General features: G+C 39.5%; 3 protein-coding genes and 1 pseudogene across 5 annotated transcripts; 2 read left to right on the top strand and 2 right to left on the bottom strand.

The window, feature by feature from the left end:
• The first annotated feature begins 2,643 nt into the window (after positions 1 to 2,643).
• Positions 2,644 to 118,621, top strand: RIC1 (RIC1 homolog, RAB6A GEF complex partner 1). 2 transcript variants are annotated; one of them, XM_080670555.1, is made up of 26 exons: positions 2,644 to 2,975; positions 31,611 to 31,718; positions 43,095 to 43,174; positions 53,038 to 53,145; positions 58,044 to 58,186; positions 58,460 to 58,593; positions 64,058 to 64,149; positions 70,868 to 70,956; positions 81,761 to 81,905; positions 84,582 to 84,630; positions 86,178 to 86,330; positions 87,974 to 88,159; positions 93,194 to 93,232; positions 94,367 to 94,477; positions 95,317 to 95,406; positions 96,662 to 96,822; positions 98,962 to 99,100; positions 102,067 to 102,183; positions 102,649 to 103,377; positions 105,419 to 105,577; positions 105,663 to 105,799; positions 107,407 to 107,693; positions 108,520 to 108,711; positions 111,977 to 112,154; positions 112,314 to 112,502; positions 114,380 to 118,621. In XM_080670555.1, exons 1-26 carry the CDS (start codon positions 2,832 to 2,834, stop codon positions 114,666 to 114,668), a joined length of 4,248 nt encoding a protein of 1,415 aa, XP_080526681.1. In that variant the 5' UTR covers positions 2,644 to 2,831; the 3' UTR covers positions 114,669 to 118,621. The 2 variants fall into 2 exon arrangements, with proteins under 2 accessions (XP_080526681.1, XP_080526680.1); XM_080670554.1 differs by having other exon boundaries at positions 58,457 to 58,593.
• LOC308249543 (U6 snRNA-associated Sm-like protein LSm5) lies at positions 11,007 to 11,159 on the bottom strand (the record flags this gene model as incomplete). The annotated part of the gene is given in 3 exon segments (XM_080671114.1): positions 11,007 to 11,089; positions 11,092 to 11,111; positions 11,113 to 11,159. Coding segments are annotated over 3 exon segments (150 nt in total).
• On the bottom strand, positions 34,642 to 34,941 carry LOC308248698 (small ribosomal subunit protein eS26-like; the record flags this gene model as incomplete). Its single annotated transcript, XM_080668970.1, has 1 exon — positions 34,642 to 34,941. The coding sequence occupies one exon, from the start codon at positions 34,939 to 34,941 to the stop codon at positions 34,642 to 34,644; it is 300 nt and encodes a 99-aa protein (XP_080525096.1).
• On the top strand, positions 69,353 to 69,752 carry LOC308248958 (small ribosomal subunit protein eS17-like; annotated as a pseudogene). The gene has a single exon. The product of its transcript is annotated as a small ribosomal subunit protein eS17-like (transcript).
• Positions 118,622 to 119,929: the final 1,308 nt, after the last annotated feature.

Raw genomic sequence — 119,929 nt, 5'->3', positions numbered from 1 at the left:
ACTCCAGGACTTCTGTGAGGATCAAATAAGATGAGGCATGGGAAAACACTTCACAGACATTCAGTTAAAGTGTAAAATGTTTCCACCTGGGTATAAAGCAAGTCATGTTCCTGGGCTGAAGAAACTGCAAGGAGGCTAGTCACTAGGGAGAGGAAGCTGGGCGTTGCTACGTAATGTCATCACCTGGTGCCCACAAGTTAGCCACCTTTGCTGGGCTGGGCTGGGCTGTGGGCTGCATTTTGCGCTATGGGTTCTTGGCAGTGTTGGCTGCGATTTGGCGGGGTGTCGCTCCAGAGTGGTGGCAGGGCCTGTGTCCCACTTGGGGAAGCCAAGTGTTGGTTTGTCAAGGCCAGGTCCATGGTGCCATTTCCTTTTAAATGGCCAGTGCACGTCATGGCAGCTCCTGCGTTGAGTGTCTGCCCCCTGGTGATCAGTGTGCGTCATAGCTACTGGTCAGACAGGCACTTAGCCTTTAATATATATAGATTGGAATATGATACGTAAATGTTGAAAAATACAGTCCATAAGGTTTACATCACAATGGGGAAACTCTTAAGTAAGGGATTGTGAAGAGTCAGATATTTTATTCCCCCTCCCCTGCTCAAGGAGAAAGATCCAGAGAATCTCCCCCTCTCCCTCTCACTGAAAGAAGCAACGACCACAGTTCGGTTCAATCCAGTCTAAAAATCACTGGGTCTGTAGAAGGAAGACAACCCCTGGGACTTTAGGCTCTCCTACCACTCCGGCCCTGTTTCCTCATTAAGAAAGTGAGGATGACATCACACCTATCTTGAAGATTTACTGTGGAACTAAATCAAGTCATCCATTTGAGAATATTTTGTAAACCTTAACTGTTACAAAGGAGTGTGGCAGATGAATTAAATTCTAAAGTCATCAAAACAAGTAAAGTTAAAACTGACTGCAACAAGTTACTTAGAACTTCCTTAAACTACACGAGTGCAGAAAGATGCTCACACGAGTTTGAGAACAAAGACCCTCTGAACCAAGAGCTGAGACAAGTACAGTCTCAGTAAAATGGCCAGTGGAATTGCTGCAATGTAACTTATTTTCATTTCCCCTTTCTGACAAGTGCATAAATGAATCTGAGTAAGTAAGAAGAAAGTATGATGCGACTGCCTATTCCACAATTTTATATTGGCAAGTCAAGAAACCTCTCTGGGCTTCTTTATTTGCCTAACGGTGTGGTCCAGCTGCATGAGGGTTTCATCCAATATTTCATTTGACAACTATTTTCATTGTTTACTATTCTTACTATATTCCAGGCTGCGGTGCCGGAGTGGGGGGATGGGAGGAGCACCAGTCAGGAGACAGTCTCGCAGGCAGTCTGACCACAAGAGGCTGGCGAGTGGTGAGACAGTTTCCACTTTGATTTGAGGAATCTGGTTCTTTGATCACGTTCTGAGGAATGCAGCGAATGTTTAGGAAAATAATGTAAAGTTACATATTTTGTTATGAATACTAGCTACAATGCTACCTCTGATATGAAGTTACTGACGTTGTTTATGTTGCCACTTTTTTATTCGAGTTAACTTCTTGTTTTTAACCTGGGCTAACTCAAGTGTTTTTAATTGAAAAGTAATATACACATATGGAAAAATTCAAAACGTACTAAAAAGGTAAACAATGAGAAACAAGTCTTTTTTTTTTTTTTTTTTTTTTTTTTTGAGAAACAAGTCTTTTATTCTAGACCTCCCTACTCCCACTCCACACTCTATCCCCCACTCATGCTATCCTCCTATTCACAGGTAATCACTGAGTCAGTGCTTTAAAAAGAAACAGTTAAGGTGATCCCTGTGGTCCAGAAGGTAAACCCTGAACTACATAATGTCTAAAGTCCCTTCCAGCTCTAAAATGAAGGCCAAGTCTTTTCGGGTACATACCCTAGACAGCCTCGCCTTGTCTCAAATTATGGCTGGTGAAAGGACAGATGAATGCAAACTGAACTAAAAAATATAGGACAGGACTCCCGGCACTTTCGTCGTCGGTTATTTATGGGTTGAATAAAGGCTCCCTCTAGGATGTAAACTCCATGAGGGCAGGAACCTCACCACCAATTTTCACTGCAGACCTTGGCACACAGTAAGGGACCACTGGGCCTAGACCCCAGCACTGAAGTCGCGGCCAGGAACCCAGCGTGGGAACGCAGGAAGGGATGGTCACGTGTCCCCCCTCCGCCCGCCCGCCCCCCCCCCCTCCTCCCCCTCCCCCGGCCTGGCCGCCCTCACTGGAGGCCTCACCAGTCACAGGGGAAGTCTGATTTGGCTGGGCCAGGGGCGGGGCGTGGACCGCAGGTTCCCGCCTGGCTCTGCCAGAGCTGCCTCCGAGCCTCACGTGTCCCGGCCCTGCCTGCCGGCTCCGGCTTGCGAGTGGGAGGTGCAGGGGGGCAGGAGAGAGGCAAAACCGCTGGCGTCTGCACGCTGCGCGGAGGCCGCACGAGACGATGAGGGCGGAGCTTCCGAGGGCAGAGGAGGGGGCAGGGAGAGGCCTCCAGTGCGCGCGCGCGGCCGCCTTCCCACGCGGCGGCGCGGGGTGCTGACGCCCGCGCGGCCCGAGGACGGGGCGGGGCCGGGGCGGGTCCCCGCGCTCCTCCGCCCCTCTGAGTCCCGACTCGCCCTCCCCCACACTGGGCCCCGTCAGCTCGGAGGTGCCTTCATAGCTTGGCATCGCGGTGGCCCGGCCCGGCCCGCGGGCAGATGCCCCGAGCTGCCGGCGGCGGTGCGGGAGGCGGGCGTCCGGCCCCGGGCCGCTGAGTGGGACGGACGGGGCTGGGGGCCGCCGGGCGCCGCGGCGTCGGCGGCTCCGCGCGGACCATGTATTTCCTGAGCGGCTGGCCCAAGAGGCTGCTCTGCCCTGTGGGAAGCCCGGCCGAGGCGCCCGTCCACGTTCAGTCCGACCCGCAGAGGACTTTCCTCGCAGTGCTGGCCGCGGCCCGCCTCAGCATCTGGTACAGCCGAGTGAGTACAGCCGCCGCCGCCTCGCCGCTCCCTCCCGGTGTCCCGGTGCCGCCCAGCCCTCAACTTCCACCCGGGGTCCCGGACCCCTACCCCTTGGCGCAGACCCACTGGTCTTGGCCGTCCACCTCCTCGGACCCGGGTCTGGGCAAGTCCTGTGACTGAGTCTCCGGGGTGGATGCAGTCGCTGCTGCTGCCGAAAATCCCGGTGCCACCCGCGGTGGACCGACCGCCCTGCACCGGGCAGACCCCGCGCGCTCCCTTGGCTGAGCCCAGACTTGCCCTCCCCCATTCTCCTGGAGCAGATTTGTTTATTAAACTTTCCACAATTAGAAATCTGGCCGCTGTTGTGTTTCCAGCCCTCTGGTTTGAAAGGCCGTTGATTTGGAGTTAGGGAAAGCCTGTTGGGCTGCTTATCCAGTGCCAGACTTCACAGGCCTCTAATAACTTATTTCTAGCAACTACAACTCAGCCAGAGTTTTTTTATTCCCCTGCCCCCGCCCCCGCCCCAAAGGTCGGGTTATACAACTCCTCGCTTCTCCCCAGCATCTCCCCACTTTCAGGCCAGTCCTTTTCTTTGCTGCTCTTGGACTCTTCCGTAGAGAATTGTGTGTGGGGAGTGGAGGGAGAGAAGTTAGTAGGAGCAGAAATAGAACTCAAGTCTGTCCGTGCTACGCCAAGGTATTAACACCTGGAAATAGTAAGATTTGGGTAGAGCATGAAACTGAGTTCTGTTCCTGCTTTCTGTGAATCCTGTGTGGTTTTTTTTTCTCTCTTGTATCTAATTACTGAGTAGATAAAAGAAAAAGTTGCAAAACTAAATAGTGGATGGGATACACTATATTTTTTGAGAGCTGTCTACAGAGCTACAGAATAGGGTATAAAAGTGTTGTTCTATTTTTTTTTTTTAAGAAGGCACTACTAATTGATGTCCGAGTGAAGTTTTTCTCTCTTCAGAGATTGCTTGACCATCTGGAAATAGGACGTGACCTTGGCTTTATTAGATCTATGTGAAATACTGGTTTTAGTTAAATTAGTAAAACCCCCAGCTTTCTGTGTTTAACCATTTGAATGCCTGCAAGGTCTTTGGCTATCCTCACACATAACCCTAGTAAAAGTGATGAGGTTTAAACATTTCTGGTACTGTATCTCTTTTATATAACTATCATAGATAGACAGTAAATCAGATTTTTACGATTAAGTTTTGGCTGATTTACTTTTTATTTTTTATTTTTGAAATATATATATTATTGATTTTTCACAAGAAGGGAGAGGGACAGAGAGCTAGAAACATTGAGCAGCCGCCTCCTGCACACCCCCCACCAGGGACGTGCCGGCAACCAAGGCACATGCCCTTGACTGGAATCAAACCTGGGACCCCCCCAGTCCGCAGGCCGACGCTTCTATCCACCAAGCCAAACCAGTCAGGGCTGATTTACTTTTTAAATATATATTAAAACAAAATAGGTTGTTATAAATACAACAATATGACTTCTGTCTGTTGCTTGTTGCATTTTTTAATATATACATATTGTATATCATTTGGTTCTTAAATGATATACTAATTCATTTACATTGTGTATGCCAATTAAATAATTTTTTTTGTTTGGGTGTATCTAATTATTTTAAATACATGAAAAAAATAATTATACCTTGAATTTTAAATTGTCAGTTGTCTTCTGAGTTTAGTGGTTAATTTCACTCTTAATGTAACACGTTTTAAAAGACTAATATTTAGCTTCCTTTATCTCTAAAAAGGCAGACATGATTTATTTTTAGGCAGAACTCAATATGAGGGATGAATAGACCAGAAGCCTGTAAATTACTTTAATCCTCTGTAAAAGAAACAAAAATATGCCTCAATTTTGTGAATATTGAGAATAACTATGTTGTGTTTGTTTGCTTTTGGAGTTACCATGTAAATACTATGTATATCCAAGACAGTCTAGAATTTAACAGTCCTCATATTCCTTTCATTCAAACTCCCACCCAACACACAGATAGCTACTTTCTACAGAAGTCCTGGGGCAACTACATTAAGGCCCTGGTGTATAAAAAGTTAGGTTGTAGGGAAGCTACGGGTTCAGAAGTATAAGGTAAAATGAAATGCAAGAATACCTTGGGGGTGGGGGAGAGACCACAAAGTACTGTAGGTTTATGAGTGGTTAGTCTTGCTCTTTGGCATCAGCTTTGTCACTTTAAAAATGAAGTATTGGACCAGATGATTTTAAGGTCTTTGATGATATAACTGGGTGAATGAGGAACAGGTGCCTGTAACTGGATGAATGGAGAACAGGTGCCAGACTCTAGTCTCCAGCCTCCTCTTCCTGAAATACGCCTTTCCCCCACTAAGTCACAAAGTTTTTATTTTGGTTTCTAAATGTCTAAACTTACTGAAACTGTGTATGTTAAAATAAATTTAGGTCAACAAACTTACTTTAAACATGAAAAACACCTCTAGCTAAATTGAGGAGCTATCAGTTAGTCCTACATAATTTAGAGTGAATTGGTGTAAAATAGTGTGTATGCGTGAGAACATGAAAGGTTTGATTTTGGAGAGGTTGTATATGCAAGTATTTTTATAGAATAAAGTGAATTTTGAAGATCTAAAGGGTTTTGAGGAATAGTTGAGGTTTTAAAAGCTGCTTGAGAGCTTTTGGAGACAGGGAGAGAGACATCAAAGAGATGAGAGGATATACAATTTGCTTACTTCAAATTTGGGTCTTTCTTAATTAAGTTAAACTCACTTAGGAAGATGTATCTTTTTAAAAAAGAAAAATAGCCTTGCAGAAGAAACATGCATTTATAGTCTAAGCTGTTTAAAAAAAAAATATATATATATATATATATATATATATACATATATATTTATTGATTTTTAGAGAGGAAGAGAGAGGGATAGAGAAAAATATCATTGATCAGCTGCCTTCTGCACACCCCCTACTGGGGATTGAGCCCCACTAGCTGGGCATGTGCCCTGACCGAGAATTGACCCCGTGACCTCTTGGTTCCTGGCTCAATACTCAACTGCTGAGCCACACCAGGCTGGGCCTAAGCTGGCTTTTTTAATATCCAAAAGAATTATTATGTGTAAAAGGTTGATTAGTCATTAAACTGTGAAAACAAAGTGAAATCACTAAGAATAACTTCTGTACATTTCATGGATTTCTAGTGAACTTTTACTTATTCCTTATAACTACTATTATATAGCCTAAGTATCTAATGGAATCCCAGTGTTATAGAGTCATATCTCTTCAAAATTCTTTCCAGACTCCAAATTTGAGAAATATAGTATACTGCTATTTAGATGTGTTAATGAACAAGAGTTTCTGTAGATACTTAGCTTTCTCATTTCATTTTTAGTGTGAGGATGTAACTTTTTTTTTCTGTGTAACTTTATATAAATTTGGTTTTTCTACTTTGTGATTCCACTTAAAAGTTCTAAACACTACTCAAGAGTTTACAACAAGGATCATTTAGATATTTTGGAACCCTCAAAAAGGGTGCTCAAAAAAGATTTAGCATGTATATGTTAAATCGGGGTGGTAGAGGTGTGACTTTATAAAACAGTTGATGATGTATTTCTGCCAAGGGTATTGTAGAAGGACTTGTGTCAGCTTTGAGGATGAAGCTGCTGTTTAAAACACATTATGATTAATGATTGACATGGGTGTTTTGTAAAATGAGTTGTTTTGTATTGTACCAGAGATACTAGAATTATTCCTATAATATACATTTAACTATTAATATGGAAGTCTGCATATGTGAATCACAAAATGATACCTTAGAATGCTCGAATTCTAAATTGGTCTTATCTCAATTTTCAGGACATTGTTTCAAATAAATAATTAGCCTTAGCAGTATTTTTGAACACCTCCTGGGAAAGAAAGCCTAAATGAGCTATATACTAGTATGAAAGGGATGAAGGGGCATGCTCTATGTAGCAAAACATTTTATCCAAAGATATTAGTGTGTTAATATGATAGTAAATGAAAATTTGTGAGTTATCACTGTGAAGATTACTAATAAAATTAGCTTATGAAATAAATTACGTGTGTTGAGTAACTCTAATTAGAATCTTGTTCTCCTTGGTGTATGCTAATAATAGAAAACAGTGAGTTAGGTGTTCAAAGAAGCAAGTTGTAGGATCAGGTATCTGGTTAACCGTGTGACCTCAGGAAGGACATTTAATTTGTCCCACTGTTTCCCAACTCTCCCATTTCTTACTCTTCCACGTCTATTCTATTACTGCCTTCAGAGAGCCTTCCTTATGAACCACTGTTTGGAAGTCTATTAGGGTTCAGTGTTGGTTAAAGAATGAAGTTCAAACTCTACTTGGTTTGATATCATAGACACTCCCCTATTGGAATGCTTTCTTGCACCATCTCTGCCTATCAGCATATTATGCATCCTTTAGCTTCTGTTGAAATTCTGCTTTCTATATGAGTCATTCTTTATTTATCATAACCAGAATGTACATTTTTTGATGAACTGTTTGTATTGTAAGTTTACCACACGCTTTATTTCTCTGTCTAGATTATAACTGTATGGAGGGCAGAAATGATCTTATTTTGTGTTATTAATAATGCCTTGCATAAAAAGTGCTTAATAAGTATTTGTAAAATAAATAAATGAATTCAGGATATCTGTCCTATGTGTAGCATACAATTTTTTTAAGGTTTAATAATTGGAAGATATTTTAAGTGTTGATGTGTAATTTTAAAAGTATGGTAAATTTCAGTTTAAATTTAGAAAAAACTTCTTTAAAGAGGATTCTATAAGTGCAGGTGAATTAAGTACTATTTTCTACACATAGTCCACATTATTTTAGAAAAGCAGTTTATGTTATTTACAGTAGCCAAGATATGGAAATCTAAGTATCTGTCAGTGGATGAATGGATAAAGATGTGTATATATACATGATGGAATATTATCCAGCTGCTAGAAAGAAGGACGTCTTGCCATTTATAACAACATGGATGGACCTTGAGAGCATTATGCTAAGTGAAATAAGTCAGACAAAGACAAATACTACATGATATCACTTACATGTGGAATCTAAAAAAGCCGAAGTCATTGAAACAAAGGTTAGAATGGTGGTTACCAGGAGCTGATTGGTTTGGGGAAAAGAGATGTTGGTCAGGGAGTACAAACTTCCACCTGTAATATGAGTAAGTTCTGGGGATCTAATGTACAACATTGTGATTTATAGTTAACAATATATATTATATTCTTGAAAGTTGCTAATGGTAATTAGGTGACCTGATTCTGGGGCCGGGGGGTGGGGCAGGGAGTCGTGTGGTGGTTGGCTGGCCGGGCACCCTGGTTGAACTCCTGGTTGAGGGGACAGTTTGCATATTAGACTTTTATTATATAGGCTAATCTGTGGAAAAAGAAAGACACAAAAAAGCAGCATAAACTAATAAAGGTATTTCACTCATCTTTAGGTGCTTTTGAATCATTGACATGATCCATATTACAGGTAAACATTCTGAATTTTCTGTGCACCTGGTGCCTTACATCATAGGAAGCAGTTTCCTGAATGTAGTTCCTTCACATGCCTTGTTCATGATTTTGTCCTGTTCTCATAGTACATATCCAATTTAACTCTTAAACTTGAAATTATCTTTCAAAATACATCAATTTATATCTTTACTACAAAATGGAAAGCTAGTACCACTTGTATGAGTAGAGGGTTACTGTTTGAGGGGCATACAATGAAAACAATGTTAGAAAAATTGCGTCCTGTTAAAGGCTCTTTTCTTAAAAAGGGCAGTTAGCAGATACATGAGAAAGGCTTAAAAGTAAACTAGCACTTTATACAGATTTCCTCCTTATCTAAATTAAAAGGGTTAAAAAGAGAATTGAAAAAATTATTTTCTCACTATATGATTAAATATTTAATACAGTGTTTGTATGTCACCTAAAATGCTGGTATAGGAAATGCTGTATTAAAGCATCTCACTTACTGCTAAATAAAGCACTTATTATGCACTTTATGAAATGAGAAAAAATAAATTTACAATTTAAAAATATTTTTAAATATTCTGGAATTCAGACTTGCTACAAGTTACTTGAAGTTTTTTTTTTTTTTTTTTTTTATTGACCAGCAAGCATTAATTGGTTGGAGTCAAGGTATCTTATTTTTCTTTTAAGGTCATTATAATAATTATTTTTCTTTGAGTTGCCATTACAAACCTACCTGTCTCCCAAAGTGATTTTTTATTTCAATCATAAATCATACATAAATTTACATATGAAATTTTGGCTATATTGTGGTTTTACAATAGAATTTGCTGTGTTTTAATTTTCTAAAAGCTTTATTGAGGTTTATGAATATATAAGTGCACAGTAATTTTGAGTAAACTTATAGAGTTGTGCTACCAGCATCACAGTCTAGTTTAAGAACATTTATAATAATCCAAAAAGCATTATCCCCATTTGCATTCATCCTCTGCTCCCATTCCGGAAACCATTGACTGGCCTGCTTTCTGTCCCTTGGATTTGACTTTTTTTGAAATTTCATATGATATAGTCATATACTATGTGGTCTTTTGTGTCTGGCTTTTATTTAGCATAATGCTTTTGTGGTATTTTTATTGCTGAATATTATTCCATCGTATGAATAGATCACAGTTTTAAATCCATTCACCAGTTGATAGGTATTTGGATTGTTTCTAACTTGGGACCATCATGATTAATGCTGCTATATAAACATTTTTTTACAATCTGTGTGGATATATATTACCATTTCTTGTGGGGAGATACCTAGGAATGGAACTGCTAGGTCATGTGGTAAGTTATGTTTAGCTTTTTAGGAAAACTGCCAATCAGACCCTTTTTAGTATAGCAGTCTCAGGCCCGTTTTATTAACACTTTTCTGCATATCATTTGATGTCATTTCCATTTTTTTTCTGAGGGATTTCTTTTAGTATTTCTTGTTAGGCAGGTTTGCTAGCAACAAATCCTAATCTCTTTACCTAAATGTTTGCTCTGCCTACAGTTTTGAAGAATAGTTTTGTTGGAATACAGAATTCATGATTGACAGTTTTTCTATTTCAGCATTAAATATGACATTGCTTTCTGACCTTCATTGTTTCTGACAACAAATCATCCATTAATTACATTTTTTGTTCTCTTGTGTGTGATCAGGCATTTTACTTTTGTTCTTGCAACATTTTCTGATGGTTGGCTTTTAGTAGTTTGTGTATGGTGTATGTGTGTATGTAAGTGTTGATCCCACTTACGTTTTGTCAGGCATTCTGAAGCTGGGGCTTAATTTCTTTCATCAAACTTGGGACATTTGCAGTCATTATTTCTTCAAATATTTTTTTATCTAATGTCGTCTCCTGAAGCCCCATTATACATATGTTGTTGCACTTGGATGTTTGACAGATCTCTCTCCACTTCTGTCCTCTCTCTGTTTTTTTAGATTGGATAACTTTTTTGAACTGTTTTCATGCTTTTGGATTCTTTTGCCATCTCAAATATGCCGTGGAGCCTATATAATGAAGTTTCCATTTCAGGTATTAAATTTTAAACTCCAGAATTAGTTCTTTTTTTAATTGTTTTTATTTCTTTTTTTAGATTCCCCTCACGTTGAGGTGTTATCATATTTCCCTTTGATTCTTTAAACATACTTTCCTTTGTTTCTGTTATATATTATACCTGTAATTGTTTTGAATTCATCTGCTATTCTGGGCCCACTCAAAGATAGTTTCTTTTTCCTTCCGTCTGGGTCACACTTTCTAGTTGCTTTGTATTTTCTTTTAATTTTTGATTGATAGTTGGGCATTTTATTTATTTTTAGTTTTTTAACCAAAACTACCTTTACTTGAGTCTTCAAAGAGCAAACTTCTCTTTTCCAAGATAATCATGATTAACTTATAATAATGGCAGTTACAAAAGCATTCCCCTTTAACGGGAAACTTAGTTTCACAGATCCAGACAGACATTGAAAGGTTTAAAAAATGTTTATATATTTTTTATCATATAAGACAAAACAGAATGTAGCATAAGTCAAGGGAAATTCATTCATAGTTCAGGTCCTTCTCCAGGAACCGGCATTGTTATATTATTTCCTTTTAGCAAAATCTGGTCTAATTTAGTAATTCTCTTCCTTCTGGTGTGATTTCAAAAGTCATCAAATCCTAGAAGTATCCCAACAATTTCCTTGTCACTCTTCATGACAGTGTGAATTCTTGATCCACTAAGCTCGAGGCAATAGCTGCAACAGGCTAGTAGTAGTGTTAGCCACCTTGGCTACACTGGAAGTTGGGATGGCAAGATTTTCGATAATTGGGCATTTTAGATAATTTATTATAACAGCTCCTGAGTCTATTTTATTCTCCCCCTCCCCCCCGAGAGTCATTGCTGATTTTTTAAAAAAGTATTTCCTAGTAACTTACATGGAGTTAATCTACAAAATTTATCTTCCCTGCTATATGCAACCACTGAGTGACATCTCTGCTTATTTTTATCATGGCTTCCTAGGGTTTGCCTCTGTGTTTACATAGAGAGTGTTTACAGATTTTTTTTTTTCTTTCAAATATCTTAAGCCAGTAAGACATCCATTCTCTGTTGATTGCTTCGTGGATTGGAGAGTACATGCAAAATTCAGGATGTTGGTATGTGTGTTCCAGCTTTTACTTCCTAGCGGACCCTTCTGGGATTTCCTTGTGAACAGTCTCCCAGTGAGCCAGTGATGTGTAGGGAGCTTGGCCTTTCTTTGTCTTATCTTTGCATGTTCACAGTCTCCCTATAAGACAGGAATGAGTGGAGAGCTTGGGTCTTCAGGGTTTTTCCTGTTGGTAAGTATTGTCTCCCAGTGCACCAGGGATATGTGATAAATTTCTATTTCTAGCTGGTTGAGGGATATGCTCCTTGCCCAAATGGGGTGTGCAACCTCTTGCTAGCAGGACTGCTTGTTTTCTAGGGATTTTCCTATTTTAACTGACAATGTTAGGGTATTGCCCTCTGCTACATATCAAAGCAGCCCACCTCTAGCAGCAAAGCTGCTGTTTTTTCACTAACAGGTCCATCCTGATGGCTCTGCTGTTTGCCAAGCTTTGGGGAGGGGATGAGCACAGTCCCAACAAGAATACCATTTATTCCCACTGTTCTGACCTAAAGTTCAGCAGTTTTTCATGAACAAAAGGATTTTAATTTGTTGTTTGCCTTTGGTCAATTTCCAAATATTATAAATATTTGTTTTGACTTTGTTTAGTTTTATGCTTGTTTTTGGGGGAGAGGACTTGCCAACTTCTACTGTGCCATTGTTGGAAGTCCTTGTAATTTGACTTTTGCTGGCAATTTTATGTTTTCCTGTCTTTGTGGGTTAAAACTGATCAAATTAGTTATTGGTGTCATAATTCTCAGTCATACATTTAGAAGAAATACTTCTTAGTTTATCTCTTCAAGCCTATTCAATTTTTGATGTAATGGCTGCTGTCTTGTCCTTTGGGAGACTGAGCTGTTTGGTTCCTTTGTGTGTGTGTTGTGTGGAGGGTAGGTAGTAAGGAGACAGTATGTTTGCAGTTTGGCTGTTTATAGTACAATAGTCATTAGTTGTTAGGTCTCATTTGTTTGCCATTGCTATGATTGTTATCACTTCCTTTACATCATCAGTGTCACTTGTTTTTGAAGCATAAAGGTGATACAATTTTTGTTCACTATCAATCATATGGAATATAAATCCCATTGACTTATTTAAAAACTAAAAGAAAACAAACTAACAAGTGATGAGTTCTTATTATATTAGTCCTTTTGAAAGTTTTTTTTTTAATATATCTTATTTAATATACTCCTTACAGTAACTTTGGGAGTTTGGTCTTAATTCTATTTCCAAATAGAAAAAGTAAGACTTAAATAAAGTAATTTTATGATAGGAGAAATTATTTAATAAGTGGCAGAGCTGAGATACAAATCCACATTTAATGCTAAAGCTTATTTTGTGGAGGTTGTTCGGTGCTATTTTTCATATAAAGTAGGAACGATACAACTTGAAAAAAAATCTGTTTGAAAGATACCTTAGCAACAGCTGACTTTAAAAAACATATTCTAACAGTTATATTCACATGAAAGATTGTTTAAGAAATGCTCACTAAATTCCAAGCACAATACTCAGAACCTTTTAGTATATTACTAGAGGCCCGATGCACAAAATTCATGCACGGGGGGATTCCTTAGCCCGGCCTGCACCCTCTCGCAATCCGGGATCCCTTGGGTAGGGTCCCTTAGGCCTGACTGGTGATCAGGGCCTATCAGGGCTTTCCTTCTCCCTGCTACAACTTTTTTTTTTCAAGTTGTATTGTTCCCCACTGCTGCTATTGCTTGCCATCTGTGCGGTGCTGCTCCCCCTGCCCCTGGTCGCCTCCCTCTGTGGGAGACAGGCGTGGGGTACGATCGCTTGGCTGGCCTGGGCCACCCTTTGTGGGGCGATCGCTGGCCGGTGGCCTGGGCCTCCCTCTGTGGCCGCTGGCTGGGTGGCCTGGGCCTCCCTCTGCGGGGCGATCAATCGTGATGTGATGGCAGGGCCCCCCAACAAATCACATCACACCTGCCTTGGCTGGCCTGGTGCCACTGGTGTCATAGCATGGTCATCCAGAAGGTCGTCCAGATGGTTTTGCTGCTCGATCGTTTGGCCGATTTGCATATTATGCTTTTATTATTATAGATGTCCTTTAAATGAAAGGATGCTGTGAAGTGGAATGGTTTTCTTTCTATTATAAACATTTCCTTTTCATTTTATAAATAAGGAAAATGAGGCCTTAAGGCAGATGGTTAAGTCTGGGTTTCACCATTATTGTGTTGAACTAGGGAAAACTTATGAAACTGCATTGGGACGAGGGTATATAGGAAGAAGAAAATTTTTTCAACATGGATGTATATTTCAAACTAGAATAATGTGTACTATTTAGTATATTTTAAAATGTTTATTCTTGCCCTAGCTGGTTTGGCTCAGTGGATAGAGCATCGGCCTGTGAACTGAAAGGTCCCAAGTTCAGTTCCGGTCAAGGGCACATGCCCGGGTTATGGACTTGATCCCCAGCGGGGGACTTGCAGGAGGCAGCCGATCCATGATTCTCTCTCATCGTGGATGTTTCTCTCTCTCCCTCTTCCTTCCTCTCTGAAATCAATAAAAATATATTTAAAAGAATAAAATGTTTATTCTTTTTTTTTTAATATATTTTATTGATTTTTTTATAGAGAGGAAGGGAGAAGGATAGAGAGTTAGAAACATCGATGAGAGAGAAACATCGACCAGCTGCCTCTTGCACACCCCCTACTGGGGATGTGCCCGCAACCAAGGTACATGCCCTTGATCAGAATCGAACCTGGGACCCTTGAGTCCACAGGCTGACGCTCTATCCACTGAGCCAAACCGGTTAGGGCTAAAATGTTTATTCTTTTTCTGGAATATGAAAATTAGGTAGTCTTCCCTAATTAATTTTTCAGTTAACAAACTCTCTAAATAAACTTTTAAGCCCACTTTAAAAAGTACCCAGTTTTTACAAAACTTTTTCTGAAGCCTATTATGTATTTTTCTTTATATAGCATGTAAATAATATGTAATAGTGAATACTGTAAGCCATATACTAAGACTTAGAGTCTGCATTATTAATATCATGATGTTGAGGTATGTTGTCTTCTGATCCAGAGTTGACATTTAACTATATGGTAGGAAATTGAGATAAATTATAGAGATTATTTACCTTCAGTTCTATATAGAATTTGTGTAGAAATTTCCATCTCTATGTCCAGTTTATGTACATACATAGCACTGAACTGAAATGCTTGTCTAGAAAGGACCATTACAGACACACCTCAGAGATATTGTGGTTTCAGATACCTAGATTTATTTTTAATAAATAAGGCCACTTTTCTTACAACTCACCAACACATTATCTATGGTTTGTCTAGTTGTTAATGTTTTCTTGAATCCTCTATATTTCTTATAAACTTGAAATTATGTTTGAAGGGTTGATTAAAGTTAAACATATCTGGTATGAATACTTTATGAATGATGTATTCATGAAAGTAATTTAAAAAGTATTTTGTTCATTATATTCCACATATGAGTGAGATCATGTGATATTTGTCTTTCTCTGAATGGCTTATTTCACTTAGCATAGTGGTCGGCAAACTCATTAGTCAACAGAGCCAAATATCAACAGTACAACGATTGAAATTTCTTTTGAGAGCCAAATTTTTTAAAATTAAACTTCTTCTAACGCCACTTCTTCAAAATAGACTCACCCAGGCCGTGGTATTTTGTGGAAGAGCCACACTCAAGGGGCCAAAGAGCCACATGTGGCTCATGAGCCGCAGTTTGCTGACCACTGACTTAGCATGATACTCTCCACGTCCCTCCATGCTGTCTCAGTGGGTAAGAGAGTCTTCTTTTTTATAGCTGCACTAGAAGCCCAATGCATGAAGATTTGTGCAAGAATGGGCCTTTCTTTCCCTGGCTGCCAGCACCACCTTTCCGCTCCAGCCCCGCCTTCCCACGCTGCCAGAGACCCTGAGCAGCTGGGGCAGTGCGGAATGCCCCCAGCCGCTCAGCGCCTGCATATGCAAATTACCCCACCATCTTTGTTGGGTTAATTTGCATACTCCTGATTGGCTGGTGGGCGTCATGAAAGTACGGTCAATTTGCATCATTTTTATTAGTGTAGATAGTATTCCATGGTGTAAATGTACCACAGCTTTTTTTTATATATATATATTTTATTGATATTTTACAGAGAGGAAGGGAGAGGGATAGAGAGCTAGAAACATTGATGAGAGAGAAACATCTATCAGCTGCCTCCTGCACACCTCCCACTGGGGATGTGCCTGCAACCAAGTTACATGCCCTTGACCGGAATCGAACCCGGGACCCTTCAGTCCGCAGGCCAACGCTCTATCCACTGAGCCAAACCGGTTTCGGCTGTACCACAGCTTTTTTATTCACTCATCCACTGATGGGCACTTAGGCTGTTTCCAATTAGCTATTGTAAATTGTGCTGTTATGAACATAGGGGTGCATACATTCTTTCTGATTGATATTTTGGCTTTCTTAGGATGTATTCCTATAAATGGGATAACTGGGTCAAATGGGAGTTCCATATTTAGTGTGGAGTTTGTTTTCCATAATGGCTGCACCAGTTTGCATTCCCACCAGCAGTGTACTAAGGTTCCCTTTTCTCCACATCCTCGCCAGCACTTGTCATTTGTTGATGGTAGCCATTCTGACAGATATGAGGTGATACCTCATTGTCATTTTAATTTACATCTCTCTCTGATGATCAATGACTTTGAGCATTTTTTCATATGTCTCTTGGCTTTCTGTATGTCCACTTTGGAGAAGTGTCTAGTTAGTCCTTTGTTGCATTTTTTAATTGAATTGTTTGTCTTCCTTTTGTTAAATTGTATGGGTTCCTTATATATTTTGGATATTAGCCCTTTATCAGATGTATCATTGACAAATATGTTCTCGCATACAGTAGGCTCCATTTTTTTTTGCCTTAGGAAATGTATCCGTAAACATATTGCTACAGGAGATGTCTGAGATTGTGCTGCCTATGGTTTCTTCTAGGATTGTTATGGTGTCACCACTTACATTTAAGTCTTTTATACATTTTGAGTTTATTCTTGTGTCTGGTGTAAGTTGGCGGTCTAGTTTCATTTTTTTGCATTTATCTGTCTAAGTTTCCCAACACCATGTTTTGAAGAGACTGTCTTGACTCCATTGTATACTCTTGCCTACTTTGTCAAATATTAATGGCTTGGGTTGATTTCTGGAGTCTCTGTTCTGTTCCATTGATTTATATGCCTGTTCTTGTGCCAGTACCAGGCTGTTTTGATTATCGTGGCTCTGTGGTATATCTTGAAATCTGGTATTGTGATTTCTCCAACTTTGATTTTCTCTCTCAAGATTGCTGTGGCTATTTGGGGTCTTTTTGGCTTCTACATAAATTTTTGGAGTATTTGTTCTAGATCTGTGAAATATGCCGTTGGTATTTTAATAGGGATTGCTTTGAATCTGCAGATTGCCTTGGGTAGTATTGACATTTTAATGATGCTGATTCTACCAATTCATGAACACAGTATAGTCTTCCACTTGTTTATGTCTTACTCTATCTCTTTTTTCAATGTCCTGTAATTTTCCAAGTACAGATCTTTTGCCTCCTTGGTTAAGTTTATTCCTAAGTATTGTAATTTTTTTGTTGCAATGGTAAATGGTATTGCTTGTTTATTTTCTGTTTCTGAGAATTCACTATTAGTGTATAAAAAAGCCATCGATTTTTGGGTATTGATTTTGTATCCTGCTACATTGCCAAATTCATATATTAAATCTAGTAGTTTTTTGGTGGAGTCTTTAGGGTTTTTATGTTCAATATGTCATCTGCGAATAATGAGTTTTACTTCCTCCTTTCCAATTTGGATGCCTTTTATTTCTTCTTCTTGTATGATTGCTGTGGCTCGGACTTCCAGTACTGTCCTATACAATAAAAGGCTAATATGCAAATTGTCCTCTCGACTGGGAGTTCAACTGGCAGTTCGACCAGGGGCGGGGCCAGCAGGACAACTGCCTGCAGCCCCTCCCCCCAGCCAGCACCACCCCTGATCGGCCCCCCCTCACCCTGATTGGGGGCAGGGCTGGCCCACCAACTGCCCGTGGCCCCTCCCCCTGGCCGGCCTGGCCCAATCGGCCCCCATCGGGGTGGGCCAGCTGGACCCCACCTGTGCACGAATTCAGGCACCGGGCCTCTAGTGTTGAATAAGAGTGGTGAAAGCGGCTATCCCTTTCTTGTTCCTGTTTTTAGGGGAAATGGTTTTAGTTTTTGCCCATTGAGTATGATGTTTGCTGTAGGTTTATCATATATGGCCTTTATCATGTTGAGATATGCTCCCTCGGTTCCTATTTTCTTGAGAGTTGTTATCAGAAATGGGTGTTGGACTTTGTCGAATGCTTTTTCTGCATTTATTGATATGGTTATGTGATTTTTGTCTTTCAATTTGTTTATATGATGTATCACGTTTATTGATTTGTGAATATTGTACCAGCCTTGCATCCCTGGAATACATATCACTTGGTCATGGTGTATGATTTTTTGTAATATATTGCTGGGTCCGATTTGCTAATATTTTGTTGAGGATTTTAGCATCTATGTTCATCAGGGATATTAGCCTGTAATTCTCTTTCTTTGTAGTTTCTTCATCAGGTTTTGGAATTAGGATAATACTGGTTTCATGAAAAGAGTTTGGTAGTGTCCCTTCCTCTTGGATTTTTTGGAATAGTTTGAGGAGTATAGGTGTTAGTTCTTCTTTGAATGTTTGGTAACACTCCTACGTGAAGCTCTCTGGACCTTGGCTTTTGTTTGCGGGAGTTATGCATGTATTCTGAAGTAATGGCTTATTTATTTACTTTTGGACATTTTTTTAAGGTAAAATTTATGTACAGTGAAATGTTGATCTTAAACAGATTTTTACAAGTGTATATACTTGTCTAACCACCATTCCCATCAAGATTCAGGACATTTCCATCACTCCAGAAAGTCCTGTGTGCCCACTTCCAATTGGTCTGCTTCCCTTTTCCCCTATATGGTGGTTTGCCTTGGTCCAAGCCCTGTCCTTCCAGAATGTTCAGCAGTTCTTGTCATCAATGACTAAGCTGTATATAGGAGGAAGTAATATATTACTGTTGTCTTAAGTAGGAGTTTTTGAATAAACTATTTCAAAGAAGCAGTTGGGAGTTTTGTTTTATAGTATTTTAATTGAATTTATTGGGGTGACATTCCTATATAATAAAGACCTAATATGCTAATTAGACTGAACAGCAGAACGACCTTCCAGATTACCTTCACATGAAGCCGGGGCTGCAAGGGCTGAGCCCCCTTGCACAAATTTCGTGCATCAGACCTCTAGTTGGTTAATAAAATTAAATAGGTTTCAGGTGTATGATTCTATAATACATCTGCATATTGTATTGTGTGTTCACCACCTCAAATCAGGTCTCCTTCTATCACCATTTATCTTTCTCCTTTACCCTCTCCTATCTCCCACTCCCTTTCCCTCTGGTAATCATTAGACTGTTGTCTGTGAGGTTTTTTTTTCTTAATTCCATCACCTCTGTTTTATAGTATTTTAAATTATGTGATCCTGAGACTTAAAATATTAAAACTGTACTATAACAAATAATCTTTAGGATTTACTGTATTTATTAATTATTATTTTTCATATAAACTGTAAGCCTACTTTTGCCCCACTCTGTCTATAATTTGCCTATTCTGGACATTTCATGTAAACAAAATCATACAATATGTGGCCTTTTATGTCTGGGCTTTATTTTTTTCACTTAGCCTAATGCTTTAAGATTCATCCATTTTGTAGCATGTATCAGTACTTCATTCCTTTCATGAGTGGATAATATTCCTTTGTATGGATATATCACCTTGTATTTATCCATTCACCTGCTGATGGACAATTGGGTTGTTTCCACCTTTTGGGGGTCGAGCCCACAACCTGGTCATGTGCCCTGACCAAGAATTGAACCGTGACCTCCTGGTTCATAAGTTGATGCTCACCATTGAGCCACACTGGCCAGGCAGGAACTCTTGATACTATGTGATAAATCTAGGGGAAGGATGAGTTGTTTAACCATATGAACTTGGGAAATAATACATATTGTATTCTATTGAAGATTTACAGGGTACATCAGCCTACTAAAGATTTCCTAAACTTCTGTAATGAAGACACTTGTTGAACTTTAGCACGGCATATTTGAGGCTGACTTGGTCTCCATCCTTTTTATTTAAATAAATAATGATCAGTTCTCTAGAACCTACTTTGGTCTATCCAATATGGAAACCACTAGCCACATGTTATTACAAATTTTAATTTTATTAATAATTAAGTAAAAAAAACAACAAAGTTTCTTACACCAGCCACATTTCAGGTGCTCAGTAGTCGTATGTGCCAACCATGTACTGTATAGGATAGTTCAGATATAAAACATTTTTCTCATTGCAGAAAGTTTGACATACATAAGATATTTTTATTTACTCTTAGATTCCTATTTCTCAATATTACGGAGCATTTACAAAGAGAGGATGTTAAAGGTTGGTGCATGTTCCCCAGTAAAGATATGTTGAAATTCTACCCCCAGTACAGGAATATGCTCATTTTTATAAAGGTAATGAAGTTAAAATGAGTTCATTAGATTAGGCTCTAATTCAAAATGACATTGTCTTTATAAAAAGGGGAAATTTGAACACAGAAACAGACACGCACAGGGGGAAGACAGTTGTGAAGACACAGGGAGAAGATGGCCATGTGATTGGAGTGATATCCTCCTATATAATAAAGAGGTAATATGCAAATTGACCATCATGCCATAACACTGTCACAAGATGGCGGCGCACACAGCAGGGGCAGGGCTGGTGGCTGCTCTGAGCAGCTTCTGTTGGGGTTGCTGCGGCCCACGGGGGCGCGGGGGTTCCGGTGTCCGCTTCGCACGGCTTCTGCCGGGTTTTCTGTGGCCCTGCGTGTGTGCCGTAGGGGCAGGGCCTGGCTGCGTGTGGCCCAGAGGCAGGGCATTGGGGCAGCACTCCGGGACTCAGGGCCGTCCTGCGGTGTGCCGGCCACGTGGGGTGGGACTCCGGGACTCCGGCGGTCCCATGGGAGGGGAGAGGGTCCCGGGACTTGCATGATTTTGTGCGATGGGTCGCTAGTTTTTATATAAGCCAAGAAACAAAAGCTACACAAAGCAAGGAAGAATTTTCCCATAGACTTGCCATGGCCCTGCTGATACTTTGATTTTGTACTCTGGTCTCCAAACTGGGACAGTATAAATTTTGGTTGTTTTAAGGCACCCAGATTTTGGTATTTTTTTATTCTTACCTGAGGATATGTTTATTGATTTGAGAGAGAGAAGGAGGGGGAGGGGAAGAGAGAGGAAGGGGAGGAGGAAGAGAGGGAAACATTAATGTGAGAAACATCATTAAGTTGCCTCCCTTACATGCCCCGCCGCCTTTTGTTGTACAAAACAACACCCAACCAACTGAGCCACACCAGCCAGGGCTGCATAGAGAGACTAGGGTCATTTCTGGTTCTGCTTTGCCTCTATCTTGGGTTTGTTTGACTCTCTAATTGAGTTTTTTATTACTTACTCGCTGGACTTCATTGGTCTTTGCATTTGGCTGACAGTAATGCACTAATTGAGTCTCTATTTTCTATCTCCCTGACCAGGGTGATTTAAGCTGTTTACTCTTCGGTTGGGGAGGAGAGGTGTTAACTATTTGTTTTCAAGTGTCCTTGGTTAGGGAAGATAAGCTTACTATTTACTATCTGGTTGTAAATTGCTTGACTTGTTTGGCTCTGTTTGTCTAACCATATGCCTCAGTTTCCCTTTTCCCAGAAAATGTCTCCTAACATCTAACTATCCTGCCTCAAGTCTAGCTGAAGTTTCCTCAGTTTTGTTTATCTTTTTAAAAACCAACTGTTTTGTTATTTCTACATTGTTTTACTATTCTCTGTTTACTTATTTCTACTCTAGTTTTATTTAACTTTGGACTTCGTTCTTTTTCTAGTTTCTTGAGGTATAAAATCAGGTTGTTGTGAGATCTTTTTAAATGTAGGTGTTTATCACTATAAGCGTCCTTTTGCTGCATTCCATAGATTTTGGTATATTGCATTTTAGTCTTTATTTCAAGATATTTTCTAAGTTTCCTTTTGATTTTTTCTTTGATCCCTTTGTTGTTCAAGAGCATGTTTAATTTCCACATATTTGTGAATTTTCTAGTTTTTCTTTTGCTATTGGCTTCAAGTAGCATTCCATTGTGGTCAGAAAAGATAGTTGGTATGATTTCAGTCTTCTGAAATTTGTTAAGACTTGTTTTGTGACCTAACCATTTCAGTATTACAATATTCTATTATTTGTACATATTGACCTATACCAACCACTTTTATACTTGTTTATGCTATTGTGTTGCTGTTCAGTGACCTTTCCTGTCAACATAAAGAACCCCCTTTAGCATTTCTGGCAAGTGGGTCTAGTTCCTCAGCTTTTGTTTGTTTAGGAAAGACTATCTTTCATTTTTGAAGGACATTTTTGCCAGATGTAATAATATTCTTGTTTGGCAGTTTTTTCTTTCAGCACTTTGAATATATCATCCCACTCCTCTCTGGCCTGCAAGGTTTCTGCTCAAAAATCCACTTACAGTTTTATGGGGGTTGGTTCCCTGGTACCTGACAAGTTGCCTTTTTATTCTGTTTTCAAAATATTCTCTTGGCTTTTACTTTTGACAATTTATAATTTCTCTCAGTGTGGATTTGAGTTTCTTTTAGGGGGCTTTGATCTGGATGTCCATTTCTGTTTTCAATCATTATTTCTTTGAATAAGCTTTCTGGTCATTTCTCTCTCTCTTCTCTTCTATGTGTCTATTAGTCTGCTTGTTGGTCCCTTAACCTTATTCACTCTTAGGATTTAGTGATTTCAAATGACCTTTCTTAGAGTTTGCTTGTTCTTTTTATGCATGATCTAGTCTTTTGTTGAACTCCTCGAGATAATTATCTTTAGCTCCATGATTTCTGTTTGTAACTTTGAAAAATTTTCTCTTTGTTGAAATTCACTTGTTCGTCCATTGTTTTCCTGACCTTAGTTAGCATCTTTCTGATGGTTATTTTGAATTACCTGTCTGGTAAATCATGTATCTCTGTTTCAGTGGCGTTTGTTTCTGGAGATTTCGTTCCTTTGTTTGGAATATACTTGCTTGTTTTTTTCATCTTCATTAACTCTCCGTGTTGGTGACTGTGTGTTAGAGCAGCCACCTCTCCCAGTCTTCATAAACTGGCCTCATATATTAAAAGTCTCCCACCAGTCAGCCAGCCAGAGATTTCTTATAGCCTCTCAAACCTCATGTTAATCCAATGCGCTTCCTTTATTCTTTGCAGTTCTCAGGTGTCTAGGGTATGCTGGATTCCCTAAATGCACTTCAACAAGTGAGACTGAAATTGTTCATCAGGCATCCTGAAAAGTTGGATGCCCTCCCTAGGGATAAGCTGGGACCTGAAGTTTTTTCCCCATGCTCTGTGGCAACTCACACACCTCTGTCTCTATTCTCACTAGATTTGGCAGGTCTCATCAATGCCCTGTGAAAGGCAAGGCAGAAACCCCTCCCTCTTTGGGCAGCCCCAAGAAAGGTTTGGGCATTAAAGCTGTGGACTATCTTGCTCCCCAGAGAGAAGTTGGGAGCTGGGGTTTATTGTCCACTTGTTCTGTGCTGAGCCAGGGGGGAGGGGCTATGGCAACTGCCTGCCTAAATCTCTTGTTTCTATTCTCACCCCCAGACAGCTAGGTTTTTCTAGATCTCATCAGCACTCTAAGAACAGCAAGACAGAAGTCATTCCTTTGGGTAGCCTCCATAGAAGTTTGTGGACGAATGATTTCTTTGCCCAGGAAAGAGCTGTGAATCTTTGTTCTCTCAGTGCTGATTGTTATGCCCAGATTTCGTGATTCCCAAAGACCACCAGGGAGCCGAGTCCCATGCAAAAGCAAAGAGCCTTTTAATCGAGCTAGCTTGAGCTCAGTCCCACACACACATCCACCGGCGCAGCGGCGAGGTGGAGAGAGAGCCCAAGACCCCAAACGCGCTGATTTATAGGGGGCCTGGGAGAGGTAGGAGGGGTGAGGTAGTGTGGCCTCCGCTGATTGGTTGGGGTCAGGTTGCACATGGGGGCAGGGCGCAGCTTACTTTCCCTTGCATTTCTATTGGCTAATTCAAAGGTGTGGGTTGGGCTCTTGGAGAGGTTCTAGGGCGGGAACCTGACTCCACGAGGTGGAAGACATGGAACAAAAGGAACATGGAGTCTCCCTGCCCTTTCATTCCCCCCTTGTCTTGAAACTTACAGGCCCAATCATGGGTGGGTTTGTATTTCTACTGAACAACATTCCTGGGTCACGAGGGTACACCATCCCAAATTCCCTGCACTGATAAAATCGGAGTCCCCAAGTCTTCCCGGTGTCCCATCCGGTAGCCTTCCTTCCCCCTCCAGCATCAGGCAGGTCGAGCTCGCCGAAGCTTGAGCTTGAGCGGGTTGCGTTGATCTCGATCGATGCTCCATTTGGTGACGAAGTCTTCCCGGATCACAGATGGGTCTGCTGACCGGACGTGAGTGTGATGGACCCAGGTCGCAACGCCGTCTACCTTGAGAGCGGTGGGGGTCGTCAGCACCACAACGTAGGGACCCTTCCAACGTGGCTCGAGGGTCTCCCGGTGGTGTCTCTTGATGTAGACCCAGTCCCCGGGCTTATGCTGATGAGGAGTCGGGGCTGGGCCAGTCTCGTAGATAGCGCGGAGGTGCGGCCAAATGTCCTCGTGCGCCCTCTGGAGCCCTCTCAAGGAAAGAAACAGTTCTTGACTTTCAAATTCTGTAAGAAATTCGGTTTTAAGGTTAGGGATAATAGAGGGTGGCCGGACAAACATGATCTCATAAGGAGTAAAACCTAGGGTGTAGGGGGAGTTCCTAACCCGGTAAAGGGCATATGGAAGGAGAGCCACCCAGTCCCCGCCAGTCTCCATGGTCAATTTGGTCAGGGTCTCTTTTAGAGTTCTATTCATCCTTTCTACTTGCCCTGAGCTTTGGGGCCTATAAGCACAATGCAATTTCCAATTTGCCCCAATGGCCTTGGCCACTGCCTGCGTTACCTGCGAGACAAAAGCTGGTCCATTGTCTGACCCTATCTCAGCGGGAAAACCGTACCTGGGCAAGATGTCTTCCAGCATATACCGTCACCCCTTCTCCTCCTTGGCTTGGGGAAGCTTCCTAATGTGCTGTAACTCCTCCAGGGAATATCCTGGCTGAACTGGCGGAACTGGGTCTCCTGGGTCTGGGAGCTGTAGGGCCATGGTGAGGATCGGAGAAAGGGCTACTGCCTTGGCCGCCTGGTCAGCCCTGCGGTTTCCTCTTGCCACTGGGTTGTCAGCCTTCTGGTGTCCTTGGCAGTGTATGATGGCCAATTTGGCAGGGAGCCATAAGGCTGAGAGTAAGTCGAGTATCTCCTGTTTATTCTTTATAGTCCTCCCCTCTGCTGTTAGTAACCCTCTCTCGGTAGATTGCCCCATGAACTTGAGCGGTGGTGAACGCATACCAGCCGTCTGTGTAGATGTTGAGTCGCTTTCCAGCTCCCAGTGTCAGGGCCTTGGTGAGGGCCACAAGCTCTGCTCTCTGGGCTGACGTCCCGGAGGGCAGAGCCTCTGCCCATACAGTGTCCGTTTCAGTGACTACAGCTGCACCCGCATACCTGCTCCCGTCCCGTACGAAGCTGCTTCCATCGGTGAACCAGGTGATGTCTGCATCTGGAAGGGGCTGGTCGGTCAGGTCCTTCCGGAGCCCATTCACTTGCTCTAGGATTCCCAGGTCCTCGTGCAGGGCCTCATTGAAGATGGTGGGCGAGTTCTTGAACCCGAGGCAACCGAATCCGCGTCAGTTGTCCGCTGTAGCCCTCTATTGGAGAGGCTTTTTGGTGAAGCCGGTACTCATCCTCCAGCCTTATGGTCAGGACCTGAATGGGGTGGCCCTTGCCTTCAGTAACCTGAGGCCCCCCTTGTCTGAAAGTTATCTGAGCTCCGATCTTAGTGAGCAAGTCTCGTCCTAACAGTGGGTAGGGGCATTCCGGAATTACCATGAAAGAGTGGGATACCCAGCCCGTCCCTAAATCCACCGTTCTTCGGGTAGTCCATGAATACTGGCTCATACCAGTTGCTCCTTGTACCCAAGACTTATTTGTTAATTTTCCTTGAGGCGTACAGAGGACCGAGTGTTGCGCTCCGGTGTCGACAAGGAAGTCAATGGAGGTCCCCTCCACTCTAAGAGTTACCCTGGGCTCGGGGAGGGGGTCCGAACCCCGACTCCCCTAATCACTCAGTTCATCTAGCTCCAGGACCTTCACTCGATCCGCTTCGCCTCCCTTTTTGCTGGCCCTTTTCGGACACTCTTGTTTCCAGTGCCCTATCTCCCTACAGTAAGGACACTGATCTTTCTGCAGCTTCCACCTCCAGCCCCAGGCGGTCCCCTTACCGTCCTCCTGGTTGCTGGCGAGTTGGCGGAGACAGCGGTTCCATTCCTCGGAAGAGTCCGCGGTGGTGACGAGCAGGATCTTAGCTAGGTCTCGGGTTTGTTTGCTGCTCGCAGCCGCCGCAGCGTGAGCCTGCCTTTCTTCCGGGGGCTCCCTGTTATTATACACCTTCTCGGCTACCTCCAGTAGGTCCTTTAAACTCTTCTCCCCCAGCCTATCTACTTTTTGCAGTTTCTTTTTAATATCCGCAGCCGATTGGTTTACAAAGCTTATGATCACAGCTGCCTTGTTTTCAGGAGCTTCTGGATTCATGGGGGTGTAGGTGCTGTATGCCTCCATGATCCATTCTAAAAAGACAGCTGGAGACTCATCCCTTTCCTGCTGAACATTCCCTACCTTGGCCAAATTAGTTGGCTTTCTAGCAGCCATTCGGAGACCCCCCATTAGAGTCTGGCGGTAGACCCAGAGCCTCTCCTTACCTTCTGCCGTGTTGAAATCCCATTCAGGCCTAGTTAAGGGAAAAGAGACATCTATCTGGACCGGGTTGGTGGTTGGGTTCCCGTCCACGCCTGGAACCACTTTCCGGGCCTCATTGAGGATTCTTTCCCTCTCCTCAGTTGTGAACAGGACCTGTAAAAGCTGTTGGCAGTCGTCCCACGTGGGCTGGTGGGTGAAAAGGACAGAATCTAACAGATCAATAAGCCCTGCTGGCTTCTCAGAGAACTTAGGATTCTGAGCCTTCCAGTTGTAAAGGTCATTAGTGGCGAAAGGCCAATAGTGATGGGGTTGATTGCCATCAGCATCTGGGAGCCCACCGGAACCGTAGCCGCTCCCGGAACTCCGCCCCCAGCCGCTCCCGGAACTCCGCCCCCAGCCGCTCCCGGAACTCCGCCCCCAGACGCTCCCAGAACTCCGCCCCCAGACGCTCCCGGAACTCCGCCCCAGACGCTCCCCTTTGCATGGGAGCATCGCCCCCCTGTGGACTCCTAGGAGGCTGATATGAGAGAGGAAAGATTAGTTCCTCTTCAGTTCCCCCCTGAAAGACAGGGTAGAGGGGAGCTGATGGCGGGGTGAGATACTTCTTCTCCTTCACCTTCTCCGTTTCCTGCAATGGGTTTCGGCTCCAGGGGGCGCGGGGACAGAAAGGGCTTAAGCCAGGAGGGTGGCTCTTCCACGAGGTCCTGCCAAGTAATAATGTAAGGGAGTTGATCAGGATGTCCCTTCTTGGGCTGAGAGACGATGTCCCTCACCCGGTGGATGGTGGGGAGGTCGAAGGTCCCCTCCGGCGGCCACCCGACACTAAAAGTCGGCCATTCCCTAGAACAAAAAGTTTGCCACCAGCCCTTCCGGACCTCTACACTGAGGTTGCTAGTTCTTCCCTTAACCTCTTTGAAATGATCAACCATAATGCTTAAAGGAGTGGTTTGAGTCTGTCCCATGATGTCCGTCAACAGAGTCCACAAAACAAAACAGAAAAACACAGACATAGACAAACAAAGGGCCCTTGAGACAAGCTTTCCAACGCGAGTCCGTTGGAACAAAACTGACAAAACCGAAAGTGCGGACGATGGCCTCACGCCGATCGGTGGGAGCGACCCACCTCGTCCCAGAGGTTCGAGGGGAATACACGTCCCTCCTGAAGGAGGATCAGGACGTCTCCCGATTCCTCCCGCCCGTGGTCTCCGGTGCGTCCACCTAGTCCACCTAGACCGCTTCGGGCACTACCAGAGATTCAGAAATGAGCTCACACAAAAGAGACAAGGAACAGACAGACACCTACCGTGGCCAGTCAGACTCTACGGATCGGGGGTCCCTTGAGGTTCTTGGGGATCCCGGGCGAGCCCCCAAATGTTATGCCCAGATTTCGTGATTCCCAAAGACCACGAGGGAGCCGAGTCCGATGCAAAAGCAAAGAGCCTTTTAATCGAGCTAGCTCGAGCTCAGTCCCACACACACACCCACCGGCGCAGCGGCGAGGTGGAGAGAGAGAGAGAGTCAGCCCCCAAACGTGCTGATTTATAGGGGGCCTGGGAGAGGTAGGAGGGGTGAGGTAGTGTGGCCTCCGCTCATTGGTTGGGGTCAGGTTGCACATGGGGGCAGGGCGCGGCTTACTTTCCCTTGCATTTCTATTGGCTAATTCAAAGGTGTGGGTTGGGCTCTTGGAGAGGTTCTAGGGCGGGAACCTGACTCCACGAGGTGGAAGACATGGAACAAAAGGAACATGGAGTCTCCCTGCCCTTTCACTGATGAGATATGATGACTATATGTCCACACCACTCTCTCTATTCTCTGTCGGGTGGCTAGATTATGCTGGCTCTGTCACTTCCAAGACTGGCAAGACAGAGCCAGTGGAAAGGTTGGGGCATTGGACATGCAGTTTATGTCTTTTGCTCCTTGGGGATTAACTGGGAATGGGAGGATTTCTTGGCACTATGTTGGGAGTAGGAATTCTGTTGAGGGTGTTCAGAATTTCCCTACCAAGTTTGATGAGTCTAATTTCACGTTCATTCAGCATTCAGGTGCCTTTCAACTAGTTTCTGGATTACTCAGAAGCAGAATTTTTTTCTGTGAATTGTTACTGAATCTGTGTGTGTGGGACAGAGTCCAGGTTTTCTATTCTGCCATCTTGCTGATGTCACTCCTCCCAAGGTACTTGTTTTTAAATTTTAGTTGATATTTGAAGTAAAAACAGTTAACGTCTAGCAGTTTTAATGTGTTTGGAGTATTGTTAGCTTCTGAGAAACTTGTATTTAATTTTTAGAGATTAAAGAAAGCTTTTAAGGAGGTGGCCTACATAACTTTGGAAAACAGTGTTTTAACTGGTTATCCTAAGGCTAAACTAAAAGAAGCTCTTCATAAAAACTATTCTGGTTGTAAATTACTAGTAGTTTCTTATAGGGTTATAGTTAACAATTCCAAAGAACTCAATTAATTGTTAGAAAAAATAGCCAGGTTTCTCCCTGTCTTAAAAAAAGTTAAAAGTAAGTAAGGGAGAAGGCTAGAGTGAACCACCATGTGCTTGATTATAATCACATGTATTTCTGTGTATAACAACATGCATATATAGAGAGAGAAATATAAAGACGTATATGTGTATATATGGGATAGTATAGGTACATGTATTTTACACTGTGTTTTCTGAGAGTGCCTAGAAGCTAGAAGCAATGACATCTCACTAGCAATAAGAATCTTGTTTCCAGATCTTGTTTTCTAAATACTATCCTATCTAATAAAGAAGGAATATGCTAATTGACCATCACTCCATCACAAAGATGGATGCACTCACAGATGAGGCCAAGTTCCCATAAGGAGCCTTAACAAGCAATCAGCAGGGACCTGAGGCTATGCCCTCCCCCACCTCTGTGGGGCTTGACAGGGAACCTCAGGCCATGCCCCCCGACTGGTGGGGCTTGATGGAGGACCTCACGATGCACTTCCCATCCTGGTGCTGGGCTAGGGGATCTCAGGCTACTCCCCCCACCCCATCGCCAGGCTGGGGGACTTCAGGCTGCACCCCCCACCAGGTGGGGCTTGACAGGGGACTTCAGGCCGTGCCCCCCACCCCAGCACCCGGCCAGGAGACCTGAGGCTGCACCCCTCTGCCTGGCTAGGCTTGACAGGGGACCTGAGGCTGTGTCCCCCTCCCGGTGCTGGGCCGGGGGACCTGAGGCTGTGCCCCCCTCCCACCTGGCAGAGATTGATGGAGGACCTCAGGCCATGCCCCCCACCCAGCGGGGCTTGACGGGGGATCTCAAGGCACGCCCCCCGCCCTGGTCTGGGCTCCTCAAGCCACGCCCCCCCGGTCTTGGCGTCGGGCCAGGGGACCTGGGGCTATGCCCCCTGCCCAATGGGGCTTGACAAGGGTGGGACTGGCTGGGTCTGGATCTAGCCCAATGGAGGGGGCGGCTGGCTGGGTCTGGGTCTCACGTGATTTTGAGGCACATGTGGGTGGGTGGGGACTTGACTCTGGGTCCTGTGGTGCGCCCCAGACTCTGACAGGAGGAAGGTTTTCATATACATTTTACTAATTTTCTTTCATCTCTGACACTTCTATTATAGAGAAAGGGCAAATAGCAATATTAAATTATTTCCTCTAATTAATACCCTTTTAATGTGCATGAATTTCGTGCACTGGCCCACTAGTTCTCTAATAAAAAGAAACAGGAGCCCTGGCTGGTGTTGGTTAGTGGTTGGAGCCTCGGCCCATGCACAGAGTTTGATTCTGCGTTAAGGGCACACACCTGAGTTGCAGGTTCAATCCCTAGCCCTGGTCAGGGCACTTGGGGAAGGCAACCAATCCCTCTCACATCAATGTTTCTTTCTCTCTCTCCCTCCCTTCCACTCTCTCTAAAAATCAGTGGGGAAAATATCCTAGGGTGAGAATTAACAGGAAAAAGAAACAGAATTGCCTGGAAAAAATGGCTAATTCTAATGCAAGGGCAGAGAAAGTACAAGATGACCCTGTGGAACCTTCTTGTGTGCAGAAAGTGAATGTCCAGTTATTCCAACACCATTTGTTGAAAAGACCATCCAATTTCTATTGTGTTACCTTTGTTCTTTTTTAAAAAGTCACTTGACTATATTTATATGGGTCTATTTCTGGACTCTCTATTCTGTTCCATTGCTATATTTTCTGTTTGGTTTTTTTTTGTTGTTTTTTTTTTTGCCAGTACAAGTTTGTCTTCATTATTATATCTTTACTATAGGCTCGATGTGCAAATTTCATGTAAGAGTAGGCCTTCCTTTCCCTGGCTGCTGGCACCTGGGACCCGGACTTTCCTCGCAGTCTCTGCTTCATCTGGAAGGTCGTCCAGAAGGACGTCTGGTCTAATTAGCATATTACGCTTTTATTATTATAGATAGTAAGTCTTGAAGTTGGGTAATGTCAGTTCTCCGACTTAGTTCTTTTCCTTCAACATTGAATTGGCTATTCTGGGTATTTTGCTTCTCCATTATCCGGTTGTGATGGGTTACACTAATTGATATTCAAATATTGATTCAGCCTCACATACCTGGAATAAATCCCACTTGTTTGTATTTTATAATTCTTCTTATACATTGTTAGATTAGATTTGATAATTTGTTGAGAATTTTTGCAGCTGTGTTCATGAGTGATATGGGACTGTTGTTTTCCTTTCTTGTAATGTTTTTGTATGGTTTCAGTATTAGGGTGATGCTGTCCTCATAGAAAGAGTTAGGAATTATTCTCTCTGCTTCAGTCTTCTGGAAGATATTGTGGAGAATTTGTTCCTTAAATTTCTTCCTTAAATATTTGGTAGAATTCACCAGTAAACACATCTGGGCCCATTTCTGTGTTGTTGTTTTTTTAATGATTATTAATTAGAGATTCAATTTCTTTTAATAGATATAGACCTATTTAGATTACCTTTCTTTTTGGTTATTTTTAGTTGATTTCCTTGGGCTAATTTAAGGTAATTAATGATTTAGTATTCGATTATGTTTTATTACACTTTTAGAATCATTAAAATATTTTGAGTACTTCATGATCAATTTTCTTACGTTTTTTTGTATATATTCTTATAATACATTAATAAAACACAACTCTCTTCTTCCAGCCTAGTGTGTTAATCGTAACCTACAAGGAACCTGCAAAATCATCTTCTCAGTTTGGATCCTACAAGCAAGCTGAATGGAGGCCAGATAGTACAATGATAGCTGTGTCAGTAAGTATATTTTTCAGCTTTAACAGTGTTTTCTTATGAAATCATTACATTGCATTAAACTTGATTCTCTTAGGTGACTTCCTTTCAATCTTTCATACCCATTAGTGTTTTATCTTCTATGATAGAAATTGCTGAACCAAATCTTCTATTCAGGTTATTTTTATTATATCTTCTTTCTTGATTCTTCTACATCCTCCCATTTTAAATGTAGTGCCCATATCCTTTTCTGTTTATTCTTCTAACTCCTATTTTGTCCTTGAAGTCTATTTAATTCAGATTTTTAAAGCTTTTATCTATATTCACACAGTACTTCCAAATTTATACAAGTCCTTCCCTCTGTTCCCAAAGATGTCTCATAAAAATGATAAACTTTGCGTTTATGTCATACTGAATTCTCATTTACATTTGGACCTATTTCTGCATTTCTTTTTTCTATTTTTTTAAATCCGGTTAATTTTACCTTTTTTATGTTTTGTCACTGTCATCTCTTGGACTGTCATCATTACCAAATTTGAACTAGCAATAATGTAAATAGTTAAACATTTATTGAGCAGCTCCTACATAAGTACTTTTATAACTGGTTTATGTGGATCATCTCATTTAATCTTTAAGTCAACACTTTAAAGTAGATACAATTATCCTTTATAGTAGATAAGTATATTGAGGCTCTGAGAAAATAAGTTTTATCCAAAGCTATATAGACAGTGTATATTGAAGAGAAGGAATTTAAACTTAGGTGCTCAGATTCCATTTACTATACTCTTAACTACTACACTGAATTATCTCTCTGCTTTCTGTCCTTTTCTAGTCCATGCTATATAATGCTGACTGGGTTAATCATCTGAAAATGATCTACATCGTCAAAAATACTGACTAGTTTTTCACTTCCTACAGTAGGGGTCTTGCAGACTACCAACTATACACCAGGTCTACCCTGCTGCCTGTTTGTGTATGGACCATGAACTAAGAATATTTTTATGAATTTAATGATTGAAAAAATCAAAGAGGGATAATACTTTTGGCATTTGAAAATTACATGAAGTTTAAATTTCATTGTTTATAAATATTTTTCTTGGAGCATGAAAATATTTATTTACATGTTGTCTATGATTGTTTTTAAACTGAAACAACTGACTTGAGTAGTTCTGACAGTGACCACATGTGATACTTCCATTCTTCACTCCCCTGTTCAGCACACTATAAATTATAGTAACCCATTTATAAATTCAGTATTTCAAGTGCCATGCATATCTCCATACCATGACTTTTTTTTATTATTTTTATTACTAGTGCATACTTATTATGTCAGAAGAAGGGGAAAATAGACTTTGGAGTGTGGATTATTTTATTATTGAATTAGATAGCAAAATATGTTATGTAGTAATACTGGAGTGAAGCCAAAAGAACATAAGTTGACATTATCCAACTTAGTACTTAGTTACTAGTAAGTACTAATCACAGTATTTCCAACACAGTGAAATTAATACTTAGAAAAATTAGAAATTTTTTAAAAGGGAAAAAAAATCTCATCATACCAGAAATTCTTCACAAAAATGAAAAAGGAAGTGCAACCAAAGTATTTTTATTATATCTTCTTAAATCTGAATTAAATAGACTTAGTTCTTGATAAAGTGACAAATGTTACAGTACTGCTCAATTTTTTATGTGAATAATCAGTGTAGAGTATGCAGTGATTGAGAATCGCTCCCTGTGAATATAGCATGGGTAGAACAAGTTCAGGTGTAAAGATTTTCAAAGAAGTTAAGAAAACACTAATTCAGGACAAGCTGAAATAGAATCCACTAAGGTGTATTTTAACTGATGATGGTAAAAATGTGTGTGGAACAGAAAAACATATTTATTATTTAGTTGGACAGATTTAACAAGTTTGTGCACATGTAAGCACTTAAAGCCTATGGTTACTTTAGGGTTTTGTCAGAAATAGAAGCTAAATATTGTGATTTGCTTAACCCCACAGCTATTTGATGGCTTAGCAGTCAGTGGTGAAGGTTTATTGTGAATTTTTTGAGCTCTGGGGCTGAGATAGAAATTTTTTTAACTTGAAGAACCACCTGCAGATACTTATCAGACACTGAATTACTTTGGAAGATAGCTTTTGCTGCATTCTTGGTATTATTGTCTAATGTCTTCAATCTAAAACTACAAAGCAAAACAGTGCTTGTATGTGAAATGTATGTATGGTAAAGTCATTTGATGACAACTAATTTTTGAATCACAGGTAATGTCAGGCTGTTTGTCATACTCCCACAGTTCTCAAAAGTTCCAACAAAAGAAGTAAGATTTCTATTTCCAACAAAAATTAGCAGTAGATATATTTCCTGAGTCCAAATTATACAATTTTTCAGACCTTGTTGCAATCGCAAAGGAAATTTCCATATTTCAAAACCCATTTAATCATGAAAACGAGGAGTGTTCCACCTCACCTTCAGCCGGAAGTAATTAATCTACAAGGTAAGGACATGTTAAAAGGCAAACATCAGGAGAAGAAACTAGTCGACTTCTATAATTGCCTACCTAGTGCTATAGTCAATTAAAATAATATGCTCATAGATTGATATCAATATTTGACAGTACTTGTGTGAAAAGACATTTTCAAATATGAAGTATGTAAAATTTCATTACAGACCAGCATTAATAGAGGAAACTTTGCAATCTATTTTGATGATAGGGAACACCAACTTTAAACCCCAATTAAGCAAAAATGTTATTCCCATAAATGAATTTCATTCTCTTTAGGGGATGTGTATTACAGAGAAAAATCGTACTCAATTTTTTTCTTTCTTTTTTTTGAAGTACAATTTCCATTTATTTTCCCCCCAGAGAACTTTTCTTCACTCCTTTAAGTCTTAGCTCCTTACATGGGCTTTGGTGGAGGATGTGGGGCAGCACCCACAGGTCTAAATCAGGGTGGGCATGTTTGGTCCTTCCGGGCTTCACGAGAACGATTCCTGACTACCTTGCTGTGAATGGCGCAGCTCACACAGTAATGCAGCTTCACATACAGCTTGGGAAGCACATAGGCATCAAAGACACTCGCTTCGGTGATGTCCCTAACGGCTGCAGCTTCTACTGTGTTTCGAATGACAAGCTTCTTAATGGCCTTGTCCTTGGGCATGCACCGGGTGCAGTTGGTGCACCGAATAGGCTGCACATGGCCTCGGCCTTTTTTGGCACGACTGTTATTCCTTCTTTTCTTGGTCATCTTGGAAATGAGGACCTGAGAGGGCTCAATTTTCATTACTATTCTATTTAGAATTTTGTAACAAAATTTATGAAAATTTGTTTTCTCTATTATTTACTTTTCATTTTTCTGTGTTTCTGATGCTTTTTTTTTTTTTTAAATATATTTTATTGATATTTTTACAGAGAGGAAGGGAGAGGGATAGAAAGCTAGAAACATCGATGAGAGAGAAACATCGATCAGCTGCCTCTTGCATACCCCCCACTGGGGATGTGCCCGCAGCCAAGGTACATGCCCTTGACCGGAATCGAACCTGGGACCTTTCAGTCCGCAGGCCGACGCTCTATCCGCTGAGCCAAACCGGTTTCGGCAGTGTTTCTGATGCTTTTGACATCTTGGGGCCTTGTGACCTTGGAGACACTGTGACTCCCAGGGCTAGCCAATCCTAAAGATAGTGAAAGACTCATCTGTTGGTATACCTTTCATATACAAACCAAACAAGTCATAGCTTGTGCCCCTAGTCACCTCCTATATGAAGCTCTTATAACTCTAGGCCTCCATTCCCCGTCCTAGTAACTCAAGGGTCAAGTACCAGCCTCTACACCCCCAATATAGGGAAAACAATCCATTAGCTTTCTTTTTAGAGCAGAAATAATTTCACATTAATTTATTAACCTTTTACAGTCTACTAAATATTAAAAAAGTAAAGAAGTTAGAAGAGCCAAAACCGGTTTGGCTCAGTGGATAGAGCGACAGCCTGCGGACTGAAAGGTCCCAGGTTCGATTCCGGTCAAGGGCATGTAACTTGGTTGCGGGCACATCCCCAGTAGGAGGTGTGCAGGAGGCAGCTGATTGATGTTTCTCTCTCATCGATGTTTCTAACTCTCTATCCCTCTCCCTTCCTCTCTGTAAAAAATCAATAAAATATATTAAAAAAAAAAAGAAGTTAGAAGAAATTATTTCTGTTCATGTTGGGAAGCTAAATGCACACATAAGATAATATAAAAACAATTTACTATTTTTGGCTATTGAAAAGATTTTTATTTCACCTGGTTATTGCTGATAGTCTTTTTCTAGTACCTTGTGAAGATGTCATGACGAATTTAATTTTAGCTACTGTAGTCTGTATTAAATATACTGAGTAAATGCTGATGGGATTCAAGTTAATTCATCTATTTGTGTAATTTAAAACGTGAATTAATGTTTTAGCTGATATGAATTTTTATGTACATATAGGAGTATAAGTAGATTTTATGAAAATAGACTTTTTAAAGAGCAATTTTATGTTCATAGTCAAATTAAGAGGAAAGTATACTCCCTTCTCCAACATATGCATAGCCTTCCCCATTATCAACATAGTTTACATTGTGGTGTTTTTATAGTACCCTTATACATTCTATGAGTTTGGACAAATTTATAATGACATGTATTCACCATTATAGTATATGCCGAGTAGTTTTATTCTATCCAAGTCTGTGCTTCTCCTATTTATCTATTCCTCTCTCATACCCCTGGCACTTGCTCTTTTTTTAATCCTCATCCAAGGGTATGTTTATTGATTTTTAGAGTGAGAGGAAAGGCGGGGGAGAGAATACTTAGGCTGACAGAAACAAGAAGAAAACTATCAATAATTCTACCATTCACAGATAATTATTTTTATGTAAGTCCTTATATATATTTCATGGATATTTGCAGATGCTCTTATAGTTAATAGCTTATGGATTTTGAAAAGCGATTGAAGCCCTAGTTGGTTTGGCTCAGTGGATAGAGCGTTGGCCTGCTGACTGAAGGGTTCCAGGTTTGATTCCTGATCAGGGCACATGTCTGGGTTGCGGGCTCAATTCCCCAAAATAGGGGGCATACAGGAGGCAGCCGATCAATGATTCTTTCTCATCATTGATGTTTCTATCTCTCTCTCTCCCTTCCTCTCTGAAATCAATAAAAATATATTTTAAAAAAAGAATTATAGTGATTGAAGTCTATTAGTTTTTGTTTTGTTTTTTATTAATTCTCACCCAAGGATATTTTTCCATTGATTTTTAGAGTGGAAGGGAGGAAGAGAGACAGAGAGAAACAGTGATGTGAGAGAGAGACATCGATGGGTTGCCTCCTGCATGCACCCCAACCAGGGCCAGGGATCCAGCCTGCAACCGAGGTATGTGCCCTTGACTGGAATCGAACCCGGGACCCTTTAGTCCGCAGGCCAAAGCTCTATTCACTGAGCCAAACTGGCTAGGGCAAAGTCCATTTGTTTTTAAATCCAAAGTGATACTATAAGTGACTGGTAATGTCATGTTTGATGGGGAGAAGATTTGGTAAATCTGTGAGTTTTATAAATAGAAGATTATCTGAAACATTTTTTCTTTATGGAAAGCTATCACAAAGTTTCATAATTTGCTTTTTTACATATTATATTAATGAACATTGTTTCATTTCAGCATTCTTCTGTCACTTGATTTTGAATGTCTGCATAGGATTCTGACTTAACAGATGAGTGTATTTTTAAATTGATAGATATAGGAATTTTTATCATTTTTCACACAAAATTGGGATCTTAATTTACACATTACTCTGCAACTTCATTTTTTTACTTAGTATATTATGACTATCCTTCTAGATTAATATATATATATACTTCTAATTTAATTTTAGTATTTGTAAAATATTCAATAGTATGCAAGTTTCTTATTTACTTTGCTACTTTTTACTTGCTGGACATTTGGCAACTATGCACAGTGCTACAGTAAACATTATTATACATGTATCCTTTTATATTAGTGCTTTATTTCTTTAGTACACTTACCCCTATGTGGGATTGCTGGGGCAAAGTATATATCTTCTTTTTAATAAATATTGCCAAATTATTTTTCAGTAAAACTGTATCAGTTCCAGAATTATTCCTTCCATGTTCTTAAGATTCCCATTACCCTGCATTTATGCCTGCATTAGATTGATAAAAAATGGTCTCATCATTTTAATTTTCTTTTGTTTTATTGCTAGTGAGGTTTGGTATTTTTCACATGTTTATTGGCCTTTTGCAGTTGTTTTTCTGCAGGTTGCCTGTGTTTGTTTATTTTTCAAACCTAGTTCCACGTTAGGTTTTTTCACTGTGGCTCCAATGCCAAGAGAATTTTCTGCACATATGGTAGTCCTTCACAGATTAAATGAAATAAGTAATGTCTGAACATACCATTCTTTAACCATGGTAAAGGATATCCTGTCTCGGTATAAGATTCTTAGATTGAGATTCTTTTTTTCCAGCCATGAGATACTGTTCTAATGCCCTCTGGTTTCTATTGTTAGTGATGATAGGTCTAATGCTAATCTGATTCTTTTTCCTTTGCAGACAACCTGTTCTTTTTTTTTCTGAATGATTTTTCTCGTTATCATTAAAATTGAGTCATCTCTGCTTATTATCACTAGATTTTTTTAAAATTAATCTCCCTCTTTCTCCTTCTATAGCTTTGTCCCTCCCCCCCCCCCCCAAAACTGAATCTCAGCCTCTTCTATCTGAAGACTCAAATATTTCTGCAGCTAGGGAATTTGTCTTCTATTATTTTTTTTTCAATATATTTTATTGATTTTTTACAGAGAGGAAGGGAGAGGGATAGAGAGCTAGAAACATCGATGAGAGAGAAACATCGATCAGCTGCCTCCTGCACACCTCCTACTGGGGATGTGCCCGCAACCACGGTACATGCCCTTGACCGGAATCGAACCCGGGACCCTTCAGTCCGCAGGCCGATGCTCTATCCACTGAGCCAAACCGGTTTCGGCTGTCTTCTATTATTTTTTAAATAATAGAAGAACAGAACAAGATTTATCATGTCCTATGTTATTTCTTGATTTTTTACTCACTATTTGCAAACCTCCCAAATTTCTCCTTCAAGTCTCTATGCTTTCAGTAATTATTTCATCTCTATATATTCTGAGATTGTTTTCATTTAATCTTCTGGAATAAAAGGTTCATCTCCCACAAAAAAATTACTCTTTATCAGTTCATCTGTTGAATTTTTCTATTAGGAAATGTTTAGCTTGGAAAACTCTTATGTTCTAACTAGTAGCCCTGTGCATGAATCTGCGCCGGTAGGTCGCTGCTGCCCTCCTGTAGCTCCGCCCGCTGCCCCGCCCTCCTGTAGCTCCCCCTGCCGCCCCCCTCATAGCTTGCTGCCCTGCCCTGTACTGTAGCTCTTCGCCGCCCGCTTGTAGTTTGCTGCCCCACCCTCCTGCAGATCTGTAATCAGGTTGCTAGGCGGTTGATTGTTACAATAACCAATTAGGGCGTAACGGATAATTAGCATATTCCTCTCATTATATAGGATAATATCTCTTGAAAATCCTAAATGTTTTTTTCCTCTTAATTTACTTGCATTCTTCTCTCTCATCTATGTAACTCATTAGTGGGATCCATATATTTTAGCCATTTAGTTAGGTCTTCCATTATAAAGTTACTGAGCTCGCATAAAGCGGAATTTTCCTTTCTTGTGTTCTGTTTGCCACCCATAGAGGTCAGGCTTTCCTGTGGGTCTCTCTGGCCATGCAAACCAACAGGTGTTAGCTCAAATGGTAGTTTGCAGAGGCAGACAGCTTACAAACTCTTCTCCTATGTTGAAGCTTAGGATGAGTCTCCTCTACTCTCAGGCAGTTTCTCCTAGTTGAAGGACCTTAAACTGAAGGCTCCTCCAGACCCTGAGGTCTGGGAGCAATGTAGTTCACCAGTACAACCTCTATGCTGGCTGGAGTCATGGGGTTATGTGGACAGTTCTGTCACTATCCACTTCTGGGAGCAGTCACATTCAGCCATGGGCTTTTGCTTTTAAGGCTTACTTGGGGAACCAGAACCTCGAGGAGTGGCAAAGCAGAACTTTCCCTCGTCCTGGTCCCTCAGCACCCATTCTCCCCCAAGGGAACTGAAGAGCATCCTCCAGGCCCATCCACACAAGTTTTGGTAAATGTACTCTGAGAAGGAAAAGGTTAGAAATGTGTCCTCTGTCTTTCCATCTCACCAGAACCCAGAAACTCAACTTAAAGTAAACCATTTCTACTGGTTCAACTTATTTGCCTCTGCCTACAAAAGAGATTGTTTTAGCCCTAACCGGTTTGGCTCAGTGGATAGAGCGTCGGCCTGCGGACTGAAGGGTCCCAGGTTCGATTCCGGTCAAGGGCATGTACCTTGGTTGCGGGCACATCCCCCAGTAGGAGGTGTGCAGGAGGCAGCTGATCGATGTTTCTCTCTCATCGATGTTTCTAACTCTCTATCCCTCTCCCTTCCTCTCTGTAAAAAATCAATAAAATATATTTAAAAAAAAAAAGAGAGATTGTTTTATTTTTATTTATTTTTTTAAATATATTTTATTGATTTTTTACAGAGAGGAAAGGAGAGGTATAGAGAGTTAGAAACATCGATGAGAGAGAAACATCAATTCAGCTGCCTCCTGCACACCTCCTACTGGGGATGTGCCCGCAACCAAGATACATGCCCTTGACCGGAATCAAACCTGGGACCCTTCAGTCTGCAGCCCGACGCTCTATCCACTGAGCCAAACCGGTTAGGGCCAAAAGAGATTGTTTTAAATTCTTATTTCTTACATTATAATGTAGACTAATGCAGAAGGAGAATAATTATCCCATCTAATAAAGAGGAACATGCTAATTGACCCTCATGCTGTCGCAAAGATGGCAGTGCCCACAGCCAATAAGGAGGGAATATGCTAATTGACTGTCCTGCCCTCAAAGATGGCGACACCTACAACCAATAAGGAGGGAATATGCTAATTTACTTCCCCGCCCTCAAAGATGGCGGCACCCACAGCCAATAAGGAGCAAATATGCTAATTGACTGTCACGCCCTCAAAGATGGTGCCCAGTCCCCTCAGCCCCACTAGAATGGCAGGCGTGTGGCAAGGCTGGGCCCGTCCCACGCTTCTGCCTCCGGAGTCCCCCAACCCCCCCCCCACCCCCAGGGCTGGCCCGAGGCGCAGGCAAGCCTCGGATGGCGGCTACCCAGCCACCCAGGGCCGCCCGAGGCTCAGGTAACCAGGGTCAGCCGAGGCTTGCACTGCCAGCAGTGGCAGCAGCAGAGGTATGATGGGGCATCACTTTCCCTGATTGCCGGTCGCCTCCCACCCCTGAGGGCTCCCGGACTGTGAGGGGGGCAGGCTTGGCTGAGGGAACCCCCCCTCCAGTGCATGAATTTTCATGCATCGAGCCTCTAGTATGGTAATAATTGAGAAAGGTCACTGATATTTTTGTATTACCTATTTAGCAAAGCAGTCACTCTTTGCAAATAGCCATTTATACTAAAAGATAAACTATTGCCCTGGCCGGTTTGACTCAGTGGATAGAGCATTGGTCTGCGGACTGAAGGGTCCCAGGTTCGATTGCGGCCGAGGGCACATGCCCGGGTTGCAGGCTCGATCCCCAGTGGGGGGCGTGCAGGAGGCAGCCAATCAGTGATTCTCTCTTATCATTGATGTTTCTATCTCTTCCTCTCCCTTCCTCTCTGAAATCAATAAAGAAATATATTTTGAAGAAAAAGATAAATAAAAGATAAACTATCAAGGTATAATAAAAATAAATGTTAAGGAAGCATATATTACCATGGAATGGGTACTGAATAAGTGAACTTGCCTGGTAACCAAAGTATACCAGGTAATTGGATTCTGAAGCTTTACTAATTTTGATGGTCCTTTCCCCTCAAATGTATTGTACATTTTCTTAACCAGTGACATGAAATATATTAATTATTAATTAACTATTTACTTGAGGATTCCGAGTTATTATGGCAGGCCATAATTATTCCTAATGTTTTTCTAAATTTATTTTATTTATTTTAAAATATTTTTATTGATTTCAGAGAGGAAGGGAGAGAGAGAGAGAAACATCAATGATGAGAGAGAATCATTGATTGGCTGCTTCCTGCACACCCTGCACTGGGGATCGAACCTACAACCCGGGCTTGTGCCCTTGACCGGAATTGAACCCAGGACCCTTCAATACACAGGCTGACATTTTATCCACTGAGCCAAACCAGCTAGGGCAGTTTTTCTAAATTTTAAACAATGAATAGATATTCAGGCACAAGGAGCATTGAAATCAATTTTAAGTACTGTCTCATTTCTATGATTATATCTGACAAATACTAACACCATTGTATTTATTGATCTTTTTATTTTGTGGTTTTTTTTTTATTTGAGAGAGATAGAGACAGACAGACAGACATTGATGTGGGTGAGAAACATCAGTGGGTTGCCTCCCACACCCACCCTGACTGGGGATCAAACCAGAAACCGAGGTATGTGCCCTGACCGGGAATTGAACCCACCATCTTTCGGGGTATGGGACAACACTCCAAACATCTGAGCCATACTAGCCAGAACAGCACTGGTGTATTTAGGCATATGTGTATTTTCATTGTAACCTTGCTTATAATAGGAAAACACTCTGGCATCTTTTGATTCTGCATTCCCATCTAGTCACCAATATGCTGCTAAGTCCTATGTCTAGTTTACTGTCATCCTTTTCTCTTTATTCTCATTGTCATGACCTTAGTAGAGATCATTTTTATATTTTGTGTAGATTGCCTAGAACTCAAAACTTTTAGCTAGTATTTTTCTCCACTTGAAATGCATCTTAATTGTGCATAGCTAAGTCACAGCTCTTATATTATTGTTTTCAAACCTTGCATTGGCTTCCCATTACATACAAAATACGTTCAAAACTGCTTAGCCTAGTATTCAGGGTCTCCTGTGATCTGGCCCCAACCTGCCATCCCAACTCTGTTTCCCACTGCTACCTTTAATACTCCCCTTCACACCCAGCTAAATGGAAGTCTGTTCTGCAACCTGAGAGTCACTGTAACATGAATTAGAATGTAATTTGTTTGGGAATAAAGGAAAGATGTCAGTTTACTTTAGAATTCCTTTGTTTCATTGTGATATTTTTTCCTCCCAGCATGTTAAGATATTGAATCACCAAATAACAGCTGAGAGCAGTTTCTAAAGGAGTGGAATATAGCAAGTTGCAGAGCAGTGCAATCCTGTACTCAGTACACATTCATCTCAATTCCCTTCATCTTGGTATGACAGAACTGTTTCGGAAGTGATTATTGTGTGATTCTCCTGGTTCTCATAGTCTTACCCTTTAATTTATGGTAAATAAAATTTATCTTTCAGACGGCAAATGGCTACATCTTGTTTTTTCACATTACATCTACAAGAGGGGACAAGTACCTTTATGAACCAGTGTATCCCAAGTAAGTTCGTTTTTTCACTTTAATATTTGATATGCACACTTTGAATTTACAAAAACATTACAATTCTGGGTTGTCTGAAGTGATTAAAATAAGCTAAGCTAGCATTTCCAAAATAGTGTTTAAAAAATTATCAGGTCTTTGAACTGTCAATACTTGAATAAAGAATTCTGTAGTTAAGTAAGTCTGAGAATCTTGGGTGAATGTACTATATCCCTTCTTAGACAATCAGAATTACTATTAATATACTTCATTTCTAGCATTCTCCAATCCTTATCAAGGAGCTGCTAAGAGATCATGAGGGGCAGAGGTGAAATGTCTTAAGTTGAAAGGGCACTTTTTCTCGTATATATTTTTGTATGTGAATAGAAAAGAATTTGAGGGAACATGGACTTAGATCTTTATGTTATTCTGTATATTTTGCATTTTTTTTCTTTTTTAACCTTACTTTTGAAGTGAAAGAATGTTTTATTGAAAGAACTTTGGAAATAAAAAAACGTATAATTTTAAAGAATAACATCTTTTTTAAAAAAGATCAAGTCATTAACGTGTATGGAAATATAGATAAGTATCTCATTTCTAGGTGGTGGAAGATGGCCAAAGTTTATCATGTATGTAAGAAATTAAAGGGAAAATTGATTTTATTATGTGAAAATTTACATTTCTGAGAATAGGAAAAAAAGAACAACATTAAAAGGGTACGTAACAAACTGGGAAAAATTTTGCAGTAAATAATACCAAGGCTTACTATTTTTATAAAGAAGCCATATAAATTGCTAAGAAACTCAAAGATTTCAAAAGATAAATGGGCAAAAGCAATCTCAAAAGAGAAAATATAATTAATCTGCATTAATTAGTAACTCTAAACAATAACTCAAAACAAAACATTTAATACAACAATTTTAAAAGACACATTTCAGTATATAAAAGTAGTTGTGGAAGAATAGTAAAATGTCTTTTGCACGCTTTTAGTAGATATACACAAAGGTGGGAGTCAACTGTGGTACATTCTCCTAAAATAATATGCATCATTAAATATAATGTCTCAGAAAAATTTATAAACTTGAGAATCTGATCATATAATGCCTAGTGAAGAAACAAGTCGTACAAAATTATATATGTAATATGACCACTACTTTGTAAAACAAAGCATAAAAAATCACCTAAAGAAAAATGCTGGAACGATGCATATATTGTTATTGCTACTGAATGGTAGAACTATAGTGATTTTCCAGCTTCTTTCAACTCTTGAACTTTCCAAAATTTTTTATATTTAAAAATCCATGTATTTGAAAATCTAAAACAAAAAGGCCACAATTTTTAAAAAATAGCTTTGTGAAAGTGTTTCTTCAAATAACATTTGTTAATATTATTGAGAATACATTTTGGGAAAGACTAACGTATATCACGTAGCTCATAGGTTTTAGGAAACTAGATTTTCCTTGATGCTATTAGTCACTTCTTTTTGTAAGAAATATAGTGTTAATTGAGCTGTTCTGAGTTTTGGAAATCTTTTGTAAAGAACAGAAATTCTTTTGATGATGGAATTTAATTGGATTATTTTTCAATAGAAATCTTTAATGCAAAGACCCTTGGGCAGAAAAAGTATAATGTTGAAATAGTATGGACATTGTAATAGGTAGTTGATATATTTAGAAATTTTAAATATGAAGCTTACTATTTTTTCATTCTAAGTAGTAATTTTGTGAATCTTATTAAGAATTTGTAATCAGTGTCTAAAATGTCATTTACTTGTGCATTTTGAGCTACTGCATCTAAGTCCATTTTAGACATGCTCTTGTCAATAAAAACAATAATCAGGATAATCTGAACTTAACTGGAATAATTTATACTATAACTAGAGGCCCAGTGCACGAAATTTGTGCACGGTGGGTGTGTTCCTCAGCCCAGCCTGCACCCTCTCCAATCTGGGACCCCTTGAGGGATGTCAGACTGCCCGATCCAGGTAGGATCGGGCCTAAACTGGCAGTCGGACATCCCTCTCACAATCCAGAACTGCTGGCTCCCAACTGCTCGCCTGCCTGCCTTCCTGATTGCCCCTAACCGCTTCTGCCTGCCAGCCTGATCGCCCCCTAACCACTCCCCTGCCAGCCTGATTGATGCCTAACTGCTCCCCTGCCAGCCTGTTTGCCCCTAACTGCCCTCCCTTGCAGGCCTGGTCCTTCCCAACTGCCCTCCCTTGCAGGCCTGGTCTCTCCCAACTGCCCTCCCCTGCTGGCCATCTTGTGGAGGCCATCTTGTGTCCACATGGGGGCAGCCATCTTGTGTGTTGGAGTGATGGTCAATTTATATATTACTCTTTTATTAGATAGGATAGAGGCCTGGTGCACAGGTGGGGGCCAGCTGGTTTGCCCTGAAGGGTGTCCCAGATCAGGGTGGCGGTTCCCTTGGGGCGTGGGGTGGCCTGGGCGAGGGGCCTGTGGTGGTTTGCAGGCCAGCCATGCCCCTCAGCGACCCAAGTGGAGGCCCTGGTATCTGGGATTTATTTATCTTTTATAATTGAAACTTTGTAGCTTTGAGCGGAGCCAAGCCTCCTGCTTGCTCTGTGGCCGCAGCCATTTTTGTTGGGATTTATTTATCTTCTATAATTGAAACTTTGTAGCCTTGAGTGGAGGCCTGGGCTGGCCAGGGTGTGCAGAAAGCTTGGCTTCCTCCATTATCAGAGAAACCCAAGCCTCCTGCTTGCTCCGTGGCTGCAGCCATCTTGATTGGGTTAATTTGCATACTCGCTCCTGATTGGCTGGTGGGCGTGGCTTGTGGGTGTAGCAGAGGTATGGTCAATTTGCATATTACTCTTTTATTAGATAGGCTAGATGGGCTGGGTCTTGAAACAGTAAAAATACTGTTTTCTTTATTCCAGCTCACTAACATGACTTACATATATACATACTAGAGGCCCAGTGCACGAAATTCATGTATGCGGGGTGGGGGGGTCCCTCAGCCTGGCCTGCACCCTCTCCAATCTGGGACCCCTCGGGGGATGTTCAACTGCCTCCCCCAATCCGGGACCACTGGCTCCTAACTGCTTGCCTGCCTGCCTGCCTGCCTGCCTGATCACCCCTAACTGCTCCCCTACCTACCTGATCGCCCCTAACTGCTCTCCTGCTGGCCTGATTGCCCCTAACCACCTCTGCGTCACCTTGCACCCGAGACCCAGGATTCCCTCCTCTGGCCAGTCGCAGGCACCTGGGACCTGGGCTTTCCTCTCTCTGGCCGGCTGCAGACACCCAGGACCCGGGCTGGCTTCACCCGGGCCAATGCAGCCGCAGAGGACTAGGACCGTGGGGTGGGCAGCTTGTCCCTCTCCCGGGCCACAGGTGAAAACGCAGCCACTGGCGCCTGGGACCATGGGGTGGGCGGCTTGTCCCTCTCCCGGGCTGCAGCCCCAGCCGTTGGCGCCTGGGACCGTGGGGACCATGGGGCATGCAGGTTGTTCCTTTCTCAGGCCGTAGCCCCAGCCGCTGGTGCTCGGGACCATGGGGCGGGCAGCTTGTCCCTCTCCTGGGCCACAGCCCCAGCCGCTGGTGCCCAGGACCATGCGGCAGGTGGCTTGTCCCTCTCCCGGGCCGCAGCCTGGCTGGTCCCCATTACTCTCTCGCAAGCTCATTTGTGCTTGGCTGGTCCCCATTCCTCTCTCCCCAGTGTTGAGTGTCTGAGCCGTTAGGGGGTGAGGGTGTGACGACCATTTGCATATTAGCGCTTTATTATATAGGCTACATTGTTTTGGAATAGTATTTTAAGAATCAATTTTGTGTTCCAGAAAAGTTTTAGAGTTTCTTGCCTTCTGTTTCTAAGACTTGGGGGGAGACCACTTAACTAACTAGTAGTCCTGACAGTGCTTGAACTTGGCTGTATTTGACTTTGTTTTTATTTATTTATTTATTTATTTTTAAATATTTTTTATTGATTTTTTTACAGAGAGGAAGGGAGAGGAATAGAAAGTTAGAAACATCGATGAGAGAGAAACATCGATCAGCTGCCTCCTGCACACCTCCCACTGGGGATGTGCCCGCAACCAAGGTACATGCCCTTGGCTGGAATCGAACCTGGGACCCTTCAGTCTGCAGGCCGACACTCCATCCACTGAGCCAAACCGGTTAGGGCTGTATTTGACTTTGTATGTTAGGCTAGAGAACTAATAAAGAGCATTATTTTTATTTTTTATTTGAGTGTTCTTCCACATATCGTATTGGGATTTTCAATTTGAGTATGTGAGCTCAATAAAATGTGTATAACCTTAGAGCAGCATGAATCACTAATGGTTAAAAGAACAGGCTTTCGCATCAGATAGACCTGGAATTGAATGTCAGCTCTGCTTCTGTTCAGCTGTATGACTTTTATTTGGTTATTTAATACCTCCAAAACCTGTTTCCTCATCCATAGAATGAGATCACAGTAGTAATTATTTCCAAGGATTAAGTGAGATCATGCATATTAAATGTTCAGATAAGTGCCCTGCTCATGGGAAAATCAATAAAGGATAGCTGCTGTTATCACTAATGTATTTTTTCCTTCACCAAATTCTTACTTCATTGCTAATATTTTAAATGATTTTATATAATATATAAATAATATATACTCTGTATTAAGTAATTATTTTTTTTATGTTTGACTGGATAATAAGGTATTTTTCCTCCAGAGTTTTATTCTTAGTAACTGCTGCATAAACTTTATTAAAAATCTCTTCTAGGGAAACAGTTTTGCAGAGCAGAGTGAATGCGAGGATTTAGAGTCAGACTGTTGTGTATTTGTGTGCTAAACCACTTTCTAGTTGAGTTACTTAGTCCGAGTTGGTAGTTTTTCTGTAGAACCTATTTGTAAAATTGAAATAAAAATATTTTCTTCTTCAATTGTTTGGAGGATTATATAAGTTCAGGTTTTTAAAACCTGGAAAATGGTGGCTCATATATTGGTTTAAGGAGGGTTTTAGAAATGTTTTACTTTTTAAAAAATATATATTTTTATTGACTTCAGAGAGGAAGAGAGAGGGAGAGAGAGTTAGAAACATCAATGATGAGAGAGAATCATTGAATGGCTGCCTCCTGCACACCCCCTACTGGGGATGGAGCCCACAACCTGGGCATATGCCCTGACTGGGAATCAAACAGGGATCTCCTGGTTCATAGGTTGATGCTCAACCACTGAGCCATTCAAGCCAGGCAGAGATGTTTTACTTTTGACAGTGTATCATTGTCGTCATTTGTGTCATTGTAAATATTTATGCAGTTCAAGATGCTATTCTAAGTACATTTTCAAGTTCATTTAATCCCTGTAACAACCCTGTAAGGTAGTTAGGTACAATTACTCTGCAGATCACACCAGAGATGGAGAGGCCAAGTAACTCATTCATAGTCACACTACTAAGTGGCACAGGACTCTTCAAAGTCTGTGCTCTTTATCACTAATACTACATTGCCTCAAATATATTTATGCCTATCTAGCTGTCTACTTTGGAATTTATTTGGAAATTAAGGAATGAAAAAAGAGGAGAAATGATCTGGAGTGGTTTATTACAATTCTGAAGAATAGAAGCATCATAATCGAGGCCAATAGTTAGTAGTTGTCTTCTCAGTTATAGAAACTATTGTCTCTTGTTTCTGTGCTCTAAATCTTATGAGTCCATCACTCGAGTTTTTCTAGTGCCTCCGCTTCCCTGTATTATGTGACAGCATCTTAACTCAGACCGCATGTCATTTTCCAGTGTGCTCCACCTGAGACAGGTCAGATGCCTCCGTGATCTTTTCGTAGTTTCCAGAGTGCTGTTTCCAGCATTCTTCCTGTTGATGTTGGGAGTCAGCCTTCAACAATGATGGCAGTCTTATTAAATGACTTTTTATGCCTCAAAGGTCATTTATTCTTTGATTAATGAATGTTTCACTTTTATCTTTTGTGTCTTTATAAATTCTGCTGTATATTAAACTATCCCTTCAGACCATGGATAGACTTATCTACTGAAGGTCGTCTGACTTTTCTTTTGTGTCTTGGAACTTGCAGTGAAATTAATGAAAGATAAATCAGGGATAAATCAGAAGATAAATCTGTGTTTAGCTTTAGAACGTATTCATATATTTATCCTTAAATATGAGTTTAGTAGATCTTGAAACTGCAAATCAAATTTATTTCATTATAATGAAAATAATTTCAACAAATATGTTATCTTATTGTATACTTTGTTGAATGCAGAGATTCCCCCCCCCCCATTCATCTTTCCACTTCTGTTAACCTCATATTTTTAAAAGATTAGCCTATTGATGCCAAAGTTCCTTTTAAAAAAATTTGTACATTCTAAAATCCAGTACATTTAATTATCAAATATTTAAAATGTAGATATTATCTCTAAAACAACTATCAAAACTTCCTGTCCCCCACTCTAGTATATTTCATTAGATTTTGAGAATTTAGCAGACTGTTAATGAATTAGTGCTAGGTGGAAAGCAGGAAAAGGATAGCTAATCAAGGCTTGAGGTTTCTAACCTTAACACAGCTACTCTTGCAAAAATCCAGAAACAGCCCTGACTGGTTTGGCTCAGTGGATAGAGCGTCAGCCTGCGGACTGAAGGATCCCAGGTTCGATTCCGGTCAAGGGCATGTACCATTGTTGCGGGCACATCCCCAGTAAGAGGTGTGCAGGAGGCAGCTGATGGATGTTTCTCTCTCATCAGTGTTTCTAACTCTCTATCCCTCTCCCTTCCTCTCTGTAAAAAATCAATAAAACATATTTTTAAAAAATTCCAGAAACGTACTAAATTACATCAAGTTTAGAGGAAAAAGGAGGTATGAATTAGTTATAAATGTGAAAGTTTCCCTCAACATTTTTTTTTAGTGTTAATTTTCTGGAGAATAAACTAACTTCTTTATTTCCTTGATCTTCTCAAAACATCACATATGTACTTTGATTTCAATATGTGTATATCCGTAAATGTACATGTGTAACCTTTAGCTATTGAACTTCGTATATTTTATGTATCCATTAGCTTATATCATAATTGCATGACCACTTACTAATAAGATTGTTAGGGATGGTATTATATAAATACCCTGTTGACCACAGATATGAGACTGGCACCTAAGCCCAAAGAATGATAGAAGTGTTCAAAGATCTGCCCAATTCAGAGAGCCCTGCACATGATTCTTACCAGATTGAAGGCTGTCTGGATGTGTGATAATATAAATAAAAAGCTTTTAAAAACACACACATAATATATAAAGGCCTGGTGATAAGGTACTTACTTCTTTCTGAAAACTTATTTTCATGCATCCATCTCTCTAAGTATGGAATTTTTCCAAGCTCCATGACTATTAGGTACTAGGGGATGCAGCAGTGAAACAAAGGGGGTGGAGGTGGCAAAAACTATGCAGAGAGCTGTGTTCTTCTAGTAGACAGTGACAAATAAGTAAAATACATTGCAAATGAGATACATTCTATGAAGAAAAATAAAGCAGGGCAAGGGATAGTGAGTGGGGACACAACTCGAAATAGAGTGGAATAGTGAGTGGGGACACAACTCGAAATAGAGTGGAATAGTGAGTGGGGACACAACTCGAAATAGAGTGGTCAGGATCTTCACTGAGAACATGACATTTAAAAAGATCTCAGAGGTGAGGAAATAAAACATACACCCAGGGGAAGAGTATTCTGGAAGATATTATTGAAATAAGTTTTAGGTTCTGTCTATTAACTTATAGTTGAAAAATCAGAAGGGAGAAATTTTTTAAGTGTAAAGGAAGAAATTCATTCTTATTTTTAAGTAACTTAATCTCGGGAAAGCCTATGGCCAGTTTCCTTTTTCTGTAAATAACACCACCATTTGCTTGATTTTATTTGCCCTATCTGCCTCATGGCTCTACTAGCCAGTCTGTAGCAAGTCCTCTCTATCCCACCTTCTGTGCCTTCTGTGTGTTCTACCTTGGATGTAATCCCTGTGCTGTTTCCTTCTCCTAGCAACACTACTTTAGTTTTAGTTTTCTCCTGGATTGTTGTAATATCTTCTTAAACCATCTTTATAGTTTTCCCCTAAATGAATTTGCTGACATAAAATTTACATGCCATTTCCCTACATAAAATGTTTCAGTGGCTTTCCTTAGCTTTCAGGATTAATCATGTTGCTGTCTTTTATCTGAGTTTTATTTTACTCATCAGAAAAATGAAGTTAATGCCATCTACTTCATAAAGATGTTATTCATTAGGTTTAAATCAAAACCTTAGATTACTATATAGTACCTAAAGTATGCTTTATTCCCTAGGGTTTTGTTCTGTGTTCTCTTCTGTTCTACATTTTAATTATTCCTTTAATGTAGTACCACTTTCTTGAGCTCCAGGCGCACTTTGCAGGGTATTTCCATTTAGATGTCCCTATAGGCAATGTCAAGTTCATCATGTCTAAACCTAACTCATTTCCTCTCTACCAACCCAAACATGCTGTTGCTTTTCTAAAATTGAAAAGCCAGGGTTTACCTAAATTTGCTTTAAAATTCAAACCCAACTTGAACACACAGAGCTTATAATTAGCTTTTTCTTATTAAGGTGTTCTTGTTAACTAATGGCCAAAGATTGTTAGCCATTTTAGGAAAGTGTCCAATTTAAAAAAGAGGCATTACAGAAAAAAAGGGATATTCAAAGGAAATAGGCAATGCAGGAAACAAAAACACTTTGAGGAAATGATAAACAACCTCAGATACTAATTAAAACAATAACAAAAAGAAAAAAGGGGAGGTGGGTGAGAAAGTTCCTGGAATAAAAAGTACAATAAGCTAGTATAAAAGAATTGGAAAAGTAGTTCAGGAACTCTCCCAGGATATAGAACAAAAGACAAAGTCATGGGAAAATTATAAGTAAATTTAAGCTTCAATATCTAACCTAATAGTTCCAGAACAAGAGAACAGAATTGGAGAACCTCATTAGTATATTAAGGAAATAAAACATAAATTTTCCAGACCTAAACTAAGCACATCAGTCACTAGATTGTCACCAAGCTTCTATATGGAAAATAATCTGAGTCTAAAAAGTAAGCAAAAAGCTTTCTGAGCATCAAAGTAATTTTCACAAAGTGAAGTACCTTGAAAGCTATTGCTCTTGTTAGTTTCCTTGCACATAGTTTTAATAGTATTAACAAATTGGTTTCCAGGGTTATATATGACTAGAGAAAGAGAGATGACTTAGGCAGGCTAATTGTTGCCAAGAGTACGTGATAGCTGATAGTAAGAAAAGAGACAGCTATTAAATTCCAGCACAGGCATTGAGAAAGATGGTCCTATGCCATGTGGAGATAAGGATTCCAGGGCAGCTTTATAATCCTTTTAAGTGGCTGCATGGTACAGCTTGGTTATGTTGACATTGTTCCAGCCACTCTAGTTGCAACCATTTAATGCCGCAAAATTTTCAAATTTAGCCATTTTGCTATTTATTACCAAGTATTTTGTGAAACATCTCTTTGCGTCCCTGAATTGGACCTAATTCTAATACATACCCAAAGGATAGGAATGAAGGATGAGGTATGGAGTAAGGTAAGATGAAGCAATGATTTGGATCACTTTGGGCATGTACTATATGGAATGGTGTATATCTTCCCATAGTTGCTCATCTCAGTAAAGGCTGTCAGATAATTAAAACAAAATCTCTGTTGGTTTTCTTGCAAGTTCACTTTTATCTTGTGTTTTTTCTTAAGATTCTTTGTTCTCCCTTCACTCCCACCTCTCCAACACAAGTTACATTGGTCAAACGCATTTATTTCTAATTGATAAACAGATATGCCTGCTATCGTAGAATTTAGGTCTGCTTTTCAACTGAGAACCTAAAGAATGAATAGTTTCTTTCTCTTTAATCCTTTATCTTTGTTATGTTTTAGAGGAAGCCCACAAATGAAGGGGACACCCCATTTTAAGGAAGAACAGTGTGCTCCCGCATTAACTTTAGAGATGAGGAAAGTATTGGATTTGCAAGCACCCATTACAAGGTACAGTACTTTGGTTAAATATAGCATTTTGTGATAATAGGCGATGTAGTTGGTTAATCATCTGATCAATAAGAAGGTTGATTTCATGTCTTTTCATTGAGGATAACTTTTTTAACCCTAGAAATTCTTGATTAACCCTTATAAAAATGTGAAAATTTATAGATGGTACATTATTATACTTAAATCATTATAATAAAGCCCATAAATTGGGTATACTAACTATAATGTTATTTTAGAAATTTGTATTTATGGTAAGATCTATAAGTTGTTTGAATGGTATGTCATAGTCCATATTACTTAAAAGATACCCTTGAGAAAAGGTTGAGAAAAAGAGTAAGTTCCTTTGTTTTTATAGCCTTTACAACTTTTGGAGAATTATGTCTGTATTTGGGAGAAGGTTGAGCTTTCTGATCCAAGTGTCAGTAAGGGTTTTGTAATAGGAAGATCAGAGTACCAAAATAGCAAAAGTTATTTTACATTCATTGGTAGAAAAACAAATGACTCTACCTTTATTTCCTTATTTGCTTCACATTTGACATTTTATTTCTATGGAAGTTGATTAAGCAATATCTATCGAAGTTAGAAATGTTCATGGCCTTTGCCTCGCATTTCTACTTGTAAGAATTAATCTTGCAAATATAATAATACATATTGGGAATGACATACTTACAGGGTTTTTTATTGTACACTAGAGGCCAGGGGCCTGACATTCATGTACTGGGCGGGGGTCCTCAGCCCGGCCTGCACCCTCTGTCAGTCCAGGACCCCTTGGGGGATCCTTAGCACTGCCATGGAGACGGGAGAGGCTCCTGCCACCGCCACTGCCCGGCTTCTGGCTAAGTGGCACTCCCCCTGTGGGAGCGCACTAACCACCAGGGGCCAGCTCCTGCATTGAGCGTCTGCCCCTGGTGGTCAGTGCATGTCATAGCGACTGGTCGTTCTGCCATTCGGTCAATTTGCATATTAGCCTTTTATTATATAGGATTGTTAACAGTAGTAAAAGGTTGAAAACTACCTAAATTCTTACCAGTAGGGATCTGTTTAAATACATTTTCTTACATCTGTACAGTGGGAATAAGATGCATCTGTAAAACCAGTGAGGGTATTCTTTACTGAAGAAAACTTCCCAAATAGGTTTTTGGGTGAAAAGCAAGGTGTGCTCTATATAAGAATGCCATTAATTCGTTTTTTCAAAGGAGCTGGTGGTGTTAGACTTTGTATTGTTCTGGAAGAATACATGAGACTAGGCGTGAGAACTGAGTGGCCAGAGGACAGTTTTGGGAAAAAGACTTTTTACTATGTACTCTTACTAAATACTGAACGATATGGATGTAATATGTAAATATATTGAACTATAAAAATGTAATGCCTATTTTTTAAAAAATTCTTCTGATTCACAGTTCTAATGAACAACTGCTTTCACTATTTTGTTAGCATATAGTACAGATACTGGTCCATATTAAGTGAAATTGTATATAGGCGGCTGGCAATTGTCTTGCCTTGTTTAATCTATCTTTTTATATACACTCCTTGTAGAAAAAAAATGCTTTTGGTTTTTGTTTGCTTAAATGGCGTCAGGGTTATAAAAGATTGAATACACATTATTCATCACCTTGGTCAAAAAGTTGCTCTTTACTTCAGATTTTATTTCAGCGTATAGATTTCTTTTCAAGAATGTAATTTGTTGCAAAGAGATTTTGATTGTAAGTGCCAAACGGGGTGGAACTGTACAGCATGGTGTTCTATCTCCACCTGGTGGTAACAATTGTGTGGTTCATGGAAATGGCATAGAAAAAGAGCCTTTAAACAAAGAATTCCCTGCCATCTTGTACAATTTATCCCTCCCACTACCAAAAATATGTCATATACAGTTACGGGTAATGGTTACACTGTTGCTTTTAGGCATAAGATGGCAAAAGTACTGCCATCTTTTTAAAATTAATTTATTTTTTATTATCTGAGTGTTTTTTAATTTGTTTTCCCCAAACATTACTGCCATCTTTTAATTTTTTTGTTAAAAAAAACATGTAGGATTAATGTTAAGCATCCAAACTTTGTTATTAATTGAGGATAGAAAGGTAAAAAGTACTAACCATTACCACACAATAAATGATAATAAATACCATAGTTTATTCCATATCTTGTTCCATCCTAGGCACTTAGGAAAGCTGTATGTAATATATAGTATTTAATATTAGTTAGGTATTAAATATATTTTCATATTTGAGAATTGATAATTATGAATTACATTTTTTTTAAAAAACACCTCTGGAATATCAGGTAGCTGTTATAAAGCCCATGATGAAGTTAGTAATTAGAGAGGCTCACTGAGGATATAGAGTATATTTATGTGGTTTCAAAATATTAAAAAAAAAAAGTATAAATGTAAAGACATGGAATATTGGTTACTGGTACAGGGTCCAGATATTACGTGATGCCAAGCATTAATCCTTTAGTAGTTAGATTTGCGAGTGAGGGAATCAGTGATGGACAGGCACTTGAGTGGCTTGGAACAAGGCCTGTTTAACTTCTTTGGAACTATTCAGTACTTTAACAACTGACATCAGCCTTTGTTTAATGAGTTTGTTTAGTTCTAATAAAATGAGGTTATATGTCTTTTCCTATAGATTTTTAAAGTTATTATCACAATTATTTTAAAGTCGTTATCTTTATATCCAACATCAGGATTTTGTATGTATCTATTTATGTTGATTAATTTTTTTTCTCTTGACTCTTGGTCACATTTTCCTGTTTACTCACATGTGTGGTCATATTTTGTCACAGCATTGTGGGTGATGATGTAGAGATTCTTTTTTTTTTTTTTTTTTTAAATATATATTTTATTGATTTTTTACAGAGAGGAAGGAAGAGGGATAGATAGTCAGAAACATCGATGAGAGAGAAACATCGATCAGCTGCCTCCTGCACACCTCCTACTGGGGATGTGCCCGCAACCAAGTTACATGCCCTTGACCGGAATCGAACCTGGGACCTTTCAGTCCGCAGGCTGACGCTCTATCCACTGAGCCAAACCGGTTTTGGCAATGATGTAGAGATTCTTAATTCCGTTAGCTTTGTTGGAAGAGTTTTGCCTAGCAGGCAGTTAAAATGCTGCAGGATAACCTGGTCATATGCAGTGATTCTAGGAAGATAGGAGCAGGGGAGAGGGAGAAAATATAGTTTGAAAAAAACCTAGGCTGAGTCCTGCTGAATGAAAATCACTGGTAAAACAATGACTGTTATGCTCACTCACCTCTTTTGACATGTAGTAGCAGATCTAAAACGTATGTTTTTGTATTCTGCTCAACACATGTTACATATAAACTTTATCACAAAAATATAAATTGAAATGAAAGAACACGTATAATACTTTATAAAGTGAACATTAGAACTGGGAATTTTACTTGATTACAAATGCTCTGGTGTTCAAGAGATGGATCTGGTTTGTGGGGACATGTTCTACTCTGTTTCAGTATTGTCTCAAATCCTTGGGGAATGAGTCATTGACTCAACTTTCCAAAAAGTTGAAGGTTTAATTTAAGAATTAAAACATTTTTACCATTATGGATTTAAATGTTTATGAACTATACTCTTTTTAATAGTGTATATTAGAGTATATATTATAGACACACAACATTTTATTATTCTTGTTTCTACTTTGATACTCTTGAGTTCTCTTTCTTAAATTCATCTATTTCCTAGGCTTTCTTGGTACTAATTTCTGCTGTTTCTTCCCTGTTCTCTTTTTCTTTCTTCCTGCCAGTACTTTTGCAGTTTCATTTATGGATTCCCCTTTTTTTTCTTCCTTCCACAAACAATTACTGCCAAATATAACTAGCACTGCACTAGGGACTGGGCATGTAAGAGTAAACCAAGTAGGCATTTATTTGCCACTCGGTAAGTAAATGTTAAATCACATTGCAGTGTGACTCAGTGGTTGAGCATCAACTTATGAACCAGGTAGTCACAGTTCGATCCCTGGTCAGGGCATATGCCTGTTAGATCCCGAGTGTGGGGCATACAGGAGGCAGCCAATCAGTGATTCTCTCTCATCATTGATGTTTCTCTCTCTCTCTCCCTTGTCCTCTCTCTGTGAAATCAATAAAAATATATTTTAGAAAAAATAAAAAATATATCTTTGCTGAGATCATACTACATAATTACTTTTTTAATACTTAATCAACTGGGAGTTCTTCTGAAGGGAGAAACTTATTTTATTGACGCACCTGCTACAGAGCATAGCCTTAATAAATATTTGTTCAGTAAATGAACAAATTGAGACTCATGATAACCTTGGAAGCACAGTGGTCTAACACTGTGCTCTCCAGTACAGTAGCCACTAATCAAATGAATTCATTTCCGTTTAGTTAAAAGTAAGCAAAATTTAAAATTCGGTTCTGTCACACTAGCCATATTTCAAGAGTGTAGTTATCATGTGTGGCTAGTGGCTACTGTGCTTGACAGTGCAAATACAGAACACTTTATCACTGGTGAAAGTTCCGTTGGACAGGGTGAGCGGATTGTTACTCTGTGCTCGATGGCTCCAGATCGTCATCCTTTCATTAGTTCTTTTTATATTTTTTCTGCCTCTTGTTAGCTACCACTTATCCTTCCATCTTCTAATTTGTTGTTCCAGTATTTCTAGTTTTTAACTCAGTTCATCAAATTTGTGACTGTGGCTGCCCATAGTCTTCCATTTCTTCCAGTATTTCTGATTCTAGATTGAATTACACATAAAGTTACTATATAACTAAATTGTAAATAAATGACAGTTTTGTAAGTGGTTTCATTATCTTCTCTGAATGAATATTCTCTAGAGCAATTATATTAATACTCATTGATTTCCCAGTATGCTCTCTTAAAAGGTAACTGATAATAAATTGCTTACTTCCCTACAGTTTGCAGTCTGTGCTGGAAGATCTCCTGGTGGCTACTTCTGATGGACAGCTTCATCTTATTCACTGGGAAGGAATGACAAATGGAAAGAAAGCTATTAATCTTTCCACAGTACCCTTTTCACTAGATCTACAATCATCTAGAGGTAGTTATACTTTCTGTATGGGGTAGAGCCAGATGATTAATATTTTATATAACCTAGTTAGATATTGCAATGGATGAACATTGATTTATCTACTTTGGAATTAATTATGCAGGGGAGTTGTTTGTGTGTGTCTCAGTAGGAAGAAGTAGTTGCATTGTTTAGTGTTTTTAGGTCATTATTGTTACCTTTTTAACTATCCTTACAGGGTTTTTAAGCAAAAATGTGAGGGAATTATTTATTATATTTCATGTACTTATTTTTTTTTATCAGCAGGTTCATTCCTGGGCTTTGCAGATGTGCACATCAGAGACATGGAATACTGTGCCACACTTGATGGGTTTGCTGTGGTGTTTAATGATGGTAAAGTGGGATTTATTACACCAGTGTCCAGTAGATTTACTGCAGAGGTATGACTGGCTTACTTTGAATGTTTGTTTTATTTATTGTGCATTGAATAATTTTAGTCTATTACTAAAATCCTCCCCCATTTTTTAACTTACGATTTTATGGGTTGTTGTTAATTAATTTTATTTATTTAGTATCTTTATTGTCAAAAGTATTACAGAGGTCCCCTTCCCCCCAACCCCCTCCACCCCATCACCTGTGAATTTTTAAAATAAAAACTATATATACACACACATATATATAGTATAAGTAGACCAATAATTATCTATTAGACATGCTAAAGAACAGTGAGATTTCCTGCCCTCCCTGCTCTCTTCACACCCAATTTTCATTCTTGTAGGCAACTACTTTTTGTTCCTTTGCTGTTTATTTTGCTGTTCATCTTCACTACTCTGTATTTCCTTTAATTTTTAGTTTTTAGGCTGTGTTTATATACCTCCAACTGTGGAAAATGACCACATACTTCCCTCTTCCCAGCTTCTACCACATACTTTCCAGCATAGCTATTGTGGTTTTGATTATATTACTATTCATTGTTTACATTGATATTGCTTTGTACATTTATATTAGTACCTGCCCCATGTGAGATGTTATATTTTTCTTTTCCTGTAGATTTTTTCTCCTACTTGGAATTAATAATTGTTAAGTTCTTTACATTTGCTTAGTTTCTATGTATTTTTTTAAAAATATATTTTATTGATTTTTTTACAGAGAGGAAGGGAGAGGAATAGAGAGTCAGAAACATCGATGAGAGAGAAACACCGATCAGCTGCCTCCTGCACACCTCCCACTGGGGATGTGCCTGCAACCAAGGTACATGCCCTTGACCGGAATCGAACCTGGGACCTTTCAGTCCACAGGTCAACGCTCTATCCGCTGAGCCAAACCAGTCAGGGCAGTTTCTGTGTATTTACCAGTAACTCAACCCCAAACTGTCTGCTGGTTGTGTAAATATCCTCTCAGTTTTTTCAAACACATAGGTGTTCTATCATTTCATATTCTTGAAAAAATTTCTCTTGGAGCCTCTGACCTGCTGTAGTCTGGAGTGTTGCTCACTATACACGCCTTTAACACAGGTGTATTGGGGCTCTCCATCATCATCCAGAGGATCCTTTACTCCTTTATTTGTATGTGATTATTTCACAATGAATGGTTAATTCATATATGATTAGTTAATTTATGAATTTGGTTGCTGTATAGAGACCCAAAATAAAATGTTGGGTTCATTGATAAGCTCTGTGGGGTTTGGTTGACTATGATCTTTACTGTATGGTGAGCTAACTGGATTATTTCCTTTCCTCCCATCTCTGTATCCAAAGTGCATTTGAGGAGAGTCCTGCAGTCCTTTCCAGAAAATATATACCTGGCTGACCAAGTATTCTAGGATTTGAGTTGTGGAAGAGTTAGACTAGAGGGTCCAGATTCAGAATATAAACTTTTACTTATCCCTGTTTTCATTGTGGTCCAGAGGTCACTGGAGGTTGTTTGTTCGTTTATTTGTTTTTCTCCAAAGAAAAGCCTCCAGTTTTCTGTTAGAGTGGAGGTGAGGTGTTTCTTAGCAGCTCAAATTGGGGAAGTACTCCTGGAAGACCCAGCTGCTGCTTACACAGGCTTTAAACCAGTCCTGCTCTGAGTCCAGCCTTTCAGAGACATCTAACTTTCCAAGCCTTTGTGTGCCCTATAATGTAAACTTAGCTACTTCTCAACATTCTTTATTGCTAGTTAAGGATTCTACCCTTATACTTTCCAGCTTCCAGGATTTTCTGATACTACCTCATCTCCCATTTTTTGTTCTTGCGGTTTATGCTCTTTGAAAAAATCTTTTCTGTTACAGTAGTCAGAGAAGATATTAATGTTCAATGTGCTCTTTTTAACTGGGAAGGATTTTAAGGTGTGTTTTTGTTTGTTTTTGAGGGTATATTTTTTCTACATGGTATCAGCTTTAAGGTTTCTAATAACTATTTTCCATTACCAACTTTATTCAGGTAGTAAGGTACTAAATAATACATTTGTAATAACATGTTAGTATGTAAATTAGAATAAAAATACGCTTTTGAAGAACCCTTTTTTTTTTTACAGGGTACAAATATATTTGTAATTATGTTCGGGATTTAAATGTTTTTTACTGAAAACAAAAATAAAGATTTTTTTCTAGTCAATTAAGGTTTAAAATATAATGGAAAATAAATGGGCATTATTAAATGTTATAAATAGAAAATATAAATTACAAGAAAACAACACATATGTATTACTGGTAGTTAGGAAACAGTGGCATCTTTATATTTGACATTTTTATTTTAAAATTATTTTTATTCAGAGAGGAAGGGAGAGGGAAAGAGAAATAGAAACATCAATGATGAGAGAGAATTATTAATCAGCTGCCTCCTGCATACCCCCTACTGGGAATCAAGCCTGCAACCCAGGCATATGGGAATTAGACCATGATCTCCTGGTTCATAGGTTGATGCCCAACCACCAAGCCACACCAACCAGGCTATATTAGACATTATTTAAATGCTTTATAAAAATTCTGTTCAGCATTGTGTAATATATTTAACAAATAAATTAAAATATCTCAGATTATGCCACGCCTCTGCTCAAAACCCCTTCAGTAGGACTGTATAATTAGGACAAAACCTGCTGAGGGCAACTAGAAAAGCTGAAGAAAAAATATTTTTTTAAATGTGCTTAAATGTTTTGGAGAGCTAATTAGATAGTAAAGAATACCAGGCTGGAGGAGGCCAGAGGCCTAGTGAACTAAGCCCAGTGTTTGAGTTAACAGTGGGGATGAACAAACGAGACTGTTTGCAACAATGTGGATGGATCTCATAAACATGTTGGGTGAAAGCAGCTAGACACAGAAGGATACGTGCTATGAGTCTATTGTATGTAAATTTAAAGGAAAAATTAAAAGTTTGTATGGATGCATGTTTAAGTGGTAATGGTTTAAAGGGAAAGAAGGAAGTGATTCCCATGTAAGTCTGGATATTGGTTACTTTTGTGATAGGGGCAAGGGTATATTGATCAGAAGGGACACTGTTGGGGACCTTTGGGTACTCATAATTACCACTTGTAGAGTGGTAATTCTACAAGTGTTTACTTGGTGATGTTATTGAGATATACATTTTTGTTTTGTGTATTTTTCTCTAATGTATTTATAATTCACTAAAGGTCTGGTGCACAAAATTCATGCATTGGGGTGGGGGGAGGATGTCCCTCAGCCCAGCCTGCACCCTCTTCAATCTGGGACCTCTTGGGAGATGTCCGACTATCGTTTTGGGATCTGGCCAAAACCAGGAGTCGGACATCCCTCTCACAATCCGGGACTGCTGGCTCCCAACTGCTCACCTGCCTGCATGCCTCATTGCCCCTAACCGCTTCTGCTTGCCAGCCTGATCATCCCCTAATGGCCCCCCTGCCAACCTGATGGACGCCAAACTGCTCCCCTGCCGGCCTGGTCGCCCCCAACTGCCCTCCCCTGCTGGCCTGGTCGCCCCCAACTGCCCTCCCCTGCTGGCCTGGTTGCCTCCAACTGCCCTCCCCTGCAGGCCTGGTCGCCCCAATGCCCTCCCCTGCAGGCCTGGTCGCCCCAATGCCCTCCCCTGCAGTCCTGGTCTGCCCCAACTGCCCTCCCCTGCAGGCCTGGTCACCCCTAACTGCCCTCCCCTGCCAGCCATCTTGTGGCAGCCATCTTGTGACCACATGGGGGTGGCCATCTTGTGCAAGGGTGTGATGGTCAATTTGCATATTACCTCTTTATTATATATAGGATAATTGAAAAGGTTAAAAAATAAAGGCCTTCCAATGATTCCCGATATATAAATTGGAGAAAAAGCTGTTACCTCATCTTCTACTTCCTCTTCTTCCACTCCACCTCTTCTGCTCAGGCCTCTTTGATGTTCTTTGAACACACCAGAAATGCAATCTATGATAGGGCCTTTGTACTTGATATATCTCCTTCAGTACTTGCCTTAAAACACATGTTCACAGGCAAATCCATTTAATATTACATCCTTCCCCCATACTCTTTCTTCCCCATAATTGCTTTATTAGTTATTTCTGTAGCATTTGCCAACTTCCAATAAACTGGATAATTGTTTTAATTTGTCAGCCTCTTAACAAATGTAAGGCAGGATACAAGTAGGGATTTGGGTGTGTTTGAATACCTGCCTTTTCCTCAGCACCTAGAGCAGTACCTGGTGAATAATGGGCACCTGAAAAATACTTGTTGCAGGAATGAATTTCAGTAAGCAGTCATCCAAAGAAATAATGCTCAATGCCATCTTTACCATTTTTTTGTAACCTAAAATAATGCCAGTTTTATTATTAAAATTAAATTCCTACCAAAAAAAGCAAATATTCCATGTTTAGATAGTAGGTTATAAAGCTCATTTAGTAATTAAATAGAGTGTAGTATTATATTTTCAAAAAAGTCATAATTATATTGAGTCTTCTAATGTTTACTATTGGGATCATCTAAAAGTAAAGTATATATTGTAGTGTGCTATTTTTTGTGCTTACTAAACTGTAATGATGAGCTTTGCCTTAGAATTTATAATCTAAGAAGTCCTTGATTTGACAAGCACAATGGAGCTGAGCCTATTCTATCTCTTATTCAGAATAAAGTAGCAGATAAATTTAATAATAATGACATTCATTTATTGAATGCTTAATTTGATGAATGCTAGCCTTTGTATTAAGTGGTTTACATGTGTGTACACTCTCATTTAATCTTCAAAACACTCTAAGAGGTAAGGAATTTACAGATAAAAAAAACGCCAAAGCTTGGAAAGGTGAAATAATCTTTTCAGCAAATGAGAGGTAGACCTAAGATAACAGGCTGCCGGATACCATGCTATTAACCATTATTCCATAAAGCAAAGGAATAATAGAGAATAGTAAGCAATTGACAAATTATGAAATGCTTATAAGAATATACCAAATAATGTGGATGTAAAGTACAGCTTAGGAAATATAGTCAATAATATTGTAGTAGTTATGTGTGGTGCCAGGTGGGTGCTGGAAATATCAGGAGGAACACTTTGTAAAGTGTATGATTGTCTAAACGTTGTGCTGTGTACTGAAAACTATGTGCTAGTTGACCACAAAATAATAATAGTGAACAAGTTAGGTGCAGTTTGTGCTGTCAAGAGATTTGTATCCTAACAGGAAAGTCATCATCATTTAATTTGAATTTAGAGATCAAATACCCATTTTTTAGTGTTCTGTAAATAGATCAGCACTGGACTGAGCTCATTTGGGGAATATTTATTGAAAGAATTAATGAAATTGATGTTTTAAGGGAGAAAATTCAGATAGTAGTCCTGATGGAATATTTTTCTATCCAGTTGAAACCAAATAAGATAAAACCTTATGAAACTGTATGTTTATTGAAGGAGAATTATATTGATTACAGGTGTTTTGGAGAACACTTTTTAAACCTTAACTGCTTTCCTTTTATTATAGCAGCTTCATGGAGTTTGGCCACAAGATGTTGTTGATGGAACTTGTGTAGCAGTAAATAACAAGTATCGACTAATGGCATTTGGTTGTGCGAGGTAATGGATATAGACTTAAAATGCAATTTAAGTGTTATTGCAAAAAATAATGTTTTTTAAAACATCAGATGTTCCTAATATACTTGTAAAGTTTGTCATTCCATTATAATTTATGAATCAGCCTTAATATAAAATCTAACAGTATTTTATTTTATTTTTAATATATTTTCATTGATTTCAGAGAGGAAGGGAGAGGGACAGAGAGATAGAAACCTCAGTGATGAGAGAGAATCATTGATCGGCTGCCTCCTGTGCACCCCCTACTGGGGATCAAGCCCACAACCTGGGCATGTGCCCTGACCAGGATTCAAACTGGGGCCCTTCAGTCCGCAAGCCGATGCTCTATCCACTGAGCCAAACCAGCTAGGGCAACTCTAACAGTATTTTAGGTTGGAACAAACCAATCTAAAGGGCAGATTTTGGAGATTATCTTAATTTGTAAAAGTGTAGCTTTTCTTCAGTGGTAAGAAATTGAGTTACAACTTTAAACAAATTTAATCAGTTAAAATTTAGGTACTTTATTATTTAACAGGATCAGGAAGATATTTTTTTCTTTTTCATATAATCTTTTCTTTTTAAGACATCCAGTGTTGACATTGTCTTTGAATCAGTGGATATGCCTTAGTTAAGGAGCAAATTTAAAGCTCATACATAAAATCAGTTTCTTGTTTTAATTCAAATAGTGCATGTTTTAGAAGTAAAATAGAATACAGTTACTCAGTACATACCTGTGTGTCTGCCATGTACCAGGCACAGTTATTAGCACTTGGGATACATTAGAAAACAGCAATGATATCTGACTGTCAGGCTATTTTAGCTCAATTAAAAAGATTGTACATGGTGGGCAAAATAGGTTTACAGTTATGAGTACACAAAACACAGTTTATTCTTATTCTTTATTAATTTGTATTATTTTCCATATGAATAACTGGCAACCTACTTGCGCCATCCTGTATCAGGTACTTACAGTAATGCCTTACAGTATGTATAATGCTCTTTAGTCTTTAAAACTTTCTTAAATATAAAATTCCATTTGCCCTAAAAATGAGACTTAGTGTTTCTGTAGAACATACAGCTAGTATAATCTCCAGCTACAAGTGTCAAAGTATCTTTTTAATATAAATAATTCACATGTATAATTCATCACCACCTTAATTACACTCTCAATAATCTCTTTGTAAAGTGAGGAATCTTCATCCTCTCTGCGTTTTACTGAAGAGGTAAATGTAGAAATATAAGTAAACTTAGTACAAGAAAGAAGAAAAAGCATATTTTTTTCATATTCACAAATTTGATTTGGTCATATTTTGTTTAGAATTTTAAAATCTATGTTCATGAGTACATTTGCCTATAATTTTTCTTACTCTCCTGGTTTTTAACTCTCTTGCCTCATAAAACAAGTTGAGGAAGGGTTTGTTCTTCTCATTTCTTCTCTGTGGTCAGATTTGTCAGTGAAGCCATCTGAACCTAGAATTATCTGTATGGGAATTTTTTTGTGTTACTGGTTTAATTCAGTTTTAAGAATAGATTTAAGAAAATTCAGATTGTCTATCTCTTCCTAAGTAATTTTGGCCATTTTTATTTTTCTAGAAATTGGGGTTTTTTCATACGCACTGTCAAATTTATTGGCATAAAGTTTGTAATATCCTTTCTAACTTTCATATTGTAAAGTAAAAATATACTTTCAGGAAAGTGCATACTGCAAATATTCTGTTTTACAAATATATTTAATACATACACATATCTATTCACAACTGGGCCAAGAAATAGAACATTGCCAGCCAATACAAGTTTTACCCTCGCTACATTCTAATCACAACTTCTGTCCCTTCCCCGACTCACTTAAAGGTAATCAATTTTCTGTCTTTTGTGATAATCATTTCCTTGTCTCTGTAGTTTTATCACCCATGTATGTGTTCTTAAAGAGCATAATTTAGTTTCACCTGGTTTTGAACTTATATGAATAGAATTATATTCTATGTTACGTGTCTTGCTCTTTCAGTCAATATTATAAAATTTATCTGAGTTCTTTGCCTATAGCTGAAATAGTTTTTGATTGATTTATAAATAATGTTACAGTGTATGAATATACCATAATTTATCTGATTTTGCTGTTAGTGGACATTAATATTATTTCTTGGTTTCAAAAAAAAAAGAGACATCTTACCTAATAATAGACAAACATGTAAATTGACCCTACCTCCACTACACCTACAGCCAATCAGAGTGAGTATGCAAATTAGAAGGCCAAAGATGGTGGCGGCCCAGCTGCTCCAGGCGCGGAGTGGCCAGGCGGGGCAGGATGCCTGCTATGAGAGGGAGGGCAGGGGGCGAAGGGATCTACAGGAGCAGAGTGCCAGCGAAGACAAGACTGCAGACTCCGGAGTCTACAGCGAAGACAAAGATGGCAGACTCTGGCCGGAGCGAAGGCCTGGGTCCCGGGTGCCAGAGGAAAACTGGTGCTGGAAGCCAAGGGAAGGAAGGCCTATTGCATGAATCTCTTCGTATAATGGGCCTCTAGTTCTCTTATAAAAACCCAATATGTTGCCGAAACTGGTTTGGCTCAGTGGATAGAGCGTCGGCCTGCAGACTGAAAGGTCCCAGGTTCGATTCCGGTCAAGGGCATGTACCTTGGTTGCGGGCATGTCCCCAGTAGGGGGTGTGCAGGAGGCAGCTGATCGATGTTTCTCTCTCATCGATGTTTCTAACTCTCTATTCCTCTCCCTTCCTCTCTGTAAAAAATCAATAAAATATATATATTTTTAAAAACCCAATACATTTATCACATATGAGAAAATTAATAAACCCCTACTAAGATCTGATACTCAATTCGTGTTGAAATTGTTATTTTTCTTTTTATCCTCACCCAAGGATATTTTTTCCCATTGATTTTATTTTTTAGAAAGAATGGAGGGTCAGAGAAAGAGAAACATTGATTTGAAAGAGACACATCAGTTGTTTGCCTCCCGCACTCGCCAGACTGGGGTTGGGGATCGAACCTGTAACTGAGGTAGATGCCCTTGACTGGGAATTGGACCCATGACCCTTTGGTCCATGGGCCGATGCTCTAACTACTGAGCAAACCGATCAGGGCCATGTTGAAATTAACCAAGATTTTTTTTATAGCTTCTTTGTTCCAACCATAATCAAGCAAAATTCGTGAATTATATTTGATTATTATTTCTTTTTAGTCACCTTTTGCCTATAACAATCTTTACACCTTTTTTTTCTTATTTGTATGACATTAACTTTTTTTAAGAGTCCATATCAGTTGTTTCTAGAATATCTCACATTCTAAATTTCTATTCTTTCTTCATAATACCATTTAATTAGTTTTTCTAACACCTGAAATGACTGGAAGTTGAAGCTGGTTCTTGTTGAGCCAATACAGTTAATGACTAGGATGCTCACATGTCATCATTTAGGGGGAACTCAGAGACATGAGCAGTGGCGGATGTAGTTTCACATCACCTACATTCAGGGCTGGCACCCAGGGGTCTAGCAAGGCCGATGGGAAAGGCCGAGGTGCTCTAGCTTTCCCCAGGATAATGAAGGTAGAGTCTTGGCCTTCAGCCTTCCATTTCTCAGTTTTCACCAGTTAACTGCCATGCGCCCAAAAGGGAAACCATTCCCACACGCCACGATATTTTGAATTTAGCGTCTTTAGATGCTTATGGTGTACAAAGGATTCATTGGTTGGGAGAGTACCAGCCCATCTGTCATGATCATGGGCTGGGTTGTAAATTTTGTGATTGTAGCTGTGTGACATTGCAGCCTAGTGGCTTTTACCCTGATCTGCCGCCACTTACCAGGATTAATTGCCTTGAGCACTGGACTGTAGCTGTATTTTTCTAGAAATTGGTTTTCCTATAGAATCCTGTAAGAAGCCAGCTTTCTTTTAGGATGCCAATTTGCAGGGGATCAGTCTTACAACCTAACGTTTACCTTTATACTTAAAGTTTTGTTTAGATTCGGCTAAATATTTTTGCCATACATGATGTTGTGTACTTCCTATGAAATTGGGTAATAGTAATGTTGAGTTGTTCCAGTATTAATACTGCTAATTTTGATCACTTATGGTGGTAGTAGCCATATCTCTGTTATAGAAAGATGTTTTTGCTTTAAGATTAGTAAATAGTGTCTTTTAATGAAAAAATGTTCACTTACCATGGGCTGAGAAATGGAAAGAAAAATAATTTAAAGAGTATAGGCACTATAGAATACCTAAAGGGTTACTTTTCAGTCTTTTGAAGTATTGACTTAATACCTACTTCTTAAATTAGAAATATTTGAACTCCTCACTGACGTGTTAGAGCTCACGTGAGTTATACCCAGAGTTAGCACTTGACAGTGTGTCAGATGCAAAGCAGAAACCTGCTAGCTACTTAGTGTTGTCTTTCAGCCAGGTGTTTGGGCAGGTGGTCTGCAAAGATATATTTAGGCATTTGGCTTCTGACTGAGATGGAATAACAGATCAAATTTCCTCTCCCACCTAAAATTAAAACAAAACAATAGAATGGACAAAAATATGAAACAGGCATTTTGAATTCAAGAAATAGGACATCAGGTAACTAAAGACAGCAATCCCTGAAAGATGAGAAACAAAATAAGAAAACTCTACAAGTGCCCCAGCTTTAATTACTTTGAGAGGTTTCCAAGGCATAGCATGAGGTTGGAAGATAGAGCCTGGCAGACTCCCTGAGTTTAGTACCTGGAAATGAGAGTTTGGGGAGACCAAAGCACCTAAGACTCACAGGACAGACACCGAAGAGAGAGTGGCGCAAGGAGAGAGCTCCAGAGATCTGTAGAGGGTCCGATTTGAGTACTAAACTGAAACACTGAAGATACAAAGAAGACCCAAATAAAAAACTGATTAATATTGAAGAACGTGGCAAGAGAAATTATTTGGAATAAAATACAGAGAGAGAAAAATAGAGCATTTATGAGCTGTGAGGTAGCTGCAGGTGGCCTGTTATTGCAGGTCTTTTATTTTGCCCCATTCCTAACCCTTGAGGGAAGTTGGACCTGACTGGAAGTGGATCAGAACTGCTGTGGGAACCATCTGATTTCTCCTGCCACAGAGAAGCGTCCATAAATGCCAGGATATTCTGGCAGCCCCAAGCCAGTGCCACCACCCTAAGGTGTGCCAAAGCAACCTTGGAGTTAAAATATTTTATAGCTCTTTCACCAGGGACCCGCCACCATGGGCCGCGTTTCCACCAAGACCATGAGCAAGGTGGCCCGGGTCATCATCGATAAGTACACGCGCCTGGGCAACGACTTGCACATCAACAAACGCGTGTGCGAGGAGATCGCCATTATCCCCAGCAAGAAGCTCCGAAACAAGATCGCAGGCCATGTCACACACTTTGAAGTGGATCCAGAGGGGCCCTGTGAGAGGCATCTCCAACAAGCTGCAGGAGGAGAGGGAGAGGAGAGAGAACTGTGTGCCCGAGGTCTCCACCCTGGATCAGGAGATCATTGAAGTTGATCCTGACACTAAGGAAATGCTGAAGCCCTTGGACTTTGGCAGTCTGTCCAACCTGCAGGTCACTCAGCCTACAATTGGGATGAATTTCAAAACACCGTGTGGAGCTGTTTGAATCTTTTGTTATGGTGTAATATTACCAATAAACCATGGACAACAACAAAATATTTTACAACAATATTTGTGTTAAAAAATTTTTTGAAAACTTCATAAGCAGAAATTTTTTAAATGATCATTAAGTTTAGTTTTGAAATGTAGTTTAGAAGTAACATAGACTTTGTTTTGCTTTCTTATACTTCATAAATTTGACCCTTGTAAAGATGTTTGTTTTTTAAATATATTTTTATTGATTTTAGAGAGAGAGGGGAAAGGAAAGGAAAGGAAATGGAGCAGGGAAAGGAAATGGAGGGAGAAGCATCGATTGGCTGTCTCCTTCACTCCCCCTACTGGGAATCAAGCCCATAACCTAGGCATATACCTTGACCAGAAATAGAACCAGCAACCTCTTGGTTCATGGGATGAAACCCAACCAACTGAGCCACACCGTGCGGGCTGTAAAGATGTTTTAAATGAAATAATTACATATACCTTATACCCAAAAGAGCATGTATCATGTATAGATTAAAAAGTGATGTGACATAACAATAATAAAATGAAAATCTGTATAAATTACCATCTAACATGAGAAATAGCACATTACCAATCCTGACGAAGCCCTGCCTGCCCCCTTCTCCACAAGCGCAGTCACTGATCTGCAGTTAGTGGACCTTAGGACTTTGCTGCATTTTTACCACAAGTATATTTAACTACTATGTTTTGAATGCTTTTTACTATATAGAAACAGAATTATACTCTATACCTATGCTACCTATTTTAGTGCATGTAACTAAATTTTATTTCTTTTTAATACTATGTGATATATTACTGTATGATTATACCACAGTTCATTTTCCTTTCTGTTATTGCTGAACATTCAGATTTCCATGTTTTGCACTTTACAGAATACTACGATGAACATTATACATGACAAGGATGTTCTGGGGTTATAGCTAGAGGTGAAGTTGCTAGATTACAGAATATCTGATCAAATTTATGAGATGACTACAACTTATTTACAATTTCATTTTGTTCTAGTTTATATTCCTACCAGCAGTACATAAGTGTTCCCATAATAATGCTTTTTATATTTGCATTTATCTTTTTTTACTGAAGTTTGTTTGTTTTTTACAGTGGTTCTGTACAGGTTTATACAATAGATAACACCACTGGAGCTATGCTGCTGTCTCATAAACTAGAGTTAACAGCAAAACAGTATCCTGGTGAGTCTTCTTCTGATTTTAACATTTTGATGTACAGGTATGTGTAGTGAATGCTAATTTCAAATGACTGAAAATTATCTCCTGGAACCCCTTGTGAGTTTTCCACAGTGCTGTGAGATACTTTGGCACATGGCTGGCAACTGCAATCTTACGGTTCATGTAACTATGAAAATACATGCAGGTCCTTGAGAGTCAGCCTTTGTCTCATCTGTTCTTTACCTGAAATGCCCCATATTTCTACAGGGAGGGTACATTTTCATATTCCAAGTTACAGCTCCAGTGAAAAAAAATTTTTTAATGAACTGATTAGAATACTGTTCCCTCTTATGCTCCATTGCTTCTTAAGTTTTTATCGTTCTTTCTGTATAGCCTTTAAAGGTCAGCATGTAGTATTTTTTTAATTTATTCTTTATTGATTAAGGTATTACATATGTCTCCTTTTTCCCCCATTGACCTCTCCCTGGCCACTCTCACCCCCCAGCACATGCCTTCATCGCCCTACTGTCTGTGTCCGTTGGTTATGCTTATAGGCATGCATACAAGTCCTTTGGTTGATCTCTTATCTCCCCCACTTCCCCTCCACCCCACACACACATTCCCCTACCTTCCCTCTTAGGTTTGACGGTCTGTTCTGATGCTTCTCTGTTTCTGGATCTTTTTTTTGTTCATCAGCTTATCTTGTTCATTATATTCCACAAATGAGTGAGATCATGTGATATTTATCTTTCTCTGACTGACTTATTTCACTTAGCATGATGCTCTCCAGATCCATCCATGCTGTTGCAAATGGTAGGAGTTCCTTCCTTTTTATAGCAGCGTAGTATTCCATTGTGTAGATGTACCACAGTTTTTTTAATCCACTCATCTGCTGATGAGCACTTAGGCTGTTTCCAAATCTTAGCTATTGTAAATTGCGCTGCTATGAACATAGGGGTGAATATATCCTTTCTGATTGGTGTTTCTGATTTCTTGGGATATATTCCTAGAAGTGGAATTACTGGGTCAAATGGGAGTTCCATTTTTAGTTTTTTTGAGGAAACTCCATACTGTTTTCCACAGTGGCTGTAGCAGTCTGAATTCCCACCAGCAGTGCAAAAGAGTTCCTTTTTCTCTGCATCCTCGCCAGCACTTGTTTGTTGATTTGTTGATGATAGCCTTTCTGATATTGTGAGATGGTACCTCATTGTTGTTTTGATTTGCATCTCTTGGATGATTAGTGACTTCGAGCATATTTTCATGTGTCTCTTGGCCTTTATGTCTTCTTTCGAAAAGTATCTATTTTGGTCTGTTGCCCATTTTTTGATTGGGTTGCTTATCTTCCTTTTGTTAAGTTGTATGAGTTCCCTGTAAATGTTGGAGATTAAACCCTTATCGGTGATAACATTGGCAAATATGTTCTCCCATGCAGTGGGCTTTCTTGTTGTTTTGTTTATGTCTTTTTTTATTCCAGATGAATTTTTGGAGAGTTCTTTCTAGGTCTGTGAAATATGCCATTGGTATTTTAATGGGGATTGCATTGAATCTATAGATTGCTTTGGGTAGTATGGACATTTTAATGACGTTGATTCTGCCAATCCATGAATACGGTATATTCTTCCATTTGTTATGTCTTCCTCTATCTTTTTTCAACATCCTATAGTTTTCCGAGTACAGGTGTTTTACCTCCTTAGTTTATTCCTAGGTATCTTAATTTTTTGTTGAAATGGTAAATGGGATTGTTTTTTTAATTTCTCTTTCTGTAAGTTCATTATTAGTGTATAAAAAAGCCATAGATTTCTGGGTGTTAATTTTGTATCCTGCTACATTGTCAAATTCATTTATTGAGTCTAGTAGTTTTTTGATGGCATCTTTAGGGTTTTCTATGTATAATATCATGTCATCTGTGAATAATGACAGTTTAACTTCTTCTTTTTCAATTTGAATACATTTTATTTCTTCTTCTTGTCTAATCGCTGTGGCTAGCACTTCCACTACTATGTCGAATAGGAGTGGTGAGCGTGGGCATCCCTGTCTTGTTCCTATTCTTAGGGAAAATGGTTTTAGTTTTTGCCCATTGAGTATGATGTTAGCTGTAGGTTTGTCATATAAGGCTTTTATTATGTTGAGGTATGAACCCTCTATCCCCACTTTGCTGAGAGTTCTTATCAAGAAAGGGTGTTGGATGTTGTCAAATGCTTTTTCTGCATCAGTTAATATAATTATGTGATTTTTGTCTTTCAGTTTGTTTATGTGATGTATCATGTTTATTTATTTGCAAATATTGTACCAGCTTTGCATCCCTGTATAAATCCCTCTTGGTCATGGTGATGATCTTTCTAATGTAACATTGGATCCGATTTGCTAGAGTTTTGTTGAGGATTTTAGCATCTTTGTTCAGCAGGGATATTGGCCTGTAGCTATCTTTTTTTGTAGTGTCTTATCTGGTTTTGGGATTAGAGTAATGCTGGCTTCATAGAAAGAGCTTGGAAGTGTTCCTTTCTCTTGAATTTTTTGGAATAGTCTGAGGAAGATAGGTTTTAGTTCTTTGAATGTTTGGTAAAACTCCCCTGTAAAGCTGTCTGGCCCAGGGCTTTTGTTTGCTTGAACTTTTTTGATTACTGCTTCAGTTTTCTCCATAGTTATCAACCTATTCAGATTTTTTTTTTCTTCCTGATTGAGTTTTGGAAGGTCATATTTTTCTAGGAATATGTCCATTTCTTCTAGGACTAGGTTGACCAGTTTGTTGGAATAGAGTCGTTCATAGTATTTTTTTATAATCCTTTGTATTTCTGTGGGGTCTATTGTTATTTCGCCTCTTTCATTTCTGATTTTGTTTATTTGGGTCCTCTCTCTTTGCTTCTTGGTGAGCCTGGCTACAGGTTCATCAATCTTGTTTATCCTTTCAAAGAACTAGCTCTTGGTTTTGTTGATCTTTTGTTTTTTGTTTTTGTTTTTTTGTTTGTTTGTTTGTTTTGGTCTCTATGACATTTATTTCTGCTCTGATCTTTATTATCTCCTTCCTTCTCACTCTGGGCTTTTCTTGTTGCTCTCTAATTCTGTAAGTTGTAGAGTTATATAATCTATTACCACTTTTTCTTGTTTTTTGAGGTAGGCCTGTAATGCTATGAACTTTCCTCCTGGTACTGCTTTCCCTGTGTCGCATAGATTTGGGATTGTTGTGTTTTCATTGTCATTTGTTTCCAGGATGTTTTGAATTTATTCTTTTATCTCTTTGGTAACCCAATCATTGTTTAATAGCATGCTATTCAGCCTCCAAGTGTTTGATTTTTTTTTTATTGTTTTTATTGTAGTTGATTTCTAGTATTATGCCATTATATCTGAGAAGGTGCTTGATCTGATTTCAGTCTTCTTGAATTTGGAGAGACTTTGCCTGTGTCCCAATATGTGCTCTATCTTTGAAAATGTCCCATGTGCACTTGAGAAGAATGTATATTCCATAGCTTTGGGGTGAAATGTTCTGAAGATGTCCATTAAGTCCATCTGATCTAGTGAGTCATTTAGGATTGCTGTTTCTTTGTTGATTTTTTTGGCGAGAGGATTTATCCAGTGATGTCAATGGGGGTATTAAAGTCCCCTACTATGTTTGTATTGCTGTCGATCTCTCCCTTGATATCTTCCATGAGTTTTTTTTTTATGTATTTGGATGCTCCTGCATTGGTTGCATATATGTTTACTGGCATTATATCCTCTTGTTGTATCTCTCCCTTTAGTATTATGAAGTGGCCTTCTTTATCTCTTGTTATGGCCTTCACGTTGAGGTCTAGTTTGTCAGATATAATTATTGCTACCCCAGCTTTTTTTTTTTTTCATTTGCATTTGCCCGAAAGATATTTTTCCATATTTTTTTTCAGTCTGTGTGAGTCCCTTGTTCTGAGATGGGTCTCTTGTAGACAGCATATATATGGGTCATGTTTTCTTATCCATTTACGTTTAAGGTTATTAGTGGTAGGTACTTGTTTGTAGCCATTTTTATTCTTTGTGCCTGTGTTCCTTGTATTTCTTTTCTATTTCTGTTTCTCTTGTTTGTTTGTTTGTTTGTTTGTTTTACAACAGTCCCTTTAGCATTTCTTGTATTGCTGGCTTGGTAGTGATAAACTCCCTTTGCCTTTTTTTGTCTGTGAAGATCCTGATTTCCCCTTTTTGAATTATAGCCTTGCTGGATAGCGTATTCTTGGATTCAGTCCCTTGCTTTGCATCACTTTGTATACTTCATTCCATTCCCTTCTGGTCTGATGTGTTTCTGTTGAGAAATTATTTGATAATCTAATGGAGGATCCCTTGTAGTTAAGTCTCTGTCTCTCTCTTGCAGCCTTTAAGATTCTCTCTTTGTCATTAACTTTTGCCATTGTAATTACAACATGTCTTGGTGTGGGTCTTTTTGGGTTCATCTTGTTTGGGACTCTCTGTGCTTTTGTGACACCCCCCCCACCACCACCACCACCACCACAAAATCAGGGAAGTTTTCTGTCATTATTTCTTCAAATAGGTTTTCTAATCCTTGCTCCTCCTCTTGTCATTCTGGCACCCCTGTGATATGTATGTTACTTGTTCCATGTTGTCCCAAACTCCCTTAGGCTCTCCTCCTGCTTTCTAATTTTTTTCTCCAGTTGCTGTTCATATTAGGTGTGTTTTTCCATCCTGTCTTCTAATTCGTTAATTTGGTCCTCTGCTTCTTATAGTCTACTGTTGAAACTTTCCATTGTGTTTTTATGTAGTTATATCATTCTTTATTTCCTCTTGATTCTTGCATAAGTTGTTGATTTGCTCATCTAGCTGCTTTAGAAACTGTATGACACTTACTCTTAATTCTTTTTCTGACATATTGAATGCCTCCATTTCATTTAGTTCCTTTTCTGGTGTCTCCTCCTTTTCTTTCCGTTGAGAGTTGTTTCTTTGTCTCCCCATTTTTGCTCTCACCGAAGGGTCTAGGGGGAGTTGCATCGTTGCAAGCAGTGGGCCTGGTGAGCGGGTCGCACAGTCCAATACTCGCCAGGACCCAGTTGCCAGGAGGCATGGGGCCCAGGATAGAAGCAGCGGGCTTGGCAGGAGGGTTGCACAGTCCGAGACTTGCATGTAGTATTTTTCTCTAAGGACCATTTTGCAGCAACTTACAAGAACAGAGTAATGTATATTTTGATTGTGGTTTTGGCCCTTGAAAGGGTTTTTATTTTTTTAATGCATACTTATGTTGTGTTGTCCCGTACAGTAGCTACCAGCCACATGTGGCTATTTAAATTAGACTAATTGAAATTAAGGAAAATTAAAATATTATTTCCTTAGTTGCATAGTCACATCTAAATGTTCCATAGCCACGTGTAGCTAGTGACTGTGAGACCAAGCAGATGTAGAACATTTATGTCATTGCAGGAAATTGTGTTGCTTCTGTTGGACAACACGGTACTGTGTTTTTTAGATTGTTCTCTTTACTCGGGTTCTTGGAGTGCCAATTGTACCTTTGGTTATCTACTGGCTCTAACTCTTGTGATCTTTGTTGTGGGAGAACTCTGCCTCCCTGAGTTTTATAACTTTGAACTATAAACCTGTGTAAGATGTAGGGAAACTTGTATTGTCCTGCATTTTAAACAGAGATGGCTGTCCTTGTTTTTTTTCTGGCTCCATTGGCCGATTTTTACAGGTTGCGGTGCTTTGAGAGTCCTTATGTGATGCAGCAGCTGCCATTCTTATTCCCAGACTCATGCTGGCCTGAGACCCTTTTTGCGTTTTGCATATGGAATGTGAACTCCAACTCCCTAGTCATCGCTAGGTCTCATCCCAACATTCTATACCTGTATTTCCAGCCTTTTTCCCCACCTTCCACCCCTACCTTAGGCAGTTTTCTCTTTTCTTTCTGTTCCTGGAGATCTTTCTTTCTGTCTTGTAAGTTCAACTCTGTTAACGGAATGTCTTTGCATTACTCTTTTTTATTTTTCATTTTATTGTTGATGGTATTACAGATGTTCTCCATTTTCCCACTGAATTACTTTTAACATTTTTCTCATTCTCATAATCTGTGTTCATTGTAGGTTACCAGCTAGATAAATTTTTCATAGTCCTGCCACTCGAAAATTAGGTTAACTACCATTAACATTTGTTAATATCTCTACAACTATATTTTAATATGTGCATAATACTTAGAAATAGATAAACATATTAGGTGCATATGTGTGTACATATACATATATATACATATATATTCCTTTTTATGTTTAATCTGTCTTTTCAGTGAACATTAACATCTTTTCATGACAGTAAACACATTTAAACCTTTTTTTTTCTTGCACTTGGGATTACTTTCATATTGTAATCTTTGGTTTGATTTTGTATGTTTCTTGGTTTGGTTTTCAATTTCTCCTGGACAAGTGTAAAGTATACTAATAAGTTATTATGTTTCTTTTGTTTGTTCCCATTTATTTTTTCATCTGCATAAATAACAACAGTTATTCATATACATGAACTAGGGGCCCAGTGCATGAATTCGTGCACTTTGAAAGGCACTGTGGGCCGCAAGGCCAGGGTGGGCACAGGGGCGGGTCTCGGCCCATCCTCCACACCCCTGCCCGGCCCCTCCCACTGCGGGCCCCTGGTCCCCTGTCTGTCGGCAGCCCCGCTTTCACCGCCGCCGCTCCCATGCACTCACGGCGCTGGCCCTGCTCGCACCCACTGCTGGTGCAGAGCGATTGCAGCCAGTGCCAGCAGTGGGTGCATGCAGGGCGAACAGCGGCTGCTACCCTGATCGTCCCTCAGGAGCAGGGGGAGGTGGAGAAGCCCTCAGGGGCGATCAGGGCCAGCAGCCGCCACTCACACCCACTGACGGTGCCAAGCAATCAGGACCTGCACTGGGCGCTGGCAGCAAATGCGAGCAGCAGCTCCAGCACTGGCAGTGGGTGCGAGCCGGGCCATCTCCTGCAGCTGGTGTGAGTGGCAGCTGCCGGCCCTGATCGCCCCTCAGGAGCAGGGCGAGGTGGAGAAGCCCCGAGGGGCGATCGGGGCTGGCAGCCACCGCTTGCATCCGCTGATGGTGCCGAGCAATCAGGGCCGGCGCTGGGCGTCGGCAGCGGGTATAAGCGGCAGCTCTGGCACTGGCCACGGGTGCGAGCGGGGCCGGCGCTGGCAGCAGGTATGAATGCCCGGCAGGACCACAGCACATGGGAGCAAAGAATTTTCAGTAACCACCAGAGGCGCTCTCCAATGACAGCGAACAGCGCCTCACCTTGGTCTGGCGCCCCCTCTCACCTGTTGTACCATCCCACCGCACCCGATGCCTACCATGTTCAGCACTCTGCCACCTGCAGCCGACACCTGCCATGTTCTGCGCATGCTCCCTGGTGGTCAGCGCACGTTATAGCGACCAGTTATTCAATTGTTTTGTTGTTTGGTCTATTTGCATATTAGGGTTTTATATATATATAGATTATATTGGGAATTGCTAATGTGAGGCAGAGGGAAAAAGTTCTTACTCTGTCAACAAAGCCTGTCTTCTATAAGGCTAAAATCTATATACCTCCCCTTTGTAGCAAATGTACTTATAGTAAAAATTTATTAATACTGCAAATGAAAAAACTTAATTTTAAAGCAACTGATACTATAGGTATTCTTGACTTGCTGATGGAAATGCTGGTATGTTTTATTTGACTTTACAGTAACAAAATTTGGATTTTACTACACATTGAAATTTCCTCCTTTAGTAGCTGTATATGGGGGTGAAAGAACAATTATTAATTAAAGGATAGTATGAGCACCTGGCGTACCCAAAATGGAGTTTACTTAATTCTAATGTAAGGTTAAACTTCAGGGGTTTTGTTTTTGTTTTTTTATTTATATTTTTATTGTCTAAAGTTTTACATATGTCTCCTTTTTCCCCCGCTTGACTCCTCCCCACCCCCAAGCCATTCCCACCCCAGGCAAGCCCCCACCGCCCCAGTGTCTTTTGTCTATTGGTTATACTAATATGCATGCATACAAGTCCTTTGGTTGCTCTCTAACCCCCCCACCTCCCCATTTGTCTCTGGATCTATTCTTGTTAATAAATTATATTGATCCTACATATGTGTGAGGTCATGTGATATTTATCTTTCTCCAACTGGCTATTTTGCTTAGCATAATGCTCTCCAGTTCCATCCATGCTGTTGCAAATGGTAAAAGTTCCTTCTTTTTTATAGCGGCGTAGTATTCCATTGTGTAGATGTACCACAGTTTTTTAATCCACTCATCACCTGATGGGCACTTAGGTTGTTTCCAAATCTTATCTATTGTAAATTGTGCTGCTGTGAACATAGGGGTGCATATATCCTTTCTGATTGGTGTTTCTGGTTTCTTGGGATATAGTCCTAGAAGTGGAATTACTGGGTCAAATGGGAGTTCCATTTTTAACATTTTTGTTCTCCACAGTGGCTGCACCAGTCTGCATTTCCACCAGCAGTGCACGAGGGTTCCTTTTTCTCCACATCCTTGCCAGCACTTGTCGTTTGTTGGTTTGTTGATGATAGCCTTTCTGACAGGTGTGAGATGGTATCTCGTTGTTTTGATTTGCATCTCTTGGATGATTAGTGACTTTGAGCATGTTTTCATATGTCTCGGCCTTCTGTATGTCCTCTTTTGAAACGTGTCTATTTAGGTCCTGTGCCCATTTTTTGATTGGATCGTTTATCTTCTTTTTGTTAAGTTGTATGAGATCTCTGTAAATTTTGGAGATTAAACCCTTATCTGAAATATCATTGGCAAATATGTTCTTCCATGTAGTGGGCTTTCTTGTTGTTTTGTTGATGGTTTCTTTTGCTGTGCAGAAACTTTTTGTTTTGATGTAGTCCCATTTGTTTATTTTCTCCTTAGTCTCCATTGACCTAGGAGCTGTGTCGGTAAAGATATTGCTATGACATATGTCTGCTATTTTGCTGCCTATGGAGTCTTGTAAAATTTTTATGGTTTCCCGTCTTACATTTAAGTCATTTAGCCATTTTGAGTTTGTATTTGTGTATGGTGTAAGTTGGTGATCTAGTTTCTTTTTTTTTGCATGTATCTGACCAAATTTCCCAGCACCATTTCTTCAAGAGACTGTCTTGAATCCATTGTATGCTCTTGCCTCCTTTGTCAAATATTAATTGAGCATAATGGCTTGGGTTGATTTCTGGGTTCTCTGTTCTGTTTCATTGGTCTCTATGTCTGTTCTTGTGCCAGTACCAGGCAGTTTTGAGAACCGTGGCTTGGTAATATAGCTTGATATCTGGTATTGAGATCCCTCCAACTTTGTTCTTTTTTCTCAGGATTGCTGTGTCTATTTGGGGTCTTTTTTTATTCCATATGAATTTTTGGAGAGTTTGTTTTAGATCTTTGAAGTATGCTGTTGGTATTTTAATGGGGATTGCATTGAATCTGTAGATTGCTTTGGGTAGAATGGAAATTTTAATGATGTTGATTCTACCAGTCCATGAACATGGTATGTTTTTCCATTTGTTTATGTCTTCCTATGTCTCTTTTTTCAATGTCCTGTAGTTTTCTGAGTACAGGTCTTTAACCTCCTTAATTAAGTTTATTCCTAGGTGTCTTAATTTTTTTGGTGCAATGGTAAATGGGATTTTCTTGTTTGTTTGTTTCTCTTTCTGTGAGTTCATTATTGGTGTATAAAAAGGCCATAGATTTCTGGGTGTTAATTTTGTATCCTGCTACATTGCCGAACTCATTTATTAGGTCTAGTGTTTTTTTTATGGAGTCTTTGGGCTTTTCTATGTATAGTATCATATCATCAGCAAATAAGGACAGTTTTTCTTACTCTTTTCCAATACGGATGCTTTTTATTTTTTCTTCTTGTGTAATCGCTATGGCTAGCACTTCCAGTACTATATCGAACAGGAGTGGTGAAAGTGGGCATCCCTGTCTTCTTCCCGTTCTCAGGGGAAATGAGTTTAGTTTTTGCCCATTGAGTATGATGTTGGCTGTAGGTTTGTCATATAAGGCTTTTATTATGTTGAGGTATGATCCCTCTAGTCCCACTTTGCTGAGAGTTTTTATCAAGAAAGGATGTTGGATTTTGTCAAATGCTTTTTCTGCATCAATAGATATGATTATGTGATTTTTTTGTCTCTCAATTTCTTTATGTGATGTATCACATTTATTGATTTGCGGATATTGTTCCATCCTTGCATCCCCAAAATAAATCCCACTTGGTCATGGTGTATGAAACTTCAGTGTTTTTTTTTTAACTTGGATCCCTCTGATATTGTCAATGGAGCATGAAGATAGCGGGGAAAGTATTTTACATTTTAAAATACCTTATATTTTATGAACTACTTTAACATTTATTTTAAATCATTCAAGGAAGGGCTTATCCCAATTTTATAGAAACTGATTCACCAAAGCCAAAGACCTTTAAAAAAAATGTTTTTTATTGATTTGAGAGAGAGAGAGAGAGAAACATTGGTGGCCTTCCACACACATCCCACTCGAGGATTGAGCCAGCAACATTTCAAGTGCACAGAACAATGCTCAACCAACTGAGCCATACCAGCCAGGGCCAAAACCAAACACTTTAATGCTACATACACAGTTGTAGTTATTCAAGCTGATACTACCCCAAACTGCTTTCATTTCTTATAAGTAACTTGGGCACTAAGTTAATTCTGCTTAGGTCAGGGGTCAGGTCAAGGCTAATGTCCTTACAGTCTTCAAATAACCCTAAATGAGCAGGATTCATCTCATTATTTGAAGCACGCATGCCTTTCTATTTATTTCAACTTGAAAATACAGACTAAAAAATAAGTATTTCTGGAGCAATCATTTATTTTTAATTCTTCTCACAATTTCTTAACAGATATTTGGAACAAAACAGGAGCAGTTAAATTGGTCAGGTGGTCTCCTGACAATAGTGTTGTAATGGTGACCTGGGAATGCGGAGGCTTTTCTTTATGGAGTGTGTTTGGAGCTCAGCTGATTTGTACACTTGGAGGAGATTTTGCGTGAGTCAATAAAGACAAATTTTAGATAAAAGTTTAATTCTACTATCTCTCAGACAGTACACACACTCAAAAACTATGTCATATAGCTACCATTTTGCCTTGACTGTTACCCCAAAACAATTTGTAAGATACAGAATTAATTTGTTCAGAATGTATTGATACTGCAAATATCCATCCTCTTAAAACTTCCTGTTTATTCAATAAAAATGCAGTTACTTATTGAACCCCTTTGTTTATATGATAGCATGTTAGATTCAGGGTTAAATATGGTTCTCTTCAAGTAGCTTATTATTTAACTAGAGGCCTGGTGCACGAAATCCATGCATGGGTAGGATCCCTAGGGCAGCCTGGCAATCAGGGCCGATCAGAACCTTCCGGCAGCCAGCCGGGGCCTTCCTTCATTCCGTGCCGCCCCCTGGTGGTCAGAGCATGTCATAACTAGCCATCAGTTTCCTGGTCAAACTCCCGTGTGGACAATTTACATATTAGGCTTTTATAGCCTATATAATAAAAGCCTAATATGCTAAGTGTCCGGTCGTCCAGTCGGCCATTCAACCAATCAAAGTGTAATATGCTAATGATATGCTAAGGCCACTCAACTGCTCGCTATGATGTGCACTGACCACCAGGGGCAGGTGCTCCGACCAGTAGATTAGCTTGCTACTGGGATCCAGCCAATTGGGACGGAGCGAGATGGGCTAGACACACCCTGGAGCCCTCCTGCAGTCCCTCCCCAGCTGGCCAACCTCGCATGTCCCTCCCTGGCCCTGATCGTGCACTGGTGGGGTCCCTCGTCCTGGCCTGCACCCTCTCGCAATCCAGGACCCCTTGGGCGATGTCGGAGAGCCAGTTTTGGCCCAATCCCGCAGGCCAGGCCAAGGGACCCCACTGGTGTATGAATTCATGCACCGGGCCTCTAGTATATAGATAAGAGTGGTAAGCCATGCAGATAAGTAACTAGTAGGAAATGGAAAATTACATTATCTCATAGGGTAGGTTATTGCATGGACTGATAGGGGTGGGTTGATATGTCTGCCCTCTTCCTATACTACTATGAACCTCAGTGCTGATGAAAGGAACTCATGTTCCCAAAGTGCATGGTGGTGCCAGGAAGTTACTTAGGGCCTGGAAGACTGTGTCTCATCAGTGGGAGACCTAGGCCGTCTTCTATTTCAGGCATTATTATGTAGTTCTATTTTAAAGATACAAAATAAATTTGCTTTTTTTAATTAAAGCTAAATATCCATATAATAAAAGCCTAAGCGACGATTAGACCAGAACGACCGGTTGCTATGATGCGCAATGACCACCAGGGGAAGACGCTCAACACAGGAGCTGCCCCCTGGTGGTCAGTGCTCTCCCAAAGGGGGTGTGCCGCTCAGCCAGAAGTCGGGCTCATGGCTGGCGAGTGCAGCAGCGGTGGTGGGAACCTCTCCTGCCTCCACAGCAGCGCTAAGGAGCAGCAAGCAGGTGGGTGGTAAGGAGCAAGGGGTCCTGGACTGTAAGAGCGATGTCTGACTGCCAGATTAGGCCCGCTCCCCACATCCCCCGAGGGGTCCCGGACTGCGAGAGGGCACAGGCCAGGCTGAGGGACCCCCTCACCCCCTGTACATGAATTTCGTGCACCAGGCCTCTAGTCTATATATATAAAAGGCTAATATGCTAAGTGTCCCATGGGCCGTCTGACTGGTCGCTATGACATGCACTGACCACCAGGGGGGCAGATGCTCAACACAGGAGCTGCCATGACACGCACTGGCCATTTACAAAGAAACGGCATCGCGGACCTGGCACCAACGAAGCAACACTCGGCTTCTCCCAAGTCGGACACAGGTCCCACCACCACCCCAGAGTGACACCCCACCAAATCACAGCCGACGCTGCCGAGATCCCATGGTGCAAAATTGGCCCAAAGCCCAGCCCAGCAAAGGTCGCTGTGGGTACCGGGTAATGACATCAAGTAGCAATGCCCAGCATTTCTTCAGCCCAGGAACACGACTTGCTTTATAGCCAGGTGCAGACATTTTACACTTGAACCAAATGTCTGTGAGGCATTTTCCTGTGCCTCATCTCATTTGATCCTCACAGTCCTGGAGTAGGTAGATAGGAGACTTGGTAGAATCCTATTTTCTTTCCATTAGCCAGAAAACGGAGATTTAGAAAATTTAGAAATTTGACCCGACTGAAAAGAAGAAATGGTGGACCTTGAAAATGACTTAAGGTTTTCTCGCTGCACAGAATATAATCAAACACTGCTGCAGTTAAATATTTTACCCTTTGTTCTCCCTGCGTGATCTACAGTAATAATCTGCTTCGTGATGATATTTACTGCTGTGTTGCTGACAATTACCTGAAAGAGAAGTTAGGGTGTTTCACTGGGCTGGAAAAAGTTTAGTTAAATCAGAAAGCAGGTCCTATTAAGCAAGTTTATATATATAAAAGGCTAAGTTGATTCACACATGCATGATACATATAAAGCTCTTGCTGGCACCAATCACACACGTGTGTTTCGATCTGTGTCAATTGTGAATTTGGTTGACACTTCTATTATAGAGAGAGGGCGAATAGCGATATTAAAATACGTCTTCTAATTCATTGTGCACGAATCTGTGCACCGGGCCACTACTTATATATAATTAGATGACTCTTTTTAATTAAGTTTCTATTCTGTTTTAGTTATAGGTCTGATGGTACCAAAAAAGATCCCCTTAAAATCAATTCTATGGTAAGTACTTTCTATAAAATACTGGTATAGTGTGGAAAACTTGGATTTTTCTTTTTTTCCCCTCACGTTGGTCTGATAAAATTACAAAGCTATTTTAGTCTCAGCAGCCTCTTCTCATGCAGTTCTTGCTTTGGGGGAAAAAAAAAAAAAAAGGTTGTTTTTGTTTGTTTGTTGTTTCAATCAGGAGTCTGTTCAACTTTCAGTATCCAATTTTGGTTTTGCTTAGCAAACCCCATCATCTTTGAGAACATAGTGCCATAGTGAAATGAGACCATTATATTTCCTAAATATACCTCCATTTCTTGTGTGACTCACTAGCACCCACTTCTCATGACCTCCTTTCTTTTAACATGCTCATTGACTATTTTTCCTGGAGGCCATGCTCTTGTGCATTATTTGAGCACATTTTTAGAACTTTCTATAAATGTATATCAAGAGAATTGTAGTTGCTTTCACAACAGTATTTTCATGTGTTTCTTTAGAAAGCAGTGAGGTGTAACCCGTCTGTACATAAAAGCAGTGTCTCACTGCAGTCTCTCTGCGTACCATCTCTGTGACGTTAGTGCTATGAGTGCTGTACACGGGAAGAAATTTCCTGACCTTCTGTTTCTTGAAGCATTAAAATCCCCATGAGACTTGAATAGTGTTTCCTAACCTTTCACAACCAAGAACCCCAGTTGATGTCTATTCCCACCTCCATATTTTAAAATAGGTTTTGAACAAATGCCATTTCTGTAACTGCCAGTCAGTGCTTCTGAATGGCATGCAATAGCCAATGTTATCAGCCTCACTAAGTTATTTCAGTCATAAACTAAGAACCTAATAAGCATTTTAGTTAGCTTGTACAACTTTTATCACGGGAAAGCAAAAATATTACACTTTTGAAATTTTGTAACAATTCTTCGACTCCCCATTACTATTTTCTTGGCCTTGCAGATTTGAAATCACTAATTTTTTGTTGTTGGTGGTTTTGGTTTTTTTTTTTTAACTATCATGGGATTTATAGAATATTAAAATTGGCTGGGTCTGGAGAATTTATTGGAATGTTTCCATTTTACAGAGTAAGAAACTTACCCTGAAAAACCAAATAGGTTGGCCAAGCTGGAGGGAAAACCCAAGTCACATGGCTTCCAATCCACTGTTCTTTGCTCCATGCAAACTGCACCTGTTTTGGGTCTTTTTTTGTGTGTGTGTCAAGCTTCAGCGAGGCAACTGGGTCTTCATCTGTAAGGAATGTCTCTGTATTTGAGAGTCAGTTAAATTAATGGAGAAGAGTGAAGATTGATGTGTAGTGCTTTCATTATTGTAGGTAGAGAGCAGGGTTGGGGGTTTCCACTGAGACAGCTGGCCTGTGGTTGATGTAGGTATTTGCAGTGGATGCAGATGCTTGTCTGGGTTGTTTGTCATAGTTTCTCTGACCTTCAAAAGCCTGTTGTTGGTTATTTCAGAATTTGAATATTTGAAGCTAAGAAAGGATAACAAGAAACTTTTTAGTGTTTTGATTTCCCCCCCTTTACCTTTTCTTTCTCCCTCCTTCTCTCTCTCAGAGCTGGGGTGCAGAAGGCTATCACCTATGGGTAATCAGCGGATTTGGTTCTCAAAATACTGAAATTGAGTCTGAGTCCAAGAGTATAGTTAAACAGCCTGGCATTTTGCTGTTTCAGTTTATCAAGAGTGCACTCACCGTAAACCCTTGTATGGTAAGTTTATTTAATTAAAACTGTTTTGGGGTGTTTTTTTAGTGGCTTTCATATTAGAATCAGACTTTTCCTATGACACACACGTGTTGAGTATACTCTTAAAATTGGCATATTCTTTTGTATATTTTCTGTGATTCTGTATTGTTTTTTTAATTTCTGTTGAATTTACACCAAAATTTTATTTTTGAGCTGTTGTTTTTTTAAAAGAAAGGATCACAAGCAACTTGAGGAAAAGCAGTGTTTACTGATTTACTTAAATAACTTGAATAAAATTTAGTCTTTATCTGAGTAGCATTTCCCAAAGTGTGTTCCAGTAGGCTTTATGAGAAATATCCATAGCAATTACACAGGATAAGAAAAGGTTATGTTCTGTGTGAAATAAGGGAGTTAAAGCTGTAGAGATTTCTTCATTGTAGGTCTCCAGGGCTTTCCCATGCTAGTATGCATTATGAAAGTCCAGGAGCTGGTGTATAAAAACCAGTGTTTCCCAAGCTTATGTAACTATGAAATTTTAAGGAATACCTTGAAGAAAATATGCCTAGGAATCTATTTGGGAAAATATTGCCCCAAATTATAATTTAAATTCCTCATGTTTTACCAATCTGAAATAACATTAATATTATATATTGTTAATATGTAATAATAGTATATGTTACATGTTAGGAGGCCTATCTAAATATCTGCCACCAATGGGTTTTTAAATATTTGGTGCAGCTAAAATTTACAACACATTGAGAAAGAATGTGGAAATAGCCTGACTCTTTTATTACTATAGTTGAAGAATAAGGATGCCCAGAAAAACAAAAATAGAGTATTTCTTGTTCTCCCCATCCCAAATAACAATTTAAAAGCACCCTTGAGCTTTATGTCAAGACAACATTTGTACTACAATGGGATGGTGAGGATCTCTGGGGCACTGATCTGTCTGATTTGAATAGCCACTAAAGAATTTTGCCCGTGTTTCCTGGCCTTCTGATTGAAAACTAGGGCATTATCATTAAGAAAATAAACTGTCTTATTTGTCTAAATATCCTCGGAACTTGGCACAGTCCTTGGCACTAACCAAGCATTTTCCCAAGTGATCACTGAATTGTTCCAAACCAGGACCACGGACTTAAGCCTGTCCTTCCTCCTCCCATGGCTTAAAGATCCTCCAGCATTATGTTATCCCCTTCCCAACCCACCGCTTCCTGCCATGTGGGCATGAGTGAGCACATACACAAGCTTTTCAACCAGACATGTTCTCTTACCACCATTCATGAGGCATTTTATGTGAAACTAACTTGTAAACTTAGATAATGAGTAGTTAGGTTTAGTTTTCAGATGGACAATCTCATAGCATTGCCATGTTGAAGTAGTAATCAAAGCTACTGCTATAGCAGTTGCAAACCTGGGCATATTTTGGAATCTATATGATGAAAGGACTTAAAAATTTCATTTACACTGGGAAGTAAGAATTGAAATATAACAGTACATTAGATCATTTTGTAGTCGTGTCTTCTGTGAGGAAAATCACCATTAAGATATATGGTACATTTCCTGTAATAAAACTAAATTTATGTACTTACTTACTTTCCCCTACCTAATACTGAGTTGTTTTTATTTCCTTCTTTGCCCTGCTGCTGCTTTTTTCCCTCATCTAGAGTAACCAAGAGCAGGTGTTGCTTCAGGGTGAAGATCGATTGTACTTGAACTGTGGAGAGGCCTCACAAACACAGAACCCCAGGAGTTCTTCAGTTCACTATAAGCCCAGCTCGTTGGCAGAGGGCGGTTTTGAGTCTCAGGGTTTAAGCACTTTACTCGGACATCGACATTGGCATGTGGTCCAAGTAAGTCTTCATTGGCTGTTGACTTAGTCCTCGGTAAGACAGCACCTGGAGCAGATTTTTAGATATTTCCTCTTTTGCTTTAGAAAACTGAAAACCTTTTTGACCTTTTTGACTGTCATGTGTCTCTTTTGCTTTTCCATGTTCTTGTTTTCTTGTCTTCTGCTTCCTTTCTTTCCACTTGATGTAGAGCATATTACCACCTGCTTTAAGTCATTTAATAGTAAGTTTCAAAAATAGGAAGTTTATGTTTTGCCCTCTTACTGAGCAAAACTATTTTATTTCCAAACTTTTTTGGGAGTATAAATTTAGCTCTGTAAATTTGCATAGGCAAAAATGTAGTAATTTCATGGAAACTAACAATATTGATTAGTACCCTGTGCAGCAGCTGGCCTTGTAGTCCTAATTGGGACATATTGAGGTTAATTGTTTGACTTTAAACCAAATTTTCAGACTTCTGGTCAGCATAAAACTTTATTGTTAATAATTTTGTTATTACTTAATCTTGTTCCAAATTACTCATTCTACAACTTTAAATTAGCAGTTTCTTATAGTAATTCTGATAAATTGGCATTTAATATGAAAATTTTGATACCAAATAAAATTAATTTAGTTTAATCAATAAGTTGAAGTTTCTTGAAAGAAACTTTAATATACAGTTTCAGTCCTGAGTGTGTTCTTTCACCTTTTGATATCAAAATGCCTTAGGTACATCAGTGCCTACTCTTAGATTATGGTTTTAGTCAGTTTCTCTTTCCACAATTCTTTGCCTTCTATATTCTGTACTTTTCCCTCACTAGCTTACTTTAGCTTCCATGTCACTTTCAGTTGACTCTGAATAGAGATAATGAGAGACAGAAGAATGGTCATTAGGTGAAAAATTAAAGGAAGAAAATCTACATTGACGCGGTATACACTAAAATGTCAAGAGTATTTAACTTACATTAATAAATTCATAAAATCAAACAATGTGCATACCATTTTATAATTAGTAACAATTTTTAAATAAAACTGCATCAGCTACTTCCTTGACTAAAATTTTCCACTGCTCCCTTCTCTCCTATAGCCATTTCTCTGCTATTTTCATTTCCCCATACTTTGAACTATTCATTCTACACTGACCTAGCATCAATGCCAGTTCTGCCTAGCCAGGTCTGTGTTGCCAGAGAGCCAAGTAGAGCAGAGGATCAAAGAAGGTAGGTCTGGAACTCAAAATCCCTCAGGCAATAACAAAAATTGAATTTCCTTCCAGCTCAAAAATTCAGTGATTCTGTGATTCTTAACCATCTGTGAAGTATCCCATATTAGAATCCTATAACACTGATTTTACAACTTTAGACAAAGTAGGTACTAGCAAGATTCTGTCATTCTGTTCTTCAGATATCTACAATATTTGGAAAAATGAACTCGTTGAACTCTAGCTTTACCTAATTTCTTTCAGTTCCTTAAAACTAATGAAAATAATGCAGGGTTGTACTCCCACAACAATTAAGTTATAATAGACTCATAGAATTTTTAGAGCTGGGAGGACCTCAGAGATCATGTAGTTCAACTGGATTTTATACATCAGGAAACAGGCTCAGGGAAGTTAGGTGAGTTGCCCAAGGTCACACAGCAGAGTAGTGTCAGACTTATTCTTACCATAATGTAAGCTAAAGTAATAGTCTAACGTATTTCAAAACCTGTGCACTAAATATTGAATCATGTAATATGCTGCTGGCCTTGAGCTAAAACCTAGAATGTGCCTTTTTGGCAATGTTTTTACCCTGTATTTTGTTTGCTGGCACTCCAACTGCATGCGTCAGTGCAGTGTGGTGATGTTTTGGTGGGGTGTTTATAGTGTTCGTGTAATTTTGGTGCTTTACTTTTCATGTCCTTAGCCATTAGCAATGATTTTCTGAAGAAACAGGTCAAGACAACATTCCCTGCTTCAACACATGCTCTTGTCTAGGATAAGTGCCCACATAGTCCATCAGAGTGGCTTTGTTTGTATGCTTTTTGTACAGCTAGAGTTAATCAAATAAGCTCCAGCTAATTCTGCTGCTCTGTCTGTTCCTCATCTAAATTACTGGGTGTTTTGTTTAAGTTTTCTCCCTTGCGTTTGTTAGTTTCCTGATCAGAAGATTCTATGTTATGTTTTTTCCTTTAACTAAAACATCACAGATACTTATAAAAAGCAGGGTTGGTAGTTGCTGGTAGAGATGGTGTTTGTTTGTTTGTTTGTTTGTTTGTTTGTTTGTTTTAACTTAGTTTCCCTAGCTACACATTTTTAAAAATTTGGAAGTAGTTTGTTGACAGATGGAGCACAAATAAAAAAAATAAAATATGAAATTAAAAAAAATAACAGTATGCTTGTGGTATTAGGGTATGTTCCTTCTTTGATTGCCCTTTATTTTAATACTCAGCATTTTGTCTAATATAAGTGTTTATTACTGAAGGGTGCACGAATCATTACCACCCAGTGTTCTGAAATGTTGGTTTTCTAGTTAACCTGGCTATTTAGAAAGTAAGCTTCATGAATTATGGGAGATGAACACCTACAATGTGTTAAGCATGTCAGCAGCAAGGATTCTAAAGGCTATTTTATTTATAAATGATTTACTCTCATTCCTGTGTACCATGTTTGGTGTTGGCACAGATCAAATCTTCTAGGAAGAAGGCCCTCACAGTCTCACCAGTTACAGACAGAAGTGGGTCTAGGCAGGAGACAGGGTTTTAGCAGAATGACTTTAAGAGAAAAAATTAGGTTCTTTGAGACTGAAGAGAACCCTAAGAAGTTAGGAGTAGAGATTCTGTACCCCAGCACTCAGTTTTCTCAGTGGTCTGGCATGGCTGTGAGCCTGAGTATGGAATCCTGACCTGAGTTTCTGCAGTATTTATTAGCTGCCGCTTTTCCTTCTGCCATTTCTTCTTCTCAGTATTAGGGGCAGAGCTCAAAGTTCAGGTGGCACAGATCAGTAAAAGTGACCTACTGGGGTAAAGATAAAACTTTTTATTATTTTATGGCATCTTCAGATACAAAACTACATGGGTAATAAAGCACTTTGAGTTTTGAAAATAAACCATTTGTGGCACCTCAGAGACTTTCGGGGGTTAAAAGAAGAAATTGTTTCTTACAGATATTCATCAGAGTGTGATCATATACGATTTAACCTAGGTTCCCATGATTAGAAACTCCTTGTGTTGGCACCCACCTTGCGCTCTACCCACCCACACATTTCATAAATGCTTATGAAACACCAAGGTATTGGGGAAGGGTGTTCTTTTTAGTGTCATGGGTGGCTGGCCCAGTTATACTCCAGATACATCCTTCAGGTGACTGTTTTCTTCATCCAAAAAAGAAAAGAATTTTCCTTACAGCCTCCTACAAAACTACTTTCATCTTTTATTTTGCCACCTATTCATGACCTTAGATTATCATTATTCTGAACTAATTTCACCCATCAAGTGAGTTTTATTATTGGCCTGAATAGTATGGCATATCCATTAAGATACAAGTTAAGCATTCTTCAAGCATATATTGTGACACCGTTATCTTTAATTTCAGCACTGGAGTTAAAATTTTCTAATGTACAAACAGCTAGTAATTTATTTAGAATATAGGTTGGCTTACCAGATAATAAGTGAAATCTAACAAATGGTTTTATAAATGAACTTTGTCCAGGTTAATGCAGATGTTTTCAGCATATTATTTTTTACTTGGTTTCGTTTTATCTTCATATCATGCAAAGAATCCCACTGGATTTGATGACATTTTCTTGACTTTTTAATTTGGCTTTCTTTTTTTGAATATGTAATATTTTTTCTTTGAGTAAAATGAATATAAATTTAAATAAATTGAAGGTTCTCTTACTCCAAGATCAAAAGATTCTTTCCTTGTTCTCTCGTTCTGTTAATTTTCACCCCACATTCACCACATGTTCATGAAAATGACTTAATCAGTAGGCTACTAAAAAAAAAATCAGTCTCTGTAAAGCTATAATTTATTTAATCTACATTGATAGCTAATAGAGAATTCGTTAAGTTTAAAATTCTTGTTGGAGTGATATAAAGACCCCATGTACACAGATGTAAGATAGACAACATGGGGAGGCATTTTTATTATTTAGGTTGCAGATAATGAGTTAATACGGGTAATAATACTAAAAGTTCTTGTAAATGAACACCTCAACAAAAATAATAGCTTATGCCCTAACCGGTTTGGCTCAGTGGATAGAGCGTCGGCCTGCAGACTCAAGGGTCCCAGGTTCGATTCCGGTCAAGGGCATGTACCTTGGTTGCGGGCACATACCCGGTGGGGAGTGTGCAGGAGGCAGCTGATTGATGTTTCTCTCTCATCGATGTTTCTAACTCTCTATCCCTCTCTCTTCCTCTCTGTAAAAAAATCAATAAAATATATTTTTTTAAAAATAGTAGCTTATACACAATATTACATGTACATGGATGTTTGTTTAGAGATAGAGTAAAAACTACCCAGTGGTTAGCCCTGAGCAATGATGTTACAGGAGCATTTCATTTTGTACTTTGTACATTTTTATATTAATTTTTTTTAATTTTATAAGCATGCATTGCTTTTTTATTCAGAAATGAAAAATATAAAAATAATAAAAACAAAGCTCTTGCAGGGGCTTTAATTTTACTAGGTAAGGTTGTTTTGAGGATAGTTCCGATCAGCAAGCCCAAACTGCAGATAACATCTACACAGTGCTGGGCGGCCCTGTGGGTGTATCTCTAAAAATCTTTTGTCAGTTCATGTTTGCTGAGTATTGAATATTTAAAACAAAGAAAAACTGTGTAGAGAAAAAAGAAAAAGAAAAGCCTGGTGTCTAGAAACTTAGAATGAAATGACTAAGAGAGAAGATGTGAAATATTGGCTGGTATACAAATAGTAAATGCCAACTACTCTGCTAGTAATACCCATATTTGGACACTCTTTAAACATTGTATAAGAAAATGAATCTCATATTGTGACGTTAATGCTTTAAGGTTTAAATTCATTTCATAAGTCTTACCAAACGAATGTGTTATTTTCTTTAGATTTCCAGCACCTATCTAGAGAGCAATTGGCCTATAAGGGTAAGTTATTTTGTTGGTGTTAACTTTCATTGGATAGCATTTGCTGTTAAGAGGCAATCTGGGAATTGAGCCTTTCAATGAGTGCATTAATAAAAGTAAAGATTTTAATACTTGATCCTTTTTACATTGTTAGTGTATAACATCTATAATTTAGATAAGTGTAAGTTGTATGTAAATATACTAGAGGCCCAGTGCATGAAATTCGTGCACGGGGGAGAAGGGTGTCCCTCCGCCCAGCCTGCACCCTCTTCAATCTGGGACCCCTCTCACAATCCAGGACTGCTGGCTCCCAACCACTCGCCTGCCTGCCAGCCTGATCACCCCCTAACCACTCCCCTGCCAGCCTGATCGATGCCGAACTGCTCCCCTGCAGGCCTGGTCACCCCCAACTCCTCTTCCCTGCTGGCCCTGTCACCCCCAACTGCCCTCCCCTGCTGGCCTGGTCGCCCCCAACTGCCCTCCCCTGCAGGCCTGGTTCCCTCGAACTGCCCTCCCCTGCAGGCCTGGTCTCCCCCAACAGCCCTCCCCTGCAGGCCTCGTCCCCGCCCAACTGCCCTCCCCTGCAGGCCTGGTCCCTCCCAACTGCCCTCTCCTGCAGGCCTCGTCCCCCACAACTGCCCTCCCCTGTAGGCCTGGGTCCCCCCCAACTGCCCTCCCCTTCAGGCCTGATTGCTTCCAACTGTCCTCCCCTGCAGGCCTGATTGCCCCCAACTGCCCTCCCCTGCAGGCCTCGTCCCCCCCAACTGCCCTCCCCTGCAGGCCTGGTCACCCCCAACTGCCCTCCCCTGCAGGCCTGATTGCTTCCAACTGTCCTCCCCTGCAGGCCTGATCGCCCCCAACTGCCCTCCCTTGCAGGCCTGGTCACCCCCAACTGCCCTCCCCTGCTGGTCAACTTGTGGCGGCCATCTTGTGTCCACATGGGGGTGGACATCTTTGACCACATGGGGGCAACCATCTTGTGTGTTGGAATGATGGTCATTTTGCATATTATCTCTTTATTATATAGGATAGAACTTTAAATTTTACATTTCATTTATTAATAGTCTTTTTGCCTGGTGCAATACTAAGTTCTTTATATCTAATAAAGAATATAGGTTTGTAAGGAAGAGTTTTTAATTATTATTCTTTAATCAGTTTTCAGCGATTGATAAGCTTGGACAGAATATTGCTGTGGTTGGCAAGTTTGGTTTTGCACATTACTCTTTACTCACCAAAAAATGGAAACTTTTTGGAAACATTACCCAGGTTAGTCTTTTTGAAATTAAAAATTGATTTATTAAAGTAAAAGAAGACTACAGTATGAAATAACTACAATGTAAATCACTGTTTGCTTATTTAGAAATAAAATCAACTATTAAGTGATGTTGGATTATGTATGAGTCAGTTCTCATAAAGTATTTGATACTTGATGAAGGATTTTGTGTTGAGATAGTTGGTTTGTCTTTCATTTTCTTTAAGATCAGAGACTATAACTTTTTAACTTGAGGATTTACTTTTACATTCCAACTTGAGTTCATCAGATATAATCAGGATATACTTCCACAAAATTTGAGATCATTTTTCTGCTTGTCTTGTGTGCATGTGATACGAATATTTGGGTAGCATACAAACAAATGCAGTTGAATTTTGCATGAATCAAATAGGAGGAAATTAATATTTAAAGGGTGTCTACCGTGTATCAGGCACTTTAAGATGCTTTCATATATGTTAGTGCATTGATCTTCATATCAACCCAGTGAGAGCACTATTGTTACTTACCATTTTATAGAAGAAATTAGGATTCAGAATCAAGCAGCTGATAAATGATAAAGCCAGAATTTAAATGAGGGTCTTTGAATGTGGGAATAATGATGCTGCATTATTCCCATTATTTTGAATGATGTATTTTCAGTCTTACAGAAATGTTTATATTTTTCAATAGAATATGAATCAGTAATAAAGACCCTAGAGTAATGTTTAATTGGGAGTATGAGACTAGAACAGAAATAACTTCAGCTTTCATTATTTTTTTAGAATATGTTATTAGTGTATTAATGTAATTTCTGGCAGCATAAATAAAGGTAATTTTTCTTTTTTCTTTTAAGGAGCAAAATATGATTGTGACAGGTGGCTTAGCCTGGTGGAATGATTTTATTGTCCTTGCATGTTATAACATAAGTGACCGTCAAGAAGAGGTAAGTTTTTTCTCTCAAAAATAGCATTGTTTTATTTTTCAAGATATTAGTCACTATTTTGTTTTATATAAAAACTAGTGGCCCAGCACACAAAATTTGTGCACCAGGGTGGGGGTTGTCCCTCAGCCTGGCCTGCACCCTCTCCAGTCTGGGACCCCTCGGGGCCACAGGGATCGGGCTTAAATCGGCTGTCGGACATCCCTCTCGCAATCCGGGACCACTGGCTCCTAACTGCTCACCTGCCTGCCTGCCTGCCTGATCGCCCCTAACCACTCTGCCTGCCGGCCTGATCGTCCCCAACTGCCCCCTCTGCTGGCCCGATCACCCCTAACCACCTCTGCCTCGGCCTGTCACCATGGCTTTGTCCGGAAGGACATCCAGAAGGTCTCCCGGTCTAATTAGTATAGATAATTTATTGGAAAATAAATAAAACTTTTTATTTTTTAATCAAGAATTAGGCATTTTTAGATCATGGGATTTTCATTACAGGTTACTACTTTTTTTTTTTAAGTATATAATTTAATGTAATGACATTTACACACCAAGAAACAATCACCAAAGTCGAGATAATAAATATATCCGTTACCCTTAAAAGTTTCCTTTGGGTTCCTTATAATTTTTCCTCCTGTCCCACATACCTAGCTACAATTTCCCATCACCTCATTCTCTGGCAACCTTGTACCTGATACTTTGGATTAGTTTACATTTTTCTAGAAATATTTATAAATAGAATCATACTCTTTTTTGGTCTTCTTTCACTCATAATTATTTTGAGATTCCTCGATGTTGTTGGAGTTTATCAATAGTGTATTCCTTTATCAGGTTACTACTTTAAAAAAATTTAAAGGGATAATAAGGAGTTCTAGATAACTTTTTCTAATGATTTTTATCTGTTAGACCTTCTCTATAAAGTTTGTAAATAGTTAAAAAGTAAATTAAAAGAAGAAAAGTTGTAAGGATTGTTTATTGATTTGTATGTTTATTTTTGAGAAATTGTTTGTCTCCTTGAGTTAGGTCTAAATATTCAGATCTAAAAGGAGTATCATAATAGTACAGTCTCAGTTTTGATCACTTCATCTTTTGATTATTTGTAGAATGAGCCTTCCCTGTCAAAATATAAACATCCATTTATTATTAATGCTCACATTAACCTTTTAACTCCTCTTGAAAAACGTCAGTAGATAAAGAGCATGGATTTAGGCATGTCTGGTAGGCATCTTGTTTTTCCAGTTTTCTTTATTTCTGTTTTCTGCAGCTGAGAGTTTACTTGCGAACATCGAATTTGGACAATGCCTTTGCTCACGTCACCAAAGCACAGGCAGAGACCTTACTGCTCAGTGTGTTCCGGGACATGGTGGTAGTGTTTAGAGCTGACTGCTCAATATGCCTGTACAGTATTGAGAGCAAGTCTGAGGGGTAAGTCCAGAGCATGTGACAAGTCACTCTTTGCTCCTGTGTATCATGTTTCCTCTGTAGTTTTTATGTTTTAAAAGCTACTCTAATTTCGTATTTAGTGGGGGTTTTGTTTGTTTTAGGAGTTTTAAAAACAAGGAATTTTAATTAGTGATATTCATACAGTATTTTTTAGCTACCAAAGTAAGTAAATAAATAAATAAGCCGGCACTAACTTCTTCGGGTAATTTTACTGGATTCATTTGAAAATAATATCTAGTTTGGGGTGGGGTAAACCTTTCAGATACTAATTTTTTCACAACCTTAAAAACAAGTGGTCAGTCACTACCCAAGTATCCCAGACACATGGGGAAATTTAAGGACTCTGCAGCTTTTTTTTTTTTAATATTAATTTCTTTATTGATTAAGGTATCACATATTTGTCCTCATCCCCCCATTCCCATCCCAAACCCCTCCCCACGCATGTCCCCACCCCCCTGTTGTCCGTGACCACTGGTTAGGCTTATATGCATGCATACAAGTCCTTTAGTTGATCTCTCTCCCTTTCCCCCACCCTCCACTACCTTCCCTCTGAGGTTTGACAGTCTCATCGATGCTTCCCTGTCTCCGGGTCTATTTTTGTTCATCAGTTTATGTTCATTATTTCCCCTAGATGAGTGAGATCATGTGATTCTAGAAATACACTTATAAGAACCGAAAATGAGACAAGCAATAATGGTTATGCTGAGAGGCAAATGAAACAGTCTGTAGTGAGTTTCTTTCTGGGCCAACAGTTCTTTTGAGTCCCGATTTCAGTGTCAAACAGTTCCTTATGTGTACATGTCAGCGATGATATTTCAGTTCTGGATGGTGGACAAATGGTGGTAATGCAGGTCCAACCCTCTCTGGTTTGGTCCTGGGCAACCTGCCGCAGTGCATAGCTGCTGACTGCTAGTATGGCAAGGTGTCGTCAGCGTCTTCCATCTCTGGACTGTTTCTCTTCTGTCTTCATGGCTGGAGCAGTCCTGTCGATTCCTCTCTGTTGCAGGAATACACATGGTCTTGGAGGTGTTTTCTGAAAATATACAAACATTTTCTCGACCAAAAGTTAATAAAGCAATCTTTTCTATAAATTTGACTTGGGATCCTTTTTTATTTTTTGCCCAAACAATTTTCCTTTGGCTTGTTTAGACACCATGTGTGTTTTTCATGGGTGTCTTGCTGTTAGCATTACAAATGAAAGTTAATTTTCTAAAGTAAAAATTTTCTAGATGTAATTTACTTACAGGATATTTTTCCTTACATGATATTCTTCTACTATTCCCCCTTTTTTTATTTAAATATTAGGAGGCTTTTGGAAATTTTATAATGTAGTCTTGATATCTTTTAAATTTTAATTTTTGCACTAAAATATGACTGCTTTAGGTTCTCAGACTAATTTAAATTGGCTAAGTGAAATAAGCGAATATTCTAGAAAAATTAATGGTACTGGACAAAAAGCTGTTCCTAAAGTGTTAACTAAAATTTTTATTGGTAGTCCATCTCATGGTATAATTGCGTAATATCTAAGGACTCCGCAGCTTTAAGGCATTAGGAAGCATGTCCTCAGCAGATGCACCTTTTCCACTGAGCTGGTAGCTGTGGTCTGGGCAGGAGAAGCGGACAGTCCTGTTGCTGCTGTGTGTTGCCTGCATTCCTCTTGGCATCTGGTTGGCTTGCAGCGTTTAGATCATGCCTCTCGAGTTTTGTTTTGCTCTCAGGTTTTTTATTTGTTTCTTTTTTTAAGCAGCCATGAAGTGTGTATTTGGTAAAGTAGAATAGTGATTGAAGAGTAATGTAAAGATAAAAATTAAGAAATCTTACTAGTCTAGATAAAACCTATATCCTTTCTCAACCAACTAAGCTGTTCTTATACATTCTTCCCTAGCTTTTCTTCCCTTTCACATCTTACTTCCTTTCTTTCTCCCTCATCTCCCTGTGGATGCCTCAACCTTGTCAGTCTGCTGCTTACTAGTAAAGGATACTCGGGGAAGAGGGAACAATAGGTAGAAGGCATTCGGGTCTCCATAGTATGAAATCTAATACTTTTAGTAGCGGGGTTGGGGGGAGCAACCTTGCTAGAATTGTTTTTGAGGTGTGTGGGTTTCTTTTTTGTTGTTTCAGTCCAAATACTACTGCTGGTATCCAAGTTCTTCAGGAAGTCTCCATGTCACGCTACATTCCTCACCCTTTCCTGGTAGTATCTGTCACTCTGACATCAGTGAGTACAGAGAATGGAATCACCTTGAAAATGCCACAGCAGGTATCATTCTGTTATGAGCTCTTTAGAATTGTCATCTCAGTTTTTAGTTTTTTAAGTTGATATTGGGAACTGTTTATTTGTTGATTAAATAAATACTGTCTAGTATATGCCTTATATGTAGATGGTGAGTTACAGTGCAAGCTAAATATGGTTTCTGCTCAACAATAAAGAAGTAATTATATACATAAGTAATTACAATTGTGAGGTGTGTACCAAAAGTAGTACAGGTTACTCTAAGTGTGTGTAACAAAAACACGAGTAGTCTAAACAATCAGAAAAGATTTCTGTACCATTCAGATGGAGACCTGAAGAACAAATGGTGATTAAGTAAAGTGGGGGGAGAGGGGGACAGAGAGGGAGAGACGGTTGAGGCAGAAGGAACAGCAGTGCAAAGACCTGTAGATAAGAGAGAACATGACATGTGCAGGGAATTGGAAGAGTTTCAGGGTGACTGAAGCATAGAATGTCAGGACATGAGTCCTGTTGTTGATACAGACTTCAGACTATCTTAAAGTCTAATATATTTTAAGCTGGTATATTACTACATGTAAACTTTATAACATGTACTCTAACTGTAAGGAGGAAAATGAATTAGAGTAGGACAAAACAGGATGTAGGGAAAGTCTCTGGGAGGCATTGTAATGATCTAGGTGAGTTGCATTTAGTGGCCCAAACTTGGGCAGTGACAAAGAAGATGGAAAGAAGTAGCATGGATTTAAGTTTAGAGGACTCCATTAGTTAATGATGAGGAAAGAGGAAGGAGAATGCTATCTTTTATGGTGAAAGCATGTAGTGGTGCCACCAGGACCCAGGTTGCATAACTTCTATTCCAAGGCTCCTTTCATTAAACCAATGGTTTGTAAACTTCATGTCAATGTGGAACCCATTTTCGCAGGAAAATTCCATGTAGATTTGTCATTCCTCTCTGCTCAGTCTGTCTTTTGCTTCCTATTAAGGCACTTTCATGAAACTCCTTTAAAATAAAGGTCCCATTTCCTCTGCAAAATATGTCATGGTAACCAGATAGTCCTAGTTGATAAGGAAAAGTTCTGTTTTACAGAAGAATTCTAGGCAAAAGATGTGGGAGGAATGTAAGAATTAAAGAGTCACCCAAGGAAATAACTGATTCAGGCAATGGTTATTATTAGGTGAAATCATCAGACAAAAGGTTGGTGGGGGTTTTACAGTGAAAGGATGAGGTGGTCATACCTTAGTCTTAATAAATCTTATCACTAAAGTGGGAGATTGAGGTGTGGCATGCTTCCCGGGTGATGCAACATGAAGAGTTACTACCAAAAACATTGAACCCAAATTGTATAAAGTCATTTTCCATTCACAGGAGATACAGGGAATTTTAGTTTTAACACCACAGGAAACAGAATGTAGGACATTCTGTAGACCAGCTAGAACAAGTTAATGACATGGGAGAGAAAAGTATAGTAAGAGGAGACTCTTCTAAATAAGACTTTAGAGCCATAACAGGTAAAAGTAATGCGTATCCTGAGTCAGATTGACTATAAAGAGACACTGTTAAAACAAAGATATTTAAGTGTGGACTGAGAGATGACACTAAGGAAGAATTATAAATTTTATTAGATGTGATACTGGCATTATGATTATGTAAGCAAACATTCATATATTTTAGAGATGCAGATTAAGTGTATAGGGATAAAAATGGCATGCTATTTTTAAAATACTTTGGCAAAATAAATTTTATAAAAGGGATTGATAGAACAAATACAACAAAATCTTGATAATTGTGAATTAGGATGATTGGAATATGGGGCTTAATTATACTATTCTCCATACTTTTAATTATGTTTGCCATTTTCATATTAGGAAAAAAGGGACTCCTGATATCTCAGATATAATAGGCAATCAGTAGCATGATTAGTACTGGGTGCCCTGTTTTAGGAGGGCATTTCACAAAGAGGAGATATCTAACTTGGTAAAGAGCAGATTGAGGTCAAACTATAATGGGAAATAGACGGAATACATCTTGCACAGAGGGAAGACCAAGATTGCTACAGCAAAGCATGGCTTCATTAATATTAAAGATTTTTAAAAAGCTAGCAGTGAGGACAGTTCAACAGTGAGATGCCTCCCCCATGAGAGGGAGCTCTTATCTCTGAAACTCCAATGAGAATAATCTTTCAGGGATTTGGGGAGGTAAGAGATGGTGTGTAGGGTTCCTTTAGATTTAGGGTTTAAAGGATACAGGTTGTCCCTTCTTTTGGGTTATAGGTCTCTGAAGAGTTCATTAAAATTGCCTGAAAATGCTGTTGTGGTCACCTGTTCTTGCATATTGTAATATTATCATTAGAAAATGTTGAATGCATGGGTCCAGCTGAAGAAAGTAGAATTTGCTTCAGTTCTCTTTTTCTACCTTTTATGTTTAGGATATCAGTAAGCTTTTGTTTTGTGGGGTTTTTGGGGGGGGGTTTTTAGTCAAATTACTCTTCCTCTTTATAACTGAAGATTTGTTACCATCCACTGTTTTTCTCATAATACTCCTAATCTAGACAGATTGTTCTCACTTTCCCAAAAGAATTATTCCAGCCTATCCATGTAATTTACATTTGTTCTTCAACTAGAGTACCAAACCTTTCCCACCTACCCATGTATGTCTTCCTCATGCTTCAAGCCTTCTCTAGCTATGCCACCTGGATCACTGAATTAAACTCTCATTTTTATGAACTTCTGAAGATCTCTTAGTTTTTCCAAGATAATTCAGCTCAGCCCTCAATTTTATATTCATTTGCATATTCATTAATTACATTGTGTTAGGCATTTCCTACCCTAGTCAGAAAGCTTCTGTACATACCCACAGAGCCTAACAGAATGGTACACGGGGTACACACTCAATAAATATTGTTGGTCGTTTAAACTGTAAACCTTAGGGGCTGGGGAGAAAATGCTGAAAACATACCTAAAAATTAGTATGGATTCAATTTCTTTTTCTTCAGGCTCGTGATGCAGAGAGCATCATGCTGAATCTTGCAGGGCAGCTCATCATGATGCAGAGGGACCGGTCAGGCCCACAGATCCGGGAGAAGGACAGTAACCCGAACCAGAGGAAATTGGTGAGTGAATGCACAACGTCTAGAACGTTAAGAATGTATGGCATCAGGATGAGGAAATAAAATAATTTAAGAGGAGAGTATTGTTTTGTGATTTGGATACTAAGAAAGTACGTGAAATTAATCTTAAGCCTCGGGGTATCAAACAATTTGTGAAGGGTGAAGGATAAGGTCCCGAAATAATAAAAAAATGTTCCATACTCCAGATGTTATTGCTTAGGCTATATTTCCAAATTCTAATGGGAAAATAGTATAAACTGGTGAAGTTCATAGGTTTTGGTTTTTAGATTTAAATACACATACTCTGAAAGGCCAGGGGACTATTATTAACTCTAATTCTAAATAAGTTACCGTAATTTTCCTTAAAAGTTGTACTAGCATTTTGAAAGTCTTGGGAAATTAGTGCCTAGGAACTTAACCTACAGATTAAATAGGAAAAAAAAACCTGATTCTTGTCTCCTTTTCCAGCTGCCATTCTGTCCTCCTGTTGTACTAGCTCAGTCTGTTGAAAATGTATGGACTACGTGTCGAGCAAATAAACAAAAGCGGCACCTTCTGGAGGCCCTCTGGCTGAGCTGTGGAGGGGCAGGGATGAAAGTTTGGCTCCCTCTCTTCCCCAGGGACCACCGCAAGCCCCATTCCTTCTTGTCCCAGCGGATCATGCTGCCTTTCCACATCAACATTTATCCGCTGGCGGTTCTGTTTGAAGATGCGTTAGTCCTCGGTGCTGTCAATGACACTGTGCTCTACGACTCTCTGTACACTCGGAGCAGTGCTAGGGAGCAGCTGGAGGTGCTCTTCCCCTTCTGTGTCGTGGAGAGAACCTCGCAGATCTACCTCCACCACATCCTCCGTCAGCTGCTGGTCAGGAACCTCGGGGAGCAGGCCTTGCTCCTGGCCCAGTCCTGCTCCACGTTACCCTACTTCCCTCACGTGCTGGAGCTCATGCTCCACGAAGTGCTGGAAGAGGAAGCTACCTCACGGGAGCCCATTCCCGACCCTCTGCTTCCCACAGTGGCGAAGTTCATCACCGAGTTCCCCCTCTTCCTGCAGACCGTTGTGCATTGTGCCAGGAAGACCGAGTATGCCCTGTGGAACTACCTTTTTGCAGCCGTCGGAAACCCCAAGGACTTATTTGAAGAATGTTTGATGGCTCAGGATTTGGACACAGCTGCCTCTTACCTTATTATCTTACAGGTAACAGTTCTCTTCTTACAAAGATACAAGAATTAATGATCTTAAACTTCTGGGGAAAAAGAAACGTCCTGTTTTGACACTGTGATTGTGCTTAAGGAATTAATTCAGTCCTGTTTTCTGTTCAGTTTATATCTTTGCTTTTGAAGAACTTATTTTTATCAAATAACAGAAAATTTCTTTGAATATTAAAAAGGAACATTGCAGGGTTTTTTAATTGTATTTATTTTCAGAGAGAGAGGAAGGGACACAGAGAAATATCATGTTGTTCACTTATTTATGCATTCATTGCTTGATAGTAACATTGTAGAGTTTTAAAAATCCTGTTTGTCCATAAATAGGCCTAAAACAGACTGATGAGTTTATAATATTATTTTGAGTAATACTGAAGAAGTGTCATATTATATGTATTATAGTACATGTAACATGAATATTACTGGGTTTGTCTGAGCCGCCTTAGCATAATAGGTGTTTCCTTGTAGTGTGGACTTGATGCAGGGACTCGGTTAGAGCCTGGGTCATAACAGAGCACCTTATATGAGGCTCCCCACAGTGAGTTAAGAGGTCTCAGGCCTGCCACAGTAATTACTGTCATTGCAGTTCTCAAAATAATGTGTTCTTTCAGACTCTAGAAAATTTGCTTCATTATATATTTGACAAGGCTGCTTGATAGTTGTTGTTCCTGTGTGTCTGATGTAAAATTTTGATGATTGCAAAGTTCTGTTGCAGATGTAAGAAGCTAACCATAAACCTGGTTTCAGACTGCCTGAAGCAGATTTCCTGTCTGCAATGACAACTGATTGAAACCAGAGATACTCCAGCAGAGTATCGGCTGGACCGCCATGGAATTCTGATTCTTTGATTAATCTTAAAGAGCCACAGAATCATAAAAATAGAAACAAATTAATGCAGCTATTTGTTGTATTTTTTTTTAAATATACTTTATTGATTTTTTTACAGAGAGGAAGGGAGAGGGATAGAGAATTAGAAACATCGATGAGAGAGAAACATCGATCAGCTGCCTCCTGCACACCCCCCACTGGGGATGTGCCCGCAACCAAGTTACGTGCCCTTGACTGGAATCGAACCTGGGACCCTTCAGTCTGCAGGCCGACGCTCCATCCACTGAGCCAAACCGGTTTTGGCTGTTGTTGTTTTTTTAGGTCACTCCTTAGACTTTCAGTGATCTCTGAAGCATTGGAATTGGAAACTTTTGTTCTATCAGAATTCCTAAGTTGCTGTGGATTAATTACAGTTAAACTTGTCTATTAGTCACCTTTCCGTGAAGGTCAAAGCAGACAGTAAGGTTAAATTTGTGGAAGAGCCCTGGCCGTGTGGATTAGTTGGTTTCTAATGTTGTCCCGTACACCAAAAGTTTGCAGGTTTGACTCCTGATCAAGGCACATACTTAGGTTGCAGGTTCAATCTCCAGTCGGGGCAAGTACAGGAGGCAATTGATCCATGTCTCTCAAATCGATGTTTTTCTTGCGCTCTCTTTCCCTTCCTTTTTCTCTAAAATCAAACATATCCTAGGGTGAGGATAACAAATAAATTTGTGAAAGAATGCTGTTTGTGTAACAGTACTACATACTACTGCCCAAAGCAACGATTTTTTAAGTCCCATCCTCAGAAAGCTGTCCCAGGAGACAGACCTGGGCGTTTTTGGAGTCTGGCAAATCTAGATTTTTATTCTTGCTTCAACAAGTCACTTAACTCAGTTTCCTCATCTGTGAAATAGGAATGACGCACCTATTTTGCCGATTCACTAGGAGAAACGAAAGAGTGTGTGTGAGGTTTGTATAATGATCTGGCATGTAGTGGGAGTTCAGTAATCACAATTTATGTTACGCGGCACAGTATGCACCTCAGCTTTTCTTGTCTGATACTTCTAGTGCTCCTTTAATTTTACTGCTAAACTGTCCCCTGCGGTGTTGCAGCTGCATTTCTCCTCTGGGTTTAGGGAACCATGGAGATAAAGAGTTGCTCATAGTTTCCCAAATTATTTGCAGTATAAAAGGAATGCTTGTCTTGGTTGTTTTTGTAGAATATGGAAGTCCCAGCAGTAAGCAGGCAACATGCCACACTTCTGTTCAACACAGCCCTGGAGCAAGGCAAGTGGGACTTATGTCGGCACATGATTCGATTTCTTAAAGCCATTGGCTCTGGAGAATCTGAGACACCTCCATCCACACCTACAGCTCAGGTTAGTTGCAAATAGGGCAGCTTCTCTGGGCATATACTCATGTGGCATCCCCTCTAACCGCACTGCACGTTGTGTGCACTCTCAGGAACCCAGTTCAAGCGGAGGATTTGAGTTCTTCAGGAATCGTAGCATCAGTTTGTCCCAGTCCGCTGACAACGTACCTGCTAGTAAATTCAGCTTACAGAAAACACTAAGTATGCCATCTGGGCCTTCGGGAAAAAGGTAAAAGGATGAAAAGCTGTTATGCTTTTAGGGTGTTGAGTGACACATTTCATTTCAGGGCATTTGTAAAGTCAGATCTCATGAAAACAACTACTTGATCTATTTGCACTTCCTTTTGCAATTCTCAAAAATCTTCCCTTCTTCCTCCAAAGTTCACTTCTACAGTTTCTGCCCCTTGTATTAGAGTAGGTCTCGATATACCTGTTCTGAATGTAATTAACTTTAAATTACTTGATTATAGGATAAAAAGGAAGATAATAAAGCTGCAGGTAATCCAAAAGCCTTCCTACAGTCAACATTTTATCCTCCTTTCCAACTGTACCTCTTGACAAAAAAAATAAAATTCAGTCCTCATATGCTTGACTCTCCTGTGACTTTGATTGGAGAAGTCATTAAAACAGTGGGAGAGCAACAAGGAAGTGCATCTGGAGATGGAAACCTCCATCCTCCATGGGTGGGCTGTTGCTTCTGAGAGGTCAGCTACGGACTCACACTGAACATTATAAAATAGAATTTCCCCGTTTGTGAGGTCCATGATTCCTTCTTGTGTTGCATGTTCTTGGCTCCTGTTTTCTTTCCTCTTCCCTAATCCTTTCATAATGTTCGTATTGTGTCTGCAGTGCCTGGCACATAGAGCTTACTGAACTTTTTTTATTGTGATGTTTAACTGCTTTTCCATATCACAGCCATTAATATCACCCCCACTTGCAACATACACACAATCTTGGGCTGTATACACATGAAATGCAACCAATAAACAGTTGTCAGGCAAACAGAAGCTTCTCAGCCATACCCTGAACTTAAATCCTAATGCAGACTCAGTGCTCACTATGTGCTAAGCATGGTTCTGGCATTTATATGTATAGGTCTTTAATTCTTTCCACAACTGTTACATGTATAGGTCTTTAATTATTTCCACAACTGTTAAGGGTACATAAGGTAGGTACTGTTGTTACCCACATGATTCAGGTGAAGAAACAGAGGTCCAGAAAATAAACTTGGTTATGTTCACACAATTAATGAGTGCAGAGCTGAGACTTGAGTCCATGCCGCCTGCTCCAGTGCTGCCTCTCTCCAGAAGCACCACATACCGTTACAGACCGGGTGGGAACACCAGCGCCCATGAGTAAGGGATGATAGACTGGATTTAGTGAAGTCATTAATTTTTTTAAATTATTTTTTATTCGTATTTTTACATAACTACGTAATTCACATTAAGAAACTTCATTTCACTTTCTCATTAGTTTCTTTGATCTGATTTCCTTCCCTCTTTTCCTTGGTCTTTTCAAATATAGCATTTATGTGCTCCCTTTCTTTCCTTCAAGCAGTTACCACCTCTTTCCTGGTTTGGCTTTGCCTCCTGTTTTCTCCTATTCCATGTATTCATTCTACAATTATGTTGTAAAAGCCTGCTGAGTTCCAGGCATTGTTCAGCGGGTTGGTGTATCACAGGGAGGAGAAGACCTAATACTTTATCCTCCTCTTCAATCAGAATTAGATCTTGGATCTTTTACCTCCCTATCTGCGCACTCAGTGCTACTACGTAAAAGTATGTGAAGTCTTCCAGTAAAGATTTTTCTGTAGCTTCCTTGTGTTCCCACTTACAGATGGAGTAAAGACAGCGACTGTGCAGAAAACATGTATATTGACATGATGCTCTGGAGACATGCTCGGCGTCTCTTAGAGGAAGTTCGGCTCAAGGACCTGGGTTGCTTTGCAGCCCAGTTGGGCTTTGAACTCATTGGTTGGCTCTGCAAGGAGCGTGCCCGAGCTGCCCGAGTGGACAACTTTGTGATAGCCCTGAAGAGACTCCATAAAGATTTCCTGTGGCCACTTCCCATCATCCCAGCCTCTTCTCTCAGTTCTCCTTTCAAGAATGGCAAACTCCGAACAGGTAGTGCAAGCTTGTGTCAAGGTACAGGCAAGTGTATTTTACTCCAGGAACTTAGACAGTTTGCAGTTAGTTGATATTCAAAGAAGTCTTTTCATTCCAAACTCAGGAAGAGATAAAAGCCAAGTTTTTGTACATCAGTCGGATCATCCACCATTTTGATCAAGGATGTGAATAAAGTAGAACCTATGTCTCAAGAGACTTGTGACCTTGAAATCCAATGTATAAATATAGCCATTGTTATCTCAGATTCTCAAGTTGAGAATTGACTGAATATAGAATTACCACACTTATTATGGGAAGGAGTTTTGGAATTGTTCCTTACCTGACAGAGCTCATTCCAGAGAAATGGTAAAAATGCATCTTTGAGAGCCCATCTTCTAAACTAGGAGAGGACAAAGTGAAACTGCACTTTGGTGAAAGAAAAATTAAAAGATAAAGTTTTTTAGTTCAAGTCTTTTTAAGGAAGACTGTTCTAATTGTCACTTATGAAAATTGAAACAAAAGCCTTTAACTATGGCATTTGGAAACTTCATGTCATCTTAGAACCAAGGAAAATCACATCAGAGATGAACAGAGTAAAATTTTGCCTAGTTCTAGTAAGATTTGATGATATTAGATGACTCTTAGGTGGCATTATATAATCAGTCTGTTTTGTTACAGTCCCACAGCCCTAATTTATGGGCAGGGGATGTAGTGTAGGACAGTAATTGGCTTTGAACTTCTAATATTGAGCGAGTGCGGGGAGAGAGACTGAAAAAACTGAATTGGAAATGGCAGTGTGTGCATCTTGAATTTCCATTTTCTTGTTTTTGGACCTGCCTTGCAGTGGGAGAGCAGCTGTTAAAGTCTCAATCAGCTGACCGTTTCTTAAACCTTGAGATAGATGCTGGCCTCTCTAATGTCCAACGAAGTCAGAGCTGGCTGAGCAACATTGGCCCTACCCACCATGAGATAGACACAGCCTCATCCCAGGGACCACAAATGCAAGAGGCCTTCCTGTCACCTTTATCTAACAAAGGTGAGTGTCACTTTAAGACCTAGCTCTTCTTCAGTTCCTTTGGGAGGGAGTTGAGGTGCTGCAGCACTTCAGAGAGAGAGAGCTTCATTCTTCTTTGAAGATGTTTCCTTGAGGATTACCCATTAGCATCTGCTGGGTAGGTGAGGGTTACTTAAACAAGGCCAATTGGCCTTGACTGTATGTCACCATATTTATTTTAGGTAAAATGAAATAGGCAAAATCTTAATACAGATCAGCACTAATAGCTGAACTTTTGCAATAGATTTTAATGTACAGAAACACTGACTTTGAACCTCATGTAAGCAGAATGTTAACTATTCCCGTATAAAAATTCCATTTTTCTCATAAGTATACCTGTATCATAAAAAAATTGTACTCACTTATCTTCTTTTTATTTTGTTTATTTTAAAATGTGGACATTTTCTTTTAACTTCCTACATAATATCCTTAATTTTGCCTCTTAGACTTTAAACCCTAAAATATTTGCTATCTGGCCCTTTACCAAAATATGTATGCCAATCTCTGCTTGTAAAGTAATGGGTAAGGCCTGGCCGGTGTGGCTCAGCAATTGAGCGTCAACCTAGAAACTAAGAAATCACCAGTTTGATTCCCTGTCTAGGCACATGCCCAGGTTGTGGGCTCAATCCCCAGAAGGGAGCATGCAGGAGGCAGCCAATCAATGATTCTCTCTCACCATTGATGTTTCTATCTCTCCCTCTCCCTTTCTCTCTGAAAATCAATAAAAGAAAAATTAAAGAAAGAAATGGGTAAGATAAAATTTGAGGAATTTTTAAAGTGATTTATGTTGCTTAGGTTTATATAATTTAGAGCAACTAGTATTAACTAATCTGATTTTCTGCAGTTTTTTAATGGCCAGGTATTCACCTGTCATCACTATAAGCTGAGCTTCTGCTATGTGGGTAGGCTTATAGATGCCATTATTTTTTTTCCAAGTGTGGTAGAATACATAAAAAATTTACGATCTTAACCATTTTTAAGTGTACAGTTTAGTAGTGTTTACAATTCCCGTTCACATTGTTCTACCAATATCCAGAACTCTTTCATCTTACAAACTAAAACCCTGTACCCATTCATAACTACTTCCCATTCCTCACTCCCCAATTATTGGCAAATACCATTCTATTTTTTATCTCTCTGAATTTCACTACTTTAGATACCTCATGTAAATGGAATCATGCAGTATTTGTCTTTTTGTAATTGGCTTATTTCCGTCAGCATAACATTCTCAAAGTTCATCCCTGTTATAGAATGCATGAAAACTTTATTAGATAGAGTAATATTTCATTGTATGTATATACCACATTTTGTTTGTCCATCCATCTACTGATGTATACTTGGGTTGTTCCACCTTTGGTTATTATGAATAATGCTGTAGTGAACATGAAAGTATATATCTCTTTGATACTGTTTTCAGTTCTTTGGGGTATATATCCAAAAGTGGGATTGCCAGATCATATGGCAATTCTGTTTTTATTTATTTTATTTTTTGAGGAACCATCATATTTCCATAGCAGCTATACCATTTTACATTCCCACCAATGTTGACAAGGGTGTTAAGGTTTCTTCACATCCTCGCCCACACTTATTTGCTGTTTTGTTTTTTTAATATTAGCCATTATAATGGACATGAGGTGGTACCATTGCTCTCTATTCTTTTTTTTTAAATTCTCGCCTGAGCATATTTTTCATTGACTTTTTTTTGGGGGGGGTGAGTGGAAGGGAGAGGAAAAGACAGAGAGAAACATCCACGCGAGAGAAATACATCGATTGGTTGCCTCCTGCACACGCCCACCGGGCCAGGGAGGAGCCTGCAAATGAGATACATGCTCTTGACGTGAATCAAACCCAGGATGCTCTATCCAATGAGCCAAACTGGCCAGGGACTATTGCTTTTTTTTTTTTTTTTTTTTTTTTTTTAAGAAACTTTTTAAAGAGATCATTTCAGCCCTAACCGGTTTGGCTCAGTGGATAGAGCGTCGGCCTGCAGACTGAAGGGTCCCAGGTTCGATTCCTGTCAAGGGCATGTACCTTGGTTGCAGGCACATCCCCAGTGGGAGGTGTGCAGGAGGCAGCTGATCGATGTTTCTCTCTCATCGATGTTTCTAGCTCTCTATCCCTCTCCCTTTCTCTCTTTAAAAAATCAATAAAAATATATATTTTTTAAAAATCATTTCAGACATAAAGGTTGAGATAATAGTATAATGGATCCACGTATCCATCACCCAGCTTCAATTAGAGGCCCGGTGCAGCCTGGCTAGGGGGAGGGGACATGGGCGGTTGGCAGCCTGCCTGCTGGTCAAACTGCCGGTCGAGGGGGCAATTTGTATATTAGCCTTTTATTTTATAGGATTATATAGGATATACACTGAGTGGCCAGATTATTATGCATTCAGAGATCATAATAATCTGGCCACTCAGCCTATATTTTGTGAATATTTCTGAAAATTTATCTTTAAAGGACTCTTTTAAAAAATAGCCATAATACCATATCATCCTTCTAAATTTTTAACCCAAATATCCAGTAAGCTTTCAGAGTCCAATTGTTTTTGATACATTGCGATTGTTATGTTTTTAATTCTCTTTTTAGTGATTGTTCCCCTCCCCATCTTTTTTTTTTCTTCTTCCTACTTATTGAAGAAACTTGCTTAATGGATTTTCCCATAATGTGGATTTTGGTGATTGCATCTTGATGATTTAGTTTAACAGTTACCTCTGTTTTTCTTGCCAATTGGTAATTAAATCTAAAGACTTGATCAGATTATAGCTTTTTTTTTTAATAGGTAGTGGCATGTTTTTCCATGTGAAGGCACATAATGCCTGGTTACCTCTCTAATGTTTCTTTAAAAAATACACGTTTTTATCGATTTCAGAGAGGAAGGGAGAGGGAGAGAGATAGAAACATCAATGATGAGAGAGAATCATTGGTTGGTTGTCTCCTACACACCCCTCAATGGAGATCGAGCCCACAACCCAAGCATGTGCCCTGATCAGGAATAGAACCATGACTTCGTGGTTCATAGGTCAGCATTCAACTACTGGGCCACACTGGCCAGGCTCTAATGGCTTTTAAAAAATATACATCTACTACTGTTAATATAGCTTGGGAATTTTAGCAATGGGTTTATGTTTTAGTTTCAAACTCTTCACGAGAAATCAACATCTAAGGAACAGCCATTATTTAAAGCTAAAGTTAAAACATTTTCCACATGAAGTTTGTTTATAACTTTTGGCACTTCTCCATCAGGTGATGAATGCAGTATTGGTTCAGCCACAGACTTGACTGAAAGTAGCTCCATGGTGGATGGGGACTGGACAGTGGTGGATGAAAGCTTCTCCACACTCAGTTTAACTCAGTCAGAGCTGGAGCACATCTCCATGGAGTTGGCCAGTAAAGGGCCTCACAAATCCCAGGTCCAGCTGCGGTGAGTTTCTCAGCCTTTTGAAAGTACAGAATCCCTACTTGGGATATTTGGGCAAATAAGGTACAGGGGCTACTTTCCTGATAGATTGCCCTTCTGACATCTAGATTCTTCTTAGCTCCATATTACCTTCTCAGTTATTCTGTTCCTGTTTATGTATAGGTATTTGCTACACATCTTCATGGAGGCAGGATGTCTGGACTGGTGCATTGTCATAGGCTTGATTCTTAGAGAATCCTCAATAATCAACCAGATTTTGGTGATTATACAGACGACAGAGGTAGATGGAGAGATGTTACAGAACATAAAGACAGGGCTACATGCGGTGGACCGATGGGCCTCTGCAGACTGGTAAGTACTCGTTTCTGTCAGCTTGTTTCTCTGCTGTTCATTGGTGAACCATGTCCTTTCCCATTAAGGCTTAGCTCTGGTTCATTTATTTGGAGATTTTAGGTTGGTCAATATAAAAATGCTTTAATATGTTCATTTTAAGGATGTGTTCTTTAGTTACTGTTCTGTACCAAACATTTAGATGAGTGATGTCCAGTGAGAGAGTGTTGGTCATTTTAAAATGGAATGCATATCACTGACTTAAGATTGATGCAGCACAAATGATCTTTGTTTTTTTCTTTTTGGTTTTCTTTATTGATTAAGGTATTACATATGTGTCCTTTTCCCCCAATTGCCCCCCCACCCCCAACTCATGCCCTCACTCCCCTGGTGTCTGTGACCACTGGTTAGGCTTATATGCATGCATACAAGTCCTTTGGTTGATTTCTCCCCTTTACCCCCACCCTCCCCTACCTTCCCTCTGAAGTTTGACAGTCTGATCAATGCTTCTCTGTCTCTGGATCTGTTTTTGTTCATCAGTTTATATTGTTCATTATATTCCACAAATGAGTGAGATTATGTGATATTTATCTTTCTCTGGTTTATGAATTAAGACTGGAACTTAAGGTTTGTGGTTCTGTGGAATTAAATAACCTAAAAATTTCTACTTGAAAAAATAAAAGCTTAGTCTATATGAATTTAACATTGCATGGCCGTTACTAGCAAACCAAATTAAGAGTAGTGGATGGCCCGGCCAGTGTGGCTCAGTGGTTGAGCATCAACCCATGAACAAAGAGGTCACCAGTTTGATTCCAGATCAGGGCACATGCCCGGGTTGCGGACTGGATCCCCAGTAGGGGCCATGCCGGCGGCAGCTGATCTATATTTCTCTCTCATCAATGTTTCTGTCTCCCTGTCCCTCTCCCTTCCTCTCTACAAATCAATAAAAACATATTTTTTAAAAAAAGAGTAGTGGATGCTAATAAAACTCTATTAGGACATACAGAATAAAGGACACTTCAGTTTAAAATAAAAAAGTAGTGGATAGAAGTTAGGTGCCTGGGGTTCTAGCCCTTACTCACCAATTGTGTGTGGATTTGGGGGCTTCCCTTACTTGGATGTAGTTTTCCTTAATTGGAAAGTTCATTCAGGTTCTCTGAAAGTTCTTTTTCAAGTTTAAAATCCTGTTGGTCCTTAACACTGTGGAATATGATTTTTAATTGTAATACCAGGTAATTTGCTCCGAGTGCTCAGAAATTTAAGACTCACGCTAATGCTATGTGCAGCCCTTCTATGCTGGCCAGGGCACCTAAGAAACCTTCCCTTCCTACCTCCCTGTGCTGCCTCCTCTCCCCCCATAATCAATCACTAACGTTACTGAATTTGTGTTTAATAGTTTTCCAATAACACTGTAATGCCCGGCCAGTGTCGCTCAGTGATTGAGCATCAACCTATGAACCAGGAGGTCGTGGTTCGATTCCCTGTCAGGGCACATTCCCGGGTTGCGAGCTTGATCCCCAGTGGGGGGCATGTAGGAGGCAGCCTATCAATGATTCTTTCTCATCATTATGATTCTCTCTCTCCCTTCCTCTCTGAAATCAATAGAAAAAGTATATTTGTATATATAAAAGGCTAATATGCAAAGTGTCCCTTCAGGAATTCTACCAGGAATTCGATCACTCGCTATAACGTGCGCTGACCACTAAGGGGTGGGCGCAGAATGAAGGAAGGCCTCAGCCAGCAGCCAGAAGGCCCTGATCGACCCTGATCACAGGCCAGGCCTAGGGATCCTACCCGTGCACAAATTTCATGCACCGGGCCACTGGTATATACATAACACTCTATGGAGCCTTTTGAATATGGCAGATGAAAACTAATTTCCTCTTTCTTTTACTTAGTCCTGGATATAAGCCATTTTTGAACATCATTAAGCCACAATTACAGAAGCTCAGTGAGATAACAGAAGAGCAGGTCCATCCTGAAGCCTTCCAGCCAATAACTGTGGGTAAGACTCCTGAACAGACTAGTCCCCGGGCAGAGGAGAGCAGGGGCTCCTCGGGACATGGAAGCATCCCCCAGGGCGAGGTCGGAGGTAGCGGTATGGTCAGCCGGAAAGAGGAGAACACAGCCCGCACAGAGGAGGAGGAAACTTTTCAGGATGGGACTTACGACTGTTGTGTGTCCTAACAACAGTGAGGTGCCGTCACCACGGCAGTATTAATTAGCAGCAGCGTGCGTGCAACTGAGGACACTGTGACCTCGTTGGATGATTTAACCAGGGAGCTCAGCTCAGAGACTCTGGTAAGGTATTAAATTTTAACTAACTCTTCTCTAAGAAATCTCCTTGACTCCAGAAAAATGTGATATCAGAATAAATCATCTTTCATAAAAAAAATTTTAAGCTTTGGTGGAAAGTAATAAAGAATACTGTACAGATGTACATGAGAATATTTTGGTTTTATTCTTAAAGGTTGGTAGCTCTTAAACCATAGGGATTGTTTTGGCCCAGATGAGCTTGCTTTTTCACTACATATAGCTTCTTACATGTTTTCTGGTTCAGTGTGTCCCTGCTGCTTTTTTAAAAATAAATGCTCATGTGCTTGCTGTAGCTTGTCGGGTACCTGAGCTACCTGGAATGCCCTAGATTGAGAGCACTGGACTCTAACTGGGCCTCCTGAGCAGATGCCTGCCCTGGCACAGCACATGCCAGTCCTGAATGATGGGAGCACTTTACCTGTGAGTCAGTGTGCCAGCAGCATTCCTGCTGGACCAGCATGGGTAGAGGTCAGAGGGGTTCTTGTCTAATTATGTGTTAGATACCACTAAACTATTTTGTATCAAGAACTTTATCTTTTTGTGAATAATCTTGTGTAAATATACTCAAAGGCACTGTTCATATTTTTAGGGCTTGTATTATAATTTGTAAGGCTTATGCTGGATTCTGCATGGCTATGTATACTCACTCTTGGAATAAAGACAGGGCTTGCTCTTCTTTCCAAATATGAGCAGTCTTCATAGAGGAAGACAGGTTGATTCACAGAGGAAGACAGGTTTATTTTATTGGCTTGGTCATAAAATAACAGAAATGGTCACACCAATCATGAAATGAAACAGGTTTTGTGCAAATTGATGTAGTTTCTTATTTATTGCTTTTGTAAATTGAGTAAAAATGGACTTTTATGTAAATATACTGAATCCTGTATTATCACGGCTAACTAAAAATTAGTATGTAAAGAGTGCATTCTTCATTGTAATTTTTAAAATATTTTATGTATTTCTAGATATGACTTAATTTTAGTTTTCATATATTATGAAAACTGCATACTCCTTAATTGCTTCAGACTAAACACATACCCACTGTATGTACTTCTAATTACCTTATAACAGTATTAATTTAGATAGCTTGTTTGTACTGTGCAATTTGAACAAAGGAATGCAATGTTATTTTTTACAAAAACAAACTTGTTTATTTTTATAACAATGTATTTCATGTGGACCAAATTCATACCACTATGTAAAACAGCCTCTTAGTGCAATTACAGTTTAGAAATAAAATTTGGTCCTCTATCCTTGTTTTTAAAAGTAAGTGGCTAGATTTAGTTGTCCTAGCCAGGTTTCCTTTGACGGGAAACTCAAAACCATTTTGAAATTGCTTAGTTCAGAATTCATCAAACTGTTTTAAATTATTGGGTTTGGTAATTTACTGTCATTTACTTTTTACAAGTGCAATAATTTCACATACTGAAACTCCTGAATGGGTGGAATATGTGATTATTGGTACCTGACCTGGTCCTTCTGGTGCTACTTTTATTTAAGCCTTTGTTTTAAACCACCTTTCCCTGAATCTTAAGGTAGAACTGTTTCCCAGGTGAGTACATCATGAGCTCAGCAAGAAACTAAACTGAAATTTCTTCTGCCCTAGTCCACTAGGAGAAGACCTAGCATTACTTTTGTGTTTGGTGTGAATATTCCGTCAATAAAAATGATTTACCATTTAAACAGCTGTCATCTTTTCAAATATCCTAATGTGCTGCTGGGTTCATCTTGCACTCTCCCAAGCAGGCGTCAATAAGAGCTGTATTCCTGGGGTTAATGCCATAAATGAGTCCTCTAGAAAATACTTGTTTGTTTTTTTTTTCAAATAATAGGAATGGGTGGCCCCCAAGGCAAAAAAAGACAAATTTATAGGAAATTTCTCTGATAATTTGTTAAATATTAAATTGTATTAAAAACTCAGTCTTATTTTGCCTTGTTTGGTTCACATATCAACTGTTTAAGCCATATTTTTAACCAGTGAATTTAAATATTCAGTATAACCGAGGTTTAAATTATTTGCTAATACCAAAACAAGAAGTCATTTGGGGATAGAGTCAACCTTTGCTTGAATTAAAGTTGCTGCTACTTTTGTAATGTGTACTTTTTTACTTGGTAAAGGACAATAAAACCATTACATGAACTTTTGTTTGTTCACCATCTCAGGTTAACAGCAAAAAGTGTAAGTATTAAAAGCCACATAAATATTCTTTTGATCAGCCGAAACCGGTTTGGCTCAGTGGATAGAGCGTCAGCCTGCGGACTGAAGGGTCCCGGGTTCGATTCCGGTCAAGGGCATGTACCTGGGTTGCGGGCACATCCCCAGTGGGAGGTGTGCAGGAGGCAGCTGATCGATGTTTCTCTCTCATCGATGTTTCTAGCTCTCTATCCCTCTCCCTTCCTCTCTGTAAAATATCAATAAAATATATTTAAAAAAAAAATATTCTTTTGATCATATAATTCCACCTCTTAGAATTTTTCTTACAAAATAACTTAGAAATTCAGCAAACTTAATATTTATTTATATGCAGAATTATTTAGAATAGGAGCCTCAAGAGTTGGAGGCATCCTAGATGCTTGACAATGCAAGATTGGAACAAATGATTCATGTTGATGGCATGGAAAATGTTTTAAACTATCATGAAAAATGATACAAAATCATGTATGCCATATGATTTCCACCAAGCAAAACTTTATATATAAAAGTGTAGAGGACACCAGGCATCATTTCTAACAGGTGGGATTAACAATTTGATTTTTACTTTTTCCTGTTGTCCTATATTCCTAAATCTGCTGTGTCTATGGATTTGCCTATTCTGGACATTTCACATAAATGGAATAATGTTATATGTGGCTTTTTCTGTCTGGCTTCTTTCACTGAGCATGATGTTCATCTTTGTATATCAATGCTTCATTCCTTTTCAAGGCTGAATAATATTCCATTTTATAGACAGACTATATTTGTTTATCTAGTTATTTAAGGAATTGGGTGGTTTCCACGTTTTGACTATCATGAATGCTACTGTGAACATGCATGTACAAGTAGTTTGTGTGGACATATTTTCAGGTCTGTCTAGGAGTGGAAATGCTGAGTGATGTGATGCGAGGTAATTCTTTGAGGAAATGCCTAACCATATTCCCAAAGTGCCTGGGCTATTTTCTTTTCAATTCCTAGATTTGCATTTCCCTTATGGCTGTCTTTTCATGATTATTAGCTATTTGTGTATCTTTGGATAAACATGTTCACATCCTTTGCTCACTTCACATTTGGGTCATTTATCTTTCTATTGTTGATTTGCAAGAGTTTTTATATATTTTGGATACTAGATGCTTATCAGATAGAGGTCTCATTCCCCCACTATCCAAGAGTAGGGTGTTCCTGCTTTCTGAAAGTTTGTGCTGTGGCACTTGGCTTTTTTGAAAGACCTACATTAGTATGGTAACAGCTTTTTTCAAAAAAGTGAAAATCCTCTCATTTATTTCGGTTAGCAAAAGCAGGTTCTAATGCCAATGTTTTCTTCTAAGGGTTTCATGATTTTAGTTTCCACATGTTAGTCTTTGATCCATTTGAGTTCATTTTTTTTTTTTATGTCCTATGAAGTGAGGGGGTCTAACTTTGTTCTTTTGTATGTGAAGATTGTGTCCCAGAACCATTTACTGAAGTTTTTCTCCCATTGAATTGTCAAAACTCAATAGACTATGAATGTATGAGTCTATTTCTGGACTGATTGCACATCTATGTCTGTTTCTGCCAGTACCACACTGTCTTGATTACTGTTGCTACTTTGTAGGAAGTTTTGAAAGTGTGAGTCCTAAGTTTTTCTCAAGACTGTTTTGGCTAGTCTGGGTCCCTTGCAGGATCAGCTTGTCAAGTTATGTGTGCGCACACACAAAAGGCAGCTGGGATTTGATAGGAACTGTACTCAATCTATAGATCAATTTGGAGAATATTGCCATCTTAATATTAATAAGCCTGTTGGTCTTAGAACATGTCTTTAATTCCTTTCAGCAATGTTTTATATAGTTAGCATTGTAAAAATCTTGTGCTTATTCCTAAGTATTTTATTCTTTTCCATGCTGTTGCAAATAGAATTACTGTTAGTATGTTGAAATTAGATCCTACAATACTGCTGGATTCATTAGTTAACTGTAATAGTTTTTGTGGCTTCCTTAGGATTTTCTTTAAAGATCATGTCATCTGCAGCTAATCTGGATGCCTCTTGCTAGAACCTACAGCACAGTATTCAACAGAAGTGAGTAGTGTACATCTTTATCTTCTTTCTGAACTTAGGGGCAAAACATTATATTCAGTCTTTAATCACAAATTATTTTCTTAAATGATTTTTATTAGGTTGAGGAAGTTCCCATCTATTGTTAGTATGTTTATTGAGTATTTTTTATCATGAAAAGGTGTTAGGCTTTTTGTCAATATTTACCCAATAATTGGTCATCTATTGAGATGATTATATGGTAGTTGTCCTTTATTTTATGAATATGGTATATTGCATTGATTTTTTAGGTATTAAACCAACTTTGCATTCTTGAGATAAATGAAATTATCAACATGTTATATTTTTACAAATCAAATAATGTAGTAGTATCAAAAATATATTATTGATATACTTCCAAATTGGCTAGGCTGTTTTTAAATAAAGAGGTATTAAGTGCATTTTGGCTTTATTGGCCATAAATGTCTGTGAACTATTAGGAATGTCATTCTGCTATTACACCTTGTATTGGACTGTTTTGAGGAGCAGTGGTGTCCTTTTCTTGTGTGGAGATTAGAATGAGCTCTATCTCAGTCCCCCAACAAAATACCACTTTCATTAGCCTTTCAGTGATTTCCTTTGCCAATGGATATGATTTAAAACTGCTAAATACGATGCTGAAACTCAACATTTACCAAGTAATTGGTCATTCATTTCTGTGAAATTCAGATGCACAGCCTCATTCCACAGCCAAAAAGATTCCAGTTGAAGTAAACTAACATTTCCATGTTGAGTTCTTTGCTTACATGTCCCATTAAAACAGCAGTTATAACCACAGGCGATCTAGGCCTTTTAACAGCTATTAAAAAGAACAAGACTTTAAAATTTTCAAATATGAGGATACAGAATACAATAAAGATCTATTTT

The sequence above is a fragment of the Plecotus auritus genome (genome assembly GCF_963455305.1).
Source record: "Plecotus auritus genome assembly, chromosome: 5".
NCBI classification, from domain to species: domain Eukaryota; kingdom Metazoa; phylum Chordata; class Mammalia; order Chiroptera; family Vespertilionidae; genus Plecotus; species Plecotus auritus.
The sequence above is the reverse complement of the archived record's forward strand: the minus strand, read 5'-3'. Positions and strand labels throughout refer to the sequence as shown.

Bases quoted from the DNA above. Each gene is read 5' to 3' on its own strand.
- RIC1 (XM_080670554.1), top strand. From the start codon at position 2,832: ATGTATTTCCTGAGCGGCTGGCCCAAGAGGCTGCTCTGCCCTGTGGGA. The intron at 53,146-58,043 runs GTACAGTACTTT...ACTTCCCTACAG, and splicing joins TTGCAAGCACCCATTACAAG to TTTGCAGTCTGTGCTGGAAG. The intron at 105,800-107,406 runs GTAAAAGGATGA...TCCCACTTACAG, and splicing joins TCTGGGCCTTCGGGAAAAAG to ATGGAGTAAAGACAGCGACT.